The sequence below is a fragment of the Apis florea genome, unplaced genomic scaffold, assembly GCF_048593485.1.
Source record: "Apis florea isolate Af1SG1 unplaced genomic scaffold, ASM4859348v1 contig_3068_pilon, whole genome shotgun sequence".
Classification (NCBI taxonomy): Eukaryota; Metazoa; Arthropoda; class Insecta; order Hymenoptera; family Apidae; genus Apis; species Apis florea.
Genome location: NW_028256700.1, coordinates 1129367 through 1243943, shown reverse-complemented (window position 1 = coordinate 1243943; position 114577 = coordinate 1129367). Strand labels below are relative to the sequence as shown.

The following is a 114577-nucleotide window of genomic DNA, read 5'->3' as shown; positions in this document are numbered from 1 at the left end:
TTCTTTTCTTTTTCTTCTTCATGCAACAATTCTGTACGGAAAAACGAGTCCGTGTTTCGAATTGAAAGACGAGCAGAATAAACGTCGATATAAACGTAATATTCCAATATTGAATCGCGAGAGAGAGAGAGAGAGAGAGAGAGAGAGAGAAAAAGAAGAAGAAGAAAAAAAGAAAGATGCCCGTTTAACGCAGTTGATCACGACCTTGTGCTAATTTGCTTCGAAATGTTTAGGAATATCTCGTTATCGGGAATGGACGATTTGAATGGACGAAAGGAAGAGGAGGATTGTTGATAACGGTGCATAAGGTTAATCGACGAGGAGTTTTTTTTTTTTTTTTTTTTTTTCTCTTTTTAACTCCGCTTTAACGCCGGTAAAATCGTTGATACTATTGTAATCGAAGTTACCTTCGGTACACTCTGTATACCCGTATATACACACAGGTTATCCCATTCTCTTCCTTTGCGCTCCGTCCTCGTTCGTTGTACCTTCGGTCTCTTTCCATGGTCGGTGCTCCGGTCGCGAGCTGGCTATCTCGGGGTAAGGGGTAAGAACGCGGCAGTGCCGGCACACCGAGTTCCGTTACCCCGCGATATTCGAATTTTATATCAGGATCCTCTCTCTTTTGATAATCTATTAATCGATGATATTAACACGATGGAAAAGTTTTAGAGTGAAAATTTTTCTCTGATAGATAGAGCAGTAGTGTTTGTAATTTATATATTTTTCTTTTATGAATTTGAACAAGACTTTTATGATGCTATTCTATAATTACGTCGATTTCAAAATTATATGCTTTATTATGAAATGAAGTTTAATCGTTTTTTTCTTTTTTTTGCTCGTTACGATTTTTTTTTTTTTTTTTTCTAAGGTAATTCAGTGATTGAAAATAGAAGTCGTGCGAGGCAAGATTATCATTGGCTTGGGGAAAATTTATCGTGAAATTACACAGCGTGAATTCACAGTTTCTCTATTAGGTCGAATAAAAGTCGCGTTTTTTAACGTTTTTCAATATATATATATATATATATATGATATTAATCGATATTTACGTAGTTTTTTAATTAGCTTGGTATAAAAATATTTTGTCGTCATATTAATTTTGGCACAAAGAATTTTCGAAGAGCGAATCTCGCGTTGAAAATGTAGAAACACACTTTACTTTATAAATAACTTCCGACGCGGTTATCCACACTCACACACAGTTGCAAAGCACAAAATTACAATATCTATCCCGACGTTAAGATTATTTAAATTAATTGGAATGTTGAATGAATTTTACTCGTGGAATCGAAACTTGATTATCCTTACGAATAACAAAGAGACATGCAATTATAACGATTATTAAAAAGGAATACAACAAACAAAAAACGAAAGAATTTATAAACGTTGTTTAATTATCGACAATTGATCAATTTTGATTCAGTTATGCGCACGATATGACATCATAATATCACTTTTATCGATACTTCCACGATATTTCTCTTGCAAACATTTTATTCAAAAAAAAAAAAAAAAAAAGAAAAGGAGAAAAAAAAAAATTCGAATTATTACGATTCTCATCCTCATTGGAACAAAACTGAAAACCTGTGGTCAGAAATAACCGACGTGTTACATAGTCATAACACGTATTGCGACACTAGATGCGCGTGAAATTTTCCCGAAAATTGTTTCCCGAACGAAATCTTGATAAAATCCTCCTCCCCGTTTTTCTTTTCTTTTCCTTTCTTTTTTTAACAACATTAATCCTATTAAAAATCGGATTGATCTCGATTCTATTCCCCAGAACGCCGTTAACAAGCGGATAGAGAAGGGGAAGGAAAAAAAAAAAAAAGCAAAAAAGAAGAGGGGGCCGAGCGTCGGGCGATAAGCATCGTTTTTTTCGAGGGAAGGAAGGAAGGAAGGAAGGAAGGAAGGAAAACGAAGGAAAAAAAAAAAAACGAAAGGAAGGGAATAAGACGAGGGGCGTCACGGATAGATCCGATCCTGAGTCGCGATTCCGAGGAGCGGGGGCGGCGGCGACGAAGTGGAAGGCAACGAGGAGGTACCGACAGTAGCTCCCAGACAGTGACTCCGCGCGTAACGACATGTAACCGGTTGATAAGTTTGTTCACGGTGTTATGTCATCGATGACAATTGTTGGACGAGCGCGTTTTCATCGTGGTCGATTGGTGCACGGTCAAGGATAGAGCGGTGTCGATCGAACAAGAAGAGAAAAAAAAATATATATATATATATACACACATACATCCCTCCCCTCCCTCCCTGCCCAAAAGAGGAGGAAAGAGACGGAGGAAAAAGGGGGAGAGAGAGAGAGAGAGAGAGAAGGCGCGCTTGGTTGGAAACGGACCTTGAAGTCGCGAAGTCGGGACAGTGGAAAGGATTAAAGAATTTCGAGGAGAGAGATTTAGGGTGCGACAAGGCCGGCGCAACCACCGTGTAACCAGCGAGAGAGAGGGCCTCCTCGCTGAGAGAGAGAGAGAGAGAGAAAGAGAGAGAGGCGAATGGAGCGTTGGAGAGAAGCTCGATGGGTCGAACATACTCAGTGCTGCCAGCCGTAAGCTCGACGGAGTCGACGCCGCAAGCTCGATGCAAATCGACGTTGTGCACGGATAGAGCGCTCGGATGAAAATCGGTGGAATCCTTGGACGGATTCGTGCGCGTGTTGTTGGAAAGGGAGCGAAGTGAACGAATCGTCCATCCCGCGATCCGTGCCGTTCGTTCAGTCCCGCGTCCAGTCCGCGTTTAATCCCAACCGATCGAATAATCGGATAAAGAAAAAAACCTCGCGTGTCGCGTGTCGAGGAACGCTTTGCGGTGCCGTCGTCGTCGTCGTCGTCGTCGTCGTCGTCGTCGTCGTGCTCTTGGAATATGGAATAAAATCGAGGGGGGAAGAAAGGTGGAGGAAGACGGAGGAGCGAGGGCCTATGTGTCCGGTGCATCTTTCGCATCGCGAAAGTGGTGGGTCAACAATGTCAATGCCCTTGAGATCGATCGTTGCCGCTTGCTCGACGAAACCGACTTGTTGTTTGTTAATGGACGGTGAGAAATTGACTTCGGGGTGAGTCGGAGGCGGGGGCGTGCGGGGTGAATGCCTGCCCGTGATACGAACTAATTACTTAGTCGATGGAGCCACCCAGTACAGAGATACACGCACCTACGTTTCGACGGCGATTTAATCGCGATCGAAGGAGAGCACGCGTCCTTTCCGAGTTCACGTCTCGATAATAATAACGTCACGATATTAACAACAATAATAACAATAATAATCTCGATGCACGAAGGATACTCGAAGGGTGTTTGCTTTGATTTTGGAAATTATACGAATTTTTCGTCGTTTCTTTCGAAAAAGAAACGCGGTTGAGGAAAGAAGAGAGAGAGAGAGAGAGGAGCAAGCAGTTGGCGGAAGAAGCAGCGGTCGTCGTCTCGGTGGACGGGTGGCAGAGTAATAACCGCTCGTTGGATGGAGTGATGAGCGGGGCCCCTGCACGGGGCACAGCGCCCCGTCGTCAAAGACGTCATCATCACCACCACCACCACCACCACCACCACCATCATCAAAAGCACCAGAGGCAGTGCCGGGCGGAGGAGGAGGAGGAGCCGGAGGAGAAACGGCCGAAGGTGAACCCGATATTTCTCTGGGCCTCGCAGAGGGAGCAGAGGATAGTCGAGGTGAGATGCGAGGACTACGACAAGAGGAATCGTATCAAGTTGACGAAGACGGCGCAGGGATGGCGTTCGATACCGAGGACGGCGTCCAACATGTACTCGGCCGGGTTGGGGATCACGACCACCACCACCACCGGCCAGAAGACGCAGAGCAGCGCAAACTCTTGTTCGAATTCGTCTTCGAGCGACACGTCGAGCGAGGGGAGGAAAGACGGGGGCTGCAAGCGGCAGGGGGGCCACGTGGCGAAGGGGGTGAAGGTGAAGGTTCGGCGACGAGGTGTCCCCTCGGAGGCGAATGGGCGGGCAAACGGCCTGGTCGCGCGAGGGGGCCACGTTGGAAGGAAGAGGAGGAATCGCGATGAGATCGGCGGGCGGCGGGTGGGTGGCGATCGGTGTCGGCAAACTTACGGTTTCCCTCTCGAAGAGATGAGAAATAACGCGAATTGGGACGAGGAACGGCGAAGGGTGCGATGCTCGGACGAGGACGAGGACGAGGAGGAGGAGGAGGAGGAGGAGGACATTGAAGAGAAGGAGAAGAACGAGCGAGAAGAGGAAGAAGAAGAAGAAGAAGAAGAAGAAGAAGAAGAGGAGGAGGAGGAGGAGGAGAACGAGAGGAAGGAAGAAGGGAATAATGGGATATCGGAGAAGGAGGAAGAGAGGTCGTCGAGAGGAGGCAGGAAGGAGAAGAGGAGGAAGAACAACAAGCTGGAAAGGCTGCAGAAAGACAAGTTGTTCCAACCGCGAGTGGTGTTGGAACAGCTACACTTTTCTCGATTGCCCGAGGCCGTCCATCGGAATGTCCTTCGGGTGGGGCAGAGCGAGGAGGACGACGAGGACGACGACGACGACGACGACGACGACGATGACGACGACGACGACGACGACGACGACGACGACGACGACGAGGAGGAGGACAACGATGTTATCGGTGAGGGGAAGAGGGCGGCGGCTGTGGACAGCGGGAAGAGAAGGCATTCGAGCAAGGCGGGCATTCAGGACATATTGAACATGATCGATGTCACTGCCTCCCCGGTTCTAGCCACCGACACGCCTACCGCCGATCTCCCCGTCGATTCCACGAAAACTTACGAGGAGGTCCTCGACGAGGAGGACCCCGCCAAAATCAAAGATTCGGCCGGATCCGAGCTCCTCGTCCAACCGTCCGACAAGATTGTTAAGGAACAATCGACCACCACCACTACCACCACCATCACCACCACCACGACGACGACGACGACGACGACGACGACGTGCGACGTGATCTCCAGCTACCAGCAATCGCTGGATGACGCGATTCTCGACAAAAGTAACAACGAGAACGTTATTACCGACGACAAAATAGAGATACACGAGGAGAAAATTCTCACCGGTTACCGGGAGACCGAGAGCGAAGGGGAGGAGGAAGAGGAGGAGGAGGAGGAGGAGGAGGAGGAGGAGGAGGAGGAGGCTGGAACGAAGGACGAGGTCGTTATAGTTTCCATAAAGAGCAACAATAACAACAACAGCGCGAAGAGATCGGCGTGCAAGATCGCCGAGGCGGACGGCGGCGTTGGAAGTCGTGGGGCGAGCACCGCCCGCCCCCCCAACTGGAGGAATCGCGGGTCGACGATCCCTCGATCGGAAGAGGAGCGACCCGACGATCCCGGCTGCGAGGAACCCGTGAAAATAACCGACTACAACGACAGCTCGAAGATTCTGAACGCGTTGAGGAACACGCCCGGCCTCTCGGTGTCGATCACCAGGACCCACACCCCCGAAACGTGCACGAAGAGCGCGTGCCCGCCGAGGCCTGCCTCGAAGGCCTCCTCGTCGAGTCGCTCGCCCGATTCCCAAGCGGAGTGCGTGGAAAGATTGTTGAAGAGCAACCCGCTGGCCGACTCCGCGACCGACCAATCGTCCCAGGACCGCACCACCACCTCCATCACCAACACCACCACCACCGCGACAACCACCACCGCGCCACCGAAAAATCTTCCCGGTTTGTCCATCATCATTCCGAGTTATCGATACCGAAATTCTCAGGTCGTGGTCGCGAAACGTTCCACGTCCCCGAGCGCGAAAGCGCGGGTCGAATCGCCCGAGAGCACGGTGAATTTTCCCAAGAACGAGGGCTACGGGGGGGGCGGAGGGGAGTCGAAGTTGGACGGATTCCTTCACGAGGAGGAGGAGGAGGAGGACGAGGAAGAAGAGGAGGAGGATGACGAGGAGGAAAGAGACTTGGAGGAGGAGGACGATTGCGACTCGCAAGTGTTGGAGGATCTGAGGCGGCAGAAGGCTGACTCGTTGGATTACTTCCGCGTGGGGCAGGGCAACTCGGAGGAGCGCAAGGCGACGGTTGTTGCCGAGAAGGCGCACGGGAGGATCAGCAGCGAGGCCCAGGCGAAGTGCAAGTACCAGGACGTGGAGCACTTCGACGAGCAGGTGCTCGAGGAGCTGAGGACCCGCGGCACCGTCGTGTCCCCCCAGCCGAGCGGGATCCCGTGCTCCCCCGCCTCCAGGAGGCCCTCGTCCGCCTACCTCGAGAGGTTGCTGCCGAGCCCGCCCTGCTCGGTCTCCTGTTCCGAGGACGCGAAGAACGATCTCACGTTGAAGGGTATACTGTCCTCCCCCAATCAGATGGAGATGAGGGACTACGAGAAGCAGAAGGAGATCTCGAACAGGTGCGACCAGGTGCCCAGCGATCACCTCCCGATCACCCGGCTCGATCGTCGTCGTCATCCTCCTGCAGGGAAGGAGGGGAGGAAGGGAGGCAAAGGCTGCTCGTTTCAAGAGGGACGATCGACGGCCAGCTCGATCCACTATGGCCAGGAGGCGAGAAACTGCGGTGGCAGGCCGATGTCGAGCGGCGACGTTATTCACAGCAGCACCCAGTATCTGGTGGGGACGGATCGCAAGAGGCCGATGTCCGCCGAATGGTCGGGCAGGCAGAGGGGAGGAGGAGGATCCTCCTCGAAGCAGCGGGTGCAGGTTATGGAGGAGGGTTGCGCCACGTCGACCAGCACCGAGAAGCTGATGCTCGACCCGGCCGGTCAGCTCAGAGAATTGATCGAGACGTCGGGACACTTGATACCCGACCCCCTCCTCGTGCCGAGGGACTATCTGCCGGGCCTGGCGGCCGCCCCGGCCTCCGAGATCCCGAAACTGTTGGCCTCGAGGCCCGAGCTCAGGCTGCCGGAAGCGTTGACCAGGCCGGATCTCCTCCGTGATCCGGATTTGTTGGTGATATCGTTGGCCCATCTTCAGCACGTGCTCGACCACGGCGAGGGGCCGGTCTCGAGGTCGCGGCACCCGCAGCACCCGAGGATCAACAACGGCGCCAGCAAGGGGGGCCCCGGCCACGCGAGCAACGGGAGGAAGAACGCGTTGCAAAACCAAGCGAGGCCGAAGCTGAGCTGCAAACCGATCGGCACGCTCATGCCCGCGCCGATCGATCTCTCCAGCAGCCGGAGGACCACCGCTTATCTACCGTTGCTCAGGGTGCGGAGCGGTTTGCTGAAACAGGAACCGGAAGTCAGCTCCACGGCCAGCTCACCCGACGAGTCCCAACTTTGGCATCCTTTGTTCGGCAGGTAATTTCTTTTTTTTTTTTTCTCATCTTCCTTTTGCAACGCGGTTCTTTCGTTTATTTGGATTATTGATTAATTTTTGGTGGATCATTGCGAGGTAATCGTTCGGCGGGTAATTTTTTTTTTCCCATCTCCCTTTCGTTCGTTTCGATTATTGATTAATTTTTGGTGGATCATTGCGAGGTAATCGTTCGGCGGGTAATTTTTTTTTTTCCCATCTTCCTTTCGTTCGTTTGGATTATTGATTAATTTTTGGTAGATCATTGTGAGGTAATCGTTCGACGGGTAATTTTTTTTTTTCTTTCTTTCGTTCGTTTGGATTATTGATTAATTTTTAGTGGATCATTGCGAGGTAATCGTTCGGCGGGTAATTTTTTTTTTCTCATCTTCCTTTCGTTCGTTTGGATTATTGATTATTTTTTGGTAGATCATTGGGAGGTAATCGTTCGGCGAGTAATTTTTTTTTTTCCCATCTTCCTTTCGTTCGTTTGGATTATTGATTAATTTTTGGTGGATCATTGCGAGGTAATCGTTCGACAGGTAATTTTTTTTTCTCACCTCTCTTTCGTTCGTTTCGATTATTTTTGGTAGATCATTGGGAGATAATCGTTCGACAAGTAATTTTTTTTCTCATCTTCCTTTCGTTCGTTTGGATTATTGATTATTTTTTGTAGATCATTGGGAGGTAATCGTTCGACAGGTAATTTTTTTTTCTCACCTCCCTTTCGTTCGTTTCGATTATTTTTGGTAGATCATTGGGAGATAATCGTTCGGCGGGTAATTTTTTTTTTCCCATCTTCCTTTCGTTCGTTTCGATTATTGATTAATTTTTGGTGGATCATTGCGAAGTAGTCGTTCGACAGGTAATTTTTTTTTTTCTTTCTTTCGTTCGTTTGGATTATTGATTAATTTTTGGTGGATCATTGCGAGGTAGTCGCGTAGCTATGGTGAAACGGGTTCGAGAGCGTTGTGTTGGGAAATTAGGAGTAGAAACAATTCGGGGAGGGTGGGGAATAGTTAATCTTCGAACAATGCAAAATATTTTATCGAACGTGACAATTGCGACCGGTTTCAATTTTTGTAACCGAACAATTAACCGTTACGTAAGACGATAAACAATTTCACGCGGTTGACGCAAGTGTTCATTTGCATGACGGATATAATATTAATATATATTGTAGATGTACGTAAGAAAACTGTTTCGTAGGTGTTGTTATTCTTCGTTTGATTATTTCGGAAGCGTTGACTCGCGGCGAAGATCAGATTGATGAAGATTTGAAGTAATAATTTTTGAAAGTTTCGTGGATCGGAACAATTTGGAAGGAATTTTCGTGAAGCATCGTTTTTTAAAACGCTCCTTCCCTCCCCCCCCACCCCCCTCCCCTTTCGAGACATATTTATTTGTATAGACGTTATTCACTCGATGAAGATAATTATGCGTGGTTATTTTATTCCACTTCTGGTTCGTACGCGCGAGAACGAAGGTAGTAGGGAAATATCCCATGGAACATGTTGGAATGAAATACCGTCTGGTCTGTGTGACGTCGACTGTAATTAATGCGAAAGAGAGGCGGACGAGAGAAGTGAAAAAAAAAAAAAAAAAGAAAAAGAAAAAGAAAAAGAAAATAAAAAAGAAGAAAAGAAAGAAAGAAAGAAAGAAAGAAAAAAAGCATCATGAAAAGCATATAAAATTGAGAGTCCGCGGATTAACCTCTTACTGCATCTGCAATCTGCATCTAGATGTAGAGTCAACTTGCAGACGCGACGTTGCCAGTTAAAAGAAAAGAAGTTAGAGCCGCGTTGCTATCGATGTATGCTTTCGAACGTATTGTTTCTTCGCGAGAAGAAACTTTTTTAGAAAAGAAGCTCGCTAAGATTTCCACTGTTTCCACGAAATTCCATTTCGTCCTTAGAAAAAAAAAAAGAAAAAAGAAAAAAGAAAAAACACGTTAGAAATAAATTTATTCGAATTATAATTTTATAACACAGTGGGACACAGATATAAACGCAGTCAGATCTTCTTTCGATCTTCCCAGAAGGTTGACATCGAACGAATCGAGAATTTAATAAACATTATTAAATTATACCTATTTAAATTTACCGATCACGCACCAGGCATTAGTATTCATAGTCGTTCAACCAGTGGCTAAGGCTTTAAACGCCTCTATTTAATAATCGATTCATCGAATAACTCGTATTATGGAACTTCTAATGTCTAACGTCGATCGATCGGGAGAGAAGGAGAAAGATAGCGCGCCGTGTCAAATCAATAATTAACCATCAACTATCCATAGCGCATCAACACTGTTATTCAATCAAAAAGCGATCTTAATGAACCAGACGAATTCTTTCCACATCCAACACGCGACACGTCTTATTAATTAATCGTACAAATCATCGAGCGTCGCTTTCCACGATCGAGAGAGAGCAGCGATCAAACTAACCTCACCCTTTCCAATTGGCCAGACGATTCCTCCACCTTCCTCCAAATTGAAATTTCAATTTACATCTTGCATCTGCATGGATGATTAAATTTTCTCTATTCACGTATCGACACACGACGGAAAGACAAGGGTTTTCGTGGCGAGTCGGCCACGATGACGGAGAGTGATAGAAGGAATACGGCCGGTGATAGCGGTGATCATTTGCATTTTAATACCGAGCCGACGATAAAGAATCTGTATCTGTCGCGGGCTCCACCTCCGCTCTGTCGGTTATAACGAGCCGATCGACACGGCCACCGTTAAATATTTAAACGAGATCGAACGTTGGTGGTAAGCGTTGACCACGTTACACGAGGAGAGAGAGAGAGAGAGAGAGAGAGAGATGATCGCCATCTTGATTTATTTCCCTCTGAATGCGATTCAGGTTGTACGCGATTATCGATAATCGATGTTTACGTAAGTAAATAAAAAACGCGCGCGTTCAAGTCGTGAGAAAGTTTTCGAAAACGTTTCGGGAAGTTCGAAGTTTGTCGTACGTCGATTTAACCAAATTTTTCTTCGTAAATTATTTCTTTTTTTTTTTTGCTTGCTTGAAAAGGAGGGGGGAGAAATAAGCGACGATTTAAAAGTAGATCAACCGGTATTTATTCTTGCCTTTATTTATGGCGCGTTAAAACGAAATTTATAGGAATATAAAACCACAAATGGCGCCGATAACGAAAAATAACTAGAGGAGATCCTAGAATATCGGCATCGAGGAGGAGGGGGAGGGGAGAATAGTTTTCTGCGCGTTTTCTTTTTTCCCCTGTTACACAAATTCGCGCAACAAAGAATTTGCCACGATTTAGATCGATGGAACGTAAATGTGATTCAGGTGAAGGGGAAATGATTCAACGATCACCGTGGATTAAAACGGCTCGTTTCGAAGACGGGGAGCCCGAATTCCTCCTACTTTCTACTGCGCTTAATCTTCGGTAGCGGTAGAGGATCGAGCACTCCTCCATAATTTATCCGTTGTCTGAACGTCTGCCATATGAATTTTCACGGATCACGGATTTAGAGTAGAGCCTGGAATAGAATAATCGTGGGAGGTCGAATCGAGATGTAAACAGGAGGGGGGAGAGGGGAGAGTGAAGACAAAAAAGAGAAAAATCGAGGAAAAAAGAGCTTATTCTTATTCTCCCTCCTCAGAGGAAAATAGCGAAATTTTCTCACGAGGTGGTCGAATTCTTCGATGGCTTCGATCTTGTAACGCGTCGCTTCTAATTGGCGATCGAGAGACTTGTCTAATTAGGACCGTGTGTGTGTGTGTGTGCGCGTGTGTGTGCTCCTACGATCGGCAATTGGCACGACGCGAAAGTGGGTCGTAGTGGCTCCCTACGTTTTACCCTACGTTCCTCGCCTCGCTACATTTTGCAGACCAGAAATCTGTTGCGCAACCAACTTCGCTTCGAATTCATATTCGAAGGATATCGATAAAGATTATCTGTCGTTCGAAGTCGGCCGTTTACTCGGCTCGTCCCATTCTCGAAGTTTATTAAACGTCACGATTACACTTCTTCTCGATATTATCGTCAAAAGATTTCTAACCGTACTTATTAATCGTAAACTTTCCGACGTGAAGGAAAAGAAATGGAACAGGGAATAGCATGAAAGCAATCTTCGCCGAAACCGCCACGCCACGTTGATGAAACGTTAATGAAAATAATTCTCATTAGTTTCCGACTCTTTACTTCGTTTCTATAGGAAAGTCATTATCTCTCTCGATCCTTCCTATTGTCTCCATTGCCTCTTATTATTATAATGTAGTCGCTTGGAATTACCTTCGTTGCCGGGATATAATGATAGGAGTCAGGCGGAAACTTTTACTGCGTCGAGGAACCGAAGAAAAAGACAAAAAACGCCAGAAACCAACAAGGAACGCGTATAAAGCGTGCTGCTCGCGATAAAGCACCGCGATATCCTCTCGTCGAATCGATTTGTCCATCCTAAAATTTCCTTCCCGAAAACTTCTCCTGCTTGAAAAAAAACTCAAACAAAACAATAGCATAAACAGACAAAAACGTAGCTAATCTCCAACACGAGTAATTAAGATAAGGTTATCGTTAACGTTCTCGCGTCGTCGTCGTTTCTGCAAATTTTGCGTATACATAATAATCATTCCGAAATCTTGTCGGATAAACATTTTCTCCACCGTTGAAATCGAACTCGAACGCGATCGTCGAACGAGCAAACGAACGTCGAAACGAGACACGGAACGTAACACGCGTGGCGAGGCTCGCGTGGAATCGAATGTAAATTTTGCGTCAGGTTAGGTTAGGAGAAGGGATGGCGGAGAGGCAAATGGATATTTTATTGTGACGCGAGGTGGCGCGAGCAGAGTAGAGAAAAGGAGGAACAGTTTTTCGAACGCCCTTTCGCTCTGGCTGGGAGCACTTGTGTAAATAGCATTAGGATGCCACTCTCCGCGTTCGGCGGACGGCTTTAATGAGGGACCGTGGATGGGAAGGGGGGGAGGGGAGGGGTATTAAAGGAGGGTTCTCATGTGACGACACGAACGTTCATCGATCGTACGAACGGCGAATTCGAAAGCCGCAGGCCAACTAGCGGAGGGATGGCGAGGAGCGAGAGAGAGAGAGAGAGAGAGAATGGAGGAAATTAAAATGAGAGCTCAAACGTTTCAACGTTTCTTTCAAACACTGCTTCTCGAAAACCGGTGGCGAGGTTCGTTGTAGAACGTAGTAGTTCGTCCTTTAACCTTCATCCTCCTTCAAACCACGTCCGTTACACTTTTTTCTCCCGGCCGCGGGATATCGAGTGGCAAATTACGAACGCCTTCCGATCTCATTTCCATCGCGATTCCATCTGTATCGCGGGCGTTGAATATCGTTGATTTCTTTCTCTTTTATTCGCCTTCCACGTCTTCCTTTTAAATCAATTTGTTTGCAAACGTTGTTGCTTTACGTTACGGAACGAAAGCAGAGTTGAAAAAGTAACGGAGTTAAAAATTTTTAAGAATAAATGTTTTACATTGAATAATTAATTGTTAAATAATGCTTGAATGCTTGAATAACCGTTTATATCCGCTTTTCATATAATCTCACCTACATTCACGACATTGCGATATTAACTATTTAAATTTTCCCTGAAATCGCTGAATGAAAGTTCAAGTTCGCTCAAATTGGATCGATAAAACGAAGAAAGATTTCGCGTTGTATGAAACAACGTGTGCAAACGATTCGTGATCGATCCCATTCGTTTCGGCGAAAAAGTTGATCGAAAGGTTGAACGAAAATCACACTGGTCCAAACACTGACTTATACTACTTCGTTTCGAAAATGCTGGCTTAATTGTACAATTGGCCACTCGATAAATTCTTTGGAAGCGAGAGAAAAGTCGTGCTTTTCTCTCTCTCTCTCTCTTCTCTCTCTCTCTCTCTCTCTCTCTCTCTCTCTCTCTCTCTCTCTCTCTCTCTCTCTCTCTCTCTCTCTCTCTCGATTCGAAATACGCAAAATTCGAAGGTTGTCCAATAATGGATAATCGTATCGACGTGTCTATCAATGTTGCCCAAGAATCACGAGGCTGGTCACGATTTACGATGCGTCCAGTTGGATCGGTCGATGCTCGCCGGCCCTGAAGGCTTACCTCGCCTACGTCCACGCCCACGTTTCTGCCACGGAGGGGCAGAGGCAGAGGGGATGGATAAAACGAGAAGGATAGCAGGAACTCGCAGCTCTATCCTTCTCCTTTGCCTCGATCTTTATATATATATATATATGTACATGTATATGTATATGTGTATATATATATATATACATATATTCTTCCTCTCTTGTTTTTCTCTCTCTCCCCCACTCTGCCTCATCATATTCGAGCCTCTTGAAATTCCTCTTTTTCTACCATTCATCTCCCCGCCTTCCTTCTCCCTCGCCTCCCCCCCCCCCCACCGTGAGTTTTTCACATTCTTTTTTTTATTTTTCTTATATACTTCTAATTGCTTTCCTTTCCTTTTCCTCTCCACTCCCCCCTTTTACACACATTTACACGGTGGTGGGACACGGCTAATAATACTCGTAAAGCGCGGGGTTTATTAAATAGTCTCGGGAGGTATATAATTCAAGGGGAAGAGAGAAAGAGAGAGAGAGAGCACCGGTTCGAATCGCACATCGGCTATGTGGACGCCCCTTTAGAGACGGATCGATGAATACGATGAGCGAACGAGCAGAGGTTGGCCGCGGAAGAATCGGTTCGAAAGCGTCGTCTCCGTGCTTCCTCCTCGATCGATGAAATTCAACGTTTCTTCCTTCGTCCTTGGTAAACTTTATTTACGCTTCTCTCTCTCTCTCTCTCTCTCTCTCTCTCTCTCTCTCTCTCTCTCTCTCTCTCTCTCTCTCTACATATATACGCGCGAGCCGGCTAAATCGATAAAACAGACTTACGATCAAACCCTTCGGATGGATCGAAACAATGGAAAGCGTGCTTATAAGCAAGTTAATACAAGTAAATTGAACAAAATTGGGGGTTTGAAGGATGGTTTAAAGAAATGTCGGCAGGGTGGTTAAAACTGGATGCTGGAGGAGTGTCGTCGGTCGCAATAGCCCGGACCGGTAGCAACTGTTGTCTGGGCTACTTGAGCGGACAGCGTGTTACTACTGGGCAGAGTAGTGCGCCTCTTCCCTCACAAAGAGAGAGAGAGAGAGAGAGAGAGAGATGATACTCGAGTTACGCAAGATACGTGAGATACTTGTCGATACTCGAGATACCTGACTCTGGAGGAGGAGGAGGAGGAGGGGGGAGGGGAACACCTGAGGTCGGTGTTAAAAGGCTGTATATATACGGGGATTACGAGAAGACACTCGAATTACAGAAGGTGTGCGGGAACTGTGAACGGGCGAATCTCGGTCAGTGGTCGCAAGAAAGTGTACGATCTAGATTTAATGACGCCATTGGCATTCAGGACGCTCGATTCTATTTCTAGATACCCGCCACTTAGATCGCTTTAGAGAAATTATGAATTTATCGGGAATGCCGCGCTTCGTCGTTTTTTTCTTTCTTTCTTTTTTCTTCTTTTTCTTCTTCTTCTTTTTTAAACTCACCGTTTACGAGTTATCGTCATCTTCCATTTCTTCAACGATAAAATTAATTTTTGATTAAAACTCGGTTCGGTTGGAATTTATTCAAAGTAAGGGGAACTTTTTGTGGAAAACTCGGAACAATCGGAAAATAAGAGAAATATTTGTAGAATTATTCTTAAAATAAACGGAGGGAAGAGATTTATACGTATTTTTCTTATTTGCGCTATCTCTTAACGCGATTATCCCCCGATTGATCCGATTGTTGTTCAGTGCCTCGAACGGGATTAAATTTCTTCCGTCTATCCGGTGGACAACGAGAACGGCCGGGGCAAAAAAAAAAAAAAAAACGGACAAGTGTAACAACACGTGGCGCGGTCGTTTTAGGGCGTAGAGATTTGTACTTCGGTTGGGAGGTGGCATGGGACCGGTCTCACGGATCGATGTTCGTATGATATACTAGGCTGTACATAGACAATGCTTCGTTCCTGTTGGAGCTAGGTGGGTGGATTCTGCTCGGCAACGTTCAGTTCATAGACCCTGGTCAATGCTCCAATCTACTTCTCCTCCTTTTAAATACATCGATACGATCAACAGCATACATCGATCTACAAATTAGACCTGCATATATTTCTTCCTTATTCTCAATTTTGTTTTCTTTTTTTTTTTTTTTTTTTTTAAGAGTTATTTGCATTCATATTTCATTTTTTATTTTTCCCAATTCCAATTTCCAAAAAAACCAAGTATAACTACAAATTAAACAAGTATGTATATTTCTTCCTTGGTATTCCCTGGTATCGACTCTTGATTTTTTATTTAAGTTATTTGCATTTATAACTCATTTTTTATTCTTTCCAAAGAATCTATGTATAATTACAAGTTAAACGCGTGTATATGTATATATATATTTCTTTCTTATTTCCTGGTATCAACTCTTGATTCTTTATTTAAAGGTTTTTTTTTTAAATTAGTATTTGCATTTATATTTCATTTTTTGTTTTTTCCTAAGAATCTATGTATAACTACAAATTAAACGTGTTTATATATATATATTTCTTCCTTATTTCCTGCTATCGACTCTTGATTCTTTATTTAAAGGTTTTTTCAAATTAGCATTTGCATTTACATTTCATTTTTTGGTTTTTCCAATTCCGAAAGAATCTATGTATAATTAAAAGATCATTCGGAAATAGATCGGCGAGCTTTTTGCCATTTTTTGCCCTTCCATTTTCATTTTCATTCTTTCTATATTCGTCTCTATATTTCCACTCTGGTGAGAGAATTTTCATCCGTCCAATGTCTCCTCGTTACGTTGCATCAACGTAATCGAAATCAAAAATAACAGTTGCAGTTTTATTAATCGGTGAATAGACGTGAATAGATGTTTGATTTCGTGATATATTTCTATACACACACACACACACACATGTATATATATATACACGTAATATATACGTAATAACAACTGTTCCGTTCAAGAAATTTGGATCGTTTTAAATTCATAAATAACACGAATCAAGTTAATTTTGGACCTGTTCGCTGACACGTTGGTTACGAAGGTCGGATAACACAAAGCACGTGTCACCACGTATCGCCACGTGGCTCCCTTTTCACGAATGTTTCCTCCCTATCCGTTCGTGGCACACGTGTAAACGGGATATTCGTTTCCCGCATTGCCGTCTCTTTGTGTACGTCAAGAAAAAAGTCGTAAAATTCTTGCGAACCTCGTGCCCGTCTACAAATTATTACTTTTCGGTACAGGAAGGTGTTGCATAACAACGTCCTTGAATTCTGGAGGGAGAGAGAGAGAGAGAGAGAGAGAGAGAGAGAGAGAGAGAGAGAGAGAGAGAGAGAGAGAGAGAGAGAAAAAAAATAAGCGGAGCCAAACCAAACCGTTTTCTTAATACGGTAAAACGTAGAGTAAATAATTGTTCGGTGTTTATTAAATATTGAAACTAAACATGAAATTATACTATATGGAAATAGTGGATGGATTTTGTTATAAAATAATTCGAATATTGTAATCAATAAACTCTTATATAAGTTAATTAGCTTCGTTTACGAGAATTAATTAATTAATCTGGCACTCGTATTCTTGCGTTTCTCCTAATATTGAAATTGATATTGAACTTGACCTTCAAAAGACATATTAAATTGTTTGATCCTTTAGAAATTTTATTATTAAATTTAATTTTAAATTCTTCGGGATTTACAGTCTTACCTTAAAACATTGTTATCCGATTGATAATAATTTAAATTTAAAAGAAAATGTTATTTAATTTTAACTATTGCTTTACGAACACTTATTTTACAATCAATTTCAATATTTAAATTCTTATTTCTGTTTTAATGAATTTACAATGGTTTCAATTTTTTCTTTTTTTTTTTTTTTATAACAAGATTTTCTTTTTTTTTTTTAATCAATAATATCTTACAACGCGTAATTTTTACGAGAAATGAGGATTTATTTGTTCGCGAATGAAGTTTTCTTCTTTGATGAATTAACACAAATCTTTTTAATCAAGTTAACTCGTTAAATTCGTTATTCGAATTCCACGCAATAATTTTCCGGATCAAGTCGTTCTCGCGGCGTGCTTCCGATAAAATTTATGAAATTCCACGTTTCCATTCCTATCACAACGAAATCTGGACAACGGGGGTACCATAGCGAAAAAGGTTCAACGTCCAACGGGAGACACGTGCACTTACGAAGGTCAATTGACTTACGAAATACGTGTCTCTGGATACCGCGCTTCCAAATGCGACCACCATCCCCAAGAGGGATTTTAATCTGTCTCTTCCTCTATCCTCTGAAAAAAAGGAAAAAATATATATATATATATACGTGCATGGTTACGCGCTCATGTATATTCGAGGAAAAGGGTCGACGAACGGGGTCGCCACGTGTGCAAAAAAAGGTGTCGCGTGAGTTATTCGATTTCACGTTCGTGGCATATATTTGCGAACGTGGACACATCGGAAGCATTTGGTGCTCGCTTCGCTACAGTGCTTGCATATCTGACCGTATACGCACAGGCCACGTATACACACGCGTACACGGCGAGTAAAAATGAGTGGATAACGACGACGATGAAATTCAAGTCATACTCGATCCCATTACTAGGGAAGGATTGTGTACGAATACACGCAGGTATACACACGCTCGATAAATCCATAAGTATGCTACTTTTTAACGAAAAACTAACCTAAATTATCGTACGCTCGTACGAAGTATGTCTATGCTTTGATAGAATATTATTTCATTTAGTCCGAATGCACCATTCATTTAATAAATTCATAAAAAAGATTTACAAAAATTTATACTAAAGAAGGATAATATACACGCAGGTATGTACACGCTCGATAAATCCATAAGTATGCTACTTTTTAACGAAAAACTAATCTAAATTATTGTACGAAGTATGTCTATGCTTTGATAGAATATTATTTCTTTTAGTCCGAATACACCATTCATTTAATAAATTCACAAAAAAATTTACAAAAATTTATACTAGAGAAGGATGATATACGAATACAAGTAGGTATATACACGCTCGATAAATCCATAAGTATGCTACTTTTTAACGAAAAACTAACCTAAATTATCGTACGCTCGTACGAAGTATGTCTATGCTTTGATAGAATGTTATTTTTTTTAGTCCGAATACACCATTCATTTAATAAATTCACAAAAAAATTTACAAAAATTTATACTAGAGAAGGATGATATACGAATACACGCAGGTATATACACGCTCGATAAATCCATAAGTATGCTACTTATTTAACGAAAAACTAACCTAAATTATCGTACGTTTGTATGCTTATGCTTCGATGAAATATTCTTTCTTTTAGTCTCAATACACCGTCCATTTAATAAATCCACAGAAAAAATATTTTTTAAATTTTACACGTTTCTTTGAATCATAGATGAAAAATAATAGATTTCTTCACCTTCCCCTCGTGCCCCTATTTTCTAATATTAATCGTGTAACAATCAAAGAGATGTTCGCATATTTGCGAACAGAAAGTGTAGCACGTAGCTAGACCGACTCGTGCACAGAATTTCCTCTGTGAACACGCACTTATGCCTAGATGTGTGTACATACGCAAACTTGCTCGTGCATACGAGTGATTGGTACACGTAGATGCGTGGGTGGATGGCGAGTAAAGGGTGGGTTTGTGGTGTAGAACACGGTTGAAACGAGAAAGAGAGAGAGAGAGAAAGGTGAAAGGGAATAGGTAATGACACGGGAGAAGGAGGGCTAAAAGAAACTGAGAGGAAGACGGTAAATGGGGCTGAGAAGGAAGACGAAGAAGGAAGAAAGATAAAAAGTGTGCGTGATAGAGAGTAAGGAGGGAATGGGAACGGTGATAAAGATAAGGGGAAAAAAAGGAAAATAATAAAGAGAGTAAGGGAAAATGGGCGAGAGGGGGCGAAAAAGGAAGAGAGAGAAAGAGAGAGAGAGAGAGGAGAAGCGTGTTGTGCGCACGTGCGGACCACCGCCACCTCGATCGATCCTCCTCGTTTCGAAGAGTCGTTACGAGCGGAGTACCGGTACTCTTCGAGCTCCTACTAACAGCCGTACGTCTGACAGCCATAGTGGTATATGGTACTCAAAAAATTTTCAGCCAAGGAAACACTCTTTTTTCTTTTTTTTTTTTTCTTTTTTTTTTTACGATGGCACTTTTGTTCTTTCAAGTGATGCCGGTCTGTTTTTTTTCTCTCTCTCTTTCTCTCTCTCTCTCCTTAATTTTGCACCACGACCTATATTTTCTCGCGTAATAATATTAAAATTCTTTATTGTCCTTAAGATAATATTCAAGAATGGACAATAGTTTCTTTGAGAGTTTTTTCTTTTTCCATTCCCTTTAATATGTATTTTTTGACTTCTCCCTCTCGGAGATTTGAACACCCGGTATATAGAGATACCGATATATTTATCGTAATACGATAATACGATAAATCAATTTCGTAAATCAGTATCTACTTTTTTTCCCCCGGCTTATTTGGTGTGAAATTGATTCGAGAATCAATTGTCGTACCTCGGATATTACTTGCCAAGGAAGAAAAAAAGTAATTCGCTCTGAAAAGGTTATTATTAAACAATGATAGAGAAAGGAATAAGGGAATATTGAATTCGGATCACGATAACCGAGAAATTACCCAAGAGAAATAATTTGCTAACTTTTTTCTCCCTTTTATCGATTTTTTTTTTTTTTTTTTTTTAACAATTCAATAAGTTTATAACGTAATTGATTCGCGAATCGTGGAAATCCACGCGATGTAAAAATTAAAATTGATACACATGTATCTACGCGAGAAGAATATACATTTATATTTCATCGAGTTAACGAATCGGAAAACAGTCGATGAAAATTAATAAAGCATACGCGTTATTTTTCTTATATATGTATATATGTATACGCGGCCTACCAAAAAGGCATAAATGAAGGCGTTGGGGAAAGAAGACATTAATACGATGCTTCGAATGACTTAATTACCCGTTTCGAGTTAACTTTACGAACATAACAGCTGTTTTGAATGCATCGATAAATAAGAGGAAGATTAATATAAAATTTAATATCTTTATAAGCAACGAATAAGCACCGGATCCGACAGTTTAAATATAATTGCACGTATATAATTTTTCCTTTTTTTATTTAGATATGCTCGTTGAATATTTGTTGAATATTACGACCAATCTTGCAATTTTACATCCTTTATAAATATGAATGAGCTTCGGAAAAATATGAGCGCGCGTATGTAAAATCATCGATTATAAACGATAAAGAATTTAATTTCTTCGCATTATTCACAGACATTTATGTAGTTACGTAAATTATAGTTCAAAGTTTGAAATGATCAATATCTATTATCTATCTACGTTTTGAATATATATCGAAAAATTCTCTTAATAAATTTCATTCACAAAATTATCTGGTAAAAAATTTTGAATTTTGAAAATTCCTCGATTTTTTCCATAATATTTCGATTAAATTAAATTTCGATTTATCCATTGAGTGCAATACAATTTAAAAAATTGTAGGATGACCTCTGCTCGAATTCCTTGAACCTTAATTAGAAACCGATTACTCGGTGCCGAATGACGCATGACCCTAAACTTTTAAGCCGCCGCGTATATACGTCTTCATTCCAATAAATTAATTCTATCTTGAACGTCGCGTATATAGAAATCGGCCAGTAAGAAAGTAAATAAATCACACGTAACTAAATAAATTCAAAGAAGGAACGGGTAAATCATAGGAACAAACAGCATCATTCGTCGAGACAACTTTTTCATTTCTTTCCTCGTTTCGAAGCACGTTTGAAAAAAAAAAAAAAAAAAAGAAAAAAAGAACGAACGAACGAAATATTTTCAAGTCGATCGAATATCAATATCGATGTGGGCTCTGATTTATTCAGCCTCGTACGATCCTTTCAAAGAGGCCAACGAGAGAGTATATGAGTGGGAAGGAAGAAATATCGACGAGCATCGCTATAATTGTGATTTCTCGCGAGTAGATCTCTCGACAGGGTGTCTTCGACGATAAAAACGACGGCCTGAATTCTGGCGATCCTTCGATCGACAACTCATTATTTTATAACCTCGACGTAGGTATTCGCTCGAAACGGAAAAAAGAGTAGGAATACGAGTCGTATACGAGTTGTATGAAAAGTCGATCGAATAATGTGTTTCGAATAATGATATACGCTCGATTACATAAAATTATCGTTGCGTTAGAAATGAAGAAATGTTGATGCGAATGTTTATTTGCTGCGAAGTTTGTCTTACAATTGTGTAAAACGAAAATTTATTAACCGAACAATATAATATGTGGGATATGAAACAATGGATTCGTTGATAAGTGGAAATTTTGGGTTTTTTTTTTTTGTAAATATAACTAAAAGAAATATATTTTATTAAATATATATACGCATTTTTACGTAGATGAATATAATAGAATGATAAGCAAGACGAAAAATTAAAAGCAAGATTGTCAAAGTTTATTATAGTTTAGACACGATTTCTTCAATACCGACGTTCTTAATATATAATTATTCTTTAACAACGTATCAATTTAATAAGTATTATGTTTCTCTTGATTGTAGCATGGTAAATTACGTCGATGAAAATAATAAAAAAACATCACGTAATAAAAAACGTAATAAAATCAAGAGAGTAACCAAATTATTACACAATTTATAATTTCAATAAGATACTTGAACATAGTAATCAGTCGATAAGTTAAATTACGATAATTCGTGCCTTATCAACTTTAATTAATCTATTAGTTAATCTATTTAATTTGTTGAAATACTTCTTACGTAATATAAAAATTTTAATCCGATGAAGTAAAATTCTATAAAAAGAATGGACATCTCATTATTTGATCACCGAACGCGCCCATATTTCGCACGTGTGACACGTAACGAAAGCGACGCGACGGTGCCACTCTTGTCTTCCATTTGCAGCACATTCGAAACGAGAAATCTGGTTACTTTATAAACTCGTTACGTATTGGCTGAGACAAGTGCGAGTGGACGCGTGGTTAAGCAACATCGAGGGTAATTCGTCGATATGTTTTCCCAAACCGGACGATCTTCGTATAAACTTTTATTTTAAGCCGTATCGTTCTCGTTTCGTACGGTTTTTAGCACGTAACCTGTACTTTAAATCAATTAGGATGCTTAAGGTAACAGCCCCGATACATAATCGAGAAGTTTCGTTCGATCCTTGAATGGTATGTAAAATATTCTTTCCAATCGTAAAAATTACCGTCGCTTTTGGCAGTTGATCGCTTAACCTAACCTATATTTATCGCGGCTTAGTAGAACCAACGTTAGACTGGTAGGTGTAAAACTAATAAGATTTCTGGAACTAAGAATAACGTTAGGCTCAACCTTAAGTCTGTAGTTTTGCGGAAATCTAAGGAAATTTAATTATCACGAATAACCTTATTTGGTGATTTCGATGAAAATTATTTTTATCCGATTAAAAACTCTGCCAAACTTTCAAATTTTAAACGTAAAAGTAATGTATATTCTATACATTAAATGTTCAATTCACGTTCAACTGCGTATTCTATTAATTTTTAATATATTATTCAAATACGGTTTACTTTTTTAAAATATTTCCTTGCTTACAATGGGAAGCTATTATAATTACACAAACTAATGATATTAATATAATAACCTATAATAATTATTCTATAATTACATTGATATAATACATAGATATTATTACGAATTTAATAACATTTTTCTCGTATTGAATTTGTTTCCAACATATAACGATATTATAATATATATAACGATATTAGATCAATCAGTTAATCTTACACTGATTATATTATAATGCTTCTTTCGTAACCTTTCGATCTTCGTTTATTAATTATTAAATAGCAATTAATGTTAAAAGAAGCCGATAATAATAATAATACGAATTACAAAACGATAGAAATTAATCACATTAACGATACGAATAATCAACAACAATCGTGGACGACATCTCATCTCCAACTATTATTGAAAAATAAATAAAAATTCTTATCTTTACACCATCGAAATATCGATCCGTACGAGTAACTTTCTCGCTCGCTTTTATTTCACGACTCGAAGAAAATAAATTCGCTTAGAGACTCGAGCGCAAGCTCGATAACAAATTTATCAGTGATTCTCGGTGAAAGGACGAGTAGCTTTAATCCCCAGGAAAATTGAACATTGACCGTGTCTCGTTATACGACTCGTACGATAAAAAGAAGGCGAAGGGGGAAGAATAAAATAGAGAAGGAAATGATAAAAGTAACGCTCGAATTGATGTAATTACCGGGCGTGGGGGAGAGCGTTATATTGCATTTCGATGCAATTACGATTCATAATCCCGTTTTCGTCGATGTTACGGGTCTGGTGAAACTCGTCGGGGCGTTATTGTTATAAATGGCGCGCGTTTCCGACTCGTCGTGTCTCGCGTATCGAATGTTAATTCGACGACGCGCATTCCGGGCCCGTCCATGTCTTTTATCGTTGTTTTATGACGTTGTTGGTGGACGTAAGCGCGACGCAACCGGCGTCGTTTTCCTTTTCGTTTTAATTGAATTATTCAGGATCGATCGGCCGCCGAAGGATTACCCCCCCTAGAGATGATTACATTCTCCGTTATTACTCGGTAGAGCGTTTATTATCTATACGAGAGAAATGAAAACGTTGCTCGAGACTTTATTTATTTCATTTTTATTTAGAAATATATATATATATATATGAAAGAAAATGAAATTGTTTGGAGAAATCGTTTATTCGAGGACGAATTAGTATTGTTATTGGAGACCGAATAAATTGGAATAACAGTCTGTAATTTTATTACGATCTAAAAGTTTGTTTCTACTTAATCATTAATTTGTTATTTTATTCGTGATATTTTACGTTGTGTATACAGGTTCAACTTCGTGAAACCATGCAAACGAAAAAAAAAAAAAAGAAGAAGTGACATTTATACTCGATCAATTTCACTCGACTATATACTTAATTCTTAAGTTAATTGTACGTTTTTTATTACGAGAATCAATAAAATTCTCGAATAAATGGAAAAGATTAGAATCAAGGTTATTTTTAACAATATCCCCGTTCGATCGTCAGTTATGTTTGCTACAATTGTAAAAAAAAAAAAAAAATGAAAATGTGTCATTTGAAATTTTAATGAATTTTATGCAAAAGTGTCATTGCTATATGTAAATTTCAGGTCAACGTTTTGAATTTCTTTTCTTTAATAATAAGAACTTTCAAACGCTGAGAACAATTATATTATACGCGTCGTAAGTTAAATTTTTCTAGCTAGCTTTGTTCCTTCTTTCTGCGAAAGGATAATAAGGTATGCGTAACGTTGAGAAAACGTTGGTTTAAATAATTCCTAATCCTGAAATTAAATCTCGCAATTTCCTCCTCTTTGTTCGAGGTGCATCGATAATTTCGTGGTTCGTAACAATCCATCGTGGACACGATGCTCGATGCAATGGCCATGATAGCGGAATCTGTTATAGTAGAATTCGTTCAGGGTCGGTGGAAAAAATGTGCTTACACGCTTGCAGTCACGCTTCGCTGTACACTCGACATTTTGTACACGCGACGTGACTATTTGTTGCCAGGATTCGCCTCGAGATTATACGTTACCCGTGCTGTTTCGTCCGCCAGTTTTGTCTCTCGTGCGTAATGCGTAGAAGTTACGCGTTGGCCGCGTATTACATTGCGAAACAGTATATTACACTATATATTAAGAGCCACGAGGCGGATGTTTTGTTGTTAAGCTCTTAAACAGCTGTTAAATTTGTATCATTTTTTTTTTTTTCTTTTGCTCGAAGAAGAATAAAGATAGATTTTGTGAAAAATTTCTCGTTTTTTTTTTTCTTTTTTTCTCGTCGATGAACGATTTAAAAAAAGCGTTCTGAAATTATTAAATATCTGTAAACATCTTTAAAAAAAGAAAAAAAAAGAACGAGAACGAAATATAAAAATATCAATTAGTATCAATATGTTATTTTATTTCTGAATGCAGCTAATGGGATAGATAAATTTTTTCTGACGTGTTAGAACTACATTATTAATGATCTATAACTCAAGCCTGCATTTTTATGGTATTCAATATTCCTTTCACTTATCTTCAAATCAAACGTCTACATCGAACTATGAAGTGTATATCTTGTTGCATATAAACTGGACAAGGTGATAAAATGTTTTTAATTCATTATAATATTTATTTCTTCTGTGCATATAAAAAAAATTTCAAATAAACTCGTAAACTGGAAGAAAAAATGTAAACTAGATCAAACCATAAGGAAACTGTCACTTTTTTTTCTTTCTTTTTTTTTTTTTTTTAATATATTGTCGACCTTCGATCATTCAATGATTTATGCATCGAGATATCGCTTATTCCTTTTTAACTTCATTTAAAATTACAGACAGGCCAATTACTCCATATTCATCGGCAAAAATATCTTTTTTCTTTTTTTTTTCTTTTTTTATCGATAGAAAATAAGATCAATCGCGGTGCGTAACTGCCTACTTGTGACTACACACAATTTTCGCAATATTAGATCAATTAAAACGGTATTCCCACTTGGCCTGGTACACTGGTAACTTGGTAAACATTACCGCCACAGTAAAGTAAAAATCACGGTCATCGCCTACGCGCCTCTCGAATACATACCCGTTGCAAGAATTCATTGTTGAATTCAAAAAAAAAAAAAAAGTAATCGTACGATCTTGTTTCTTGATTTACAGCCAGAAGAGGCAGCACCATCACCACCACCACCACCAGCAGCATCAGAATCAACACAGCCAACAACAACAACAACAACAACAACAGCAACAGCAACACAAACACCAACAAAATCACCATCAACAACAGCATCAACATCAGCATCAACATCAACAACAGCATCAACATCAGCACCAACACGCCTCCTGGCACAGGACCACCTTGGCGTCCTGACCACTGTGACCTTGACCCTGACCACAGGTCGAGTAGTCCTGATAAAAGAGAGGAGAGCGCATTCTTCTTCCCGCCGCTGGCCGAAAGCCGATCGATCGAGTCGCGACCGCCTCTTTCGCGGTTCGATATTCGAGAGAAGAAGAAGAGGAAGAAGAAGGAGGAAGAGGAGGAGAAGGAGGGAAGGAGGAACCAATCAAAACCGCCGTCAAATACCAAAAGAATGCTCCACACGACCGGTGTTCCTACAAACTTTGAACATTCTCTTCGACCTATTCACCGCGATACTCTTCGTCGAAATACCTTCTCTTTGATCATCGTCGCTGCACAAATTTCCACGATAGTGAACCGCCATTGCTGTGCTCATCGTGATTTCCTCTCCACGGAGAACTCTCTCTCGCTCTTTCTCTCTTTTCTTCTCCGTCTATTCCATTTTCTCTCTCGCGAGTCCGTTTGTAGAAGACTCCTCCGCGTACGATCATCTTCGTAGAGTTTCGTCGATTCTTTCTCCCCTATTTTCTTTCATTCGTTTCACACACACACACACACACACACACACACAAAAAAAAGAAGAAAAAAATATCGTTCAAAGATTTGACTTCGACCGACATAACCTCTCGGATATCGTAAGATTATTCTACGAGGCGTAGAAACTAATAGAGAAAAGAGAGAGAGAGAGAGAGAGAGAGACTCGTTTCTCTTGGTAGAACAGGATTTTTCCATTCGTCGTGAATCTTTATCGCCTCATTGAAACGATTGTTTGGTAGAGATACATATGTTATTTCCCTTTTTAGAATTTGCATTTTCGACTTGGAGCTTTGAAAATTCCTTTTTCTCGAAAAATCTCGGTTACAAACTCTCCTTTTATCGATTTATCTCTCTCAATCCGGGTTGTTTAATCATACTTTGCGAAAGTTGATCAAGTTTATCAACGGTATGCGCAATGAGCGAGCGCCGTGACGAAAATTATCGTATCGTATCACAGATAGTTTGAGATTATCGTTTAAATTTTTCATCGTGTCGATCTGAATCGATGAATGCTTATCTTTTCATTTCTTTTCCTTTTCTTTTTCTTCGAAGAAGAAGTAAAATATTATATATATCGCATCGAATTGAAAGAGTTCGAAGACTCTCGTTCTTTGTCCTTCTTCGTGAAACAGTGTGAGTATAAATATGACTCATTCGTTCCTTCTAGAAGAAATAGATCGATCCAAGTTGTAGCGAGTAGCAAAGAAGAAGATGAAAAAAAAAAGGTATTTAACCGCTAAACGATAGGGTGTTAAGATTGTAATAGAGATAGAGGCGCGCGGAGAGCAGAATGTAAATAAAAGTTCGCGTGTTTATCGTGATGTGTAAGAAGTATAAGTGCAATGTATCATAAGTGAATGTAATTTCATAGAATTCCGATGGAAACTGTACAATACGTATCTGTGGGCGAAGCTTGCATAAAGATGCGCGTTGTCTTTGAGAGCACAGTGAGATCGTTGTTTCCGTTTCCGAACAAATTTCGCATACGTTCGCCATCGCCCTTCCACTCGTGCGGCTTTGAAATATTATACTGCGAGTATTACGTCAAAAAATTCGTTCGTTTCGCGTCCATTTTAGTTAGTTCAATTTATAACGAATATGTTCGCGATTTTAAGTCGTCAAATAAGATTGGTTATCGTTTTAATTAATCGTTGCTTAGAGGAAACAATCGTCGAGATCAATTGTGTATTATTTATAAACGAGGATCGTTTAAAACCCTCTACGGTAAAATAGTAATTTTTGTTGTTGTTGGGGAAAAGAAATGATAGGCACAATAATTGGAGATGGATAAGAAGTAACAAGTAAACACGTTAAATAAAATAATCAATAATATCGTAGAGGGGTTATGATCAAATTGGACGATTCTCGCCGTTCGCGTACAACCTAACCTAAAAAGTTGATTCGAAGCCGATTGTAATAACCTCTTCTACATTTTGTTTTCGTTGTTTTCCACGAGTCGTGTAATCGATAATTTCAATATTGTTGTTGTTCAAGCATTGTTAATTATAATTATTTCTCACTATAAATAACTAACTTTTCTCGAGCAAGGTGGCAAGTGATAATGCATATAAGCGGCGCAACGTGCAATAGTTTTTAATTCGATCATTTCACATGAATCGTCACGGCGATCGTGAACCCTTCTCACGATCCTTACAGAGGAGACAATTAATGCGATACGAATGCGATCGTTTATATTCTGTATCCAGTGTCGAGTTTACATGCAACTTAATTGAAACACAAATCTTGATTGCGTTGAACGTTTTTGCAAATTAATGTGAGAATTTAATTTAGCACGATATGAGAGAGGAAAAAAAAAAACGTGAATAATCTCGATATATCATTGTCGATAATTTAAGAATTTGTTGTTGAAAGATAAATTAGTTGAATTATTTATCCGCGATTTTGCGGATTTATTTTAAAATCGAAAGTTCAAACTCGAAAGGGAAACGGGAATTCCATCTTCCCAAGTATCTTAAGCGCTTAAAAAATCAATAAACCCAATGCTTTCGTATCGCCGCTCACGAAGAACTTAATATAGCTATGACTAATTAGGTCAAATCAATTTTTTTATAATCTACATCCGTTAAGGTTCAAACTGTCCCATGAACTAGTTTGTCTAACAATATTATTCTTCGTGATATATATATATATATTTATAATTTATTAACTCGTGCGAATATTAAATATCGGGCAAAATGTAAAGAAGATGGAAGGACGAATTGTTGAATATCGATTTAAATTCGGCTTTTTATTATTAAGATATATATATATATATAACCAGTTTAATTAAACGAGAGAGAAAGTCTCTGTCATCTCATCCTATAATAAACATCGTGTTATTTCCGCGTTCTATCGAATCTTCTCGAAGTGCAGAGTATTTTGTTCATAAAAAGATTTCGAATTATCGATTATCTGAAAATTGATTTGCTTTACTCTCACGCGTAAACTCGGCTATGATAAATCGGATTACGAATCATTACCTTATACGATCACGATTAAGTATCGAAAGAAAAGAAGAAAGAAGGAAAGAAGATGTGACCGTGCGCGCGTCTGAAGTGACGAAAACGGGTGCTATTCGATAGTTAAAGAAAAAAAAAAAAAAAGAAAGAGAAGAACGATAAAAGTATTTCGGTGAACAAAGGGCAAAGGAAGAAGCGTATATAGATAGATCTTTTAGGTAGAGAAAATATTTTGCATAATGGATACACACGAACCATGTAACGAGATATCCACGAGATCCGAGTGTATATCCTATGCATTCATGCGGAAAAAAGAAAAAAAAGAAGGAGCTCCTTAAAATGTTTCTCGGTATTTGTCGAGGTTCGTTTGCGAGTTTTGATTACTTTATTAAAAATTATCTGTATATTTTAATTATTGCGATCGAAAATATTCATGATCACGTTGAAGGAAATTTTTCCAATATGTAGATAATTGAATTTGAACGATAAATTCAATTTCTCTCGTTAGAATTTGTTATTTCTTTTAATTTGTACAAACGTTTTGAAATGGGCCGTGTATATTTATAGCGAAGATCGATCATCGACGTCATTTCCACTCGAGTCTGACAAAGTGTACGTACGTATCGTTAATAAAATTATTCAAATCCTTAGTTTTACCCGGAACAGAAGAAGAAGAAGAATTATATTATACCGTGTGTACATAGGATAACAATTCGTTTATCGCTTTAGAACGAAATTAATAAATCCGTTTTTAAATTGTTCGACGCACGCTCCTGAAAATGATTACGTCTAAAAATATATATATATATATTGATTAAAAATGCGTGAATAGAATATCGGTTCGATTGTAGAGAGACTCGCAAATGTGTAGAAGCCGGCAAATACCGAGAAAGACGATCGTTGTCAAAGAGAATTCGATTAAAACTCGACTGCGACTGGAATAAGAAAAGGAAAAGAGAGAAAAAAAAAGAAGAAAAACCCGACATCGATACGGGACGAGGTTTCAATAAACGGAATTGTATACTATTAAATGCGCGTATCTCCAAAATAGATGATGCAATTCGATGTCCGATTATATGTTCCCGATTTGCAGTTAACAGGTTGCCGTATATCATTCTGTTTTCCTAACGAATCATACTTTCCATGATTTATGGATGAAGGAAACGTTCTGTATCACGCAAAGTCAAACGAGCGCGTTAAATAATTCAACAACGTTCCATGTATGCTACATTCTTAACGAGTGTATGAAGAAACGTAAACGTTGTCTCGATAGAAATGTGCAATATCTCTCTCTCTCTCTCTCTCTCTCTCTCTCTCTCTCTCTCTCTCTCTCTCTCTTGTCTGTCTGTCTTAAAATCGTCGAAACGATTCGAAATAATATATATTTTTATCGAATATCTTTCAAGATGTTTTACAAGGATGAAAATTCTGTTTCGTTGTTCAAAATTTCATCTTGAATTGTAACGTGGATGTGATTAGTTTAATGATTAGGTTAATACCCGTTGTTTTTGGTTATGTTTTGTTTTAAATAAGGAATTTATAAAAAAAATGTGTTTGAATATTCTTTTCTAAAAAAAAATAGAAAGTAGAGTAGAAAATATATATTTTAATTTCTAAAGAAACGTACTTTTCACAGTAATAACGGAGATAATGTATATTTTTAATTAAAAAGGAAAAGTATATTGTCTTTAATATTTATATTCGTGAAATATCGCTGAAGAATATTGTTACTTTCTATAAAAGTACCAACTTTTTCTAGCAGAAATTTAAAAAAAAAGAAAATAATGTTATTTTCTTGTATGTAGCAACAAATTGTTTCAAAAAAAAAAAAATATTTTTCAGATATACAGAAAAAGATATCCTTGTTCTATATCATGGAAACGTTCTTGAATATTTTTATTCAGACAATTATGATTAAGAAGCATTTAGATAGAGACTGAAAAGAGACTGCTCGACATCGTGTTCACTGCGATTCGTGGTTCAAAATATTAACTATCATCTTTACTCTCGATCACCACGTGTGATGGCACGTGGAATGTATAGATTTATACTTGTTTGTTTATTTATTGTTAGGTAGCAAACATGAAAAAGATGGCGAATAAAATGTTCGCGGTACAGAGAGGAGCCAACTTTTAGATCAACCTTGACTGTTTAGCCTTTAGATTTTATTAGCTTTATAAGAATGACTAAAACATTATTTTGTTGATATATATATATATATTGTACGACACATTATTGATTATAAATCATAAATAATCTGTAAATATACGAGACCAATGCAATATGTTTTATGTTTTTAAAGAAATTATTCACATAATCCTTATATGACCAATTTAAATTTAAATATATTGTTCGATATATATATTTCGATAGCTTGATATAATTTATTATTAAAAAATAATTTTATTTATTTGTTTAAAAAGGTAATATTTCAACTTAGTGCAAAATATGTACTATGTACTTTTTGTATGAATATCAGAAATATTAAAATATGTGTTATTTACTTTATACAATATGTAAATTCTGTAAAAAAATCACTTTGTAAGTTTTAGTAAAAATACGTAAAATCGTAATTTAGGAGACTTTTCTATTTTTTTTTTTTTTACAATACATTACGAATTTTTCTTATTTATTTTTGTTATTAAATTAATAATGGATTAATAATTAATAAATTTCACGTTATTAAAAATATTTTTTTAATACGTTTTTTTATAGAAAACAAATATACATTCGTAAAACATTTGTTATTACGTCTTACCATATTTAAAATTGGCGCTATCCTATCACGTGAGATTGATTATTCATTCCTTTAAATTATTTTTAATTTCAATATAGGTCAAATCATTTTTTAAAAGTGTTATAGGTGTTCACTATATTACATTTATAAATAACAACAATATTACGTTATAAAAGAAAAATGTATAAAGAAAAAAATATAAGTGAGAAATAACCACATATATCGTGCAGCGGCCATTTTGTTGGGTACACGCGCGCGCGGCTTGGCCACAAACGAAAAATAGTCTGAGTACAGTGTGCTACGAGTACGTACAATTTTTCCGGTGTGTGAAACGTTTGCATTATTTTTTGTAAAAAATCGTCTCATAAACTTGAATAGAGTGGCAATTAATATCGTGTTCGTCTTTCTTGAAAGGCGTCGCTGTCAAAGAAACGTGTAAACGCGTTTGATTGGTCGGAACAAAAAAATCCGCGAAGATACAGATTACATGAAATGCTACATAATGCGACGCAAATATACCAATATGTACAATGATTGGCTTAAACTATTTCACGATGTTTTTTCGAATGAAAAATACGATTGTATAAGTATCTGAATCGTGAACGTTCAACATGCGTATAATAGTAAGTAAATCAGAAGTAAGCATGTCGGTTTACTATAATGTATGACGCACAGGAATACATGCATGCACACATAAGTACGTACACTTCAAAGAGGTAGAGGTCACTAGCCTTACGTACCACGGGGTCGTGTTCTCATTTTGCTTCGGTATCGTGAAAACTTCTTTTTAAGTATATTGCATATTGTCTTGATCAGATTGTTTCCGTGACCGTCAGCCATAATGTAAAAATAAGCGTACTCTTTGAAAGAAAGAGAAAGAGAAAAAAGACAGAAAACAGGGTTGATTGACACGTCCCTGTGACTTTATTCTTCTAGTGTACAGTATTTTATGTGCCTTCTCGATTTATCTTTTTCTCTTTAATATTGGTTACATTGCACATGATTACGTTACATTGTTCTTTTATTCTTGTGCTCTTTTGATTCACTATCGTAATCGAATTGTCAAAGAGAATATAAGTGAGGTTATGAACGTGTCAGCCAATGTTATACTTCGATGGTGTCGTTAAATAACTTTCAAATCAAATAAATGTTACAATTTATTTCTGAAGTGCTTTTCATATTGTGAATATAAAGTGTATATTCATTATTATAAAGTGAAACGCAATATAACAAAAGGTAATTCATATATTTAAAATACAATTGTTATAACCTTTTGTTAAATATTATTATTGGTTGGCAAAACACGGTAAAAGTAATATATAAATAAACTACAGCCCTTTTATATAAACTATGACATTTTAATAATGATTTATAATTTAATTATTCGTAAAATAGTCAATAAATTTTATTTCTGCAAATAGAAATGGTGATATAAAGTTTGAGACATCATTCACGCAGAAAATAGTTTCTTTTAACTTCAATTATTACAATTTTTAATGTTATTACTTAATAGATAAAACTTTTGCATCATTTCAAATGATGAACAAAGATGATATCGATAGAATATCGATATAATTGTAAATATATTGATATTGTGTTATTATTGTTATTTCTTTCTTTTTTTTTTTTGTAATATTGTATCATGTTGTAATATTGTATAATGTTTGTTATAATATTGTACGATTCTAACCTCAAACTTTAAGATAAATTCGTGTTAATGTAATCGCATTTACCGACTATCTGTCGATAAAAGAGAGCAGTTATTTATACGTATATATCGTATATACGTATATACGTTTATCTACGTTTTATTGTATATTTATTAAATTATTAATTATAACATTAATGTATTATATTTTATTTTGCAGAATAAAAATGAAACACACAAATGGATAATATATTGCTTGAAAGAAAAACTTTATAGTTTAACTTGTCGATAATACCATATGCTCATATGGTATGGTAACATGATAACAGTGAATTTAAAATACCTCAAAAATTCATTATTACTTACATATTTATATGTATGCAAATATTGCAAATGAATCTTTAGAATATATTGATGTAAAAATGGCAGAGAATAAAATAGAAGTTATAGATTTAATAAAAGCAGCAGATAAGAAAGAAATATTAAATAATCCTACCACATCTACGAAAAAAGTGGAAGATAAGCAAGAAAAGCAAGATATTTCTAATAAAAATAACTTGGAGACAAATAATTCTTCTGAAGAGAATTTAAATGTAGTTACTATTATTGATGTAAAAGAAGATGAATCGAATTTAAATTCAGATGATTTTAACAAAACTGAAAATATTTCATCTCAAAATGAGAAACATAAAAAAGAAGATATAACGATGAATGTAAGACTAAAGAAGATCGATAATGATGAAAATTCTAAAGAAATAGAAAATTCATCTTCAAAAGTTAAGGATATTAAAAATATTTCAGAAGAAGAGGAAACGTTGAATGAAATATTAAAAGTAGTACACGAAAATTTAAGTTCATCGGAGGTTCGACAGCTTCCTGTGGAATCCAAAAATTTAAATCAAGAAAATAAAAGTGATAGTGAAGATAATAAAGAAAAAAACACGGACAAAGAGAAAGAAAAAGAAAATGTGAAAGAAATTGTGAATGATAAAGCAAATATTGTCGTAATAAGTGAAATTGTATCATCTAGAAGAGATTCTGAGACAAAACAATCTATAGAGACTATTGAACACATGGAAGTAGGAATTGTAGGACCTCCTACCACTGTTAGCGAGCTTATTAATGAAGAGGAATTAAGAGCAGAATCTGCATTATCGACTGATCAAAAAGTTCAGGATCATGTAGCAGAATGGGTACAGAATTCTGCTAAAGTTGAAGAATTGGTTGTAGAAGAAGATGAAACTCCTATTAATAATGCTTCACAGGAGAAGAAGAATGTAAGGGAGAAGAGGACCAGAAAAAAGAAAAATAACGATGTTCTTGCTTTACCCACTAGAAAATCTCAGAGGATTGTTAGCAACATCATCAAAAAAAGTATCAAATGGTGAGTAAAGTTCTACAATTTTTTTTATATTTGTTTAATTTATATTCATTAACTTTAATATTATTCAAAAATTTTATATATATGATATAAATATATATAATCATATATGATATAAATCATTATTACATTATTATTATTATATTTTTTAAATAGTAAATATAATAAGTATATGAAATATATTTATATATATATTATATATATTTATTTATTATTATATTATTTATTATTATATATATATATATATATATATATATATATATATATAAATTCGATATTTTCAATTAAACGAAACGATTCGAACAAAAATAAAATACGTAATTTTTTTTAATTAACTTATATGCTAATTGAAAATATATTTTTCGTATTATTATTTAAATCATATCATATTGTTGAAAAACATATATTAATATAATTAATATGATAAAGATTTATAAATTTTATAAAAATTTAAAAAATTGACGCGATTAATAAATATATATTCAATATTTTTTAAATATATCCAACACTTGGCAATCTTGTCATTACTAAAATATTAAAATTATTTTAGTAATGAGATTAAAATACAATGTTTAATTGTATTACTTAAAAATATTATTGTTTACGTCAATAACCTTGGTATGACTTTCGTGTTCTACGTACTCGTGTTCTATGTTTCACCTCGAAACAACAAGAAAGCTCCATTTTACAATTAAAGCGATAACGAGTTCTCCAAACGATTATTATCAGGAGCTAAAGATTGTTTTCCATTTCGAAACGAATGTTCTCATTACACGGACATCATTACAGTACACGTTATCAAATTCCATTGGACGTCGTCATGTCGATGTTGTCGGGTTTTGGATCGGCATTCCGATTACAGAATCATTCGGTTATTTTGCTCGAATTCACAAAGATACAAAGAAGTCACGGTTGTATATAGGTGCGCATTTCGAAAGGTATACCGTCGTAACGAAGAATTGAGACACCGCATGTAAAATCGTCTTTGTAACGAGGTTGCGCCTTGTTACCGTGCCACGTTCTCCAGCATGGAGAACGGCCGCTCACTCTGCACCGACAAATTCGATCGGCGAAAAGAGCTTCTACACCGCCGTTCTACTTCCTTTTTTCGCCGTAATCGCCGATGCTATCCAAGATTGGCGTTATCGGCCGATAAAGTCGGGATAAGAGGAACATTGACGAGCGCGCAAACGCGCACTAACGATGTGGAATCAGAGAAGTGGAAGAGAAAGAGAGAGAGAGAGAAAGTGAGAAGGAAAAATGAATATGGGGAGAGAAAAATATTGACCGTAGAACGATAAGCAACACGGTAGCGTCGATAACAGGATGACTATTTCTATCAGTCTTCTTCTCTCTCTCTCTCTCTCTTTTCTCGTCGTATATAAAATAAAAATCTATTTTCTTCCCTATTTTTATTTTTAATTCCATTGCCAATTTATTTTTTCGTTCCATTTTTATTATTATTATTATTATTATAAACATGTAACGCAACTTATCCGCGAGATAATAATGATCGGATATTCCGTATCGTTGCAACAGGAAACGCACAAAAAGAGCGACGTTTGGTCGTTAACCTCTTACGCTTGGAATTGTACTTCCTCGAATTGATTGGTTACTCGGAAATCTCGCGGTCGGGCATGAATTGCCTCTTCGTATTTCGCTTTATCAACTGGGCATCTTTTTCGAATTGTGCATATAATATTTAGCACAATTGAAAATATATAAATAAAAAATGATTCGTTTTATACGATGTGTCGATGATGTGTCATTCGTACACAAATCAACAAAAAAAAAAAAAAAAAAAGAAAACGCGTAATAATTACGTTACCTCTTATCATATGGCATAAAAGAATTTGTAGGAGCAACTTTTAAGAAACATGAAAATTAAATTACGCGATCTGTTATGGACGTTTGAATTAGCTACGTTACATAAAGGTTAAACGAGACTAATATAGAGGTCGTAACACTAGCGATGACAATCTTCTGAATTAACGTTCATTTCTATTTACCACACTTATAATAACCGGTATTGATAATATTCACAGTAAGGGTAGTAGAACAATTTAACGATCTTCTTTAAAGTGTATCGAACGTAACGAGCGTAAATGTCAAGATATTTCAAGCACAAGGAGGAACAATATCGGAGAAAGATTTTCAAACGTACCGTACATTTTACAAATATCATTAATTCCTTCTACGAAGGGATAAAAACTCACAATGTCGTTTTCACAACATTAATATGCCAGGTACACATTTTGACTCACGACTTTCCAAAACTTTTCAAAATAATAAAGCTTTATTATTACTTAGAAAGTAAATACATTCTATGGAAAGAATATCTAAACGTTACCTGCGTTATCCATCCAATTCCTACCTCCGAATTCTTTACCATTCCAACCGATTCCACTGCGTATCCAAGATGTGCATTATACATACATACATATACGATAGGTCTGTTAGAAACTCGTGTTCGCGATTTGATCGTTATTCGTGAAGAGACGTATTCTCGATCTGGTCCCAGGCCAAGGCTGATGCCGGTCTCACCCCGCAGCCTCGGATGAAAGTGGAGCGAGTCTGAGAGGGGCGTTAATCCCTGCGAACGGTACCATAGAAACGGTACCGGTGGGGTCGTTACGTGCAGACCGTCGAGCCACCACTCCGGGCTACTACACACTCGGCCGGTACCAGATACGAGCGAGCGAGAGGCGACGATATAATCCAACCCAAGGCCCCCCCAAGAAAAGGGGAAGGTCTTCTTTGTCCCTCGGTCCCTCGGGCGAAGGACCGCGCGCGGCCAGATGTCGATCCTTGCGCCCCTCCGCGTCCACCTCTCACTCCACTCGCGCGCTTCCTTATCGGCGCGCGCCTGTGTGCGTGCGTGTACCCCTCTAACGTAGGCGTACGCACGCGTACCACGCTCCTCCTCTCCTCCCGTCCACGCTCACGGGTATTGCGTATCCTTCGTGGGTATTTTTGGTGGCGGCCGGTCGCCGTATTATACGAGCGCGCGCTTTTCTCGAGTCCTCGCCCTCTTTCGATAATTCTCTCTCTCTATTTTTTTCTCTTTCTTTCTTTTCGAGGGTGAGCCTTCGATAAAATAAGGCGAATCGTTATGGGATGAAGAAGCGCGTGTACGTAATTTTTAGGAAATTTTTTTCTTTTCCTTTCGTAAATATTCCTCGATTAAACAGCCCTTCGAGAAGATGAACCCTTCGGGTGCGTACTGGTACCAGCTCCATTTATTCGTGGGTAAAGAAGACCGTAGAACCGTTGGTGTATAACGGAATCTTTCCTGGAATTTTCTAGGTATACCACGAGTGTTCGCCGATCGTTTCCTTGCGCGGCCTTGAAGAGGTTTTGGTACCTGAGACCATAGAAATGCTTTGTCTCGGAGGGATAAGACCGTTGGGCCTTTTCGAGGGGCCTTTTGAAAAGCCGAAGGCTTTCCGGAATTATACGTATAATATATTTTAAACAAAACGGGCCACCAATTGGTAATACCTGTTTAAAGTCGTAAATAATTATCGCAATTGTGCCATAAACCTGTCCACTGTTCTCGAATATTCTCGAAATACTCGAGGAAAATTGTTTTCGTCCGTTTGATTTACAATCCGTTAGTCGACCTTGAGCGAGGACCTCGGAGGTAATTTTCCTATTCACATAGAATTTAAATATCGATTCAACCGGTTGGATGGAGAAAAATTCGAAGAAGCATTCGAACCCGATCTAACCAACATGATTCCTCAAACCTGACCCGTTGGAAGATGGAAACCAGACTTGCGTAGGCAGCAAAATTCCTACAGATATATATCGAGGAGCAAGAAGCTTTTCTCGAGCTCTTCTCGTGGAACGGAAAAACGATCCATCCGAATAAATTCGTTAAAAACCAAAAGGATTGTTTGTCAAAGCTGTTAGAGCTTGTTAGAATCGAACTTAGGGATCCATTACACGCTCGGCCCCTTTTAATTAGAACGTTCTCAACGATACCGGTTTTCGTAGACAGGAATCGATAAAGAAATATAAATCGAAATACAAACAAACTTTCCAACATTTCCTAAAAGCTTGCTTCCTATCCCTCAGAGGATAGAAAAGTCGAAGGGGTAGTAACTCCAGGCAGCCTGGTTCCCAACGAATAAATCATTCTCATTCTCTTGAATACCACCTCGATAGAAGCATCTGTGCGTCCCATCGTGTGTCAAGGTTAAACACAACCGCGCGGCTAAACAACAAGGCGGAACGAATGCAGGGTTGAGATTATCATAGATCATTATTATTATTATTATTATTATTCGTTCTCGTCTTCCTTCGGCTCGGATATCTTCGGCAACAGGTAATAAATAAAATATCACGCCACGTAATCTCTCCGCGATATCCATCCTCCTCCCTCCCTCCCCACTTGTCGAGATAGAAATCGAGAACGAAGACAGAGGCGTTTATTATCATAAACACAACGGTCAGCGCGATTCTCTTGACTTCTGTTTGGCGAGGAGCAGAGAGAGAGAGAGAGAGAGAGCACGCGTGTGCTAACGGAGGGGGAAGGGGAAAAAAAAAAAAATATCTATTGTCAGATCGAGTTCGAGATCAGAGAGTTAGTTGTGGAGAAGGTGACGTTTTCATTGGTCTTTGATCTTTGGTATCCTGGTAACGCGGCAATGACGTCATCCGGTGATCCAAGCCCGGCCCGGTTACCATCCGCGTTACCATCGTGCAACACCATCACCCTCGGGCGTGCCTTCCAGCCCCTGTGCGTTTCACCTCCCCTCCTCTCCTGTGGAAATCTCCCTCGCAATTCCGCCCTCCAAACGGCGGGCTCTGACCCCTCTTGCGTTTGTAGCAATAACGAGAGGAAGAAAGAGTGGAACGAGGTTCTCCCCGACGCGATATGGGTTCCATGGATCTTCCCTTCAACCCTTTCGTGCTCGAGAGGGAGGGAGGGAGGGGGGGGTAGAGTTTTTTTCTCGTCTCGAGAAAAAACTTTCCATCCTTTTCGATCTTCCTTATCGACGAACCCGGTCGATAATTCAACGCTCGATCGTTATTATTGTTTTTCGCCGTTCTCGTTGTTTAGACTTCAACGATCGTTGTTAAGCGTTTCGACGAGCGACTTCGATGCGACGTTGGAGCGATTTTGCAACTCGGTCGGTGTCGGTCGCTTGATGTACTCCCCTCTTCTCTCTCGCGTTCGCGAACATCTTTTGTTGTCTTTTTCTCCCTGAGATTTAATTATTTGTTATCTAGATTTCGTTGGAATAATTTCGATCTCCTCGTTCATCGATCCCTGGCCTGTCCAGCTTCTTCTGTACCGAAATAATTTAATGTCGCGTAAACGGTGGATTTACGTTCAATGAAAGTAGCTCGAGCGTGTATCCCGCGTTCGACTCGGCACGAGAATTCTGTTTTCGAGAATTTATCTCTCCAAATTTAAAGAAAGAAAGAGATAGACCATTTTACCCTTACAAATGTGACGATTTAAATTCTAATCTCTTCTGTTTGTAACAAAGTGGTACAATTTAAAAGCAACTGGTGTTTTTTTTCTCTTTGTAGTAGTACATATATATATATATAGAACTCGACAATTTTGGTCGACTGGTTTAATGCAGAAGCAACAGGCGCTGTTTCGTTCGCTCCCTGATACTCGTCAAACTCGAATACAAAACTAGATCCGATCCACTCGGGTTCTCTATTTAAATAGACGCGAAGAAGGGAATTTGTAAAGGTTTGAGAATGCGATATGACAGGTTTTCTGGCATCTGTGCCAGGGAAGAAAAAGAAGGGAAAAGTCGCTCTTCCTTCCGATATAATATTAAATACGCGTATTAGAACCTATTTTACATATCGATCTTGTTAAAGAAACGTGTAATTATTACAAACGACACGCGATAAGAAGTATCAATCTCTTTTAACGTATTATCGAAGTATCAAGCCTCCTTGTAAATACGAGAGCACACGTTTATTTTTATGATCAAATAGATTCTAGGAAGACGGATACGTAAAAAAAAAAAAAAAGAAAAAAAAAAAAAACATCATTTTGATGCATGGTTCTCCGTGTAAACGTCTCGAAAAATCGTCTCGCGTCGGTTTTGTACACGGAGTAACGGGGACAAAGAGAAGATGAATTAAACATAACTCGGTACAACCGATCCGATGGTCATACTTTATACATTACTAACCACGCGACAATGCATCTGCTCGGTTTCTTTTTCTTTTTCTTTTTTTTACTTTTCTTCGGCCTCGAAGACGCGTGGGAGGGGGGGGGGCAAGGTTAATTTTCACGACGTTCTCCAACGCTCGATCCAAGCTTTCATTATTTTTTTCTTGCTAAAGTCTCGTGGTAAGTTCGTATTCGAACGTGCGTGCATGCATGTATTAACAGCTGGGAAGAAGAAGAAGGGGGCTTATTAGTCGAGGGATTACATCGATTCTGTCGAATCGAGAGGGCGGGGAAAGAAGATTTAACGAACGGTTTAACTCGAAGAGCTAAGAATTTTCCATCTATTAAAATATTCGATCGTTAACTAATAATCCTCGCTTTTCATTCGTGAACACGTTCAATCAGAAGATTTGAACGCGGTAACAAAAATCTCCTCGTTCCTTTCGAGTTCTTCTTCTCCTCGCGCGACGTTCCAATCTTGCCCTCCAACTTGTTGTCGCCTCGAAATGATCGATCGTTCTTTGGACGGCGTCGTGACACGTGGACGAGGAACAATCGCAACCTCTCCATCCAGACGATTTTCGAGAAAGCGGGATGTTGGATTTGGCTTGGAATTCTCCGGAGGGACTCGGACAGAGAGAGACGAAGTTGGCAGAGGCAGGTTTCGGCAGGCACAGGCAGGCAGCGCAGGCAAAGAGAGGGTGGCTTGGACTTCGGTTCGGATGGCGGGTATTGATCCTAGCGAACCTAGCAGCGGGGTGGCTGGGACCCCGCCTCAAGGATGAAGGGTGTCTCCCCTCTCTCTCTCTCTCTCTTTCTCTCGCTCGCACGGTGTTGAAGCGGGACGAGGATAGGGAGAGCCTCACGCGAGTGTAGGGGTAGTTGCCCCTTAAGAGAGAGGGGTGAACCACCTAGAACGTGTACCAAAGATACCATCCCTTGTAGTAGGCAGGCGTAATAAGCGGCCGAAGTGGCCGGAAAAACGAGAGATCGCTTGGAGACCGATCTGGAAAAATCTTGAGAAGCCAGGTGAGCCCGTCCTTTCGCCTCCCCGCTCCGCTAAATAATAATAATAATAATAATAATAATAACGCGCCGTGTCGCCCTCTTTTCTTCTCCTCTCCCCCCTCCGCCTCAGCGGAGAACCACGAGCGACACGCACGCTTCTTCTCCTCTTCGCCTCGCCACGCCAATCCAAACGTAAAATTTTCTCTCGCTGACCGCACGTGCTTTTCGATATATATATATATATATGTATGTATGTGTGTATGTGTGTATATACATATATATATATATATATGGGAATTGGAGACGAACGATTCCTTCCGTTCGGGATACCACAGTTTTTCCCGCTCGTGCGTCTTCATCGATAAGCTGCACGCTGGCTTACCAGCCGATCGTGACGTCACACTTTTTTCTATGGTAACGGACAGATATATTTTCTTGCGTGCGAATGCTTCGACCAATGAGTCACTGGCTTCAATGGCGTACTTCCTCGGCCGATTCGTATTATGCCTCGTTCGATCGACGAATAGAAAACCGTCGGTTAAAAATATCCTTCATAATATATGTTCGTTGTAATTATTCTTTTCGGTACACGCATGTTCGATCGAGATAACGAGGGATGGCTGGTTCGTCACAAATATATATTATTTGCGTCATTGTGCAAACGGAAGGATCCTCTCTCCTTGTAAACGTCTTGTATTTACAAAAATAGTTAAAGAGAGCGAGAAAGGGGGAGGAAGAGAGAGGTTATCGAAGGGAGGATAAAAAGATAGCAGCGAACTGGTCACCGGTACCATCTCACGGCCGCCCTCGGGCAGAAACTTTTCGATCCTCTGCGTGCTCGGTGAATGCGCCGCAGTACGCATGCTCCGCTCTTCCGTACTGGCAGACTCGTGTGCGAAGATGGGTTACCACCAGGCACATCAAGTCCCGATTACGGTTTCTGGCGACACAATATACATTCCCATGCTCGTGAAATTATTATGACGACAAGGCGGAACGTAATTTCGCTTTCGTTTCGATCGATGGAAACTTGGATCAAGGGAAACACATTTTTTTGCGTTATTAGTCGAAATATTGATTCGAATATATGTAGTATATATATATATACACTTTTTCGAACGATTCAAGAACGAACATTTTATAAGAATATATATTTCGATACGAATTCTCACTTGATTGGTTCTCCTTTTGAAATAACAAGTATAAAAGTAAATTAATAACTTATAAATAATTAATTAAAGTGTATAACTTGCATATACTATACTTGAACGAAGGAAAGAAAGAAAGAAAAAAAAGAGGAAAATTATAAAAAGAACGATTACACGTAACAACATGGTGATAGAATTGATTTTCATACGTTAAACGCGTCGAATCGAGAACGCAGCCGCGGCTAGAGAAGCAGAACGGCGACGAAGGTTACAGTGGCGACGTTTGAACGGCGCAGCCTATCACGGAATATTTCCGTTTCTAGCAGATAACGGTTGGGACAGATTAAAAAAGAAAAGGCGGTTGAGATCGAAAAGAAGGCCGGTAGTTCGCCGGTTTTGTGTGGGCAATCTTACGACCGAGGCCGTAGAAACCTCGACCGTCCTACGAAAAGAAGGTATTTTTCGACCTGTATCTACGAGTTGTGTCGTGTTGAAACGGCGAAAGAGAGCCCCGCAGCTGCGCATCCTTCTTGGTCGTTCTCCAGGCGGCCGTGTCTGGTGGCCCCAGAGTTGGAGACGCCTCGGCTTATTTCCCTCCTGTGCCAGCTGTGCGAAGCGCCCGCACACAGCCTGCCCCGCTAAGACGAGGCCGTCGACGTGACGAGGATGGACAAAGACGAGGATAGACGTATCGGGTTCTAACGTCGAACGGAGAGAGAGGGAGAGAGAGAGGGAGAGAGAGAGAGAGGGAACGACCGTTCTAGCCTACCGACAGAGAACGAAAAGCGAAACGTGCTCTAGTAGCCGAAACGGAGAGAAAGACGAATAGCTGTGTGTCGCGATGGAGAGGAAGGAGACGCGCGGCTATTTCTCTCTTTCTCTCTCTCTCTCTTTCCCTTCTCCCCTTTCTTCCTTCCTCGCTCTACCTACGTTGGATCAAGAAAGAAGAGGAGACTTGGACAATGAGGGAGAAGGAGAAAGGTTACCCTCGATCGTTTGATGGTGGGGTCAGGTTGCCACGGAGGTTCGGAGGGGAGAGTGAGACCACCGGAAATCGGTCTGTCCTTATTTGAGAGACCGCGTGAACCACACGGAGGTCTGGGCTTTCGTGCCTGCTTCCACTCTTTTCGATGGCTTCTCTCTTCGATGGCTCCACGCGGTCGAAACAGCGAACAAGCAGACAGAACCACGCATCCAGGCAAAAACTTTTCGAGAGAAATCTTCTCGAAGATGTTGGTCCGTTGGAAACCGTTGAAAAGATCTGATATATAATATATATATATATATATATATATACTATCTATGGACGGATTGTTGTATTGATGGACGTTTTTCCGTGGATGCCAGTTTTTCGAGAAAATCGTTGAATCGTTGGAGGGGAGAAAGAGGTGTGTGAAACGTGGGGGAGATACCTCCTAACCAGCGCGTACGTCGCGCTGGTTATACGATATCGCAAAAGGGGGAAAAGATGCTCGTCGAGAAGCGATGGGAAGCGATGTAGCATTGCAGAGGAACGTTTGTCTTGGAACTGGAGCATCTCTATACCACGTCGGCTTGTCGAAGACCTTCTCTGATATCGATGACGATACGGCAGATTATTTTTACTGCGTGCTAAAAATAACAAGGAATAACTTTTGATTTTTTTTTTTTTTTTTTCCATCGTCGTAGATTCGTAAACGAAATCACCTTATCTTTATTACCATTAAACTTTCATAAAGATAAAATGAAGATGAAATCGAGAAATTCCAATAATATCGTTAGAATTAATAGCGAGAATAGAGTTGAAAAAGGGGGTTTGGAAGGAAGGAAGGAAGAAAAATTGGATCGATGCAAACACGTGATAACAAGTGTAAAATATTTACACTTGCATTTTATCTAACGAAGGTAAATCTCTGTCTATCGTCCAGAGAACGAACCAATAATATGACAATTCGAGACCATTAATCCAACGTATACGCAGAAGGGCGTTCATTATCTGGTACGCGTGTCTTCATTATCAAACCAAAATGGTTGATGTGGCGAACCGAGTATCGTTCGAAATAGATTGTTAATTCTCGCTCTTGAGGATCCTCCTCGAACTGGTTCTTTATCAGCGATGATTAATTCTACGTCGTGAAAATCTAGATTTCGCAACGTTGAAATGCAACTTTGAAGATTTTTTTCTTTCTTTCTTTCTTAATCGATTGATCGATATCTATCCTTGATTTTTTTTTTTTTTTCAATTTAATTAACAATTGCGGTAAGGTGGAAAATTATATTTTTTTTTTTTTGATCAATTTTTTCGATCTCTCGTCGGCTACGATTCTCGAGACTCATCCAATGGCATTTATTCGAACGCGTTCGTTCGTAAACGATACTAAAATAGGTATAACGACAACTATCTAAGTAATTTCCGGAGAAACGAAGCCTTGGAAGCGTTGGAAGGTGTTGCAGAGGCGAGGGATGTCGTGTGCCAACATCCCCCGGTGGTGATCCCTCGCTCAATGCCAGATCTCCTTCCCCTCCTTTTTTTTCCACCCGCTTTTTTTTCTCCAGAAGCTTGACCCTCCCACGATCCTCTTCGACATATAAATAATACATACATCTTCTCGAAACTGACCGAGAGAACGTTATTCCTCGGCCTTCTGCGTTTCCATTCTTCGTCGTGGCATTGGTCGATCGCGAAGGATCACGATCGATTCGGATGATTCGATAAAGGACACCGATCCATCCGTGTCCATCGTCGGAATTTTCTTGTATCCAGACAATTAACCGGACTTATTGATCGTGCAGTGCAATACAGTTTCGGTTCGGTTGCGATCGAACGGGGTCAAGTTCTCCTTCCTTTGTGCCACATAAGATGCCATGAGAACCTGATTAGCGGCAATAAAAGAGAAATAGCAGTATATTCACGCAACGAAATTCAATCGAAATGGAATGGAATACGATAGTAATTGATAGTAATTTTTGACGCGTCGAAAAAAAAAAAAAGAAATGTCGTCAAGACATTTTGGAGATTTGAAATGTATTTCGAAAGTAAGGAGGGTTTTTTTTAGTGATTTAGTACGAGTTTGTACGATGGACAATTCAATTTTTCATTTGTTGTCACGATTTTTATTTCTCGATTTACATTTCTGGTCACGGAAAATTAATGCATGGATTCTTTATTTTCCGTTACTTTCATTTTTGGCCACGAAATGGTATCTTCTACCTTATTGGTTTATTATTTTTAGTTTGTACGAATTTTCATTCATTCAATTTTTATAAAAATTCTTATTAAAATTACGAGCGTAAACTTTGCAGATATTATCGTGCATCCTTTATATTATCCTAATGTGCAACGTGTCCCGTAGAAACTTTATTTATATTTTTCGAAAAAGTTTACATTATCGCGAGCGTGACACTCGTACAATCGCGTACGATAACGTATGCAAAGAAACGATTACGCGTTTCGTAAAAGTCGGATGGATCGAAGATTCCGCGATCGAACTTATTCGTTTCGAGTATTTTTAGAGGCGCCCTCTTATATACGTTACGTTCCATCAAAGCTTTCTCGCAACGACGCGAAACACGTGTTATGCAATTTTCCTTGCTAGTTTCTCTAGCAAGGAAGTGTAACAATTCATCCAGTGCCAAAAAAGAAAACTTATATATATATATATAAGCTCTTTTCGGGATCGACGAAGACAAGATTTACGAAAAATTCTCTTAACGCGTGTTTGCTCGATGCACAATGGTCGTCTGAACATTGTGCATTCTTGCAGACAAAGCGAGAAGAAGCTGTTCACGGAGACGAAGAGAAAAAGAGCGCGTAACCTAACGCCCCTGTGAGGACCAGGTCGAGGAAGCGCAAGTTGGTCGAGGGATGGCGAGGAGAGAGAAAAAGAGAGAAAGGGAAAGAAGAGAGAGAGAAAGAGAGAGGAAATCGGTAGCAGTTGGCTATACCGGATAACAGAGGCAAGGAGGACCGCGTGGTTCGAGGGGTGGCGAACCCCTGAAGGACCCTAGTCGGTAGCGGTGACCTCCTCCCTCTTTTTCCCTGTCTCCCTGGTCTCTGTTCCTTTCCAACCCTGCCCCCTCCACGGTACTCGTCATCCCTGCCGCGACGGCACCGGAGCACGATCATTGGTTCACCGGTTTCACGCAGACACGAGGAGGCACACGCAGCTGCCACTGGCTGTCTCTTGTTCCACGGCCGGACCCGATCGGCCAGTCCGAAGGAGAAGCAGCGCGCGTGCAGTAGTTAGCACGTTGTCTGTCACCCGTGATATATACCTAACACGAGTTCTTTATTATATATACGATCGAAGTATACACGGTTCCATTTATTTTTCAACGTGCCATTATCCACGGGGGAAGGTTAGAACCATCCGTTTCCGTTCTTTCCGCTCGGTTACAAGAAGAGACGCGGTTGCCCCTTTGGTGTTTCCTCTCGTGGCTACCACGAGTCGTACTTACACAAGTTCGGCGATTTTCGTGTACGCTCGTCGACGATCGCCGTTGAGCCACCGTCATCCGTCGCCATCTTGACGGTCCGCCCACCAATCAACGTCACGATCACGTAGCGCTGATCGTCACGAACGGAGAAAGGTACACGAGGCGACACCTTTCGCCGGCAACGCGGACCCGTCTCTCCCACGTGTCGCGGAAAAAGACGTATGCGACACACACGTTTCCTCCCGATCGTCGTCTTGTTGCTGTTGCCCTTTCTCTAATTTACAACCCCCACCCTCGTGTAGTGGACGGTCGATTTATACCGTCGAGGCGCGCGACCGCGTGTGCGTGTGACGTTTTGAATTTGACTCGCGAGGAAGTGGTGGCGTCTATCGGGAGGAGGCCTACGCACACATCGTTTTTCGGTACTCCGCCGTCTCTACTCCCTTTCCCCCTCCACGCTTCTCGCGTCTGCTTGTCTCTTTCGCTCTTTGCTCCCTGTGGCCCCCTTCTACGCCGCTGGCCACAGTTCGCAGGGCGTCGCACGCAGGGCGGTACCGATGCCCTTTCGACCTCCCGCGGTCATCCAGAGTACGCAAGAGTGCTTCCGTCGCGTGACTGTCTCGTTCTCGATTCTCACGTTCTAACCGCATCGTTGCGAGACGTTTATATGTTGAGCCTCTTCTGTTTGCAACGGTCGTCCTTTGGGAACGCGTTCGTTCTCCTTTCGTCGCAACGCGCGCACATACGTACATACATACACACACGCACGCACGCGTGTCGTGCGTCGTCTTGCATCGAAAAAAAAGATCGAGGGGGATCGGACCAGGGGAAGGGGATCATCGAACAATTTGAACATCTAAACATTTCCATTTTTGCCGCGCTTCCCTGTGTTGTGTGGGTCCGCGTACACCCACGTGCGTCTGTTTTGAGTATCCAAGTGTCACCGCTTCCTTGCAAATCAGCTCACCGACTCAACCGGCAAAACGCAGTCTAGTCACACGCGTTCTCTCACCAAAGCGAAACGAAAGGAACTCGTTGACGTCGTCAGAAACCTTGCCATTCATCGACCGATCGAGGATCGAGAAGGAAAATATACTGGAAATAGAAGGAGAAAAAAAGACAAAGATATCGCCGCGCACATTGGGAACATTATAGAAGAAGAAGAACTGTTTACCGACACGTACGTCAATCGGTAGAAACAAAGAGTCGCTAACCAAACGTTACCCAACGCTTACTTATCCAAAGATTACCAATTCTCGTGCTTCGTGTCAATTATGAACGACATTGGTGTGCAAATTGTGAAACTGTGAGGATAAATTCGCGAGGACAATGATAGAATTTCCACCGGTGTTTCATTGAAGATGTCATAGAGACTTTATCCGCGTGTTGGTTAAGTGTGCGTGAGCTCGTGTGCGTGAATAACCATTCGATACGAAGGAGACAACGGATTAAGAGGTTAGGATGCCGCAGTGCGCTGTGGCTACGTGCCGCAATAGTCATCGTCGGACCCGCGGCCGTCGTATCCGCTACCATCGATTCCCCCAGATACCGGAAGTACGCTCACGGTGGGTGCGCGCGTGCGGTCGCGTGCCCCTCTCGAATGGCGAGATACCGTTCAACATACAAACTGCACGTATATGCTCCCTCCACTTTACCAACGACTCTTACGAGAAGGATATGGAGCACCTTGTGCTCGGTCTTCCTGTGCGCAGTAGGCTGCGTCGTGGTGCTGTACCGACGATCGGCGTGCCGGTGAACGTGCAGCCGGTCACCAAGATGCTGGTCGAGGACGCGAAGCGCTCCCTCCTCAAGGTCACCCATGCTAAAATGTTAACCGACCAGAAAGTGATCGGCAACATCGGTTTGGCCGACAGTAAGTACCAGCACCATCAGCCGGCCACGGAAAGGCGGCAGCAGCAGCAGCACCAACAGCAGCACCACCAACACCAACACCAACACCAACAACGTGCCAAGAGTGGCAATCAAGTGTACCAGGAGCAAAAGATGGCGGGCATCGACGTACTGCTTGCCCTCGGACTCAAACCCGCGCCACGGTGAGTCGTTTTCACTCGGTCTCGACGATTACGTCCTCGATGAGGAATTCGAAGGACAAATCTGGTACCGGAAGTGATAACACATTCCCTTATCGCTTTAGATTATTTCCTTTTTTTTTTTTTTTTCTTTTCTTTTCTTTTTTGAAATTCTAATCGGAATTCAAACAATAATTTCTTAACCTGGAATTTCGGTTACCATCTTCCGATTCTTTTTGTAAATGTGTTCGAAATTAATCTTATCGATAAACACGTTAACGCGACAACGTGGATATTATAATATAAAGTCCGTTAATTATAATGTAAGCGCGCGCGGCAACCACGAAGACCTTCAGCGCGACCTCTTCTGGTAGAAACGACGCATTGATCCACAATCGCGGATCACTCGAAACTCTCGCCGTTTTCTCTCGGTATATGAGAGCAACAAGAAACTATACGTGTCATGGAGAAACTCGAGAATTTTAATTTTCACGATTTCTTCTCCGAACTTTAGCCTCACGCGAGTGAAGTGTATTCGAGACCGTGTGCATTATCTCGATCAAAAAAAAAAAAAAAAAAAAAAAAAAAAATAGTATATTTACATAGGATTAAATGGCGATATAATGGCGTTTCTTTTAATCATAGGATATTAATTTTTTTTTACACAATTTTTAGTTCACAGATTTGTTCAAGTCTTTCAATTTTATTTCAATTCTGAAAGATGATATTTAAGTTAATACCGCATAATGAGTAATAAGATAGTTATATAATTTTTTACGTGCACAAAATAGCTATTACATGATTACAGTTAGGAAGGTCTCGTTAATTTTTCTGCAGTAACGTGATTCAATCGTAAGCCTATTACTGCTAGGGAGTGCGATACATGGAATGGCTGAAAATTACGGTTCGCTTTCTATGAAATTATATCGGAGGAATTCAAAATTTTAGATAAATGAAATATAATTTATTTATCAAAAAATTATTGTATCTTGTAAATTAGAATTTCACGAACAATACGAAACAATAGAGAAATTTTAGAAAAATTAGAAGAATCTATGTGCGAACAAAATATAAACTATACGTATTATATTCGGGCATAAATGGCAAAATCTGCGTAGGTAAGCGAGAGACGAGCTGGAGAACAACGCGTCAAAGACACGAGGACATCTCTCTACGTAATATCATGGACTGCCATTCCGCATTGACCAATGAAATTTTACATCTTTATCTTTTCTCCGACGCACGTGCAGATAATGCAGATAATTCTTCAACATCTGTCTTCGTTTTAAGCTCTTCTTAGATATTTTACCCCTCCCAGTTTAATCACATTTTTACGCTATGATCCTTCTCGTTTTTTTTTTTCTTTTTTTTTTTTTTTTTTTTTTTTATATTGCATTCGGTCCATTTTGATAAAAATACTTTTATTATTTACAAGTCGATAATGCGTATCTGTCCGAATTTCATTTTACGCGTATTATTTTTTTTTTTTCTTCATAATATTTTTGCCACGTTGAAAAGATAAAAATCACATACAAAGTACTTTTTTTGATCTCAACATATTTTCACGCTTTCTTTTATTTAGAGAAAGAGGGAGGGTGGGAGGGGGAAGGGCGGAAGAAAAGGAGGGGCAGAGAGAGAGAGAGAGAGAGAGAGAGAGCTTGGCAGCTAATCTAAAAGTCGAAGAAGAAAAGAGCGAACTGAAAAAACAAAAGAACGATCGGCCTTATCGATGCTCAGAATCGTTATCTCTTCGGTTATGATCCAAAATAATGATACGTGTAGATATATCATAAATCTTGTCTACAATGTACGTTTCGTATCGCTCCTCTTATTCTCAACTTCGTTCACGATGCATATATCAATTGGTCTAGAAACCTATTCTTAAAAACTTATATATTGCTAGAAGAACTATGTACTTACTCTTCCCTCCCATATAAAATATCAGCTTATTTTTTTTTTCAATAGAATCTCATTGAAATTAATTTTCAAAATCGTTAATTCGTTCGATAACAAATCGATTTATTCGTTCGTAAGATAAACGTTTAATCAAACGTGTAATATAATTCGAATATATTTCCAATATTCGCAAATAAAAAAATATTAATCGACGTTATCGAAGAAAATTTCATAATTTCGTGGTTGATTGATATGAAAAAAACACAAATGGATTTTCGTATCGATCGATCTTTGTGAAAAAGTGAAAAGCATCGATGAAATTGCGCTTAATTACCGTTAAAAGTTTGGCCAGATGGAAAAAGCGAAAAAATGATCGGCGACAACCCGACCATCTTTGGTGCACAAACAGTCGATCAGGGTCGTCTCCGCGACGGCGATTTGACCTACGAGCGACCTCGGACCGAGAATCGACCGTCCTCCTTTCGTCATTCCACTTCGTGATATATTGTCGTTTCTCGTAGAATGCCGCGTGATCTTATGTGGAAAAAGGCGCAGAGAACCGGGCACAAGTTCGACGGCTATCCTCGTCGATTCGCCTGTATGCCCTTGAGCGTGCAAGATTTGCCTGAAGAGAACCATTTACATCATAGTCCTCCAACGGAACACACGTGACTGGTTTCGGGAATTCCAACGCGAGCCAAGCAAATTTTTATTACCGTCCATCCTCTTAAACACACCGTGTCCTCTCCCCTATCTTGAAATCGAGCATTGCATTTTGCAATTTCAAATTAAAAAAATGCTAAAATTAACGGTTTTAGGTCGCGATCGTTATCTATGCGCAAATATTTTTTTTCAGACGTTTTATTATCTTTCAGATGTAGCAAAACAGTTTCGTTATAGGACGATATGGCTTGGTCTACGCACATATATATGTATATTGTATACATTTTTTTTAGCGTCTCTGAAACGAAGCTTTTTTTTTTTTTTGCAATGGAATTTGAGATAATTTTTTTTTTTTGATTTGTGAAAATAACGATGACTCACGAATAATCTAAACAATGCAGAGTTGATTATTACAATAATTTTGCCAAGTGCAATAAGTTGCGTAATATTTTGAAAAACCGAACCGATTACTGACGGTATTATAGGTCGTTTTTTTTTTAAACCTATATCTATCGCTTTATCGTGCATTAACGATTATCATCTGAGACAAATGGGAGGCGACGATTCGAATTTTTTCCTCGTTTTTTATTTATTTATTATCGAAAACAGCAAGAAAAATATTATGGAAATTCAATGATATTGCCAACTATTGAACAATGACAGAACTTTGGACTAATCTAGACCTGACTTAATCTAATTCAACCTCTGACCGATGCAGCAACGTTCGAGAAAGGCCTTCGCGGTCAGGGACGAGACGACCGGCTCGTTTCTGGCAAATGCACCTAGCCTTGTCGATCGACTATCTCCTCCTGAAATTCGAACCGTTCTCTCGTTTTCGTATCACCGTCTCGCGGTAATACTGTTCAATGAATCGTTTCAGTTATTAAGAAAATTCAAAAAAAATTCATTCGTTCAACTTATCTATATTTATATATATATATATATATATTCGTCTTCCACTCGGTTATTTTTATATACATAACAATTGGATTCTATTTTAAAACAGTTTCAACAGGAAATTCAAAATAATTCTTTTATACTCGCTTTCTCATTTTTCCGAAAATAACGGCTCATTAGTCGCCGAGAGAAAGAAGAAGGATGTTCTTTTAAGGGCAATAATATGAGTTCCTTTTAAAGGGAAGGAGAGAGATTCAAGCTCGACTTGGTCCCAAGAAATGTTTCGCGCAACCTCGACGGACGCGCGTGGTTCACCAACGCGCTCGAGAACGTCCTTCGCGCTCAGGGACACCTCGAGCAGGCGAGAACGCTCCTCCGATCGTCTGCGTCCGCGAATTAGGTCGAGAGGAACGCGAGCGGGGCGGGAGAGCACGTTCTCTCGTAACCGTTCGATGTCAATAATAATAGCGCAAGTCTCACTGGTATAAAGATTTCCTTCTTTATTTTTTTTTTTCTTTTTTTTCTTTTTTTTTTTTACTCTTCTAGCATTTCGCGCGCCCTTGTTTATCTCTCGTATTTTCTCAACTATTAAAAAGTTTCGAGTTAATATTTGTCGATTTTAAAGGATCGTTTAAGCACTCGTAAAAATTCGTTTCACAATAAAGTTTACGATAGAGCAGATACAATGTTGATATCTTGAAATATTTCTTTGATTCAGTGATCTTTGATTTGATATTTTAAAATTCCGTTAAACAATTTCTCCTAATTGTTAAAGTTTCTAACGATCGAGAAAATAGATTAAACTTGAATTAATTTCTTTTTTTATTATTTTTTTTTATTTTACATTGATTCACTTGACTCGCAAAATATAGCGAGCAACGATCAGTTTGAAGAAAGATCGAAATTATTCTTTTCCTTCTTCATATTTTGCTCTCGTGAAATGCTCTCTTTCACGGTGTGCTCTAACGAGAAAAAAGAGTCTCCCTCGTAAGCATTCGATGTCAATAATAATAGCAACTTCGACGGTGCAGAGTTTCCTTCTTCGTATTCTTCCCCCACTTACATCGACAAAGTTGACCTTTCTGGCGTGACTTTCCGTAGATTGTATGTTGCTTATGTTGACCTATACTCTATCCTTATTGTTCCAATTTAACAAATTTTAAATATATTTATACCAATTTTAGATTAGATATCTTTTAAATTAACACATGAAGTTTTTATTTGTTATACATTATAATAAATTATCAAATTGAAATTAATACGATAATACATTACATTTTTAGTTAAAATGTTTTAACGAATATTTGATATTAGAATGATATTGCTTCCGATACGATCAAATTTTCATTTCATACATATTTCATCTATGTATACTTCCTTTCGTAAGAGCAGATTAACGAATCTACGTCATCTTCGATGATTTATTTCTTATTACATACATATAAAATTTGTTTATCGTATATACATCAACAACTGGAATTAATAATATCGTTATAATTACAGTTGATAAAAAACATAATTACAAGGAAGTTCTTCCATTATTTATTATTACACATAATATAATCTAGAAACTTCTTACCTAACGTGATACCAATATTATTTTATTATACTATTAAATAAGTGTTTAAATAATCATATTTATAAGTGATAGTATTACGAGTAATATTATTTTTTAATTTCGTAATTATTCTTTAAAATAGTGCAAAAGTGTAGGAAAAATTGTATTCCGAGTAGAAATATCGCGTTTTAATCGTACACGCGAACGACAATGTTTGAATAGGACTATAACAGCAACAACAACCTCGAATAAAACAGAGGAGGTAGTGTAGAGGACAGTAGGAGGAGACGGAGGACGAAAGCGCGCGCTCGCTCGCGAAGAAGAAGTAGGACGCCGCTGCAAGGTTCCCTGGCAAGCGCTTAACCTAACCTAACCTAGCCCAATCTAGGCGCGGACGCACACGCGCGCGCTTCTATCTACTTGCCCCCCTCAAGTCACCGCATTAACCGCGGCAACCCGACCTGCTGCACTCCGCTCTCTCTCTCTCCCTCATACCACCTCTTTTTCTCCTTCGTTATATCTGTACGTTTCTACAACGAACTGTCTTTGTCGTTTGGACTTCTATTCGTACCCGACGGTATTCGCGTTACTCGCGCCGACTTATAGTCGGTTAGACGTCCTTCGTCTAACCGTAAATGCGCGAAAACAGACTCCACGTTCGAGGAGTATGTATATACGCTAGTAGCGGTTCTCGCACGGTCATAGAACTTTTGTCCGTGAAACGTGGTAGTAGTGGCTTTAGAAGCTGCTTCGGCTCGGAGAAAGCGATGAAAAGGGTTACGCGGCTCCAGTTGCTGCTTTACCAATCGTGGTAATCGTGCTCTCGATTTTTGCCAGTTCCAAATTTCTTCCCTGTCGAAAGATTTTTCTCTTTCTTTTTTTTTTTTTTTTTTTTTTACGATAGACGAATGACCTTTCATGACCTTTACCGTTTTACCACCCGTTATAAAGAAATCATCGATGTGTTGCGACAGTGAGTGGCGAGTGGCGAGTGTCTCGAGCAAAGACGCGAAACACGGACAATTGGTTGCGATCGGGTCCGATCGACTACGTCCGGCTGTTTCCGGGGAAGAGGGGCCAGAGAAAGAAAGGATCGTCGTGACCGGCGAGCGGGAACGTTCGGTGAAAAGTGCAAGTGGAGTGTGAACGGTGCATGCGACGTGTGTTTATACCACTTAGTTCCTGTGTCAACGGATTCTAATAGCAATAGCTCGTTTTTTTTTTTTTTTTTTTTTGTTGCGAGTACATTGTTCGCTCGAAATCTCGTAAAGTTTCGGAGTCTCGATTTCGAGGGATCACTTTTGGGATCATGTAACAGTCTGCTACTCAAGTTTTGCGATACCCGCGTTTAACGTACGTAAATCAACGTTTCGTATGTACAAATTTAATTTATATGTTATTTATAAGTTAGGAGACACAAATTTTTGTGTCTTAATTCTTACGGTTTTCGTAAAGTTTGATGAAATATTCGTTCGAATCAATTCTAAAATTTTTAGAATCTTTATGCTTTTGTCTCGTGCTAGAAAAACAAATTATGAAACAATTGCAACACTATCGATTGTTTTCTTTTCTTCGAGATCCTAATTGTGAAAGTTGTTATCTCGTGACCGATATAGGAACCAGTTACATACAGCTCGTGTTTCATCTTGATTCATGACAGTGATTATCATACTGGTTTGAAGAAAATAGTTGGATGGAGTTGTTTAATGAAAATTTTGATCATGTTTTAACGCGTGTCACCGTTTTATTCCTGTGAAAAAGAGTGAAGTGACTATATTGCATACAGTTTCTTACATTTACTATATCCATTGTAAAATTGTGTATTTTGTTAAACTTTGAGTTTAACAAACGGCTTATGATTATATCAGTTTCAACATCGCGTAAAATTACGTAAAAAAGTTTCCTTAACCTCAATACTTTTGGTAAATCTGTAACATCGATAGTATTCTCTCTATAACCTCGATTACGTGATCGATATTAATCTCGTCATTATTCTTCTTTATACTTACTGTGTATAAAAAAAAAAAAAATGGACGAGAGAACGTAAACTGCCGATATTTTACGAGTTCATTACATTAAATTAACATTTAAATTAATCGGTCAGCTTGTATCAATATGGTTTTTATTTCTTGTTTCATAGCGATACAGCTTTTTCCCAGTTTTAATACTTGCTCATTCGTTTAGAATATTTCAATTACTACTGTTTACCGGCCGGTTTCACTTTCTCCTTTGCTTTCGCTATCGCTAGAACTAAACAATTCTATGCTCAATTGCTGTTTCACGAAGCCAAGGAAAGCGTGAAAAATATAACATCTCCGTGAAATACGAATCCCTCAATTAGCGCAGTATAATATAGTTTTTCTATTATCGTTTTAATTCGAATTCTCGACAATTGTTTAGAAAAATTTAAAATGTTATTCAAGATTATTCACGAAGTGTACTTAATGTTGGTAATCGTGATAGTAACGTTACGATTGTAATCATGACACGAAGTAAGTAAAGTGTAGAAGTTTTTCGATACGAATTGATTATGAATATTTGGAACTGAATTTTTTATTAAAATATTTTCCATAAGAAAAATTTCAAATGGAAATTATACGCCTCAATTCGAAGAAAGAATTAGAATACTCTTATTACATAAGTATTTTTGAAAAATTTCACACGAAATAAATTTATGCTTAATAACAGATCAATAATATTATTTATAGATGAGACACGATTTTATTAAATCCATCTATGAAATTTATGATATTCTTTTGAATAAGTTAATTGTTAAAATGGGTGTTATCTGATTATTGGCGGATCCACAAATGTTGAAAATGAAAGTCGACCAGTAACCACCTGTTACATTCTGCCTGAAGAAAAGAATACATGAGAAAACTTAACTAAGTCTAGATTGTACTTTAAACTTTTTAACGCATTGAAGTATAATTGTGTATAATATAACATTATTATTAGCCTTTTATAAAATCTGTCAAATGTATGATTGATGAAAAATTATCATTGGAATAATTATTCTTTTTTTTTTTTTTTAAAGAAAGATTAAACTTCTCTATTATCTATTCAATGATCGTGATTAAAAATTAAATTATTAAAATTAATTAATGATAATAATAATAATAATTATGCAAAATTAAAATCATTAAAATTATAAGATTGAACGTGTAATTATTTCTTGTTTAACAATTTAATTTAATTGATTTATACTTACTTTAAACAATATTTCATAATTTCATATTGTTACATAAACTTTGATCGTTTGAAAATTAATTTGCTCGTTTAAAAAACAGCGATAGAGTTATGATAGATTTTTATGATTTTTAAAAAATTTTTAATCATTTATATTTTTGTTTATTTTGTGCATGCATATAAATAATAAAATAATATCTCATTCGTACATTGATATAACGAAACATCGATCGATCGAATTAACACCGAGCAAACCGGAGCAAACGAATTGAAGTTAACAATAATATATTTATTTCGATTGAAAACTTCAAAGATTCAAAGAAGAGTTGGGAAGGGCTTTTCAGAATTGGTACCGCGAAACCTATATCCGCGTCTATAAAGTGCAGTGAACGCAAGCGGGTGCAACGAACTTCGTTTTCCCCCTCTTTTGTCCTCTCTTTCTACCGTCCTATCTTCCTCTCTCACGTGCAATTTCCCCCTCTGACGAACCTCTTCCCCTCTTACGAACGAGCACACAAGCACCGTGTCTCTCGTACTAAGCCCAGACACAGGCGTAGCCTCAAATTTTGGACGATTGTATTCGTCGTGTTTCATTATATATCCTACAAATGTTTACTTTTCATTCGATGATCTGATTTTCGCTTAGATTGTTAAATTAGAATTACCATAATTAATAGTCTTATTTTTTTGTCGTTTTAAACATTTTCTGTTTCACGATTGAAAATATTTGTTGCTCGATTTTTATTTTATTCGTTATTATAATTGTATGAAATCTTTGAAATTTTTTTTTTTTTTAATAACAAAATTTTATTATTAACTTCACTGCATATTGATAAAACTATTCCACTTTAAATTGAATTCAATACAAAATTGAAGCGTTTGTAAAGCGAAGTCGGTAGCACGAGTCGCTACTATGTCATTTTTATCTGCAATCTTCTATTGTTATGCACTGAGAAAGTTAAGAAAGAGATAAAATCATGTAACAAGAATACCTCGCTGAGAATAACTATGTATAAGTTAGTGAAGTTTATTAATCTTATATTAAATAATGAAAACAAGAAGGAGAATGTACTTATCCAGAAATGCTTAAACACGGATATTTTACATATAGCTAGAAATTATCCCCATAGATTTATGATCTGAAAAAAAAAAAAAATGTAAATCTTTAACCTAAATTTTTTCGCCCAGTGTTCTAATCTTTGTCACCGTGTTATTAAACTATTTACATGTCAATGAACATTTACAATAATAAATAACACGATACATATATATATATATACGATTTTCAAAGAAATTTAATCAATTTTGAAACTCTCAGACGATCTTTCTTTTTTTAAATCACATTATTTTATTTCGCAAATCGACTCGGCTATTGTAAATCATAGATACGCTCCTGTGGAGAAGCGATCTCTCTTGGAAGTAGGCAGTGGAGCGCATGGGAGGCGCGAAAGCGTTAACCCCACCGTGTGGTCACCTTCTATTCTAGTGCGCGTGTAAGCGTGTGCCTCTTGCTGAGGGTAAACGCAGAACGGCCATGCACGCGTTGCGAAGACCACCGTGGGTCATCTTCGTCGTGGGAGCAACCAACCCCACTTTCGAGGCACTCATCCGCGTCCAAATATCGATCGAAGGCGCAGAATTATATTTCAGATAGATTTTTCTTATTAGATTTCTTTTATCGCGATTTATCGTGATATAACAAATTAAATTTTGTCCGATTCGAAATTATTTTTATCTCTAGCTTTGGATAATATTCTTCTTTTTTTTTTTCTTCTTGATTTGGAAAAATTTTCGAAATAGATTTTTTTTGCTGCATCTCTTTCGAACATTGTACATTAAAGATAAGACAGATAAGATTATTGGGATTTTACGACAATTTGGATTTTTTTAATCGCAGTTTTGTTTTCAATGCTCGATAATGTAGATTGGTGGATGCTTTCCGTTGAACATTCTTCTCTGGACTCTCGGTGACTATTTTCTATGCAAGGCCAAAGTAAACTTTATAAAACAGACGAGTTATCGGTTTATCAATGTCATCATTGTAAAACGGATGTGTTTTCAATCTAATCTTTGAATAAACAATGATCAATATCTTGATTTTATTTTTCAATAAATTTCAAACTAGATACACGTAATTTGATCACACTTAAGAAGAAAATAAAAACTTTGTTTCAAAATACACTTATCATATTTATTAATTACAATCATTTGAACTAAAAAAAGAAAAAAACAAGTTTAAAAAAAAGCATAAAAGTGTATTATATATATATATATATATTAAGTTTATACGCAAGGCCAGCGACATAAAATATTCGAAGGACGCATAGAAAATGCTTATTCATGGAAGAAAACATTTGTTTACAGTTTGAACAAGATGCACGCAATGGAAGGTGCGGCTGGAAATGGGAAGAAGGTGGACTCGGCCGAGAAGACAAGGGATGATGAATCGTCAAGAGCTTCGCCGAAAGTTCCTCAGAATCAGCAAAATGGCGCAGCTCTTCCAGAAGAAACTGCCGCCGCCCCGACCACCATCGAGTGTCTTCGATCCGCGTCGATCAAGAAGGAACCTCTCTGTGATTCGGAACCGGAAGCGGCGAGCAAAAGCTTGTCCTCGGCGAAAACGGTGCAACAAAAACCTGCGGAATCACGTTGCGCAAAGACGAAAACGGAAGGTAGCAGGAAACGAAAATCAACGGATGGACAATTGTCATCAAATGGAAATTCTACCTCGAAGAAATTGTGTATGGAACAGAGGGAACAATACATTTCTTCCCTTGTCGGCTGTGAGAAAGTTACCGCGGAGGAACTTGCTGCGAGGGCTGATCAACTTCGAGCTGAAGTCCAAGTAAATATTATTATCTTTCTTTCTAGATTAATATAATATAAGTATCAGTGAGATAAAAGTAGAGCTGAGAGATGTACATGGAAAATATATTAGATAATTTAAATTTACAAACATTGAAGAATTGATCCTTTTTTTTTTCTTCAGGCCCTGGACGAGTTAGCACGTGCCAAAGAAATGGAATGGAACGAGATTTTGAGTATGAGAAAGTTGAAGGAAGAAGCGTACCTGAGAATTGAGAGACGGAGACAAGTTATGGGATTTATGGAGGGTAACGGGCAACTAGCAGATACATTGCCACCGGCAAGTTTAGCGCTAGGTCCTGAATGGGAAAGTAGTGGTAATACTACTCCTGTATCCAAAGAAAAATTGAGCTTCGGTTCTAAGGAAGATCTGCCGGAAGAAAGCTCTCAAGATTCGCCTGCTTTTAAAAAGGAAAAAATTACAAAACAAAATACACAACAAACGACACCACCCAAGCAAGGAGGAGAAAATGGCCGAAAACAGACGGAAGCACTTAGTCCAGAGAATAGACAAATCGGCGAAGGTCGTCAAGGTGCCATTGTCGATGTTAGGTCTATCATTGCTGATTATAGATTGAGGCATCCCGAAACTGTACCACGCAGGTAAGAATAAATTAATGGAGTATATTGTTTATAATTTTTATTATCAAAAAAAAAAATGTAATGTTTTAAATATTCTTAAATTTCAAAATAATTTTTGAATAATTTGATTCTGAATACAACTATTTTGTAAAATTACGTTTTATTATTGTAGGGGTCGAAGAATGAGAAATTCGGTAAATGTTGGTCTTGGAGCTGGTGGAGCCATGGTCGAGACAGGACATAATGTGGATTCAAGGCCATCTAGTACAGACTCTTGTAAAAGTACTTCAAACACGGTTGATCCTAATAATTCTATGAGCTTTAAAGATGTACTTGTGCAGTTTGCCAAATTAAGTCAACAACAAGGTATGCAAAACTTATTTTAAAAAATTATTTTTAAAATTTGTGACGATTTATGTACTTTGAATATTTAAAATGATAATTTAATTTAATATCAGATGTATTTTAATAAGTTATTAAAAAAATTAATAAAGAAAAACATTGATATTTTTATACTTGTAAATGGGAAAAAATATTACTTTTATATAAAACTAATTTTTAAATATTAAACGGATTTAATATTTTAAATATAACTATTATATTTTATAAACTATTATAGGTGAACCAGTAAAAACACCTCAAAATTATCCGGATGTGACGCTTCACCCTGTTGCACCATCTCCGGCACCACAAAATACTCCACCACAACAGAGTGGTTCGTTGCTTCATGGAATTCTCACGAAATCACAATCTCCAAGACCTACTACTTTTTCACCTACTTTAGCTAGATTACTCACCGCACCTGAAAGAGAAAGGAATGCACCAACAGCCGCGTCCATACCACAGCAAAGTGCAGCAACCCAGCACCTTTTGCAGACATATCAAGGCTCTAATCCGGTTTCTATCAGTGACCTCCTATCTTCTTCCAAGGTATCTTATTTTTTTCGTAAATCAAACATTTATTTATATAAAATATTATATAAAGATAATAATATATTATTTATTTTTATATTTTTTAGGCTCGAACTGAAATAACAATAACACCAGTCATTAACACTCCAGTTCAATCTCATGTGGTAAGTGATATGTGTATGATATTATAATATTTAATGATTGTAATTTATTGAGAAATTTTTTTTATTAAATAATTAAACTTAAATAAAAGAATATACGTATTTTTAACTATTGTTTTTATAGGATGATGTTGAAGAAGAATCAGCAGTAATTGAAGATAGAGAGACTCGCATTTCTTCAGGAGGTAGGGATGCTAGAGAAGATAGAGATAGTCCGCCACGATGCCAAGGATGTCATGAGCGCGTAGCACAATTTGTATGTGCTGGCTGTGGCCATCAGTGGTATTGTAGTCGCGAATGTCAAGTAAGATTAAAAATTTAATTTTTATGATATTATATTAAAAAATATGGTGCGTAAAATATAATGATTATATAAAATAATTTTTAGGTTGCTGCGTGGGATGAACACTCAGAAGTGTGTTCTGGTTAAAGAACGAGTACATGTTTATTTAAAGCTCGTACTCGTGGTATCAGGTTAAATCTTTCAACCTTTCAACTGAGAATAAATCTAGTCAAAAAAGAACAGCCAAGAATAATAATGCGTTTTGGATACGAAACGAAAAAAGGGAGAAATATTAAGAGAGCAGTGTATATTTTTAAGGATCTTCAAATATGTTTAATCTGTAAAAAATAAGTTTTATTTCATAAAAAACAAGAACCGCTAAATTAATAGCGCTTCTTATGAGAGATGAGTATTTACGATGAAAATAAAAACATGAGACTTCAGGCACTTTGACAAAAAAAGATTAGAATTCGAGTTGAAACGATCGTTGCTTCATTGTATCGCCGCGTTGCTTTTATTCGTATAAGAACTGAACGATCGTGAGTCTTTATTGAGACAATTAGAGAGTATTAACCCTGCTGAAATTAAGCATTTAATATCTTCCAAAGGACAAACTCTTTGAGGAATTCCTAATATAATAGGAATTCATGATATAAACATTCGTAACAATTTCGTGTATCACTTTTTTTTTTTTTTAGATTTTGATCAATGCATGACATACAATGTACGTGCTAGTTGAAAATTTCAAATTTTTCCAAACAAGTAAAAGAAAACAAGCCATAAATAGCTAGTATATGCGCTTGTAATGAAGAACAAAGCACAAAACTGTGTCTCGTGATGCTGTACATAATTTTATACGTATTAGCAGGGTTCTTCAGCGTCAAATTTTAAAAGATTGATTATCCGTGTGCCATGCGTAAGATTCGTTTCATGGTCAGCTTTCTGTGTGAAACAAATTTAAATTGTAGATTATTCTAGTGTTTTTATAATATTATCATTTTTTTCATTTCTCTTTTTTTTTTTTTTTTTTTTTTTCGTTTTTTGTAACTAAGTCTTATTACTAAGTTACATTAAAATATCGCATTTGATGACCAAAATGCGAAATACACACGGACGTTTCAGCCTTCATATATGTTTTGTCGTTCATTTAAGCACGTACAATGCGTATCAAATACCATATTTTATACCACGTTTGTTACCAACGTATAAATTTAGATTTAACAAAATATTAGTCTTAGTAGTAGGTTTAAGATTACTTCTTTTTTCCCTCTCCCCTTCTTTCGCAACTTGTTCGTTGGTAACATATTTGACACGTTTTGAATTCATTTCTCTTTTTTTTTTCTTTTTTTTTTTTTTTTTTTAAATTAGCATGTTACCTAAACGACAATTGTCCCAGACATAATCTGTAGTCCAAAGTTCCTACAGGTACACGCAACATTATATATATTTTTCCCAATTATGAAGCAAACCAAAATAAAGTTTTTAATCGTATTTTCATGAATTTTTACTGTTTCTATAACCAATTGCATGTTAAATATTTACTATATAATACTATATAATATTGTTATTTCTCTTAAATAAAAATAATAATATTGATTTCAATATTTTTTTATCATACTTGTAACTTTTACAATCTTAATTTTTATAACTTAATATTTTCTTCATTCTATCATTATTTATATTTTTATTCTTCAATATTAAAAATTTTGTAGTGTCATTTTAATTTTTATAATATATTTTATGTAATTCATTCATTTATATATAGATGTTTCATACAAACTGAATAATATTCATACAATATAAGTAATAATAAATTATATAAACAAGTACAATTGAAGTGTATAAATTATTATAAAATATTATATATTTATATATATTATTAGAAAATATTAATATTAATATAAAATATTGCATTCGATAATTGTTACTACAAGTTACTAAAAAACTAATGAGTAGAATGGTGGCACTGCTATAACTTATTATTGTCAGGAAGATATTGCGCGGTAAATCACAAATTTTTATATAGGAAATTTTTGATTGAAAAAATGACATTTCCACAAGCTCATCAAGTTGAATTGATAGCATTAGCTGAATTAGCAGGAATTTCAGCAGTTCCAGGGGTTTATCGGTAATAATTTCCAAAATATATAAATATAACCTATACCACTGTATGTAAAAGCTTTATTGAGATAACCTTACATATTATATACATGTTTTAATATTTCATAATAAATACGATAATTATTTATTTAAACATGATGAAAGTAAATTTTTATGTTATAAATTTATATAAAAAAATTAATATCAAAACTTATATAATTTTAAAAAATTATTCTTTTAGTATCATACTGGAACTCTTAGCACTTCAAATATCACCAGAGGATATATATATTCTTTTGAAACAAATATGTTCACAATCAACAGAAAATCAAGCTAGTGATAATCCTGAAGAAGTATAACATGTTAATTATATCGAATTAATATATATATTTGTATATTGTTTTTTTTTATTATTTAAATCAATAAATTAAAATTTAAATTATAAATGAATTGATTTATAGAGAATTATAAGATGAATTAAAAATTATAATTTAATTTTTCTAAAAATATTATAAATATTTGCTTCAGTAGCTAAAAATTATATATTTAAATTCTTTAACTATGCACTATAAAATATAAAAATATATTAAATATATTTAATTATTATTAAATATCATTAATATTAAATATTAATAAAATAAGTGTATATTATTTACTTAGATTATATTTAAAAACATTTTAAAACATTTTTTATTTTTTATTTAAAATAATCTATCCATTATGTTCCTATTATCCAATGCATTTTTATGTTAAATATATTTCTAAATTTTGATATATGTGTATATATGTTATATATATAACATTTATTTGATATATGTTATATATATAAGCATACAAAAAATGTTTAATTTTTCTTTTTCATGAAATGACATAAAGATCATATGAAAATCAAAATTTGTTTTTTTAAATAGAATCATATATTTTTTAATATATAAGTAATTATAATATTATTTTTTTATAAGAAAATACTTTTTTATAAAGAATAAAAAGATATATCATATTCATGAATTAAAAAATATATTTTTATTTAAAAAACAATTGATTTTTATAAAATCTTTACACATCACTTATGAAGAAACTATATCAGAATATGTCTTTCTTGAAATCATTCAACTTTTATTCAAAATATTTTTTAATATTATGAAAAACTAATGAGATATTTCAAATAATATTCTTTATATATTTTTAAATTTCTAATATTAAAAAAAATATTTATAAAAAAAAAATAGCATTTCTTATTAAGTAAAAAGTAAATATTACGAAAGATAAAATACTTATAGAAAAATACTTTACTAAATACTTTAAAAAAATTATAAAAATTCAAAATGTTAAAAAATAACAGCCGTAATAAAATATATTAGAGTGTCGCAAATGAAATACAAAAAATAGTAGGAGCAAGAATAATTAAAAAAAATAAAAATTGATCATCAATATCATTTCTTTGATGTCGAAAACATTTGTTTTTAAGAATTATTTTTTTATAAGCACTATTTTTTTTGTAAAAATGTTAGTCTTCAATTCTTACTCTATCTTATTCTATCTTTAAGATATTTTTGATATGCAAGAGATGGCACTGATAGTCAAATCATTTTCTTTATCTATATTATCATCATCTGCAGCATTCTAAAGATGGCGCTGATTTCCGAATTTTTATTCTATTTTTATTCTCCCACTATTTGATTTTCTTAGTTATCTTTTCTCAGATTAGAATATTTAAATGAAGTACTCGTTAAAATTTATATACTTAAGAGATGTTTTCGATATCTAATTAATTTTATTATCTTCTTTGTTTAACTTATTCACAAATTTTTGAATTGTTAAAAATAATTAATTCACTATAAAATATTTTTATTGAAATATATATTATTAAAACATTAATTATATTCATTATTTATATTCCTATGATAACATATTATTTATTTGTAAAAAATTTATATATTTAATACAATATGACAAGTTCAAAGGTATGCTTTCATTTTATGTTTTCATAAAATTTATAATGTATCTTTAATATACAATTTAAACAGATAAAAATATATAAATGAATTAATTTTCTTAAATTTCATCAATATTATATGTTATCAATATATAATAATTCATATATAATTCATATATATTTTTGTTTATTTTGCAGAAAAATAATAGTTGGTTATTGCCATCATTTGATTGTGAATCTATTAAAAAAACATCAAGCAAATGTATCATTTCAGAAGAATTAGAAACTAATGTTTCTCAAGTATCAAGTGATAATATAATTCTGAAAAAAAAAAATACTAAAAATTTATCTGCATTGTTGGAAGCTTGTGAACCACGATGTTCTACTGAATTAGTAGTTAGCAGACAAAAGAGACAAGAAATTTTAGATTGGTTACAATATAAAGTAAAAAAGGGCAAACCAGCTATTTTAGTTTTATCTGGTCCATCTGGTTGTGGGAAAACAGCAGCAATAAGAGTTCTTGCAAAAGAAAATGATTTTAATCTAATAGAATGGATTACTCCTATTGATCAAGTTATGGATGAAAATAGTAATTTCTTTTTTTTAAATTGAATTTAGCAAATTGAATATGTTTGTAGATTAATAATATTCAATGTAAAATAATGAAGTAACCATTAACTGATATTCAGACAGAATAATGAAACAAGGAGACAAATTTGAAGAATTTTTAATTAGAGCTACTCGATACAATTCAATTTTAAATAATTGTTCTAGTCGTTTACTTCTTGTAAAAGATTTTCCTAATGTTTTTTATGATGATAAAGAAAGCTTTTTTTCTCTTTTGGGGTAAGAAAAATTTTTTCTTTACTTTTCTGATAATCTTTATTAAAATGTAATTTTATATATATATATGCTAATTTTTAGAAGATATTTTGAGATTGGAAAAGAACCTATTGTCTTTGTAAGCACAGAAGCAGGAAATTCAAAATTGTTACAAATATTATTTTCTACCAATATAAGAGAAAAGTTTGGCATTGATATGATTAAGTAAGTTAATTAATTAAGTAAGATCTAATTATATATGCAAAATTTTTTGTTTTCTATTGAATTATATTTAGAAATATATATTTAGAAATATCATTTATTCTAGTATAAATTCTGTTACACAAGCTGCAATGAAAAATGCATTAAAAAGAACAGCTAATATTTTAAATTCAATTGCTGGACACATGTTACATGTCTCACAACATAAAGTTGATGAAATTTTATCAAATAATGTAGGAGATATTAGAAATGCATTATTAAATCTCATTTTTATTTCATTAAAAGGTACACGTAATAAATTAGAATAATATATTTAATTGTCAAATGATATCTTATTATTTTTCATTAGTACCTGAAGAACAAGAAAATAAATGTAATATTCGAGAAGAAACTTTAGGACTTCTTCATGGTGTTGGAAGAGTAATTAATCCAAAAAGTATGTAAAAATATATATTTTTTATATTTATTCAAAAGTTTCTAATTTTACATGAATTTATAGGAATTCAAACTGAAAATAATTGGAAATTTGTACATGATCCGGATGAAATAATAGCTTTCTTTCAATCACAAGCAACAATATTTTTAAATTTTTTACAAGAAAATTATTTAAATACTATGGGAGACATAGAGAAAGTGAATATTTGTACAAATATTTTAAGTTTAGCAAATATTTTAAATTCTGAATGGCGAGTACGTTTATTTTGATTATGTATAAAATATTAAATTATTTATATATTATGTATATAATATTTATATATCGAATTTTATATATTGTTTTATACATAATTAATTAATTTAAAATTATTATTGTAAAAATATTTCTATAAAAATATTAAATTATAAATATTTAAATTTTGAAAATATTAAAATTTTCAGGATTTTAATTTAGCTAAAATTGCTTTATCTTTTTGCGTTCGAGGTATAATGGTAACCAATGAAAAACCAATTTCTGGTTGGAATCCTGTACGAAAACCACCAAGTGATCAAATTAATGTGTTAGTACATAAATAAACTATTGCAATAATTGCAATAATTATTTATTTTATATGAATTATATTATACATATTTAATATTATTTATGTAGACAAAGATGTTTAGCAGCTGCCGAAATTCGATGGTATGAATCTATAATCAATAAGAAATCGAAAAATACAATGGAACCTCTTGTTACTCCTTCTGACATTGAAGATATTATTGAATAATATTTATGGAATTCAAGAAGATAATAAAAAATTTTTTTCATATATATTTACTTATTCTTTATTTTTTACTAGAATTATTAAATATAAAATATAATATCAGTAAAAAGTAGAATAACATAAATTCCATTAGGATTTTTTATAATTTTTGAAATGTTTGTATATATTGTTCAATAACATTATTATCTTGCTTAATATCATCATATATATATATATATATATATATATATATATATATATATATACATGTATGTAATAACGCAAAAAGAACGAATATTATTATGAATTGTATTAATAAGTATACTACTATTAAAGAACATTTTATATAATTTATATGTCTTAAACCAAATGCTTTATTACAAATAATATTTCTTTTATAATAACATTCTTGGCAGTTAGACAAGAAAATAATATAATATTTTTATGCAAAAGATTGTTCGTTATAGCGAGTATTTTATTTAAAAAAACCTTACAATCTAACTTTTTTCATAAATAAACGATTATATTTAGCTAGTATTGTATTTGTACATCAATATAAAGTTTGTACATTCTATATATGCTGTAAAGAATTATTTATAAAATTTCTTTTCGGTCAGAATAGTTCATAGAAAAAATGCAATAATAAGCAGTCTTGTGCTTCAAATACTTTATAATAGCATTTGTTTTAAATTTAATTATTTAACTAATGTATTTTACATGCAGTCTCATCTTTTGATATAAGATAATATAGAAAAATGCATATTAGAGAAATTCTGTATTAATAAATATTTAACCCTTAATTCTATATATATATATCCAGCCAATTATTTTAACATTTGATATGTTAAAGATTAAATATCATATCAAAGATGATAAGTTTGTTAAGGGTTAATTATTTATAAAATATCAATATACTATTTTAAAAATTAATCAATTATATTAGAAAATATGTGCAAAATATGTGATAGACTTTTTTCCAAGAAAAAATTTAGTATTTCTAATTTAGTTTATCAATATAAATAAAAATAATTAATAAATGTTATTTTAAAACGAGACCATATAATATTTATATATAACTTAATTTCCTAATGAATAAATGAATTATGTAATTTTTACATGGAAACTACGCATTTAAAAGATTTACTTCTTCGATTGTAGAGATAAGATTGTCAAGACCAAATAAAAAACCTTCTTCGTGATTCCCTTGTTCCCATGGTTTTCTATGTGTCAGCCGATGTCCATTCGGTAATTCTCGTGTTTTAGCGAAATCGATCAACCAAACGCCAACTTTATCGTTATCGTAAATCATGAAAATACTACTACCAATTATCTGAAAAATAAATAACATTATATATTATATTTTCCCAATTATATTTGCTTTCTTTCATATGAGATTTACATTCTTTTTAAATATTTTGTATTTATATTAAATAATTAATTTTTTTTTTAAATATTTTTTATGCTCTTTATCAAATTCTTTTTAAGCAATTGCTTTTAAACAATATTATATTGCCGAAATTAAAAGTAATCATACATACCTCGTGAGTTTTGAAATATTCAGATATTTCAATCTTTGAACGTAGATTCTTCAAGCGTGCAAGTAATTTTTCACGCGTTATCTTACACGTTCCAAGAAATAGCTTCATAGTATCGAGCACTTCTTGATGTGACTTTACTTTTTTTAGGTCAGTAATCGGTGGGCCACCAGGTAATTTCATAGCTTCGATTCTAAATCCGTGGCTACAGGTTGAACTCTGTTGCTCACGGAATTGCATGTATCGCAATTTAGTCACGGCACGTTGTTCATGTTCCTGCATGGTCGGCGCATTCGGATCAACAGCGATCATCTTCTGATATAGATCCGGTCTAGCTGTTGTCTTCGACACTTCGGATTCCAGAAATGTTCTCGTACCCATTTTAATGTCCATTACATGCGGATCATTGAAACCGAACAATAAATCCTGTAGCTCGATAAAAGTATCACCTTTATATTCCACTTCTCTGTAATATCTAAATATAAAAATAAAACAATTTCAAGTTGAAAAGATAAATATAATTTTTTTCTTGGAAATAGATTTTTAAAATTAAAAAAATGTTTCGTTAATCCTTGTATCAATTTTTATTTCGAATAAAAGAAAAAAAAATTAAAAATTTTAAAATAATTACGAAATACTAAAAATATTTATTTAAAAATAAATTTTTTATTTACCTTGGTATACAATCTCGCAATTCTTTATCTTTGCTAAGAGCTTCGTAAACCATTCTTTCCGTATTTTCTGCTCCTCCTGTTTTTCTTTTCCAAACTGTTCCAGGTCCAGCGGGAGCAAAACCATCCGGATGCCCGGATAATTGAAACCAGGATTTTAATCTATTTTTTAATAATACATCGCTGGCCGGTGCTGTTAAGTCCAAAGCATTCTGCAAGAAAAAGAAATAGGAAATAAACTTTAATTTTTTTATTTCATGTATAATTGCGAACTTCAAAGTAATCAAAATTGAAATTAATTAAAGTCGAAGATATCAAAATCACATATTTAAAATATAAAAATAGAAATGTCTGAATTACAATTATAAAAATTAATAAAATTTACAAATACGTATTTTTTTCTTTTAATATTTTTTTTTTTCTTTTTAAATATATAACGTCCAAAAATAAAATATTAAAACTTCGCCAAGGATTTTTCTACACGATACTACGTTTCATTTTGTAAGATATAATTCTTTCAATGATATATCTTCGCTCGAAATATCAATCGATTGATTTATAAAAAGGAATATTATTTATTATAAAGATTATAATTTAAAATAAAATTTTTTATATTAATAATAAATAAGAAATAATAAGAAATCAAGAGAAGAAAAGATCCTATACCAATGCTAAAAATTTCAACGATAGATCCTCTTCTGGCATAGTGGTATCGGAAAGGACCAGTGGGAATTGTTCCATTTTTTGTATCGTCGCTGGGTCATTAGGTAATTTGGTAAGGGCCCCGGTAGAGCTAGAGCCGACACTATTAGACCGACTCGAACCCATAGACGTGCCTCTTCGCCATTGACGGAAGGCGCTATAGGTACTGCTTGACGAAGCATCCTTCTGCTTTCGATGCTCCTTATGGTTCGAGTTATGATTCAGTCTTGTTTGCTCCTTACTCGAAGCCTGTAACCAAAAAAATCTACTAAGAATTTAATCCAATCGATATGATCGATTTAATAATTTGAATTGAATTGAAGAGAAAAATAAATATTTCATTCGTAAAACATATGTAACAATTGTATAATATTTTTTTTTTTTTTACCATTTCCAAATGGAATGAAAATTTTAAGATGAAAAAAAATAAAAGTAAATATTCATTTGTGAATTATATTTATGAAGCGTCGAAAATATCAGAATAATAAATATAATTAGTAGTAAAAAAAATTAGTTATTTGTATTGAATGCTATAATATGAATAAACAGAAATATGTGCATTCTTTTTAATGAAAATTAAACAAAAAATTTTTTTAAAGATTAATGGTATTATTATTTCCTTACAATATATAAAATAACATTAAGAAAGTAAGTTATTTATGCAACGAAAAATACATCAAATTATTTTGCAATTTGCAAATACGGAAGACGTTTTATAAGCGTAGTGTTTGCGCATGCACGTGGTCTACGGTATGCAACAAATCGAAATCCGTCGGCAAGAGCGATTTAATTAAGTTTAGTGAATCGCGAGCGGCCCGCGCTAATTGGTGCACCGTGGTCGTGATCCTTAATCCGATTATAATGAGTCACGTGTGTTTCTTGAACAAAGTACCAAGTCAATTACGATTGGCAACAGTTGAATGGTTGTCGCCCAATGGAACGTTCGTATAATCGTGCATAAATTGAGACGATACACATACGAAACGCATACAATGTGCGCAGATCGTAAATTTGAACCAAATGTATAGTTAAATAGAATAAATTTTTTATTTTGGGAACACGACACGATTTCTTAAAATTTTTCGAACAATTTGTATTCGATGACGCGCTATTAAAAGAAGTTAGAAGTTTATCGGAATCATTTATTTTTTTTGCCAGCAAGATATCTTGACAAAGTTATTTTAGGTTATGTCTATGACAGTTGAACTTTTGATCTTTATTCATTACCACAGAGATCAATTACCGAACTAAACAATATCGTGTAATTCGATTAAGTAGTAAGAATCACAAGAATCCATTCAAGATATTGATGAATTTTTCTTCGATTAAAAAAAACATTAATGACTTCATATCAGATTTTCAATTTTAACGATTAAGAGAAGCACATTGTTATTAATACCGAGAAGAGTATAGTTCGAGCAGGTAGTTTATCGTGATATTCGATTTCGTGATACGCCATTCATTTTAATTTAACCGACAAGGTTCGAACGTGAGGACTCGCGAAATCATGCTTCGCAATTTCTCGGCACGTGATTTCACATCACAATACATGTTGATGATACATCGAATCATTTAGTTTATATCGATACAATATGAATTTATATTTTAGCTATTGTTGCATATCAAATTCTTAGTTTCATAAATGTATAGGTTAATTGAGAAGAATTAAAGAAAAAAAAAAAAAATTTGAACATTTTACTACAATATAGGCTATTATGCTGCATAGAAAATCATTATGTATAATCACTATGTATAATCGTATTTGATTACAATAAATAATTACGTAGAGAAGATGAAATTTTGTTTATGCGTTACAAGAATTATTATCAAATTGTACGAAAAAAATAATAAAAAGTATATGATAGATTATTTATATAAATGTAAATGTTTTAAAATATTTTTTTTTTAATAATAAATATTTTTAATAATAGCCTCCTACATTTCGTAGAAAATATCTAGCAACAATATAAGGAGGAAAAATAACACGTAAAAAGGTTGTGCAACGATTGAATATTTACTATTGAAGAAAATAGCATAAAAGCATTTCAGTTATTATAATGTAATATAAATATATTACAAATTCCATATATGTGATGGTTTTTTTTTTTTTTGCGATGTGCATTATTACATCCTATAATTTTATCTTTCTGGAATAGAATGTTTTTAAGAAAAATTTTTTTACAAAAATGCTTTCTTGTGGAACACTACTTAAAGGTATTTTTATATATTCTTTTTAACGTTCGATCGATAATACGTGTGTATATTTATAAATAACTATGATATACCATTCTTAATTATTTTTTTTTTTTTTTTTTTTGCGTTCTTTTAAGAATCTTTTTTCCGAATAATTTTTCAAAAAAAATTCTTTTTTCCTAACTTTTCCTTTTCTATAGGATAATTTATAATCATATGTCGAAACAGACATTTCATGTCATTTTTTTTTTTTTTATTACGCCACTTACTTTTTTTTACTTACGTTTCCGCATTTCATTTCGCATTCATTCTCGCAAAATCGACGAGTTTCGATAAAAAAGAAAAAAAAAAAAAAACTCGTGCTCGAGTCGCGTATAAATATCACGGGGCGCAAAAAGATCGTACGCACGTCCTGGGAGAGCCGGATAGAAGAGTTCACGATAACGTTTACGGGCACAGGTGACTATTTATATTCGATGTACGATCGCGATCGATCCAATGCTGATAATCACGGCACGCTTCGGATAAAATATGTGAGGAATGTATAACGAGCTGTCTTCGATGCAAATTGTCGACGCATAACAGGTAAAACACCTCTCAGGAACGAATTCGGTTTTTTTTTTTTTTTTTTTTTTATCGAAGGAAAAGATCGAGAGAGTTTGCGCGTAAATGGGGGAGGAGGGAGGGGGAGATGATTGTTATCCTCGAAATTCCGCTTTATTCCGTTCATTTCTTTCTTTCTTTTTTTTTTTTTCCTTCTTTTCATTTTTTTTTTAAATCGTTCCGATTTATTTATGCATTCGTGTTGAAATGGAAGAAACGAATGGCCGTCGTAAAAGAACAAATTGTGTATACGAAATTGAAATTATACGGGTATGCTAATTTTAGACGATAATTTACTTAATGATAATTTTAATTTAACGGAGGAATGGATAATTGGGTCGTAATAATTTAGTTTAGATTTAAAAAAAAAAAAAAAAAAAGTGCTAATTTCTACGACGATTATTGGTGGTTATTAAAGCAACGATTAGATGGAATATTTTTAAACAAATCGATATCGATACTCGAAAATTACTTCGAAAATTACTTTCTAATAATATATTATTAGACACAAAAGAAAAAAAAAAAAATCGGTTATTTTAACGAAACTAAAACTTCTTTACTTTTCTTACCTTCGATAATTCGATTTCAGTCGAATATAAATTTCTTCTTCTTTACAATTTTCTTTTCTTTTCTTTTTTTTTTGTTCATTGTTCAATGAAAAAACGATCGAAAAGGAAGGAATTTCTCCCTCTATTTTGACAAATGTGTCGAACAATAAATTACGCGCCTACGCCTCAGCCTTCGGAAGCATAGTCGCAAAAAACGAGGAAAAAGAAGCTTGTAACTTGTTTCGTAAGTAGAGTCGTGTTTTACGGAGCATTGACGTCACTGGTGTATTCAGATTGCATTGTTGCAGATAAGTTTCAATCTAGCACCGTTCCAATTTTAACGTTTAGCGACGAGTATCGTGGGTTAAAGCAGATTCACTTCACGTTACATACCCACGATACGATTCTTTTTCAAAAAGAACGAAATAACGTTAATCGCCATCTTGCCTTCGATTTCTAAATCGAATCGTTTCTAAATACAACGGATTCGAATATTATTAAATTTCTTTCGAATCAACAAATTATTCTTTTTCGCTCTCCAAGACGATCGATTTTTTTTTTTTTTTTTTTTTATAACATCGATAACTTTGTAAATGTAATTTAAAAAAAAAAAAAATTACGATACAACAAACGTTATAAATAGAAATTCAACGATGCGGAATAGTTTAATTAAACCTTATAAACGATTCATATTGAATGTCGTCAAATATAGACTTTCACGCGTGTAACAAGGATCAAGTGTGCGAACAAGATTTCCTCGCGTTAATTCGCGATTATTGACAACATATAAGCAGGCGTCGTTTTTCAACAGGTTAATCAAATTAATTATTAACGAAACAGGTTCGACCAACAAATTGTAACGTGACGATACCGAGAAAGGAAAAAAAAAAAAAAAAAAGGAAAAAGAAATTACGCGTACGAAAAAAAATTCGTCCTCGAATGAAATTTTCGCCCAAACTAAATTCCAGTCAGCGACGACAACGACCTCGAGGGAGTGTAACGAGTGCGCGAACGAAAACGAAATTTGATAAAAAGTGCGACCGTGGCTCCATTTTGCAAAAAAATAAGGAGGAATTGTTGTTATATAATGGAAGGTAGTACACTTTATTTCTTTCTTCTTCTTCTTCTTCTTTTTCTTTTTTTGTACTACGATTACGAAGATTAATGTTCTTTCATAGATGAAATCGATTGATATTTTAGTAATATTTACTTGTCCTTTTTAAAAGCCTCGTCTATTACAACAAGATTTTCCAATGATGTAATAATTGGCTTGTTACACTCGTTCAAATTCTTCCGTGACGCATTTATAATGTTTTTCTTAACGTTTCTTTCTTTAAATATTTATAATCTTCTCTCCCCCTCTTTTATCGACTTAATCGTGAGAGTGAGATAACGGTTGTAGACTTTATTAAAAAATTTTTTAAAATTGTTTTATTAAAAATAACGGAAAGAATAATTATTTCCATGTTGATATGTTAAAAAAAAAAAAAAAAAAAAAAAGAAAAAAGGAAGAAACTAGAAGAGAAAAGAGAACTGGAACGCGAGATAAAAAAAAGGGATTAAAAATAAGGTGTAAAAAAAAAAAAAAAAAAAAAGAAAAAAATAAAAAATGCAAAGGAGAGTCAGAAAGTCGGTTTCTTCGCTAAAATGACACGGAAATTAGATACCAGAACGACGTCAATGACATGATGCATACGTAAATACACGTGTGTATATATATATATATATATATATATATATATATACACACACATATATACACATAAATATATATAAATATACTTGTGCATATATTTTAAACAAATGAGGGCTCTAAAATGTCGACCAATGATCCCCTACAAACCTGACCCTACAGGAAAAAAACAATTTATAAATTAAGCATGATTTTATATATGTTCTATCGGCCGATAGAAAGCGATTCGATCACGTGTTTATACCTTTCAATCATACCAGTTGTACGCACGTTAACTCGTTTACTTTTTTAACTTTCCACTTATATATTTCAAAATCCATCTTTACGTGATCTTTCTGCGTTATTTAAAAGGAGGAAAAAAAAAAAAATTTTAAAATCGCAAATAAAAACTGTACGATCTTCCTCATTTGTGTTTATATTTTTGATTAATTTTAAATAAATAAATAAATAAATATATATATATATATATTACATAATCGATTCGTAATGAAAGCGATAATTGTTTATTAATGAAATTATCTACGAATATCTCTGATGAGATTGCTCGTCGAATAAATTGATTTTATTTTTTTTTTCGAAAGATCCTAGACGTTCAACTAGAGATTTATTAAGCGATTAATGTGACGTTTCGTTGGATAATTAGTAAAGGAAAAAGATCGCATGTACACGAACGACTCGATTATAAGGAGGAGAAAAAAATGGAATATTAACCAATTAATAATTTAATTTGTTTGACCCGTGTTAAAAGTTACGTTATAAATCACCCATAAAAATTACATCTTGATAGCTGTGCATTAATTAATAGTTTAATTTCCAATGAGAGTTTATTTTCTACCTGACTCTATCATTCGCGAACAGTTTTGCAATTCATTAAATGATTCTTCATCGAGTCTACGCGAATTTCAATTTCGCCATGGGATCCCTATTTCTCCACGGTTGTTTGTAAATAATGTTAAATTCACAAAGGAAGGTGAAAGAAGGTCGCGCTAAAAATACGACACGACACGGTGGCTCTGCGTATCTAATTAATGACTCGATAAATACGAAGAAAGATCATCGTATAGCAAGAGCTCGTATCGTATCCTCTTCACAATATCACACTTTTAATTTTTTTTTTTTTTTTCCACCATTGCTCCTCTTCGTTCTACTGTTTACTATTTAAAAATCGAGTGGCAATAAAAACATTTCTCGACGTTTCTCGATACGTCGAGTGGTTGCCATTTCATTTTTTCCTTTTGCTAGATGAGAGATAGATGGAGTATCAGGTTTTCAAACAACACGACTAGAGAGATCGTTGTCGTCTTTGCTCGCATCGCTTGGAACGCTTGTTGAAAACGGTGCGATACTTAATTCTTAAACATTTTAATTCCCCTTTTTTAATAGAATACAAATAAAGATTGGCAAACATTTATAAACTTTTTTCTCAATTTTGTTCTCAATCTCCTAATCAATTCCATCGAGTTGTAAATATAAAAATTTTTTTCATTTGATATCAATTCGTTCCACCGACCGTGTATGTCAAAACTGTGCCACAGTATGCCTTCCAGCTACTTCTCAATCATTGCTCTATCAGTGGCGATGCAGCGGCGACGCGTTGATATCGTCTCGTGAAAGAGATCGATTGATCCGTAACGATTTAAAAATTATGGTTTTAAATTATAATTAGCTGGAGGATCGTGCCCATCTACTCTAACGAGGGATTGTTTAAACAAACAATCCTTCGATACCACGAGAACTAAGAAAATATTATTTCTTCGTTCGAATATATTACGATATTCACGGTGCGTTTGCGTTGGTGATTTATATCTCATCTGGATAACAAACAAAAATTTAATAACGGATAGATATCGAAATTCGGATTCGGTTATTCTTGGCAAACTTGTTTCATCATTATGCATACACACATAGTTAGTATCCGTGGCCAAAATCTTATCGGGGAACGAGGGAAATATCACGATTTTTATATTACGGCAATTAGGGTAAACTGTTAATTAATTGTAAGGAATAACACGCAAAATGCTCAAAGCCGTGTTTCTCGTATTTCATATAGTTATTAGAATTACTACATTCTCTTTGATTGACGTCGGTCTATTACGTAGCAAAAGTATGCACCTTGATTTCTTCGTACTCCACGTTCTATCACACGAAACCTTAACAGATTAAAGGATAAGAAAATATATCGAGTTAATGAATAAATAATAATAAAGATAGCGAAATCTGTTTTGACAGTCTGTTGGCATTTGAGCTTTCGTTGAATTTTAGATTAAAGGAAATTGCTGACACTGAAGAATTCGATCTTGATAGAGAATGAAATTTATATATATATATATATATATCTTCGATCGAATTTGAAATATCCAAGCACTTCTTATCTTTCTATCTTTTGTTTGTCACAAAATGTGCATTTGGAAAAAAAAAAAATCTTATCGATCGACTGGAAATCGATTAAAAATAAAATTGTATCCGTGAAAAAAATCCAATTATCGATTCTAAATTGGCTATTAACGATGGAACAACAATTCTCATTTGTCGCATCGATGTTTCTTGGAATGTTTTATCGAAACACATAACAATCGAGAAGTGTTATTATTATTAAAACGATTGTAAATTTTGATCGATCAATTATTATATCGATGAACGTCTGATTGAAAGTTTAGTTAAAATTATATTGTATTATAAATTGATTAAATTCTTGGATTTTTGGAAGCTGTTCAGTATCAAATATCGTGCCAAATTCGATCACGTGTTGTGCTATTAAAACTTGTTCTACTTTTTTTTTTTTTTTTTTTTATTACGTTTAAATGATTCTGCAGATATGCACTTTGTTCCATTTCCTGTGACACCAGGTTACACGAAGCGTATCTTTCACGTCATAGGAATTATTTTATGCCATATTCATGTACACGAATGCGTTTAATGTCAACTAGCTTGCAACTAGAAAATCGAGTTTACCATTTTAAATAAAGTCGAACGAATTTGAAGCATTCCACAACGATTGAAAATTTATCTTTATATTTTAAGAAAACGTTAAGATTTTCTTCGAGAAATTCTTTCTGAATTCGATTCCTATCCGTTCAAATTTATTACTTATTATTCCAATTGAGATATGCCAATATACAATGCATCGTGTTTACTTTTCCTATTCGTGCGAATCATTTGAGTACGTGACTTTTCAAGTTTTAGCGTTAAAACTTTTAGGTAGAGATCATTAGTATTTATCAAATAATTTACATTTGCACGTTTTTACACAGAGTTTGATAATTATTCGAAGTAGTTTATATTCAACGAGTAATTGCTCTCCACCGCATATTTTCATATTTTATAAACATCGTTATACACGCGTTATCAAAACGAAATATTTTATTTGGTCTATGAAACGGATCACGTACACAGCATACCTTCTCGAAATTACACGTTCCATTATTCTCTTTATAATAACAATTCGGTTTGCCAAGTGTTTTCAAGTGTGGAATGGAAATTTCAGAATTTTAATTTTATTGAAATAAAAAATATTGCGTTAAATTTTCGATTTAATAATCACGCTTAATAATTAATCTTACAATTTTACAAAATTTAACACGAAAATGTTGAACACGGGTCGTCGATACATACCAACTATGTAAACAAGAGCAGGTTTGAAATTGAAATTCGTCGATGATTTATTTGAACAGGGCAGGCCTCTGTCGAAACGAGCAAGTAACATTTCATTGAATTACATTATTCGCACATTTGTGACCGTAATTTATGAATACTTTTTTTTACCCTTTCTTTTTCGACAATGATACATCGTCAAATAAGTTTTCACGAACGTTCCATGATGATTTAACACGTTCCCTGTTCCAGATATAAAATGATCCTTGAGTTTGTCATCGAGCACCGCCTTGAATTTATTCATCATCTGCTTTCGTCGAAGGTCGAAGGTCGAGTCTGTGTTCAAATCTCGAGAGTCAAATTCGACCTTTTTTTTTTTTTTTTTTTATTTCTCCCACTCGAGTCAGATATATCAAATTGATCGATATTATTTACATTGAATATTTACACACGTATTTAAAGGTTAAATATAAAGTAAAATACTTGGAAGGAATAGCGGTCGAACGAGACAATATTTGAAATTCGGGGAGATTAAAGATAGATTTTAGAAGAATAAAAATAAATTTTCTAAACACTTCTTCATCCGCGCAATGACGTTTTAAATTAATGATGGGATTTTAATTTGGAGTTGGGCGAAAAAGTAGCACACTAAAAATACAAGACCGGTTCACAGCTTAATTTTATTCTTAGCAAAAGTATAATATTATTTGCCCAGACATACGATTAACAGGTGCATTAGAGGGAATATTATTTCTCGAGTAAAGTGTTGTAACATATTTAATTCAAAATATTTTCGTCGGTTGCTTTTTTTCTTAATAAAATTAATAAAGGAACAATATCGCTTCTTAAGTTATTTAATTTTATGTTTTTTTTTTAATTAAAGTGTAAAATAAATTGAATTTAATGTTGTAAAATTACCTACAATCCAACCAATGCACGGACAATTGATGTACGAAACAAATACCGTGAAAGGAAAAATAACGGGAGATCGAAAAATAGAACCGTGTTACCGTTAATGGCGCCCTGTGCGCATACGTATTAATATTTATCAAAAGCCACGATTTCCACAATGACCAACACATCGTTCAAACAATATAACAAATTTTTTTTAACTATCTTTTGCTTTTAATTCATGACTGCTTTTATTTCTTTTTTTTTTTTCTTTCTTGATTTTTAAAAATGGCTCTAATAGATAAATATACAAATGATTAAAAAAACATAAATGAATACTGAACTTGACTATTATCATTTGCAAATTATGCATGCACAAGTGTCTCTTGTATCATACAACACGTGTAGAGTAGTAAATGATATGTTGAACAAATGAATAACATTTTGCAAATTTAAAACTAGAATACATGTTAAATAATATTTCTCAATTCCATTCTATGATATGTTCCATTCTATAATAATGATAAAATGAAAGAAAAAATATTTAAGAAAAGTATAGTGATATAATACATTAAAAATGAGATATTTCTTTTTGCAATTGATTATTTCTAATAAAATCTATGCTTAATTAAGTTTTATCTATTTTACGTCTATTCACTTTACATGTACATTTTTTTTTTTTATTGTTGCATCATTTAAATAATTCTAGAATTATTATATGCAATGCTTTGCTTATAATGAAATTCAACAATGCAATACAAATACAAAGTATACAACAAAATTATTTTACTATCTGTTAAAGATAATGTTATAAATAGTTGAAGGACCGTGTATCTATATAAATATTCTACTGCAGTTTATGCATCATCGAAGTTTCTCGTACTTCGAGTGAATTTCTATTTCTAATGTGCTAACATCTCGAATTAATAGATTAAAAAAAAAAAAAAATAATCAATAAGAATCAATAATTTTGAACACACGTACCTTGTTGAAGTGAGCTTGCAGAAGCCGCTCATACTGATCAGCAGCACGGAGACAGAGTCTCGTGGTGAATGCTTCCATTCGTGCTGGTAAAGGCGCGTGGCAAACACTGCTTGACATTATTCCTCTCTTCGAGCTGGCACTCCTCCGGAACACGTACGCACAATGTATACAAATAAAATCGTCACTCGCTATGAACGGAGGGACGCACTTAAATCTCGATGTTCATTTAAAAGTAAGCTAACCTCAATCGACGCTCACGAGTTCATCTTAGGCGTGGCTTCCGATACTCGTTTTGTCATAATCTTTATTAACGATGATTTCCAAACTAATTCTTTCCCACTTGAATAAATTTCTTATTATTATCCTTTTCTTTTATTACTCGAATATTTCAGAGATGTCCGTTTTCGAATATTCTTTCACATCAACAATAAACTGATGCTACTTCACGTGGTATTTTACGATTGGAAACTATATCTTTGAAAGTATAAATTCGATTCTTTCAATTTTATGTTACTTTCATCCAGATCGCATGTTTTATCGTTAATAGTAGTAACGAAGCACTGAATATTCGGACAATATTACTTAATTTGATCAATTTGTATCTGTATAGAAAAACTTCACAGTGAAAACTTGTGGTAGCTTCGAAACGCGATTGAAGAAGCGTGTGAAACCGTCGATATTGCGCATGCGCTATAGAGATTAACTACCCCGCAAAGGGAATTATAAGACGTCGATTCTGATTGGTAGGATTGAGTTTTTGTCAACGAATTAATAATCGTTTTTTTTTTTTTTTTTTTCGTTTCCGCGTGAATATGAAAATGCAAGAAATAAAACAACGATTACCTGCCACTTCCCGCTTTCTCAATGCATACTGAGCAGCGGAGAGAGTTACATGTAGTTTTATCGTCTGAACGCTCCCCCTCCATGTCGTGTCGACGTCCGATTCTCGTTCGTGCAGTTGTTACATGTATAGTATACTCTGAAACCAGAATGGATAGGGCCATTATTCGGGTCATAACCCCTTTTTACAGGATTATTCGAAAATTATCATATAATGTATTTTAGAATGTTTCATTCTAAATCTGAATAATTAAAATTTTTAGAAGTAGAAATTCACATTAATTCTTTTCGTTATCTATGATTTTTAAATGGAAAAATGATTTCTCGACACAAATTTATTTATTCGATTTGACATTTAAGAAATAAAATTTATAATAATAAAAGTATTTATTGTTTTTGTATCAACGATATTTATTCATTAAAGAATTATTTTTTTCTCAATGGGAAAATTTAATTTTTAATCCGTTTGAGTGTATAAATATTAATTCAATTATATGTTTAGTGATAACAATAATATCCTTATCTTCGTATTAAATTGCACCGTAATTATTATTCATATTAATTTTTTCCTCTCGTTAATCCTTTCACGAATAAAAATTTTCGTCAACTGTCGGAATAATTGAATAAATATTTTAAAATTTAACATTAAAAATCATAAGATGTATGAAAAATTTGCATTAAAAAGAATTTACTTTTACCGTTAACACATCCTTGAATTGAAAAATTTGTTTAAAAATTTAATAAATTAATTACTTGAAATAAATAAGTAATTTATTAAAATGTATGATTTATGATTTACATTGACAAATAATTCAAATAATTCATTTTTCAAATTTTAAAAGATTAAAATAAAATTAAATCTTTTTTTTTTTTTTTTTTTAGATAAGAAGTTAGATAAAAAGTGGTTGAGAAGTTTAAACTTTGTATTATTTATAAAAGTTCAATGATGCCACTTACAGTGACAAGGTTGTAAATAAATCAACGAGATAACGGCACTTATTGCGTTGTAAGTAATCACCATCTTTTTGTCCATATCAATTTCCTGAAACGGTATTTCATTAGAAATATTAATTTAACTAAGAAATATATATCATTGCCCATTCCACACGTTGAAACGAACAATGAAATTTACCTTTCATATCACAATAAGATTACCCTATACAGAAAAGATAATTAAAGATAACATATATACAGAAACGGTACTTTACGCGGAATTTCTTGTAATCTTTAGATTTTAATTAATCTTAGTTATGCATTTTTCTTTTCTTTATTCAAGGTCTAGGATCGAAGGAAAGGATTCATGAATCATTCAACAGTTTAGTAACGAGTATCTTGCGATGAATCGAATTGAATCATTATTAAAATTTTACACACATTGTTCTACATTTTAATTATAATTTTCGATTATCCTTAACGATTCGTCTGACTTTTCTTCAACATATACAAGCGAATCTTTCGCATTATTATCAAGTTTGTTCGAGCATAATACAAAATTCGATTATCTATTATACAATTTCTTCTACACAAATATATATATATATATATATTAATTATTTTAACCGTAATCGTGAAATTTCGTTAAAGTTCACTGGAGCCAAAAGTGGAGATTAATTTAAACGCGTCTGTTGTAGATAAAGCTTCATTGGCACGACATTTTAGTTGAAGTTTTATATACAATTACGCTTACAATCCGCTTCTCGATAACTTAATTTTACAACCGTTCTACTCAACCACAGCTTAAACAGACGTTCTGCTGACGTCTTCCTGCCTTCCTGAGGTGAAAGTCGAGGTGGCGTCGTGCGACAGTTATTCAGATTCATCCGTGAGATTTCGAAAAGAGCGTAGAAGAACGTGGAGCGAAATTCCTGGCTATGCCTCAATCGTCAATAAGAATCTTAACCCACATAACACAACTCTTCACCTGTATCTGAAACGATTAATTTTTCATTAATTAAATTACTTCTCACAAAAATGTACGATTTCTTTTTCTTGCTCGATAAGATTCGTTTCAAGATAAAACGTTTATTTCTTCTTCTTCTTCGAGGGAGCCGTGCTGTTTCATCGCATCAATTCAGCATCCACATTTATACAGCTGTTACTCTCTCGTTAATCATTCTGTTGCTTTTTCTGTTACCCCTTTAAACAAAAGCCTGCGTCGAGGTTTTTCCAAGATTATATTAGACTAGTTAGACTGACCGTCATATTGTCAATTCAAATTCGCGCTATTATTAATCTTCTTTATTTTGTTTGTCATGTTTGTGTTGTACGAGGATACAAGGGAAAATTCCTCTGGTATGAGGCATAACACGAGGTACGAAAAAACGGAGATGAGAAACATTTCTGAAACGTTTTGCAATCACGAATGGAACAACGTGAAAATCACGTGAAGAAAGTACAACGTGTTATACAACCTGTCGATTTGGTAATAATAAATGTGATAAAGAAAAAGATATTGACGTCATAATTTAATAGTTGCGTCACTCGACGATACCCTTTCAAAATTTGAATCGGTTATCTGTCTCAAACGATATATATATATATATATATATATACGCGAAAGAAAAAGTAAAAACTTTAAAAGAGCTGAAAAGAAACCGTTTTGGAATAAACGTGATCGATAGCACGTAGAGATGAGAGATACGTCCCCCCTCTACTTCGCTTACCGAATTCCTGTATATTCCAGGTGTATTTATTTAATTTCCTAGAAGAATAATAAGAAAGAAGAAGAAGAAGGAAAAAAGATATTTACAAATCACTATAATCCAGCAAGAAATTTATTCATTGTTTTATTATTTGCCCTATGCTAAAATTATACCAATGCCGTATGTTAATGTCATACCGTCATAAAATGATATTTCAGGATTTAATAGAGAAACAAATATTTGCCTATTCGCCACGCACATCTATTGTTTGTTAATATTTCAAATTAATAAAAATAGTGTTTCACAAGAAAACAGTGGATTATTCCTGCTCCATTGTGATTAAGTAAATTGCAAAATTATGAATAGGAGAGAGTGTATAAACGTTAAATATATTTGAATTTTCATAGACAGACGATATCATTAACGCTACCGTTATTATTCACGCGAGTGCATGAACTTGTTTTCAAGAACGCATTTTAATCGAGACCGTATGCCCGGATGTTGCCACATGACGTGGATAATTCCGTTTAAAAAAACTCAATGAAAAGAAAAGAATAAGCTTTCCTTCAACGTATTCACATCGTAGATACATCGAAATATTTCACTCGAGCTACCTAACCTTACAACCGTGAACATCAATCATTTTATTTTGATTTCAATTTTTATTCTTCAAAATCATCGCAAACGAGTTCGCCATTCGAGAATTGTTTTCTCACTATTTGCAATATAATCCGTTGAAGCACGGCCGATAGTCGAACAGGAAAAGGATCTTTGCAATGTGCACCGATTAGTCACGCCACGATTAGTCGTCGCCCGCCAATTTATCCCACAGCGCTCAAAAGAGGGCGATGCCGTCTCGCTTTGATCATCCCTCGAAACTCACTCAAACTCATTTCGATCGATTATTTCGATCGATATTTCATTGGATGCGCATTTTCATTTGATAATTTCACTTGATATTGAATCGTCGTCTCGTGTATTTATAATAACGGGTTCTCGAAAAGAGTGTTTCGTCTGTCTACGCTTCCTTTCAAATTGCTTTTTTCGTCGATGCCTTCGGTTAATGGAAAATTACCTGCGGATAATCGATAATCGCTTTCGCAGTAACTGATCGCGCGAGTTGTTCAAATAAAAAATATAGAGGAACGGCTTTGAACTGGAATCACGTGTGTCGCGAATTATCGTATAAATTAAATTTTGAAATTTTTTTTAACAATCCCTCGCCTGATCGAGAAATAGAAATTACGGGAGGGAATCATTTATTATTTTGATGCATTTCCAATTGCGAAATTTTCGAAAGATGTAGATCGTGATTCGATTTCCTTTTTTTTCACGTTTTGCATATTCGTGGCGTGAGCATGATTCATTGTGTTGCGTAGAAAAAGAGCGAGACATTACCTCTGTTTCCTGATGACGCTTTTTCTTTCTTTTTTTGACAAACCGTCTTGCAAGAACATTATTCATTCAGCATAGCAGCGCTGTTCCGTGGGAACAATCCCAGAGAGAGAGATGGAGAAAGAGTAAATTAAATCGGTGTCTGTTTTCGTTCATCGATTAACTCGAACTCATCCTTCGTTTAATTTAATCATCGCATCATTTTCTTCTTTGTTATTTCGACCAATCAATCGTACACTGATGATTTTAAATCATTCTCGATCCTCCGTGAAGGTGAAAAAACTTGGTCTCCTTCCTGGCCTGCTACACATCTCTACGGACAAAAATTGATTTGAGGTTAGGTTTGTGGCTAAATGTTAAAAATAATAACAAACAAGGAAATCGAATTAATTTTTACCTCTACTTTTCCGTCACCTGCATCTCGTTTTACACAACGAAATATAAAATTCTTCTTGATTTACTGCTACGTATATATAAAAAGTTTATTGTGTTAAATGGAGAAAGTAAAAAACTTTAAATATTATTATTTCTAACAAAAAGGGGGGGGGGGGAAGAAATGTCGTGCACGATTATGCGTAAAAATGGTAATAAATTACGAGAGAGAATTATTGTAAACGATGAAGAAGAAAAAAACTTACTCCTCTTATTTGCATATATTTCACGAAAAAAAAAAAAAAAAGAAAAGAAAATTTACTCCTCTTATTTGCATATATTTCGCGAAAAAAAAAGAAGAAAAAGAAAAAAAACTAATTTGCAATTTCGTGTTATTTCTAATTGATAAAAGTAATGCTTGCATATATGCGTTCTGGTCACGTGATTTCATTTGCAGTTAGAAACGGATGCCATTATGCATAATCCTTTATTGCCAATAAAAGTACAATACGATCGATAGATAATAAATGGTTCTTAGAGCTTCTCAAATAAAGAATAAATGTATATTTAACGATATTTCATAATCTGTTTGTAAATCGATATGCGCACGCTATTTCTCTCTCTCTCTCTCTCTCTCTCTCTCTCTCTCTCTCTCTCTCTTTCTTCCACATTTAAGAACGCGAGTTTTATTATTTAAAACATTTTTTTCTTCGTCCTCCCTCCTCCTCTTCCTCCTCCCCCTCCCCCCCCCTTTTTTCTTCTACAGCATTCAGCAAAAAATTTATTCGACTTATTTGATATACGTGCAAAAATTTTGCCCGCCCCTTGCCATATAAATTTTCCAAAATTTACAAGTCATTACATTCGCGTTTAAAATAACAGTTTACGTCACGTGTTATGTAATTGTACTTAAAAGCGCGGATCCAATGCATACATAAATTACAATACACGAGTGTATAAGTATTAAAAAAAAAAAAAAAAAAAAAAAAAAAAAAGAAGAAGAAAAAACATTATTTTTTAACACACAATCGTGGTGAAATGTCGAAGAGTGAAGAACGAAAGAAGAAATAAATGTAAAAGGTAAGGAGAAAGATCATTGTGGAAAAAAAATAAATTGTATTAAAATCACAATATAGCGAACGAAGTAAAAAAAAAAAAAAAAAAAAAAAAAAAATAAGCAAACTTGCATAAGTTGGTGTGGATAAATTAAAAAAAATTTATCACCCATTAATTTCAAGTACAGTATGCAACAGGTGCAATAATTAACTTGTTAACTTCTATTTTTTTTTTTTTTTTTTTTTTAAAAACGTTTACCCAAATTGTGTCGCAAAAGCGAAGAGATAATATAAATAACAATACTCGTCATGATACGAGAAAAAATTCAGGACGAGTATATTCGTCGTACAACGGATTGCAAAGAAACGTTGTATTTGTTCATATTCGAGACGCGATTTCGAGACTAGAGATAAGAATAAAAATTTTCGACGAGAAAATTGATCGATGTTAGAAAGAAGAAGAAAGAAAAAATCAAAAAAAAAAAAAAAAAAAATAATAAGTAATATTGGCAATTGACGATATATTGGATAATTAAAAATAATAAACATATCTTATTTATACGTGTCACGCCATATTTATGATGGACGTCATGTGCATTTTCAGATAAGGAAGAAGGAAGGAAAATCATGGGAAGATGATAAATTTATGAACATTGTGATTCTTCTAACTAAAGTCTATGCAATAATCTGTATAATAAATTATTTTATTAAGGAGAAATTGATATGTTAAAAAAAAAAATGATAAATATATTTTAACATATATATTTCATCTTTGGATTATCGTACAATTAATTTTTTTCCATTAATCCTTATCATTCGTATATGAAAAAATTATATCAATAAAATTATATCGCGTCCTATGACGTAATTGCAATTTTATTTCTTTTTTTTTTTTTTTTTTTTTGCCGTTAAAATTAGAATATGGAAGCAACAAGCGTTTGCCTGTATCGTATCATTCCTATTATCACGTTACGGCTTTTTTTCTTTTCTTTTTTTTCCCCCCCCCCCCCCCCTCCCTGGCATTCGCAAATTAAATTCAATATCGTAAGCTCATTCATTGCATCGCGACCTGACTCCGCGCGTACACAATTATAATGTTATTCTTCTTTTTATAACGTGTTCAATTCATAATTTACGCTATTGATTAAGAAGCCGATTGCACTTATTAGAGGAAAAACTCGTCAGAATCTCGTTAACCTTAAAATTGGAAAAATGCTTTCTTATTCGTGGATTAATTATTCTATTAATAGAGGATTAATAAAAGGAGGAACCGGTTCAATTCATTCGTTTAATTCGAAGAGCAAATGTGATGATATCGGTCAGAATCGTAACCAGTTTTCATTTCACGTGAAACCTCGTCCGGGAGAGAATGCGATCCATAAATAAGTCCAATTGTGGCCTCAACATCTATTATGTAAAGTCGTGCACGCTTTATTTGCGCTAAGATTTTGTAGATTGAGAGTGGCCTTGAGCGGATACTTCCACTCTTATTAACCCTTTGATACCGCAGCCAGTAAATCCACTTGTCGAAACAATTTCATGACTCACCACGTGGACGTTGCATGGATTTTTCACGGAGCACGTGCAAACGTCCGTTATTTCGGTGATTTATCAAAAGGAAAAAAAAAAAAGGAGGAGAAAAAAGAGCCAAGCTTGCCGAGGAATTTTAAACTCTACATTACAACTCTTTGTAGGTTTCTTCTTTTGACCTAATATTATTTAGATTTAATCGTCTTAGGAAAGAAATCTAGTTTGACGTAATATAATGTTATTCGTTATATTGTGGTAACACAGAACCGATACAAAATACGCATCAACCTCTCTGCAATTATAGCAATATCAATTGACGTCTTGTTGATACATTTTATGTGAACCAGAGTTGATGAAATATGTGTGTGATATGTGTTATTAAATTATCGTCGCTCGATACTTATATAATTTGAATTACAAATTTTATTAGAAATTGCAATGTGTGTTTTCCAGCAAACATTTTCCTCGATTCAGGGAAATAACAGGAAATAATAATGTTGATTAATCTGATAATGAAATCTTGAAAGATTATCAAAGATTATAAATGTAGCAATTTGCGTATACACAAGCGATTATTTGAAGTATTAAATGTTCATATTAATGGAAGAGACAATTTTGATCGATCGATTTGCGGTTGAAAATATTCGTGGTTCTATTTGTGATAGATCCGGTTCATAAATAATGTGTCATTGAAGCATATTTTCGAACGCATAGAGTTATTCAGTTTATTCGTTAAATTAGCAGAAGTCTTAACAGAGATGCGAAATGATCTCAATTCTTATTACGTAAATAATAAATATATAAATTGGTTATATCGTTGATTAAAATTATTTAAATATTTATTATATATTAGTAGATAATGTAATTTCTTATGTTCAAAAGAATTGTAAGATAGAAATTAAATTTAAGAAAATTCGTTTTCAAAAAAATCTGAAACGTAAAAGCGAAGAGCGAGGAATGCAATTTTTAAATGAAAATATGTGACAAATAAATAAACACATATTAATATGCATGGTATGTGTATGTATAAATTTCACAAAAATATATTACGCAATCGAAAAGAATCTAAAAAGAAGAATTTTTTTTTAATTTTGCATTTAACGATAACTATATAATAATTTTTTAAATAATACTTTGTATAAATTTGTCGTTTTAACGAAAAAGAAAATAAATGTTCTCCCTTGAATATCTATATTCAAAACGAAACATTTGCCATCTGTTGACGCAAGCAATATAAGTTTGCAAAGAAAGTATATAATATATGTTCGTATTCAGCACAATACAGCAAATATTCCAATATTTAATCACTTGCAAATGTAGCATTTAGTAATTCCTCTTTGTATTGTAAAAATTATTGGCAAAAGACATTAATATTTAGTAAAAGAATATTTCATTGAAAACTTGATGTTTGATAAAATTTCAAAAGATTTATATATACTATTAGTTTTACATAAATAACATAAATAACTTATTCATACATACAAGTAAAATATACAATTCAATGTTAATATATTAAATAATAATATATTTCAATGTTAATTTTTTAGTTTACGTTTTAAAATGTGAATGATATATTATTTTCATTAAACTATATATCAATGAATAATTTTTAACAATTATTATGTCAATTCTATATACATATATGCACATATTTTTTAAAATAAAATGAGACTGATATGTATCATCTAATTTTTCTTTATAAAAAAAATTTTCTCAGGAAGCTAATATCAATAAGTGAAAAATGGATGAAATGCATAAAAAGTTAAAAAATGCAGAAACAATAAATATTTTATGTTTTATGTAAAGAAACTATTATTCATACGTTGAATTGTAATAATAAATTAATTCCGATCTTCTTTTTCTTTTTTTTTTAAGAAATGACCAATAGTGAAATATTAAACTAGATCACGTTTATTTTTAAAATATTACATGTCCATTCGATGTAATCTTGATTTTCTCGAGGTTAAGACATATAACCGGATTTCATTAGACGCGAATTTTTACATTGAAATAGAAGAGAACATTTAAAAAGAAAAAAGTCACTTTTTGTTCTGAAACTATTTGCTTTTTCGTAATGTGTAAATGTTATTTGTCCCGATAATTCACGCTTTCAACATTTTAGCATTGAGAGAATCGATCGCTCGAAAATATTAATCAAATAAAGGAAAAATACTATATAATCGTCGACGTATCGAAAAAAAAAGATTCGATATTAATCGATACAAACCGTCTCAAGTAGATCAATGACATGGCATCGATTTTCTCGATTGTCAATGAACATCGCGGTCGATGACACGGAACAAAACAAGATGATCGCATCGAGAATCGATATTAACGATACTGCTGCATAGTGAAGCGATTCCGTGACCTTCGTTTTCGCGTAGGTGAAAAATGAGAAAAACGGAAAGAACTCGATAAATTCAAATCGTTGGAGATACAAGTATCCTCGATTTTATCGCTCGTTGGTGAACGAATTTCGTGCGTCATTACTGTGTGTATATGTTACCATGATATTTCCTTTTCGCGCGTGGCCGAAATAATAAGAAAGCAATAACGTTAAAAAGATTACAAGGCAAATATGATTATAGCTCTGCGTAATTTCCTCTGTATACTTTTTCGATTTTATTTATTATTTATGCTAAGAGCTTTTTATAACCTCTTCACATCGCAATTCCTTTTAATTTTTCTTAGAATAAATTTTCTATCATACTGGATTAAATTTCTCCTCTTCTTATAGATCCCAGCTCTTCTTTCCAGTTTTAGCGTGTCACAAGAAGCTTTCTTACCTCATCTCCGGTGTTGGCGAGTGCTGGTCCCACGGGTCTCTTGCTGGGGCCCATGGGATATGCGGAACAGCGGGGTGCGGAGATACGCGAACGCGGAGGTCACCATTGACGCAAATCCATTTGACGGTCACGTGACCGGCCGCACCAACCTGAACACAATGCGCGCGGACGCCACGACAGCACCACCTTTCATCAAATCCTCTCCTTCGTTCCTGTTTGCAACCGTAAATACGCGGTGAGAACAATTATGTAGAACTCGCCCCATTCACGAAAATAACGACCAATTAAAGAGTTAAGGATCCGTTTAGGAACTGTTTATCGAATGCCAATCAAAATACATGTCTACGTGATATTTTCCTTTTTCTATTATCGAATTTCTCTGAACTATCATCCATTTCAAAGATATATTTTTGACAACGAATATCTGTCAACGCTGTTATAAATATAAACATAAAATTCGATAAAAATTTTTTAATCATAAATATGAATTTTTTGTTACAATATATTTATCTTCATCTTTTAAGCGCTCTATTATATAATAGATTTATTTATTTAAACTCGATAGAAGATATTATACGGAACGGAATAGTTATAAATTAATAGAACTGAAATTAATAAAAAAGAAAAATTTATTCGTTCAAATATTATTTGGTTGAAAATTAATAGCGAAAATGAACTTTTTCTATAATTATTCATAAGTATATTTGAAGATATATGTATGTTTTAGATATAACTATATATAAATTTGTAAAATTAATCTTACAAAAGAAAATTATTGGATAATTAATATGCATATTTTCAATAAATTTTTTTCATTAATATTTTATTAATATTAGAGATTAATTTTTCAATATTTAAATTTAAAATCTTATCGTTAATAATCATGGAATTGGTGCAATATTAATTTTCAAATAATAAACAAAAATTATATTTCTCAAGTGTTATTTCACAACTTATCAGCATTCTATTCACTCAGATTTTATACTTCGATATAACAGATGAGGATCGTTATTCTATGATATGCTTAAGCTATTACAACATCCGCAAAGAATTTTTTAAACAGGTATATTATTAATTTCTTAAATTTATCTTTTTTAAAATATTCTTGTTTTGAAATTTTATAAAATGTTGATTTTTCATATTTTTATATTTTTAATATATATATATATATATATACGAAAGAACTGAAACATATTTTTATATATATAAAAATTTTACATTGAAACCTAAATCATATAAGAGATATTTATAAAAAAAAAAAAAACATGACAAGATTTTTATTCAATTCTTTAAAGAAAGGACCAAAATCGGATTACCATCTTTGGGTAACTTGTGCCATCTCTTTTTTTTTTTTTGCTTTTTTCTTTCCTTACGATAGATGACGCACGTATATAAAAAATTAGAATTTATGCGTGGGTACTAGATCATCATTACACCTATTTGTTCAGAATATTACTCAACTGTTAAAGTTTCGTAATTAATTTAATGTATTAGATTAAAATTCTTCCGACAGAATCTTGAGAAATAGAATAAAAGAAATTATTACATTCTTTTTTTTTTATTTTTTTTAAAATGATGATTACTAAATGAAATATTAAAATATTTTATATAAGTATTAAATTACAATATATATCATATTATTGTATATCAAAATATTATTTTAAAAAAGATTATCTTTAATTTTTCCTTTTTTAATCTATTTAGTTGTTTATGATAGAAATTAGCGATGTTCTTGATATAGAAACTATGGAAACTATTAAAAAAAAAAAAAAAAAAAAATATTGATCCGCAAAAATCATGGCAAGAGAATCTTGATATTCAAGCTGCTAAACGGGTTTGATATTTTTGTACGTTAATATATACGTTCGTGAATTCTGCACATTTTCTGTTTTTCTAATAAAGTACTTTTATTGTGTTTATGTAACGCTTATTTCTTAATTATTTATATTTATTTTTATTAATATTTTTATTAAAATTTTACCAACTCAATAATCATATCTCATCATTCATTGAATTTATAATTTCTTTCAAAATTTATTATTTATAAATTTACTATCTTAATTCAATTTGAAATTTTCGATATTAATTTAATTGATATGTATTCAGTATATATTGTTCATTTAGATATTATTTAGATCCGCATTTCATTCAATTAACGCATAAGATGCGTTATCATCGTACGAATTAAATTGTATTATCTTCAATTATTGAACGCGACGAATACAACTCGAGAAATAGATATTGTTAACGAAATGAAATAATTTAATTTACACAAAGTCAATAGTTTCATATACATTCATTTTATAAGCAAATATAAATGTAGATATCAATAAATTAAATAATATTTATTATCAAAATATGTTATAAAATATTTATAATAATATATCAATAAAAATATATCTATAAAAATGACACTATATATTTATAAAAATAAAAATTGTATAAATTGATATTACATATATTTTTTTGTGTTATTTTTATATAAAAAATATTACAAATTTCATTAATAATATTATTCACATAATTTAACATTTTTATTTCTATATACAATTATTCGCATTTAAATATTTTATTTTGATTGCTAATTTCAATCATTTTTAATATCTATTGGACTAAGAATTTTTAATACATATTGTAATATTTTAATTAAATCTTCTTCATTTTTTTTATGATCTACATTTAATAACGTAAATTTACCTAAAGCTTCTTGTATACTTTGAGAAAAACCAGCACTTCGTATAATTAATTTTCCTTTCTGATTGTTAGATATTAAAGACCATAACATAGAACCTGCTATTTTAATTTCGTCTAAAGAACCATTTTTAAATATATCGTGTAGAACATTAATGAAATCCACTGAAACATTTTTACTGCGTTAAAAGTAATTTAAATAATAATGTAATGCGATATTAAGATGAATTACATATTAATTTACCTGAACTAAGTAATCGCGATCGATTAGTCATGTTAAACGCAAGATTACGTAATATGGAAATTGCAAGAATTCTGTTAGATGATGAAGAGTATTTTGACAATTGCAATAAAACATCCAACCCATCAACAGCCTGAAAAAACGATGAATTATTCGTAATTATATGAAATAATGAATAATAATTAATTTATATATCAAAGAAATTAAAATATTTTTATAATATTGAGACATGAAAATTTAGATCGTAAATTAAAAATTTAATTTTACCTTTGGCACACATAACTGACCCTCTTCGTAATAAGTAAAATCAATTAAGAATTCTAAACAATATAACTCAACAAGTGGCCATGGTTTTGCCCGTTTCGTCGTAATTGGATGTATTTTCGTAAAAAACTGTAGGAGATTACTCTAAGAAATTTAAATCAATAAATAAGTGTTATTTTAAAAAAAAAAAAAAAAAACCATATATATAATATCAAATTACCTTCGAAATCGATACTCTACATTCATGAACATGTATTGCATTTCGCAAAACATGAAAGCCAAAGTGTAACTTATGATTATCAAAGGATTGACCTGCTTTATCTATTTCTTTACAAACTAATTGTATAATAACATGTATAAGAGCGAGAGTATTTGGAGTTTTCCTGAGACCTGTTCCTGGTAAAATAGTTGTTAATGTCAAAGATTGCGCTGCTGAAAAATTAAAGTCATTTAACGATTATTCATTTAGTAATAATATTTAATAATAAATATATAAATATTTAAATTTTAATACCTGTAGAACATTTTGTAGTGTAGGTTGCTAACAATTTTAAAGCAGTAATCGTAACTGTTTTATTTAATGCAATCCAAGCCCACAATTTATGTAACACATCTGCTAGTCCAGATTTCATCAAAACTTCTTTAACTTCTATACTACCATATATAAAATTCATTAATAATATTAAAATAGCATTCACGTCGTATAGTAATGGATGAATCTATATAAAAAGATAAGGAAAATTTTTTATTGCAATTGTAAAAATGATACTGGAAATTCTATGTCAATATATGAATAATATTTGCATATTCTTCTTAAAATTATATAAGGAACTCTTAGCTGATTATTGAATATGATAATTGGATGGATATATATTTATAAATTTGATATATATATATATTACCTTTTTTTCACGATCTATTTGATTTTTGAAAAGTTCAAAAGGTTGCATATTTAATCTGACATACAATTCTTTTAATATCATTAAAACTGTTTCGGATAAATGTTCTCTTAATGCAACTTTTTTGGCTATATTTGATACGCACAATAAATTAGTGAGCGCGCTTGTGATCAAATCCTTATCATCATTTAATTTTTTATTTTTTTTAGATTTATTATAATTATGAGCTATAAATAATTGTAATAAAATATTACAAAGCTCTTCACTCATAACAATTTCCTTTTTTTCAACTTCACAATCTGTTACTTTTTCGGAAATTAAAGGGATATCTTTATTTCTATTTGATTTTGATGAATATATATTGACGTTTTGTAAAGAAAGTTTATTAACATCAGATATAATTTCTCCTAAATCATTTCTGTTGCCAGTTAATGATTTAATAGAACGAGTATCTATTACCAATTGTAATGAAATATTACTTTTTCCTAAAGAATCTTTTTGAATTTCCTGAGAAAGTAGAAATGCAAGACAACTTATAGCACTGATACGAAGTTCTGGACTAGAATCTTTCATTGCAACACAAATAGATGAAAGTACAATTTCTGGACCACACAATTCTAAAGCAGTCTGAATTGATTCAAAATGTTGATTTTCTGTTAATGAAAGTATGGCTATAAAATTGAAAATCTCAGTCCAGAGCTTATTTCGTAAAGATATCAACTCAGATGTATTATTACCTGCACATTATTATATCATAATAATTTGATTTATATTGAATTTTTTAAAAAAAGTTTGTCAATTTAGATTTTTTACTTACAATATAAATCATAGTTTAAAAAACAAAACAACTTGTAAAGTGAATCGAGAGAAAAGTTAGCTACAATAGTATATTCATTACTATGTGTAATACAGTTTGTTAAAACTGTACAAATATTAATATACATTTCTAATATATCACAGGAATGTGTTAAATTCTTTTTATTTTCCACATCTTTAGGAATTTCATTGATGCATCTGAAAAATTATAAATATAAATCCTAAAAAAATATTATAATAATATAACAAATATTATATATGCTCTAGATTATACATATTTAATTACCCAATTAAATATTTATCAATAGAATGCTCATAAATTTGATGAACAACTTCTTGTTTTCCTACAAATATTAAATTATTTAATAGTCTACATACAGCTGTTATCAATGATGGTGTTGCTACCAATTGTAAATAATTATCTATGTCAGTAGTTATTGATCCTCTGGCAGAAACTATAAAATATAAATATAAAATTGATATTTTACATTTTTAATTCTTCATTTGTTTGTAAAATAATTATAATGATTAGAAAATATACATACAAGGTTGTAATTCATCTTGACAATTATACAGATGTGAAATTGTACGCGATACCATTGACGTACTACTTGATTGCATGCTATGAATAGATGGGACTTTCCCAGTTTCTTGTTCTTGATTATTCATATGGTCACAGTCCAAAGAAGTAAACATATAAATACTAGAACATAGCACGCTTATTTCGTAATAAGTGTTATTTTGTTCTATATATATTAAAATAGAGCTTGCTTTCAGAGAATCCATCTAAATAAAGCATTATAATAATAATAATAAAAAAATAAAAATTTATATTTAACTTAGAAATAATTTTATATTATTTATAGTGAACTTATAATAAATTTATAACAGATATAAAATTTAATATTTTCTTACATATTGAAAAATTATAGAATTGCAATTTTTCACTAAATTACTGAATGCACAACAAGCTTGTTCTCTAACAATGCATGATTCTTCTCTACTAGCAATACATTGAAGTAATGTCTGACATAATTCGCTTGGTGCTAATGCTACAGAATTTAATAGTTGAGAAGCAGTGTGTAAATTATTCATAAGTCCAGCTAATAATTGTAAAGCAGATGCTCGAATTAAAGGATCTCGATTTTGCCATAACATAGGCAACCAATTTAACGTACGATCTTCTTCATACCAAAATTGCGTAAAAATCTGAAAATATTTATACATATTAGATTTTTTTTGATTCTACTTATAATGATTATACTTACATTTTTATTAAAGTTTATTTGCATTTGATATAATAAATGATTAAGACATATAATAGAATTTCTAGTTATAGATAAACCCATAAAGCTAACTGTTCCAGCTCCATGAAAAGATATAATTAATTCAATCAATGAGTTTCCTAATGATATCAATAAATTTTTATAATCTGTCCAATTGCACTTTCCAATTAAATATGTTAAACACGTTAATAACCAATCAAGATAAGCTATAATAAAATCATAATTTATTTTAATATAGATTTAAATATTATGCAATATCAATAAAAAAGAAATTCACCTAAATTATAATAATGCTGTTGATCTCCTAAACATAAAGTAGAAATAATTAATTCAATAAAATGTAACCAAACGTTCTGATCTTCCATAATAGATCTTCCATTCTCAGTTTCTTCCACAGCTGAACATATACGAGCTAATTTCAATATAGATTGATGTATATTTTGATTATCTAATTCCGAATTTTTTAATAATTCGCCCAATGATTTAGTTATATTTTTCATTATTTTATAAGTCCATGTATACTTTCCTAATTTATGTGAAAAAATAAAATTATTTTTATCACATTTAAAATAATACATAAATTTTATTCATTATTTAAATTTTACCATTTTTTGTAATATTGATATAAAGTTGTAGAAAATTTAAAACTTCAACAAATAAATCACAGTCTTCTTTACTTGCAGGTTGTGAATATAAAAATCGTTCAAATGTTCGTTCCCAAGGTAATAAGCTTATGTCTTTTGTTTCTTCATATTGTTGCATCTTATAAAATTTTATGTACCTAAAAAAATGATTAGCAACTTGAAAACAATTGTTTTCATTGAAATAGAATTATTATACATTATATATGTATATAACAATTATTATAAAAATGTTATAAATAATAATCACATTGTAAGATAATCAAGTGCACATGAAACTGAGTCATGAGTAGTTGAATTTTGTATATTATACAATTGTTGTTGACAGCAGTAATAAGAAGAACTAAGACGTAAAACTAAAAATTCATTTTCTTGAATTTTCACTTTTTCTGATATATCAGAATCATAAAGATTGTTTAAATTTTTCCAAAGTACATTTATACCATTATGCCATTCCCATATCCAATATTGTTTTATAAATGTTAATGATAATGGATTATTATCATGAAGAACTAGATACAAAAAATAAATTTAGTAAATTTTCTAATAACAAATTATAATGATATTTTTAAATTTTTTATATATAATTATTAAATTTAAAATTTGAAGTTTATAATTTACCAGACATATCTGATCGTCTATGTCTACTTATTTTCGAATGTGATTTACAAATGAATGGTAATTTCATCTTAGATATAATAATATAAGGTAAAGCAATATTTAATTGATTATAATTTTCTGTATATTTTTCATTATATCTCATAATGTAATCATTATAAAGTAATATACATAGTAATTGTGAACCATCAATTTTAACACATTCATTATTTGGAAATAGGAAAAGACCTAAAAAATATTTTTTTAATTTAGTAATTTTTCGTTTACTTAAGTGAAAATTATTTTATTTACTTCAATACTTATACTTTTTGTTATACTTACTCCTAATTATATTCAAAAAAACATTAATACGAGTAGATAGATCTTGACGTATAGAAGATTCAGAAGATGCTAATAATTTTAGTATAGTAATTATAGGAATGACAGAATCTGGATAATTATTATATTCTTTTTCAACCTAAAAATTAATATTTTTTTATAAAGAATTAAAAAATATTATTTATATAATATACAAAAATAAAATTATAAAATAAATTTTACCAAAGCACTATTAAATATTTTTAAAATTAATGGTAATCCATTTTCGGTAATAAACAACTTGTGTAAAGAAGAATCTGTAAGCATAACACTAATTTGCACTAATGCTGATTTTCTTATTTTTGGATCAATATCTGAATCATTTAACATTTCAAGTACTGATAATAAATTACTTCTCTGTAAAATTAAATATGTTACATTATACTATATATAAAATTTTCAAGTTTAAATGTATAATATAATATAAATTTATATAAAAATATATAACCTGATAATTGCCTTCAGATTTTTTAAAAGATGTTTGACGATCAAATATACAAAGTGAATTAAATGGTAAATCGTGTAAAGATGATAATCGTGGTAATTTTTGAACTGAATTTTTTTCTTTTTCAAGAAGCCAAATTAATCTACAAACAGCTTCTTCTCTAATATCTTCTTCTGATGAAAATAGGAACCTTAAATTACCTTTTAAAACCTTTTAAATGAACATATATTTGATTATAATATTTTAAAACTTATATATGTAAAAAATATATTCTTTCAACAATATACATAATACCTCAATAAATGGTAATTGTATGTTAGTAGAAACATCAGGATCAAAGATTTTTGTTACACATTGACCTAAAGTTGTAGAAGAATGAGCATAACATTGTAAAATAGGTAACACTGGTACTATTACTTCTAATGATTTTAACCATCCACTTTCTCCCATTTGTAATCTTCCCTTTAGAATATAAATTAATATTTCTTCGGACATTTCTCTGATCTAATAAAAATATAAATGATTTTTTATAAGTTAAATATATTATTAAAGATAAATATATTTATAAAGTTTTATTTTACCCTTTTATCATCATGTATTATACCATAAGATACAATTTCCGTTAATACAGATGATTCAAATAAAAACATTAAATTTTCCCAGGATAACATTTCACTTCTATATTCTATTCCTAGAATTTTTTTAGTTAAAGTATGACATTCGAGATATGTGACATACTGTACATCTGCATCCGCATTTGCTAATAAATTTAATATTAATTTTGTAGCTAACTTATGATCTTCATTATTTAGAGAATACCTTGAATATTAAATAAATTATACTTTAATAATTAAATTATATTAATGTAATAAATAGCCTTTAAATTAGTATAATTTATAAAAGATATATACTTATTTATATTTTGTAAAAATTCGATAGTTTTTTTAATAATACTGAAATTTTTATGATAAGATAAACTTAATTTTGAAGAGTATAACATTTTTAAGATTTCTGAGTGAGATGAATTAGATTTGTTTTTTAATAAATCTATGATTGCTTCCATTGATTTCATTACTATTCTTAATTCGTCAAATATTTTAATGTATATTATTTCGTCAGAATCTTGAAATTGCTATATAAAGAATAATGAATGATATTTTTTAATTTAATTTTCATATATTATCACAATTATTGGAACTATATTATATATAAATCTAGAAATTACTTACACGGCCATATTCTTGTAATATAGAGTGTAGTTTTGGATAGAAAAAATAAATAGCAGCATCTATTATAGCTATGCATATTGATGTTTTAAGAGATTTAGGAAAAATAATATCTGCTATTTCCAAAGGAACAATATGACTTAAAAGTTTCATTGTAATAGTTATAAGATGCAGATATGTTATCCTAAAATCATCCATTGTGTTATAGTTTCCAAAATATTCTATAACATCTCCTAAGATGCCAAATAATACTTTCATATCTTCAATTACTTTTAAGGCGATATCATCATTACAAAGCCAAACATTTGGCATGATACTAATAATAAGTAATTCTACTAATTCATACATTAAATCCATTATGTATTTGATGTCTCTTAATAAAAATTTCGAATCAATAGAAATACTTAATTGAGATATAACATGTTTTAAAGTTTCAATGCAAAAAATTGGAATAAGCATTTGTTGCAATTGTAAAATAGAATCATCAATATTATCAGATACACTTTGACTTCTTTCACTTGTATCCTAGATAAAAGAAAGAAGATTAAAAATTATAAATATTATGAATATTTATGAAATTTTAAATAAATACTTACAGTAGATTGATATGCTTGATAATTAACTTCTGGGAATCCACCATCGGGACTATCTCTTATTTCAGAAGAAGAATAAGCATTATTGCTTAATTTTTCTGTTAATAACTGAAAAATATATATATTGTCAATATATCATGTTTTCTTTGACTTTATAATATAATTATTTAATTTAATTATACTTATTTACTTTTTGTTTTTTATTTGCAATGCATGGTTCACAGTAATAATAAATTCTTAGTCTTAAAGAACGTGTTAATTTATGAAGCGTTTTTAACACCATTGGTATAATATTTTTAAAATTAGTATTTTTTGCATTTGTACTAGATTTTAACAGATTATGTAATATCTGAAATTTTATTTCACATTATTGAATATTAATAAATATTAATTGAATAAAAAATTGAAATATTTATGTACATAAACAATAGTTGGTCTTTGAAGAAAAACTTCTGCTGGAAAATCCTGCATCATTACATTTGTTATAAATTGACAAGTATGTAATATAAGATTTGTATCTAAATTATTATTTAGAGCATCTTCAACTGCTGCTAAAACACCTCTATCTGAAGCAACCAAAGGTTGCCATGGCATGATTAACCATTTAATACCACCTTCTGTAGCTTTGGATACTGGGGTTCCATCTTCACATTCCAATGTTAAATCAAATGGTACTGTACTATAAAATAAATGTAATACATTTTTATTTGTATATATTTGTTCAATTATAAAGAAATTATTATATCATGAAAAAAGTATTTAAAATATTTACTTATTTAAAACAGGAGTAATACTTTGAGACAAATGGTCTTCTTTTGTTTGAATTTTGTTAATTTCATTATATTCATAATCTTTTATGCGTGTTCTATGTCGGTCATAATCAATAAATTCTATTTTTGGAGAGCTTGGATCCTTGAAAAAATTTGATATATTTCTTTACAATGTTTTGTTTAAATTTACAAATAGTAATTATTAAAATATTAAAATTTATTATTATTATTATTATTATTATTAATAAAATTTTATACGAACCTTTATAGTTTCTGATTTTGATATTGTTTGCAATTTATCTGAATTTAGAACTGCTTCTTCAATTTCATTTAATTTTTCATACCATTCTGAATCTAATTTTCTTCTTAATTCATGTAGCTCATTTTGAAATCTTATTTTACCAAATGCATTTAAATGATTTTTATCACTTATCTTAAAAATATATAACAATATATATTTTAAAAACAAAATTTTAATTTTGATATAATAATTCACACTTTATTATTATTGATTCTTATAATTTAAAGAATTAAGAAGAACTATATTTTTAAAATATAAAAAAAATTAAATATATATTTATTATAAATAAATACCTTTAGTAAACGAAGTAATAAATCTAAAACTTTTTGAGTTTGCGAAAAGGTTTCAAATGAAAACCAATTAAATAATTTTGTTATTAATTCTTTTCTTACAACATCACAATCACAACCAAAACCAAGATCATATTTTGAAATAATATTATCTAATGCTCTCAATCGTATTTCTTCAATATTGTGACCTGAAAAATTAAAAGAATTTTTTTTTTAAATTATATCTAAAAAAAGTATAGATAGATAAAATGTTTGGAAAATTTATATTTACTTAATTTTTTAACATGTATTGCTGTTATTCCACTCATGTTTGACATTAGATCAACATATATTAAAATTCATATTTTAGGTTAATTTTTCTCACTGTTTTGAATATTCCACCGCCAAATATTATGTGCATTATGGGTAAATTTAATCTTTGGTTTATAATATTTTCATATTATAAATGAATAAATTTTACTATAATTTTATAATATAAATTATAGAATAATTTATAAATAATTTGTTTTTCTTATCCTATATTATTTCGCTTAGAATAAAATTATATTTATATGCAATATATATTAATGAAAATGTAACTTTAATTTATTTGCGTATTTGCGCCATCTATCGATGAAACTGTGAAAATAAGCTGAAGTGAATTGTAAACGCATATGCTCATCTATGTATTTCATTATTTAAATTTCCCGCGCACGCGCAAATAAACGACATATTCGTTCAATCGAATTTGATGCAGTATCAACGCAATATAACATTACTTTACTAGAGAAGAAGCAAGTCTATGTTTTACGATTTTCTTCAAGGGCGTTTTCATCTAGAATTTCTCATCAAAATATTGATTTTGAAGCTACTTTTGGAAATTGCTGAACTTTCATGCAGGGAAGAAAATAAATTTATTTAATTAGATATCCATTTTTTCTTCAATTTCTTTTTTTTTGATATTTAAAAGAAATTTATAATTTACATATTCTCATTGTTTTAGATAAATGAAGAACAATATAAATATATTTAACATGAACAGTTACAATAAATAATATAATGCATATTTCAAATTTGCATTTTCCGTTTTTGTTTTCGATTAAATTTTATTAAATTCATTATCTTTTAATTTTTTTAAATTTAAGAGATAAATAATTTGAGGTAAGGTATTTATAAGGTAATAATAATAAAAATACGTTCTTAATATCATCAATTTGAGATCAAACGCAATTTCTTTATTCTTTTTTTACTTTTCAATTACTAAACATTTTTCATTTGACGAAACTTATGTTTATTATTTTACAAAAAAAAGAAATAATTCGTTAACGTGAAATTTTTAAAAATTAAATTTTGAAATGTATAAATAAAAACTGTATAAAATATTTTTTATAACGACATTCATAACAATTTTTATCTCTAATTTATAATAAATAAATTATTACATTTGTTTTCATAATTACAAACAATAAACGAGCAAAAACAAGAATTACCTTAATTATGATAACTGAAACTAGTAAAATCGTATCAGAACGTACTTAACAAGAATAATGGAAACTGGATCGTCCCAAATCAACGACATTAAGAAGACAGCGATGTTTCGAAAGGACTGTTTAATCATCTCACGAAATTTCAAGGATAATAATTCGAAGCACATGCCTTCCGCTAATGGGGTCGGTGTGTAGGTATTACAATCGCATTAATCTCACAACACTGATTTAGATAATTATGTACACGTTATTTAACTGCATATAAACGTACAAAAGGGATTAAAACTAATCATCGAATTGTTGGTTATCGTTTTGGGAGCGTTTCATTCTCACATTTTTTTCACATTAAATTTTCCTTTTTTTACGCTCATGTTTTTACGCAGCTCTCTTACAAGTTGTTTGATTTAGCGCGGAACTTACATAAAGTAATTTTTCACGCCAAGGAAACAAAATACGTATACATTCCTGATAAAAAGTCTATGGAAGTGTCCGATACATAAAAAGGCGATAAAAAGCAAGATCATGGATCATTTCTTTTCCCTTTAAGTAATTATTTATTATTATTTTTTAATTAATTATATCGAGATAAATATTAAAATACGATTTTGATATTTAAAATAAAATTTTGGTCGTTATAAAGATGTATTTTTTCTTTTTCTTTTACATCATACATAGATACATATATTTTAATCATGATCTCATTCCTCATTTTTCTATTTTATTTAATTGCCTCGTGAATTTCACATATATTTTTGCAATTTAACTTATATTCTATATACTATAAATTTTCCAAAAAAAAAAAAACGAATTTTCATTTTATTTTATTTTGCTGCAAAATTTCTGTAAAATTTTGATAAATAATATTTCAAATATATAGAATATAAGTCACATTTCTTATTTTTAAAATATTCGAATTTTATAAACGTTTATTTTTTATAATCATAAATCTTTTACAGGACAAATCTTTAACGGCATAAACATAAGAATTATGAAATTGTTGATTTGGTTAATCGTATTTACATTGTTAATATATAATAAACAACGACCGATTCCTTTGGTTCTTACGCTTGCGATACAATGATTAGAAAAATTTTACGCATACGTTACTACGATTAAGGACACCTGTAGCCGTGATATCGGCCATCCATTGGTTCCTTCGCTATTCGATAAATGAATAAAATATCAAGACGTTTAAGCGATCGATAAAATGAATACAAACATTATTGCTTTCAAGATTCCATTTGTTCTTCATTTACACAGCAAGCAAAGAAACGTGCAATTACGCAACATTAATATAACATTGACATTTCTACGTTAAACGCAATTACATGAAAATTATATTTAATCATCTATCTTTCGAGCTTTACCTTGTGTTTTCCCTCGTAAAATGTTTCGATGTCAAATAATATACATATTAAGAAATACACAAAAATATTCAAAATTATAATTTTAACGAATAGCAATTGCTCTTTAAATATAACGAATTTAAAACTGTCGAGAAAATGATCGAAAATATTTCAATCAAAGGAAAAAAAAAAAAAAAAGAAGATAGTTCCATGGTATTACTCAACTTGTAGAACTTGTATAAACGTCAGAACACGTGGTCGAAACGAGTCGAGGTGTGAAATTGTATTTTTTTAGTGATGCACGTCTGCATCAAATCGTCGTGAATCGATTCCATCATTTCATGATGATACGCCAGCGACGTATACTCGTATATATCAATGTCTAACCCAACTGATTAAGGGTTTCTCGAAATTTCTTCAAGCGATACGTGTACGCTTTGAATTAAATGTGGATCTCCTTTGCACCGCGTCTCCATTGCTCGTTTCTCAAAATCAATAATGAAATTGGTCATTTTTGCGATTCGATAAATTGCGATTCGATAAGTTGCGATGTTCGCGATAGAACGTCGTGAAGTTGGTCAAATTCGTTGATGCTATATCTATACAAGTTCGATGTATCGTACTCGAAAGAGTTACTTGTCCTTACAATACGAAGAAAGAAAAGGATACAATATATCGAGAATACTGGCGATACATCCTCTTTGGACTTCGCATTGATGTTTCGACACGAGTGAATCCGTGTTTCACTCGAGTGGTTTCGATTGACGGCAAAGCAAGCGCGATTGACGATAAACTGAACGTATTACTCGGATAATTAATTAACTCTTAAGCTAATGGAATGAAACGGTTGCTAGATAATTAGCGCAATGAAATCGTGGTATTAAAAAATGCAAAACACGATCATATTTTAATTTCGATCTGCTGCGGTTGAATGACCAAATAGGAAGAAACGACATCAATCGTCCAAGGAGGAAGAAATTAATTTCTCGTTTCAAACAGTTTTAGAATTTTTTTTTTTTTTTTTTAGATCATTTAAGAGGATAAGAATCGCGGTTTGGCCACAAGATTTATTACAAGGATTTCAATACCGTGCTCCTATCGTAAACGACATAACAATAATCAATACTGAAATAATGTAACGTATGTGCCGTATATTTTCTATCTCTTATTTTTATTTTAATTCTAAATTCATTTCATTTTTTTTTTTATTCGTTTCGAGATACATTTGATCGATACGTTTTTTTATAAATGACGCAATGGAGATGCGGTAATTGCGTTGTTACACGATTCGTTAATCGTTTAAACTACGTGTGTACGTAATCTATCAGTCAACTATAGTTTTCAGGCAGAGATATTCTACTTGCAAGGTAACTTGTTATTACTTTTGCTCGATATCTTTTGTTCTTAATTAATGTAATTAATGTACGCATCACTTGTGACAAATGCATCGAACAATTAAAATTATTACCAAAAATAAAAAGATAGGAAATTTTTAGAAATTAATCTCGATTCGTAATATAGGTTATTAATACGTTTTAACACGCGTTATTTGTACAATTTCCGAATTCACACTTTTAATAACACGTTATTAATTACTTTGCTTTCAGATATTTTTCTGTGAACGACAACTCGATCATTATTGTATTGTACAGAAATTTAATGCATTGATAATATAGATATATAATATAGATGATTTTGATAATTCATATCATTTTGCATTGAACATTAATTAATTCAAAACCGATTTTGTTTGCACGAAGATCATAAATGGAAATTTATAATCTCGATGAAGATTTTTTTCTTTTAGAAAGATTATTTATTACTCGAGTAAATGGATTAAAAAAAGAATATAACGGAATAAAAATAAAATTATATTTCAACTCTTGTACAGGATAAAAATTAATTATAAAATAAATTATAAGTAGAATTTGATTTAAAAGTTAAAAAACGAGCTAATTTTTTTTAAAAGCTATCAATTCGCATTGATGATTAAACTTGATCGTTATTTTTTACTTGTTTATTTAATTAACGATGATCCGTCACAGGGATACGATAATTCGTGATAAAGCACGAGATGCAAGATGAGCGTAGACGGCTTGTCCAATTTAAATCGTATATTTTAGAAACGACGAGTTGTAGATACACGTCGTTTAACGCTTCAATTACTTTTCGATTTTTACCAATTCGATTCCCTCGATCTTTTGTCTCGAATTTTGTCTTGAAAAGTTTCACGATACATCGATACATCGTGTAAACGGTGTATTTCTCGTCTCGTTTTTCTTTTTTTTTTCTTATTCATTTTGACAGCTACAAAGTATAGTGCACAGTGTTCGATAATCTTCTTAATCCTTCGCGGGCTGACTAGTTTAAAGTTGAAACCACTGAATCGATCATACATTAAAAACGATCGTTTATTAATCCTACGTTTATTAAACATCGAAATTTTTCTACTTCTTTGTTAAAACGACGATAGATTTTACGTGTTCCAAAGGACGAATCTCTAAAAAATGCGTAATTTATTTATTTATTTATTTATTTATTTTTTTTGTTTCTTTTCATTTTTTAGCGTTCTAAAGATCGTAAAGTTGAATGTTTCTTTTTTTCTTTTTTTCAATTTTTTTTTTTCGAAGCTTTTTCGTTTTTTTTTTTTCCTCCTCAAACGCAAGCTTGACTCTCTTTGGGCGAAAATACGAAGGGTTAAGAAGCATAATCGAGCTCGGTGAAAGAATTTTATCACGGACCAGGATTGACGATCATATATGCAGTTAAACAATCGAGCTTTACCGGCTCGTCACCGCGACCTAATAATGATTTTTTTTTTTTTTTTTTTCCTCTCTCAAGTAACAACACAATAATTAGGGAATTGATAAGAGGACCGTTGAAGAGGAAGAGGTGGGAGGAGGGGTGAATCTCGGTGGACGTTCAAAGAATATGGAAAGTGGAAGAAAATTCTTCTTCTCTTTCTCTTCTTGCGAGCAACAACTTTCCTCTTCTTTCCTCCCACAACCGTTTATTTAAACATCTATCGAGGTAAGGAGAAACGTGGATAGTATGACGACAGAAAACACATACACGGTATATACGCTATTATAAAAAATAATAAATATCATTGAAACGTGAGTTACACGAAGCGGAAACACCCTCGACAAGGCGATCGAGACGATCGTTCCCGCTTTAACAATCTTAGGACATCGATATAATAATTTCTTCACGTGTTTACGCGTGTCGTGTGCACGAGCACACGATCCATTCCCAGCTTACGTCTCCAGATACGTGTAATCCCTTTTTTTTCCCTCCTTTTTCTCGAATGGAAACCGATTAACTACGAGTGATAACGTCTCCGTAACAGACACACCACGCTTTTCACGCGTATATATCTTTTAACCAGACACTCTATCGCGTATAGGTTAGGTTATACATCACTTTTTCCCCCCCTTTTCTTTTTCCTTTTCGTGTGCACGCGGCAATGTAAGTGTGACGGTGAATGTAAGTGTAAGGAATAGATATCGTTAATATACGCAAGGATAACTAAGCTATCTACGACACTTTAAAATACTGTCCTGTGGATCTTTGTCGATAGAACACGCCCTCCATTTTCCAGCGGCGTCGCTGTACACTGACGACGATCACGTGGATCGCACGATCTACGCACGCGCATCTCCCGATTATCGTTCTACTCGTCGATCCACGCGACCGTACCGTTATTAATTTATCGTCTTAGCAAAATCTTATTTATCTTCGATTTTTATGCACGTGTATATATCGTATAATATATATATATATTTATATATAATACATATATCTCGTATATACAATATATATATATATATATCAATTTTGTATATGTATATTATGTATATAAGATGCGGTAAATGTGTAATAAATTAGTTGTTAATGTTGTCGTTTCTCTCTTTTGTTTTTTGTCTCGCCTCTTTCTCGTTTTATATATATATATATATAGTTATATATATATATATATATATAGCTATGTAATATGTATACTTACATCGCGCCTCGTTAAGAACTAGTGATATGTATTCGTTTTGAACTATAGCGTTTAGTTTGATACGGCCCTAAAATAGTCGATTCGATCCGCGCTTCATCATCCATTAATTGTAATTTCAAGGATCGATTTTCAATTACAATTTCGAGATTCGATACCTGTATATACGCGTGTACGGGCAGTCTTGCTTCGTGGAGTAAGTGCTTCGCGAAACAAGCTCCACTCGAATCCCACCGAATTTCGAAAGGGATAATTTTAACACCAAGGAAAAAAGAAATGAATAACTAGTCGGATGATCGAGAAAAATATTTTCCCTTAATGTTAAACTTTCAACTGTATAAAAAGCGGGTCCTTCGCTTCTCACGGGGCTAACTTTGATTACACGCTCTCTCTTTTTCTCTCTTGCCTCTCTTGAACGAATCACGAGAGTGGCAAACATCAAGTTACTTTCCTCGCCACCATTGCTTATTTAACACAGGAATCTCTGCTCTTTCCCCGAGTTACGAATATCAACAGGCTTCAATCCAAGTCGCCGAGTAATCGAAACAACATTTTAACTTTTCGATCGCCCGTTGATGTTGATTCTCCGTCGTAACTCGAGCGAAAGAAAAAAAATAAACAAACAACTCGGACCTCGCGATATTTGATCCTAAAGTCGTAAAAATCGAACGAAGAGCGAATGAGACACGACGTTCGTCGCGATTATTGTGCGACGATAAGAGGGGAGAAAAGGATCGGATGGTGTGAAGAAAAAAAAAAAAAAAAAAAAAGGTTTGGAAAAGCGGAGCAGAGACTTTGGGTGAATTTTATTGGGCGGGAGCGGATTTGGGGGGAAGCGTGCGTGGACGGAGATGCAAATTTGGCCGGGTTGCCCTTTAGCGTTTTATCGAATCAACGTTCGGCCGATTAGGCGGACAACGATTTTTAACGGGTCATCGCACAATGGCCTTTTGTGCGCTGTCAAAGCCCAGTCTCTCGGGGAGGGGAGGGGGGACAGGGAGCAGGCATTCTCGCGAAAATGCGACCCGGACAAAAGTGGCATTGCCTCACGGCGCGCTCTTTCTCCACACGGCTTTTTCGATAAAATGGCCCATTGTTGCGTTTCCATCTTTCTTTTTCTCCTTACCTCTCTCTCTCACCCCCTCTCCCTCGCTATTTTCCTCTTTGTTTTTTTCTCCTCCCCTCCCCCTCTTTTTTGGCTATCTTTCTCCTTCTCGTTTTAACTCGTTTCTCGCTCGCAACATCGATTCCCAGCCACTGCTCGCGAAATTTGGTTTTACCGCCTTTTATTTAGCGAGTAGATTTGTACGAGCTTTGGAAATTAAATTCCTTTTCAGCTTTCCCCCCCCCCTTTTCTTCCTTCGTTTCTGGCGTGCCTCCCAATGATTATCCTCGGTGGATAATGATATGTATGTATATTTTGTTTGTCTTAGGAATTATTATTATTATTATTTTTTTTTTTTTTGATTGTATGCGGCGCGAAGAAGCTTCGCCTTCTTTTTCCTTACGCGTATAAAAAAATAGTGCGCTGGCTAGCTTTAATTAATTAATAAAACGTTCGTTGAATAACTATATAAACTTTTCAAAGCTTTTGTAAAAATAGTATAAGTAGCATATATTTATATGTCTCGGTTAAATTAGCGTTTTTCTAGCATTTTGTAACGTATAAAAAATTTGATTTCGACGAATTTTTCTCTCCTTTTCCACGGATAATACCCATAGTTTTCAAACATAGATATCTATCTTCTCATTCCATTCGTATTCCCCTCTTTCTCTTTTTTATTTCCATCCCAAATACTTTCGCGCGGCTTGTTCCCCCTGTTATATTAACTGCTCGATCTTTCTTCGTGCCGATTGTTTAAAACATCGATCGACGAGAGACAAATTCGACTCGTTCGTATTTTTTTTACATATATAATTTTATTCGATTCGAATTCATTTTTGAATTTGGACGAAAAAAATAACATCTGCTCTCGAGACTGGAATAAATGAAAACTCTTACTCTCGTTAAAGAAACAAAGAAAAGAAAAATTTAATCCGATCCTTCCTTTTTTCCAGTGAAATTCAATGGTGGGACCGAGTGGCGGATAAAAATCGAGTCCAAGTCGCTGTTTCGCTTGCGTGTTTCTTTTCTCATCCTCCCTCTAAATATATATATATGTGTGTATATATATAAACGAAACGAAAAGTATCGAGCCTCGAAATTATATACGATGATGATCTTTCTTTCGTTCGGTGCGCCACACACACTCACACACATACATCACATTCATCAGGCGCAATTCAGGCAATTTCTTGATATGTATCGTTTTTTTTTTTTTCAGCATCGCTTATTGCTCAACGTACCGCTACGTTTTTATTTTATTATATCTAGAGACTCCCCTCTCCTTTGCAACACGCCATTTTACAACCGTTACTGCTCACCATTGCAGAATATCAAATACTTTACTTCACGCGACAAGTGGCGACGTGGTCCGTCAGAAGAAGGAAACAATTTCGAGAATCGTCGATTATATTTAATTCGTTGGACGCGATATATTGTACTTGCTCGGGGAATCGACGATTCCTTTCCCTCTCTTTCTTCCTTCTTCTTTCGTTCTGAACCATTTTTTTTCTTTTTTTTAATCGTGACGCAATTTCGTCGAATAAAATTCTATCAAAAGTCGCGATAACAAGTAGCGAGAATTCGGAATTTTGGCGCAAGTGCGTAACTTTTTTTTCTGGAACTTTTGAATTCCGTCGAATCGAGAAATACAATTTTCTTCTTTTTTTTTCTTTTAGTGATTGGAGGGGAATAGAAGGAGATATAGAGATTTTTACACTTGAATTTAGGGTGAGAATAATATTTAAAAAAAAGAATCGATATGCATCTTTCATATTCTTCAATTTAATTCAACAACGCGAAATATATATATATATGATTCTCACCCCGGCGTACATTCGTATATATAAACATTTCTCTTAATTGTTATATTGTGATTTTTGCCTCGGTTAAATGTATCCCGACAATAAAGCATTGGATTATCGATTCTCGGATTGTCAATAAAATTGTCCACGATATACAAAATAAATCGATCGCTCTCTCGAAAAGCATCGTATTATTTGATCGTCCTGCTTAAAAAAGATGCGACGGCGGTTTCTCTCTGGAATAAAGAAATCTTGTATACATGTTTATTATATCATATAATAAACGTTTCGAAACGTTTCTTTATTTCTTTTCTGCGAGTATTACTACTTCTTTGGAAAAATTCATTCGGATATGCGTGCGTGCTGCGTGTGTTGTGTATGC

At 33.9% G+C, this 114577-nt stretch overlaps 6 protein-coding genes and 2 long non-coding RNA genes across 12 annotated transcripts; 6 read left to right on the top strand and 2 right to left on the bottom strand.

Moving 5' to 3' along the window:
- Positions 1–3309: 3309 nt before the first annotated feature.
- LOC105737326 (uncharacterized) lies at positions 3310–28258 on the top strand. Its single transcript, XM_086908202.1, has 2 exons — positions 3310–7238; positions 26027–28258. Exons 1-2 carry the CDS (start codon positions 3472–3474, stop codon positions 26235–26237), a joined length of 3978 nt encoding a protein of 1325 aa, XP_086764328.1. The 5' UTR covers positions 3310–3471; the 3' UTR covers positions 26238–28258.
- Positions 28259–32175: 3917 nt separating this feature from the next.
- On the top strand, positions 32176–64237 carry LOC100866330 (uncharacterized). 3 transcript variants are annotated; one of them, XM_012494937.3, is made up of 9 exons: positions 32176–32581; positions 33827–34990; positions 60308–60788; positions 60933–61411; positions 61563–61756; positions 62010–62320; positions 62410–62466; positions 62588–62767; positions 62852–64237. In XM_012494937.3, exons 2-9 carry the CDS (start codon positions 33981–33983, stop codon positions 62891–62893), a joined length of 2754 nt encoding a protein of 917 aa, XP_012350391.2. In that variant the 5' UTR covers positions 32176–32581; positions 33827–33980; the 3' UTR covers positions 62894–64237. The 3 variants fall into 3 exon arrangements, with proteins under 3 accessions (XP_012350391.2, XP_003690931.2, XP_012350392.1); XM_003690883.4 differs by lacking the exon at positions 32176–32581 and adding an exon at positions 32652–33194; XM_012494938.3 differs by lacking the exons at positions 32176–32581; positions 33827–34990 and adding an exon at positions 49092–49764.
- Positions 64238–64476: 239 nt separating this feature from the next.
- Positions 64477–65532, top strand: LOC100866211 (uncharacterized). The gene is made up of 2 exons (XM_003690882.4): positions 64477–64874; positions 65088–65532. The coding sequence occupies exons 1-2, from the start codon at positions 64792–64794 to the stop codon at positions 65203–65205; spliced, it is 201 nt and encodes a 66-aa protein (XP_003690930.1). The 5' UTR covers positions 64477–64791; the 3' UTR covers positions 65206–65532.
- Positions 65533–66387: 855 nt separating this feature from the next.
- On the top strand, positions 66388–69074 carry Rad17 (Rad17 checkpoint clamp loader component). 2 transcript variants are annotated; one of them, XM_086908200.1, is made up of 9 exons: positions 66388–66810; positions 66981–67371; positions 67472–67628; positions 67707–67829; positions 67915–68111; positions 68176–68262; positions 68326–68516; positions 68703–68821; positions 68911–69074. In XM_086908200.1, exons 1-9 carry the CDS (start codon positions 66796–66798, stop codon positions 69026–69028), a joined length of 1398 nt encoding a protein of 465 aa, XP_086764326.1. In that variant the 5' UTR covers positions 66388–66795; the 3' UTR covers positions 69029–69074. The 2 variants fall into 2 exon arrangements, with proteins under 2 accessions (XP_086764326.1, XP_012350399.3); XM_012494945.3 differs by having other exon boundaries at positions 66406–66810; positions 67933–68111.
- Positions 69075–69354: 280 nt separating this feature from the next.
- IP3K1 (inositol-trisphosphate 3-kinase-like protein) lies at positions 69355–84459 on the bottom strand. The gene is made up of 6 exons (XM_012494949.3): positions 84213–84459; positions 82416–83394; positions 71877–72161; positions 71214–71422; positions 70543–71014; positions 69355–70334 (listed from the first exon to the last, which is right to left on the bottom strand). Exons 2-6 carry the CDS (start codon positions 82530–82532, stop codon positions 70128–70130), a joined length of 1290 nt encoding a protein of 429 aa, XP_012350403.3. The 5' UTR covers positions 82533–83394; positions 84213–84459; the 3' UTR covers positions 69355–70127.
- Positions 74412–89488, top strand: LOC147657616 (uncharacterized). The gene is made up of 5 exons (XR_015292097.1): positions 74412–74690; positions 84138–84261; positions 84532–87628; positions 88431–88744; positions 89324–89488. It is a non-coding gene; the product is annotated as an uncharacterized LOC147657616 (long non-coding RNA).
- On the bottom strand, positions 84588–104991 carry ana3 (rotatin homolog anastral spindle 3). 2 transcript variants are annotated; one of them, XM_086908198.1, is made up of 32 exons: positions 104745–104796; positions 104477–104661; positions 104145–104315; positions 103885–104024; positions 103533–103791; positions 103303–103461; positions 103116–103220; positions 102523–103044; positions 102205–102425; positions 101875–102112; positions 101588–101797; positions 101297–101503; positions 101032–101205; positions 100813–100948; positions 100495–100719; positions 100124–100385; positions 99838–100013; positions 99510–99758; positions 99215–99438; positions 98862–99155; positions 98492–98732; positions 98233–98401; positions 97948–98144; positions 97134–97867; positions 96746–96950; positions 96452–96663; positions 96235–96375; positions 95971–96100; positions 93036–95891; positions 87690–87755; positions 87296–87605; positions 84588–85182 (listed from the first exon to the last, which is right to left on the bottom strand). In XM_086908198.1, the coding sequence occupies exons 1-29, from the start codon at positions 104788–104790 to the stop codon at positions 95623–95625; spliced, it is 6501 nt and encodes a 2166-aa protein (XP_086764324.1). In that variant the 5' UTR covers positions 104791–104796; the 3' UTR covers positions 84588–85182; positions 87296–87605; positions 87690–87755; positions 93036–95622. The 2 variants fall into 2 exon arrangements, with proteins under 2 accessions (XP_086764324.1, XP_086764325.1); XM_086908199.1 differs by lacking the exon at positions 87690–87755 and having other exon boundaries at positions 104745–104991.
- On the top strand, positions 92515–93677 carry LOC105737336 (uncharacterized). Its single transcript, XR_015292096.1, has 2 exons — positions 92515–92821; positions 92987–93677. It is a non-coding gene; the product is annotated as an uncharacterized LOC105737336 (long non-coding RNA).
- Positions 104992–114577: the final 9586 nt, after the last annotated feature.

Coding starts and splice junctions, on each gene's coding strand:
- ana3 (XM_086908199.1), bottom strand. CDS start 104,790: ATGTCAAACATGAGTGGAATAACAGCAATACATGTTAAAAAATTAA. Junction 100,720..100,812: donor TTTTTTGAATATAATTAGGA/GTAAGTATAACA, acceptor AATATTTTTTAG/GTCTTTTCCTATTTCCAAAT. Junction 98,733..98,861: donor ATTCTATAATTTTTCAATAT/GTAAGAAAATAT, acceptor TGCTTTATTTAG/ATGGATTCTCTGAAAGCAAG.
- LOC100866211 (XM_003690882.4), top strand. CDS start 64,792: ATGACATTTCCACAAGCTCATCAAGTTGAATTGATAGCATTAGCTGAA. Junction 64,875..65,087: donor GCAGTTCCAGGGGTTTATCG/GTAATAATTTCC, acceptor TTATTCTTTTAG/TATCATACTGGAACTCTTAG.
- LOC100866330 (XM_012494937.3), top strand. CDS start 33,981: ATGTATGCAAATATTGCAAATGAATCTTTAGAATATATTGATGTAAAA. Junction 61,757..62,009: donor CAAATTAAGTCAACAACAAG/GTATGCAAAACT, acceptor AAACTATTATAG/GTGAACCAGTAAAAACACCT. Junction 62,321..62,409: donor ACCTCCTATCTTCTTCCAAG/GTATCTTATTTT, acceptor TATATTTTTTAG/GCTCGAACTGAAATAACAAT.
- IP3K1 (XM_012494949.3), bottom strand. CDS start 82,532: ATGTCAAGCAGTGTTTGCCACGCGCCTTTACCAGCACGAATGGAAGCA. Junction 72,162..82,415: donor TGCAAGCTCACTTCAACAAG/GTACGTGTGTTC, acceptor TTTTGGTTACAG/GCTTCGAGTAAGGAGCAAAC. Junction 71,015..71,213: donor TTGCGAGATTGTATACCAAG/GTAAATAAAAAA, acceptor TTTTATATTTAG/ATATTACAGAGAAGTGGAAT.
- LOC105737326 (XM_086908202.1), top strand. CDS start 3,472: ATGAGCGGGGCCCCTGCACGGGGCACAGCGCCCCGTCGTCAAAGACGT. Junction 7,239..26,026: donor TGGCATCCTTTGTTCGGCAG/GTAATTTCTTTT, acceptor CTTGATTTACAG/CCAGAAGAGGCAGCACCATC.
- Rad17 (XM_086908200.1), top strand. Junction 67,830..67,914: donor TTTGGCATTGATATGATTAA/GTAAGTTAATTA, acceptor ATATATATTTAG/AAATATCATTTATTCTAGTA. Junction 68,112..68,175: donor CATTTTTATTTCATTAAAAG/GTACACGTAATA, acceptor ATTTTTCATTAG/TACCTGAAGAACAAGAAAAT.